This window comes from Oenanthe melanoleuca, chromosome 4, assembly GCF_029582105.1.
Source record: "Oenanthe melanoleuca isolate GR-GAL-2019-014 chromosome 4, OMel1.0, whole genome shotgun sequence".
NCBI classification, from domain to species: domain Eukaryota; kingdom Metazoa; phylum Chordata; class Aves; order Passeriformes; family Muscicapidae; genus Oenanthe; species Oenanthe melanoleuca.
In genome coordinates, this window is record NC_079337.1 from 41,088,998 (window position 1) to 41,219,415 (window position 130,418).

A 130,418-nucleotide genomic window follows, 5' to 3' on the forward strand; every position below is an offset into this window, starting at 1 on the left:
GTTGGCCAACACACTCAGGTAGCACCTTGCCTCAACATCCTCATCTCTCCTGAATCCAAAGGGCCACTGTAAGGCCACATCAATACACAGAAATTGAGATCCTGTCCAAGCACAGGAGGCCCAGAAAGATTTTCTTTCTTGCATTTGGAGCTATGCTAATCAGGAAATTTGGCACTGAGAGAGGAGTAGAAGGAATCCCACTTCACAAAACAAACTAAGTGAACACAAGGGAAAACTTCCCAACAGGAAAATCTCTGACATGCAAAGAAAAGTTTAGCAAGCAACACAGGAAGAGAGAATTTTAAAAATGCTATGTACCAATTCAAAACTGAGTGAAAATTTGTTAGTATTTTGAGAAGCATCATATGAAAAAAATCATGACACACTGTCATGTTCTCAGCATTGCAAGAGTGGTGGCACATGTGGCTTTATTGTAACTGTTTGATGCAGAATTCAAAGCCATTAATCGATAAAGGTTATTGACATTAGTGCTTCACTAAATGACTGATGCTAGAATATTTAATGAAGAATTGTTTTCAGAAGCAGACAGTCATATTCTGACATTAGCCCATATAGCCCATAACTCCTTGCTGACACAGACATAAACATGTCAAAAGTTCTGAGCTTTAAATTTTAAGACTTCCCTGCTTCTAGGGCCGTGTCTATGCAGTGATATGTAGAGATACCAGATCTAACTTCAAATGCATTTATTAGCAGACTTGACAAGACAGTGTTCAAAGTCTAAATTCTTTAGTTGATCCTAAATCTTGAGGACAAGTAGTTGCTTTCGCTTTGTTTACTCACCTCTCTGCTGGTGCCTCTGTCATTTCTGGTGACTTAGAATTGCTCTAATGGCAGTATTTACAACTGAAATCACAAATGCAACAGAAGCAAATCTTTGTACAGATATTTTTCAAGTTTGAAGTACCCTTTGTTGTCAAAACCTTCCAATTATTCAACTATAAGCTGTGTAATTTATTCTTTTGAAACTTCATATGCAGTCTAAAATAAAAAGCGCATCCTAAATGTGGCAAAGAAAGAATTTTCCCACTTTGGTAGCAATTGCATTGTTGGTGACCTTTTCACTTGCAATCATTGCACCATTGGCTACACCTCCTGGATAGAAAAAGAGATAAGTGTTTGCCTTTGCCTTATGCAGAACATTTAAAGTCAGTAAATCTGGGTATGGCACACAAACAGCTGATATCCATTATTTTTAATTTCAAAAGCACTCTTTGTTAATATCACCAGCCATTGTAGAATCATCATTGTAGCCCACATTCTTTACCATTTTTATAAGTAACAGTTGTTCCGTACAAAAGGTTAAACTTGACACTTGTAGACACCTCATTCTTAAGATGGGAAAACACACTGAAGACATTACCACCTCCTCTAATCTGCTGACATTCCTAGGCCCCTCTCCTGTACTGCCTTTCTTTTCACACTTCTCTTTCTTCAATGCAGCTTTTATAGAGAATAAAAAAGGAAGTTTTCCATACTTTGACATTAAAAAATCTCTCTTAACACCTCACACCTCTTCACTTTCCACTGCAGCTTTTTCCACTAAGCTAAATTTCAGTGGGAACTTCTTTCTTTCCTTACCAGATATGCCTGACTGCACTCCTCTCTGATGACTTAAAGAACTGTCCTTGGCTCAAATGTTACTGATTTCCCACTGCTTTGAAATAATCAGTCATCACTCCTTCCAAGGATTTCTCAGGAATATTGCATTTCTTTGATCAAATGGTCCCTCTAACCATCTTATTCTTTCTGCAACCTTTCTTTATGGCTCCTCTAATAAGACCAACTATTCTGTTCACACACAGTAACTCCCAGAGCTTTCTCTGGAATCTCACACTGTCCACATTCTAGTTTCCTGATTTTTCTTGCAGAAATCTCTAAGTCCAGCTAGCTCCTGGCTGACAAACAAGTTTGATACAAACAAACTCTGACAGACACACATTTTTGACAGGATATTTTGCATTTGTGGAACAGAAAAGCTAATCTTTTTGTTGCCAAAGACTGTTTTCAGCAGAGAAATTTCCCAACTCACGATACTCAGAGATATTCAACTGGTATGGGTTTACACACATGAAATTCTAAAGAACAGAAAACAGAGCAAAGCTTACTGCTCTTGCTGCCTCTTACATAGATACTTTGAATCTCTTAAAAATGCAAGCATATATTCTAAATGTGTCCCCCTAAAGTAGAGGACATAACACACGTAATCTAGGAAAGTATTCTGACTCAATAGCAAAAATTGGGAAGGATAGAGTCTAACTTATTCACATTTTAATTGAGCTGGCTATTCCAATCATTCAGCCTGCCAGTCTGATATCATATAGGACATTCTGCAACACCCCAGCATCCTAAGACAGAAATGTCTGCTCTCTTGCTAGTGTCAAATTTCCTGTTGCTGATCCCATCTGCTGCTTTAAGTGACGTTTCTGGCAAGCACTGTTCTAGATTAATCTCTTGTAAAACCCATCTGCCTTTTCCCAAAAGAACACCAAGCACTTCCTGCTGCCACTCAGGGGAAAACATGGTAAGAAAAATGTCTTTCCTCCTCAGGTAAATGAGTCCTAAAATGATTGAGGCTCTGTTTTCACTCTTACACACCTTAAGTTTCCATCATGTCTGGATAGATGTTAAGATACACAATACTCCCAACTCATTCATATCTCAAGGTTCATCTTTGTCTTATCGTCTACATCAGATTTATGTATTCAGGCATCTCTAGACTTAAATAAAAGGAAAGCCATCAGTGTTACCTAAGCCAACTTCACATCTATCTAATTTTGTTTCTAAGGTTCTTTTGAAGAAAGAGATCTTTCTTCAAATTTCCTAAAGGATTTCTCAATGCCAACTGATGTCAGTAATAATGAACTAGAAAATGAGCAATCAATTAACTATGTCACTACATTACTTTTATTTCTGTGAAGGGACCAGAAGATTTGTGCTAAGCAGGAAAAGAGCTACTTTCCTTTAGCTCAAGCAGAAACCAGCATTTGAAACTCTAACTGACTTTTAGAGACATCAAATGAGTCTTCATATGCAATGCCACCATCTACCTCTTCCATTACCTTTCATTCAAAATAAAACTATGTATTTATTGAAGCCTGACTAGCCTGAAAATGCACTTAATAGAGTTTGCTACAGTGCACACTGGCTTCCTGCTTTGCAGGGGACAGATAGCTATTCTCAGTTATACACATTTTATGCCTAGAAACCCAATAAAAGGATAATCCACTGAAATGTGTGTAAAATTCCAACATAAACACAGGCAGAGACAAATATCAAGCATCCTTAAAAAGCTGATGAGACTTTGTTTATATTTTTGTTACTTTTATTACATGCAAAATCCCATTGGTATCTGATTTCATACATCATTTTCAGCTATGGATATGACTCCTAAAACAGCAGCAGGAAAGGAGGCAAAGAAGATCTAATACATCTGTGCTCTTCCTTTGATCCTTGAAAAAATCAGAAGCGTTAAAAAAGAAAATTTTCACAGCTTGCTCAAATTTAAGTGTACTTAAGATGTTATATGAACAGAAAGGTTAAACTCAGCAAAAGAAAAGCAAGATTCTCTGCTTGAATCAAATGCAACAATTTTCTAAAGATTCCTAGGCTGCCATTAGAGATATTCACCACCTCTTCACAGTTTTGTATATATATCTATACTCTAAGAAATATTTTGAGGATCTCAGTGACATATACAATGATGCTTATATGAGCATATGAGAGAGAATTGGACAAGAGACATTTGAGGTGAGTCTAGACATGCAGATTGCATGCACTTAAAGTCCTAGTACATAAGAACCTTCAGTCAACTGTGTTGCTAACAATTCACTCACACCAAAGTGGTGTTGAAAAGAACTCCTCAGTTATTCAGAAGACTAAAATACTGCTGATTGCACTTATTTCCTCTGGTTTCAACAGCAAGCATAAGCTGGTGAACAAATAATTAAAATGCAAGCATCCCCTAATATGTAGGAGAAAATAGTAAGGATTTGTAAGCCCTGATGCTCCAAAAGGACTTAGAATGAGAGGTTCCTGTACTTGTATTATGTTCTTAATTGGTGCTAAGTATGATCCATAAACTACTGGGCTTCCAAAATGAATCTGAAATCTCCTAGAGAAAGCAGACTGCCTAACAACTCCTTAAAATCAACACTCTGGAGAAAAAAAAAAAAAAAAAAAAGCAGGCAAACATTGGTGCACCTCTGTCAGTAGCTACTTCTAATAGCTTTATACTTATGTATAGTCTTCATGTATATGTGTGTTTGCATATATGCAAAAGATGTCACATTCTTAATTGGTAACTGTGATTTTGTGACTGACACAAAATTCATCACTAATCTTCCTAAACATGTTGCTCTGAGATCTTACTTAAAAAGCAAGTTTTAAATACAAACACTCACTACTTTTGATACTCCTTGGCTAAATTCTATTGATGAGATTTTTAAACTCCTGTTTCTGAATTCTGTGCCCTTTGGTTAGTAGAGTTCTATGTCAGAATAACATCAGTTCTGCTTGAGTAAGGAAAGCCGAAAAGTACCAACTGTACCAAGAGAGCATGAAAAGAACCATCAATAAGCACTCAGGAGATGCCTCTTGAATCTACAGTCATCTCCACTGAATGCTCTTCATCTACTAAAAGATATTTTATTTCCCCACTTTTGATGCCACTTTCGTATTCTACAAAGGGATGAGGGAGGGTTTTTCTATGCTGAAAAATACAAGCAATTCCTGTTGTCCTGTTCAAGATAATTTCCCTATATACCCCTACAAGGTGTCTTTAAGATGAATATTTTAAAATGTATTGCAGGCTTCATAGAGGGAACATTTGATAATTGATTTCTGTTATGACCTTTACCTTCTCTTGTGATCACTCAGGAAACAAAAGATCCAAGGATGCCTCAGCCATCGGGTTGCCCTCTCTTGGAATAGTTGTTTTCATAGATATGGGTAAATGACATGAATTGGAGCATCTTTTTTTATTTTTTTATTTTCATCCCTTGCATTTGCTTTCATGAGTAAAATTGACAAGTGCCAGTTCACATATGTCCTACTTCTTGCCATGCTTTTTCTATTAGAGTATTAAATAAACATGGCTCCCAAAAGATTTTTGGGGTTTATTTGGTTTTATTTTTAAAACAAGTCTTTGCCTGTTAGAAATGATACAGGTAGAATGAAACAAGTATAAGAATGGCAGCAGCTTTACCAGAGATTAACAGATGAGGGCAAAAACTCCATTGCTATGAAGGAGCTTGTCTGAGTGGAAACTTGCTTAAAGTTTTCCTTTGTTCCCTTTCTGAGGGTTGGTACTTTCTAGTCTTGTGCATAAATTGGAATAAAAACTCTCAGCAACTTCCCTAGAAAATTCAGCCATCAAAATAATACCGGGATGTGAATAAAAAAAATCATTTATGAGCTTGACTCCAGTGCTGGGCCATAGTTATTTCACTGCAATTTACCAGATCCTGACTGTGACATGGTATGGTTTATATAAGTGGAGCAAAAGTCACTTATATAAACTTGTTCCCAGGTTTCCTCAGATTCAGCATTAATTTCCACAAGTATAGGTGAGGTGAATACTTTCAAGTGGTCCTTTTCCAGAAGATGAGGCTTAGTCAGCTACAAACAGTGCGTGACAAGTCCTGTAGAAAGACATGAACAAAAGGAGCCTGCCTACATACTCAGAAATAAGGATTTTACAAAAGCCTGTAATAGTACGGCATATTTTCAGTTACTGAACTACTCAAACTTCTACTAAATTGACTCTAGTTTGGATTCTTTAGCAAGCAACTCTGAGCTTGAAATGTATGCTAATGAAATATGTAAACGCATCATGGATGCCCCATTATTTAAAGAAGCATAAAATAAATGAATACTTGTTCTCAAAAGATAGGACCAGTGCTTTTGGGTCATCATTCATCAAGCAAATGCCCATGGGGGGGCATTTGGAATTTCATATTTGATGATACTCCTCCAGTGTTTCATTAGTTCTGTTCACTTAATTATGTCTTGTCTAAATGATCACTTAAATTTTTTATGGATCCAGATTCCCTTCAAAGAAGCCAGTCATGCAATACTAAAGATGTGGCTTTATAGCTCCTAGCAGTCATTTAAAGGAGTGGAATCCCTCTGGAACTCTATGGAGATTTCAGTGGGCACAAATGTAATGAAATATTATAAATTTTGCATTATTTTTATACAGAAAAGGTATAAAATATTCCTACTCAGGTCCTGATAGAAGATGAACCATTGAAACAAGACAATAACTTCACTTTAAAACAATTGAAATAGGCAGTATAGACTCTTCCCTGTGTCTTTATGTGGGTACCTTTTATGTCAGTGGAGAGCAACACTTACAAAATGTAACCCTCCAGCAGATAAGGCTCAAAGAAATAGGGCATTATAATCACAAAACACTTGAAATAATCACAGCATTTTCCCCCTCAGGTGAAAACAGTTGTGAAGGGTGCAAATGTTGTGTTTTACTTATGTGCTCAATCACAGAGGAAGATGTTTGCCAGTTCACAGAAGAATTTTTTTTCTCCATATATAAAAGGTTAAAAATATAAATTCAAAGGGTCCAGATGATCGAGTTAAAATTCCAATCCCACTAAATGATCATTTTAACCACTGATGTCAGCAAAAGGCTTCACATGACATTTATATAGCTCCAGCCTGACCCACCTTCCTTCATAACGCCTGCCACGGAGGTTTGCAGACAAATTCATGCATCAATACCATAATCGTTATTCAGTCAAGTACCCAAGGGGTGTGAGAGCAGAGGAAGAAAGGAAATAGATATTCAGTGAACCTCCACCGAGTATGCAATTCAGAGATGTTAATGAGCACAGCCGTGTGGAAAAGATCAGCAGACTTGCTCTGCCTCCTCCTCAGCAGTCAATGCTCTCTCTGTGGACCACAGGCTTTCCTCTTCAACCTTTGCTTCTAATGGAAGAGTTATTCTGAGCCAGTACTCTGGTGTGAAATGAGTGTTCGACTGAAAACAATGCTGGTCCTGCTGCTCTCACAGGAAACCTCCCAGCTCAACGACCTGGATAGGGAAATCACTTCAGTCTGTCATACAAATGTTTCAATCTTTACTTGCTCCAATCAAAGGTTTTTTTCCAGTGGAAAAAATCTAGTATGACAAGGCTGTCTATATAAAAGAACTCATGTGTTTCAGGGTGTAAATACAAATTTCAGCAGTGAGGATGAATAATGTGAGTATGGTGGCAACCAGTCCAACAGAAGGCTCACCCCAAAACTGGATTATCTCTGCCTCTGTTTGCTTGACAAAATTTTTAGGGAAATTCAAATGCTTCAATTTTTGCAATTCCTTACCCCTTAAAAAAATTTTGTCTCGTAATTGTGAAACAAATACTGTGTACTTTGTAGGTCTTTAATTTTCTGTAGTACTCTGGCCCTCAAGATGGACTTGAAAAGTTATTTGAATTTAATTACTTTCATAGTGAGGATGCACGTGTAAACTTATTAGCAACAATACTAGCTATACATATAATATGTAATACTAACTATAGTTAACAAATGGGACCTTTCTCTACCGACATTATGTATATCTATTTCCTAAGATCTCTATGTCCTATTCTATCAAAACATAAAGGATCTTTTGATTTTAAAAAGGAAAGAAAAAAGAAAATATGTGATTTCTGTCATTTTCAGTAAAGAATTGTGGGTGAGCTGGATAGTTTTCATATCCTACTGTGTTCTTTTTTATGCAATTTTTATGTCTCACCTGCATGTTTTTTCTGATAGAAAATTCTATGCTAGGAAGCTTTTTTCAACAGACAGAAAATTAACACTGAAAGAGTGCTCTGTTGTCTAAAATATATTGCTACTAAACCTCCATTTATATTTTTAGACTCCCCTGAAAATAACTTCCTCACTGATGAACATAAAGTATATATACCTACATGAGAGAAAAGGACAGCACACTACAGAATCACTATTTGTGAAAAACAGCTGTCTCAGTCTAGCTTGTGAAGACATCTCTGGTTGCTTGACTTTCAAAAAGTATTACAAAATCTTAGAACCAGCTTCAAAAGTACAGTGGCTGCACTGTGCAGCTTCCTGACAATTTCTGTTCTGGCTCTATTTTTACATTAAAGAAACTCCAAATCAAAAAAGTGCTGTGGTTGGGGAAAAAAATCTATCCAAACCACTGACACTTAGGTAGTTACATTTAGCAGCTTTTCAAGGCTTTGATCACCTGCCACTTGTCTGAAGGTGATACATGGTTAAACACTCCCGCCAAAAGCAGTTTCTGGGAAAAAGATATTATCACTGCAAGAGTAGCAAGAGGGATTGATCATACTGCAGTACATTGAACTGTACCTCTGAGACTTCAGATTTTCTTCCTCAATACACAGAAAACTGTAAGAACCTGTTCTGATTGTTTTTAATGACTCTTAGACAACTAAGATTTCTCTTTTTTTTAAATGTTTCCTCTGGCCAATCTTTGGGTGTGCTGTAAGAGAACTATTTTTACAAGTAAAATTATTATTACAAATAAATACTAGAGAAAACATCAGAAAAAAATCAAACCGATTACCGCAAGCACATGAATATCTACAAAGATACAGAGCTACTAAAACTTGACAGAATGTGATCACCGGACATTTTCAGAGCAACAAGGGCTCACATTAACATAGATAAAAGGGTGAAATCCTGATCCAGAGCACACTAATGTCAATGGAAAGATTGATCAAGCTCTGATTTAAAGATGAGACTGAGGACAGGTCAGCCCTCAGAGAATAGATGGAGAAAAAAATTACTGAAATGTCAGCTGAATCACAGATGGGGAGCTCACCAACTATTCTGTGGTAATCAACCCAGTGGAAAGTATTTGCTCCCTGTAGAAAAGGTAAAATAAATTCCCTGTGCTTGCTCCGATAATAAAACAATTTAGTTACATTAGCCTTGGGTGTCTAAGAAAGGCATATAGACACTTGCCAGATACAAAGGATAGGCTGCAAATTGACACCTAGTCTACCATATACTCATCTACTTAAATATACACACCCCTTCTTCTCAACTTGTTGTTTTGTCCTCACTATCACATGCAAAGGTGAGAATTCTAACAAAAAGTCAATAGCTGCCATGGGACTTAAGAAATAACCAGGTTAGCATTCACACAGTAATCATCAGAGTACTAGGGGCAAAACTGAATATTAACTGAGAGTAGCATAAGCCTTGACCCACAGGGTGGTTAGGCTGGATAAAGTCTGGCAGCAGTCTGGGGGGTAGTGCTGTCACTAAACATGGGAACCCCAAGGGCTGGGTTTATGCCCCCTCGCCTGTCAGGGGCCAGCCTGGTGGCTGTTGTGTTCTGCTGCCATAAGGAATCAGGCAGGTGGAGCCATGTGCCAACAGCAGACCCTGATGTGGGCAGTGACCAGCCACAGCCTCTTCCTTACCCAGTTTGACTCTAAATCTTGTAACTGAATTGATGCTCAATTACTGGACATGGTTTTAACATGGTGGGAGCCCCATTCATGGGAGCTCATTCACACCAGTACCATCTAAGATGGATGGATGGGCCACCTCTAACCCACAGAAGGGACATATCTGTGCATGTGTTTAATAAAGAGTCAGTTCTGATTCTCACTTGCCTTTGTACTGATATCCAAAAGTGCATTTTTCCCTCTTCCTAGGAAAGCCTAGCTGGAATACTGAGTATTCACCAGTCAGCAGGCAGTGAAGTTTGATCAACCAAGAGCTAGAGAAGAACCTCACTTTTCTCCTTATGGACAGTTTTCTATAGTGTTCTGCCACAGATTCAGAAAGGTAAAAATGGCCTCAGAATTTCCCCTAGCAGGCACCATCGATTTTGTTCAGAGGGAGGTAGAGATATGAATCACAGTGGAACTGAGTTTCAGGCTCCAGAGGCAGTTCTCACTTAATGTATGGGAACAAATCCCAACTTACTTGTGAACAAAATAACTACACTCTATATTAGGCATACTGTCCCACTTTAAATCCCTGAAAATCAAGAAGTTCCCAAATATCACTTCTGTACCAAAAATACCCAACAAGAGAGAGTTGTATTTTTTGATGATGAATCACAGCAGTGACAGAAAAAATCTGGAGTCTTGCTATTTAAACTCAAGGAAATCATGCACATCACAAAAGGAATGATAAATAGATTTTAATATTTGATTAATATGCCATCCAGCCTTGGATACTCAGCAAATTACTGTGCTCCCTCAATTTACCAAATAGCTTTCAGTGAGAGAAAAGCAAGTTCAAGTACATATTCAAAACCAACAGAGAAAAAGTGATTCCCTTTTGACTCTTGAAATGAATGTCCCTGAGGTATCACTACCAGCACTTATCAGTGTGGGGCTGAACCCAGGTCAGCAAATGTCTACTACCTTTCCTGTGCAGATGTTGGTATTCCTGAAGTTATTTCCCTGGACTATGAGATGAGAAAAGAAATAAGGAAATGGGAGCACTCTTACAGAGAACCACAGACCCTCTTGTACAATGTCAAAAGTCTCTTCATCATAGCAAATTCTCATGTCACACTTTTTTGAAGATTATATTTCAGTACTTCTGCATGTGAGCTATATAGACACGATCCCACCAAACTATTGGATTACTAAAAATCAATTTACTATGGGATTACTTAAATACCATACTATGTATCCAGTGACTAACTGCACATAGTGTGTGTGATATTCTGACTTGAGTGAGCTCAGCTCAAAAGGCACCTGCACAAAGCTTTTCAAAGCAACTGCAATAAATTTTACTGGTTGTGGGAAACCTTATAAAAATTAAATAATGTCATGCTTTATAAGCATTTCATTCAATGTGACTAAACACATGGATAGCATTGAGGATGATATTTAACTTTTTCCATGTGCAGATTTAATACCACAAGAAAATTTGAGTCCCCTATTGCTAATTTTCCACCATGTGGTAACTATTTAGTTGGTTTTTAAACGTTACTGAATTACAGAATTAAATTACAGAGCACAGCAGCCACCAGTGGGCGTTGTATGTCCCTCTGGCTTAGCACAGGGTCACATATACTGGCATTAAATCATGACAGTATTTCTACTGCAGTACTGGTTGAGTTAACACAGGAATGAACATGCTAGCTGGCAAGATCACACAGTTATGTACTTCTAAAAATAGAGCACGCCAATGTCAGATTTGATTGATGTGACTCCATCAGGTTCCTGTCACTTTTAGCACACCTGTGACAATAACACACTGTACAGATGTACATTTAATGCTGGTGGAAAGCCCTGTTAGCATACATACCTCAATTAAATCGAGTTAGACTAATTTATACAGCTGTGCAGGTCCAGATGTAAAATGAGATATGTCCATGAAAGTTGAGGCTAGAAACATTCACAACATGGAAAACATGGAAAAAGTACGGTTTTCAGCTTCCCTCACAGGTTAGTTTACAACCTTAATCACTCTTTTTGGAGAGAGAAGCACTTTAACAGACCCACTGCAAACTACCACAGGAGAAAACGAAACAGTAACCACAAACATTTCATTCTTTCACTATCAGTGACGAAGACCATTTATTTACAGCGGATGAGTGCAACAGATCTTTGTTGTCTTTCAAAGTACAACATCTTTGAAATTTAACTGAAGTTCAGAGATTTTTCTATACTTTACATGTTAATGTACATCAACACTGTGGTATCTGAGTATGTTCCTCAAAAGCAGGAAAATATCTGCCAGATCCTATTCATCTCAAAACTATGTATAAATATAAAGGATTACAAATATACTGCCTAAGCTTTATGGAGCATGAGAAATGCTCTTGAAGCATCCAAATTCCCAGTTCCTGAATTAGTTTATTTCTTTACTTACCACATCTTGAAGGTGTTTGAGACAACACTTACAGCAATACAACAGATCATAATCATAATCAATATTGATAAGAATGGAACATAGAGTCCAATTCCTAGCAATGTAGGCACAAATTCTTTTTAGAATCAATGGTAATTAATGTAGCCTTTAGCCAGGTTTAATTCTCTCCTAGTCATTGTCTCTCAATACTGAGGAGAACAAATATTTCTCTCAGTTTCTACTACCCAATATTTGTAAAGACATACATAGAAAAAAAGAGTGAGTTGTTAAGAATAACTCCCAATTATCTGCCATTGTATTCTCTATAGACGTATTACTTACCTAAGGGAGTAAAGAGAGCAAGATGTGAGTTTATACTTTGTACACTGCTGGTTCAAATTTATACCTATCAAAACCCTCTGAATTAATATCATTATTAAGAATACATCCACATCCTGCAAGTATGTGCAGGGCACAACTTGATGTGAACTCTTTACCAGTTTAAGATCACACAAGAAGAAACATGGAGAGGGAGGCAGTTTTCTGTATTTACTTACTTATTTAACTGGAGCAAAAGGGTTATTTTCTTTGCCTAGAGTAACTGTGTTTGAGTTAGGTAAGAAAAAGTTGCACAGGGGGAAGCTAGAAAAGGCAAAAAAGTATGGTGTAGTCTGCTCCTTTAAATATGACTGGAGTAGAATGGAATACTTCAGTTGGAAGGGACAATAGTCATCTGGTCTAACTGCCTGACCACCTCAGGGATGAATAGAAGTTAAAGTACATCATTAAGTGTGTTTTCAAATAATTATTAAATACCAACAGGTTTGGGGTATCAACAACCTCTCTAGGAAGCGTGGTACAGTGTCTAAGTATCCTTGGGAAAGAAATGTTTTCTAGCATACGAAGATTTTCCTTCCTAGCATATGAAGATAAAGGCAAATAATGACTGGATACCCAGTGGTTTCAGAGGGTGTTTTTACACAATTGAGAAATCTGATGGAAAAGTAGTAGATAAAATTTAACACTGGATCTACTTTCAGGTAAATGGTAATGTGATGTTGCACAAAATGAAATCCAGGAAGAACTTCTATTTCCCTGTAGTATTCCAAGTTTTCAAAGCAATTTTTACAATTGGTTTCTTAGCTGCTCCCTGACTTGTATTGTGTCCCATGCTTTGTTACTCTTCTCACCTGTTTCTCAATACTTTATGAGTGCATAAGGATTGGCAACATATGAAAAGGTGAAAAACAGAGGGCCAGCAGGATGTAGGGAAAAAAAATCAGTTATGAATTATGAGAAAGCACAGCTTTTTATTATTCACTTCCCCATTCCCAGTCTTCAGTCCGGTATTCCTGCAGCACTCAACAAATCAGTGTTCATCTTTATTTTTGCTTAATAGTCAGTTGCCATACGTGGTGAATATGCCAACAACCACACAGCTTCACAAGCTCCTCTGATCTTTAAAAGTGGCAGGGTGATGCCATGAGGAAGCACAGCAATCTGTCTTTAAACAGCAGAGTTTAGTTTTATATGTCAGGGATGCTTAAACAATTCTCTTTACTGCTTTTTCTTCCTCAGAGCTATACAAACATCCAGATTTCTCATCTATGGTACTTTAAACAAGTCCAAAGCTGTCATCTGAGAACCCTTGATGATAAGAACAATTATTCCCACAGTTATAATCTCTCCTTTTTTTCCTTTGGTAAAAGATTATTTTGGAGGGCAAAGGCTTTTATTTACTCTCCCCTCTCTGGCAAATGCCAGAGTAGGTCCTAAGACTGAAATAGAGATAGCAAAGAAAGTTCCAGATTTAGGTTAATCTTCCATCCTGTTTATTGATGTGCATGTTTATATGTACAAGATTCTTGTCATCGTACTGTAGGATAATTGTATTAATCCTATTTCCCTAGCAAGTAATTTAGGGTAGTTACCTGCAGCTTTAATATCTGCTTGCTCTCTTCCCTGACAACTGTCAGAGCAATATAAACCAGAAAGCAGTAGCTTTTGGCATTAGATCTGTACTGTAGGCAGCTTATGCAGTAGTGTCAGGAAATGATTTAAGAAGGATGTCCAGGAACTCAGCATCTAATTTCAGTCTGAGCACTCCCATATCAACACTATACCAGTTTAGATCATAAGCAGAGGCAGAGATGACAAACAGATGTTTGGTGAAAAAAATAACAGCTCAACCAGATGAAATAAAACCACAGGACCATAAGTAGCACAGTGTCACTGTGAAGCTACTGCACCATCTTTTTCCCTGGATCAGTCCAAGCTTTGTTTGACATAGCCTGCTACTCAGCATGGTTGTGTGTTTTGTCTCAGTGCTTGATGGCGAGGCTATCAAAACTCTGGCTGTCTTCACCTGCTGCATCAGCAGCATTCTTTCCTAGTTAGCCCAGCATCTGTTGTCTGCACTGTATCCAATTGCAGATACTCATGCTTCTTCTTCTTGCCATAAATAAATATTGATGCCTGCTTTTGTAATGTGCTCAGAGACAGAAAAAAGCCTTTCTCAAACAGAGGTAAGTTGGCCCCATAAGCATTTCTTTGCTGTCTTACAGTCTAATTGCAGTTGCAGTAAGACATTATGTGTTATCTTGGAGCTCAGGATCTCTAAATCCCTTGCAATCAATGAAGTCTTCAAGACACAGGAATTCGAACGGAGAATACTCCTGCCTTTTCACTTACAATGCAAATAACATTACAATATTAATTGAACCAGCAAACATTTACAGGATGCAGAAAACAGTGCTAAAATATACACAGAAAGTTGCAGGTTTAATTCCTCTGAGTTACCTGTTACAATGTCTGCATTCTAAACTGATCTCTAGGATGGGTTTTGAAATCCTTTGGTTTTCTCTAAGGCAGATGACAATGTTCTCTGACAATATTCTTTCCCCTGGGAGAAGTTACTTTGTTGTGCTTCTTTTTTCTTCTGTGGTGATGGGCACAACCAAATCTGTACTTTTGGCCTTTTAGCTTCTACATATACATATATTTAGCTTCTACATATATATATATATAACATGATATAACAAAAGAAAGATTTATTAGATAACTTTCAAAGCAATGTCTTTTAAATTTCCAAACAAAGGAAATGGTAGAATGACATAGAAACACTCAGTTCCCTTTACCTACAAGGAACTTTGAAGTTCTGGCAAAGATTGTCTTGCCTATGGCAGAAAGAGAATTCTATCAATCACCTGCAGAGGTGTAATTCTCTAGGTACTAATGAACTGCTTTTGTATTATAATACAAGTAACACGAAGATGACCTTTCCTTTTGCAAGAACTATTTTAAGTTTTCAACCAGTACAGTCAGACAAGACCTATTAGAAACCATCTTAGATATTGATTGAAAAATGAGCCTCTCTCTACAGAAGCTGTTAATAAATGCATGCTGTTTAGTCCTTTTTTCCATATTTTGTGAAATTTTGAAGCACTAGAGGCTGATGGAGTACAATAGAGAATATGGTGCCATACTGGAAATAAGAAAGTGAAAAACTTGCATTTTGAACAAGTGGCAAATGAATATCTGTGTACGTTCATTTTTGACTAGACCTGACAAGCCATGATTTAGCTGCAGAGTGATGTCTCAGTGAAAGACTACTTGCTAATTCACTGACCCATATCCTGTTCATCAGACATGATGCTTAAATGATTGTCTAAAAGAAGATTGCTAATGAGCTCCTGAGAGCTTAGCATTATTAACAAAAGAAGAGCAAGTACTGCTGCTTGTCCACACAGCAGTTGTGTAGTTGTAATATCCAATTAATATTTGGAAAATACTTTGGTCTTGGATATTTGCCTCATGCCAAAAAATAGTCAGCCAGGGAAAGTATTGTTTGGTACTGAGCACAAAGAACCATAAAGGCCAGTCTGATGCTGTCTGAATTTTTCAGGGGTTTAATAGCCAATTTAATAGTTGCTAGGTAAAATAAAGTAACATTTAAATACAACAAGATCTAAAAATATGTGGAATTGTGTATCAAAAGACTGTTAATATAAATTATACTTTCTAGGCAAATATGCATGGGGAGTTACTAACACAAGGACAGGAACATGATTCAAGGACCTTAGTGCAGGCTTAGGTGAAAGGATATTCTGAGAATTAATATGTGTTCTGAAACTGAACCCTTTTGAGCCTGGGGCAAAAGTAATGGGTTTTCTATCCTAAAACTCTCCAGAATACAGACCTTATTGAACACATAATGAAAGTACTTTACACCATGTCTCAAACAAGATTTTTTAAATGGGAATCATAAGAATGGATACTTATTCAATACTTTTTTACCCTTTCTGCTTTTGTTTCTTTTCTGCTGCACTCCTGTATGGGTATCCCACACACATTTTTCTTAATTTCTTCTTTGCAGTATTAAGAATATATGCACTTACAGGCACAGGCATATTGCTGTACTATACTCTAGAGCAGTACCTCAAGCTAAATTAGAAAATTTATCTTTTGCTTTCTGAGACATAGAATTATACAATGGATTTGGATTGGAAAGCACTTTTAAAAGTCATGTACTCCAGCCCTCCTGCACTGAGTAGGGACATCACATCTTCCAGTAGTCCAGACTGCTCAAAACCACACCCAATCTGACCTTGAATGTTTCCAAGGATGTGGCATCCACCACCACTTTGGCCAATCTATTCCATTGTTTCTCATTGTAAAAGCCTTCTTCCTTAGATCTAGTCTAATTCAACCCTTCTTCTGTTTAAAACTATAACCTTTTTTCCTACTAAAGCCCTGTTAAAAAGTTTGTCCTACCTTTCTTATAAGGCCCCTTCAAACACTGAGAGGCCGCCATTAGATCCCCCCAAAGCCTTCTCTTCTGTAGGCTGAACGAGCCCAACTCTTTCAGATTATCTTCACAGGAGAGGTGTTCCATCACTCTGATCATCTTCATGGCTTTCCTCTTAATCCAGTCCAACAGGTCCACACCCTTCCCTTGCTGAGGCCTTCACAGCTGGACTCAGTACTCCTGGTGGCATCTCACACAAGTAAAGCACACAAAGAGGGGTGGAATCCCCTCCCTCGCTCTGCTGCTCACACTGCTTTGGATGCAGCCCAGAACATTTGGCTTTCTGGGCATCCCCAAATCCCTCTCGGAAGGGCCGCTCATGATCCATTCATGCCCCAGAGTCAAGCAACAAATTACACCTAAGAGAAGACTAAAAGTGTGTAGCTGCAGACTGCTGTGAAAACTAATAAATCAGAAGCAACCACTGCTTTAGCTCAGTTTGTCAAGTACTGCTTTTTAAGTGACCTTTGAAACCCTTCAATAGGCTGAATAGCCTTTCTTTGATTGCAGGGGATGAAGTTCAATCTATTTTGCACAAAGTTTAAGTAGAGCACCTTCAATGAAGCAAAGGGAGGTGTGGAGGACTTGGGATAAAGAGAAGAATAAAGTCTTCACAGAGCTAGTTGTTATCCGACTGTGATCCATACCATTATCCTTTGTACAGGTACTGTTCATTCTCTAACTACCAAAGGATAAATTAATGTACAGACAGAGTGGCAACAATAGCTATGCAATACCTGTTCATTAACACAGCTGTAACCCAAGATCTGTGCTACACAGGTGATCACCCAGTGACAAAATAAAGTGGTCTTACACATGATTCAAGGTACAATATTAACAGTTTGTCTGTGTTCCTGCATTTACAAAATATTATGCCTTTTCTTGTTTGCTTTCAGAGACAGTCAGCTGTGGAAGCAGAGTCCAGAGCCCTCCTGTGGCCTATTGCATTGTCTATGCAGTTTCCTCAGATGGCTTAATTAGGTACCCTTGGGAGATTTAAATATCTATTAACTCAAATTGTTAATTGTTTACAAAATCCTGTTTGTGTTACTAAAACAGTTTAGACTAATTGCTACTGAATAAATGAGGTTTCATTTTCCAGGCTCTTTTATGCCTGATTCACATCAATCACATCCAAAGACAAATGGACACAGGCCCCAGTAGCAGATTTGTGACTTGGTGATCAAGTTGCAGCAGTTTATGCATTCAACTCTGAAAACTTTGTATCAATTCCTATCTGTTGGCCCAGAGCTGATTATCTAACAAAGCAAGCAAGGATTTGGCCCACTGTGTGCTCCATTTTGAAAGCACACAGCTGGGATTGCCGGCATAAGCAAATGTTGGCAGTGTTTAACTCTGACAGGAATGCTCTGTTACATATGCTATGGGACTGTCCAAATCCCTGGCAGAAAATAAAGTGCCAGTGTTTAAGTAACCAAATATTTTAAAAATCCACATTTGTTTATTTTAGATGCTCTAAGCGTACTCCCAAGGATAGCTACGGCACTAGAAGGCTGTTTTGAGAATAATCCATTTCCAAAAGAAAAAGTCTTATGAAATAAAAAGCAGCAAGAGAATTTCTCACATTTCTTGCAGCAATTAGCTGAACTGAAATTTTTTGTCTTTAAAGGAAATCGCCTTCCATCTAGAGTCCTGGGTCACCTTAACTGAAGACTGTCCCTTCCTCACTTTATCACCTTAGGTATCTTACTGGCTGTAAATCACAAACTCGGAAGAGAAGCTGCATCTACACCATGTTTGCTGTGGCTTGCTGGTCTCCGTTTTTTTGAATAGCTTGCTATCACAGTGGCTGAAATTGGTGCAGGAATGCTGAAGCCTAGCAAATACGTCTATATTTGACAAAGTGGGCTAGAACTAGATGAAAATTATTAACAAAATTATATTTATAATTTATCTTTCACATGCTCACATAAATACCTGCCCTTCTTTCTGTACCTTACAATACCCTAGAACAGAAAAAAGTTACAATTGAACCAACCATCAAAACTAAAAAAGACATAAAAATCTAAAGTAAATCATAAAATTCTGAAGCAGTATATGCTCAATTTCACTTACAATGCTTCTCAATATAACTCATTTATCATCTCATCCAAACTTTCTAACCACACAGTAAACACTTAAAGAAAGTTTTCTGTCCTTGTGCTAAAGCACTTTGTACAGTGTTGGATTTCAACTTCTAATATCAATAACCCGTAACTCATGTTTACCTAAATGCAAGTACCCAAAAGACTGACTTGGAAATGGATGGTCTATTTACTTAACTTGTGATGAGTACAAACATTCAATCTTTAAAATTGATTTATTTCTAAACACTCATTCTTCCCCATTTGATTTTCTGACAGAAGTTACCTGTAGGTTAATAGAAAGCTAAAGCTGGAGTAGTCAGCTGCAGAATACTGAGCTGCAGGAATTTTACTGTAAATACAATTTCAAAGACAAGTCTTGCACAAGCTCCCTTTTTTCCCCCCTAACATTTATTTTTCTTGTCTTGAATTGCTTTCAGCAATATTCCAACATAATGCATTTTTCTCAACTTATATTCAAGATTTAATACTCTCTGAAGAAAAAATTCACAAGGAAGGCAGATAATGCACCTTCTCCAGTCCTGGACTCCGGCTCAGGAATTATCACGTGGCAGTATGTACAGCTGTAAGGCACATATGCATCTCAAACAGAACCAAAGCACTTTTTCCCTTTGCAGGGATCCTCTGCAGTGCTACAGAAACCCTTTCTTCTCTAGAGATCTATAGTTTTAAACAGAAGATACAGCAAATTCTCTACCTTTGAAAAGGTGTTACTCAGCACTCAAAGGAGGACTGTGGTCCTCTTATATAGTCAGCAGCAAAATCAATGCATGGAATTAACTTTGAACCAGGGACTAGAAGTCTTTCAGTTTCACTGAAAATTAAAGCTCTGATTGCAATTACTCCTAAAGATGGAAATTTAGGAGAAATACCATACATGGTAACAGCTAGCAATGCTGTGCCAGTCTTAAAAAAGCTTTCTAGCTCACCTCACCTCATCTCTCTGAGCACATGGGTGGCCTACAGCTGCCTGAAGAGATCAAGGGCTGACCTGGAGTGTATGCTGACACAACCAACCTATTAAAGACTCCAGATAAAAGTACAATCCCAGGGACTGATGACAGAATTTGCTCTAATCACTTCCACCTACCTTGATAAAAGAGAAAAGGAAATACCTCTGTCTCAATCATTCAGTTTGGAGAAACTGACTTGTTGGTAAGAAAAAACCTGCAAAATAATGCTTTAAAAAATCTGTTAAAAGTCTCTTAATATATCTATGTATTTCTTCAGCATTTTTACCTGAAGGTCAGAAAGAAAAGTAATCAGTGATTTTTAGGGGGGTTTTTAATAGTTCAGGTTCACAAATCATTCTTAAAAATAAACTGTTGCCCAAACATTTTGGTTTATTCCCACAACTGAAAAAAGAGACACGTCATAACATAGGAGAGAGCTTGAAGAAATTTTGGGGGTAATCCTTCTGAGAATACCAACTACTCCCTTTAGCTGAGAATTTGTATACTTAGTACTACTGCATGAAAAGCAATTTTTAAACTAGAGTTTACTTTAAGTAGATAAGAGACCAAAGCCATGTTTCAAAGGGCTAAGACACATAAGTATGATAACTGCCTTGCCAAACAGAGCTTATCCAAACAACAGTGTGAAATCCTCACTGTTTGCCTTTATTAGATTTAAGTGCCTTCTAAAATCAACTGCCATCAAAATACATATACCAAAAGGATGAAAATGTTTAGGTTTTTTTCTTTAGTATTCAGTATGTTTGTGAAAATACATGCTACATATTGTGTTTGTGGCCATACTTGCAGTGGTCTCAGCTGTTTCCCAATCCACAAAACAAGTTACCAGGGCAGGAACTTCATTTGCAAAATAATAGCTTTCAAATTAAGAAAATTCAAGTCCTTCATCTTATTACTATTGCTTATAGTGCCACATAGTTCAAGTGCCACAAACTCTAATAGCACTAGAGAGAAAGAGAAAGAGAGAGAGAGACAGAGAGAGAGAGAGAGAGAGAATATTCCAGAGTTGAAGAGACTACAAATTGAAGGAATTTCTGAGAGTGTTACATAAAATAGGTCATCAAAACTACTCCTGCGTTTGAAAAATAATAAAATCACTTATTATTTTTTCCAGTCAAGAAATGAACTGAAACTGATTAATGCCAAAAACTCTAATAAGGACCACAGAAAGCATTTAATTTCCTTATTTTTCTAATAAATTTCAGTAGTTCAGTGTATTGCCCTTTCAACAGTTTTTTCAGGCTATTATTCCAAGTTGCTTTTGTTTTTTTGCAAATGTCAGAGGCCTGAGGAGGTGTTCAGTATTGGTTTCATATGGCAAGGGGTGTGAGGAGAAGCCAGTGCCAGCTCCAAACCCACCGCTGGACGCAGCTGAGGATATCAAGCAAGTTGGGGGCATTTGTGTGACTTACTTAAGAAAAGATAAAAAAAACATTGCACATAAGTTATGAGACAGAGAAGTGAGAAAAATAAAAAATCCCACAAACAAGGACAGTGGAGAAGGAAGGAAAGGTGCTCCAGGGCTGGCGCAGAAATTCCCCAGAAGCCTGCCCAGAAGACCACATCAAAGTAGAAATTCCCTGAAAACCATGAAAAGCACCAGAGTGAAGCAGGTAATCCCCACAGCACACGAAGGGCAACACTCGTGGGTGGATGTGCCCTGAAGAAAACTGCAGCCCATGGAACAAGCTACTGGCAGGAACTGACACCCGTGAAGGTACCAGGTTGGAGCAACCCCTTACTGAAGAACTTCAGCCTATAGGAAAGAACAGTGTGAGGAGGAAGGAGCAGCAGAAACAAACTGTGTTTGACTGACTATAACTATCCAATTCCCCATCCTCTTGAGTCTGTGGGGGTGGGAGAATGGGGTGAAGTTGAGCTTGACAAAGAAAGGGACAGGGGAAGGTGGTGTTATATTTGTATTTTTCCAAGCTAAATCTGTTTTGTCCATGATGGTAATTGGTAAGTGGTCTTTATCTCAGCCACAAGCTTTTCCTTCTTTTTTAATTCCTCCATACTGTTGAGAAGGTGGAATGCAAGAGCAGCTGGGAGGGCATCTGGAACTCTCCCAAGGTCACTTTGTCACAGGTCTTTAAGTACTTTTACAGACTCGATTTCTTTGGACACTTCACCATCATAGATCCTTCTTTTCATATTAGCAACAGAGAACAACCCCAAAAATCGCATTTACTGAATATTACTTAGACACACCATGTTATTTCCTTCACTAAATACATTCATTTGGAACATATTCAGCATTTACCTTGATTAACATAATTTTGAAAACTTTTTTTCCCATGTAGCTTTACCTATAATTATACACATGCTACACAGGGCTGCATCATTGAACATGTTTGTTGCCTTTACTGCTTACTTTGGGGAGACAAAATAGTGAACATCTGAAATTGCACGCAGATCTTTTCAGTAATTTTTGTAATTGGATGCAGGCAATCTATGGATATATAGCATTTTTCTCATGGGAATCAAAAATCTTACGTATTTTACCTGTACCAAATCCCCATTCCAAGTGTTATGACTTGGTTATAACCAAGAAACAAAATCAGAAAACCTCATCTTCCCATTGTCTATTTAAAATTTATTACACAATAAGATAAGACATTTTAAATACTAACTACTAGTGCTGGGAAAACTAAATTCTTGCTATAGCTATTTTGCTTTCTGAAGAAGTCATATGCTATAACATACTTAAAATCATACATTTAGATGTTACCAGATCAAAATAATATTGTTGATTAAACTGTGAAAATGATAGAACAAGCCTGTAATGCTCAACAGCATACTTGTCTACAGGTACTGATTTGGAAAACAAGATATTTCTCTGCCAATATTCTCATCAGAATCATATACGTGAACACAAATGGGTAGAGACTTACCCAGGGTAATTAAGTTCATTCCCTTGATATCATGGGTATACCCAGGAATGCCTTCTGAAAACTTGTCAAAATCCATCCTAAAAGAGGTGCTTCTGATTTCCACTTACATTAATTACATTTGATGTACATTTACAGACACTGCTATTTAATTTCTAAATTCTCTCCAAGGTGCTTCATCCAGCTAAACACCTATACATCTTCTAAGTTCTCATTCAAGTTCCTGAGCTCTAAAGTTGTTTAGCCTGAACAAAAGGAGGCTGAGCAGAACTTCATTTTCTCCACAACTGCTTGAAAGGAGGTTGTAACAAGGTGGATGACAGCCTCTTCTCCAAAGTATCAGGTACAAGGACAATAGAAAGCTGTGCCAGGAGGTGTTTAGATCGGATATTAGGAAAAATTTCGCCGAAAGTATTACTGAGAATTGAAATGGGCTGCCCAGGGAAGTGGTTATGTCATAATTCCCAGAGGTATTTAAAACAGATGTAGATGAGGTACTTGGGGTTTTGTAAGGAACTTGACAGAATTAGGTTTATGGTTTCTTTTGATGAGCTTAAGCTTTTCCAACCTCAATGATTCTATGATTCTACAGCTGAATGTACTACGTACTTTCTCTCTTGTAATTGATAAAATCACTATTATTGCATGATTTAATTTAAACTAAATTTACTCATGATAACATAATCCATAGTTACTTTCTCTGGCCTCTTGAAGTCCAAGAATCATTAAGGTCTGAAAGGATCTATTGAGATCCAATCCCTTGAGTCCAACCTGCATGCTCAAGAAGCATGAGTTAGAGCAGGTTGCCAGGACCACAGTGGACTCTTACTGAATGAAAACAAGTTAAAATAAAACAATCTCTTCTTGCAGTGTTATTGAGCAGCTAAATGATCCTAGAATGCAAGTAGTAATAAAAGCTAAGATGAAACTCATTAATTTTGTATTAATCATAGCTGAAAAAATTCCCAGATTCTGGAGCCTCTAGTCAAACAACTAGTGAAAAACAGTGAAAAGCATCTGTGCTACGTCTAAAAACCTATCTGTATATTTGGGGCTTTATGAAAGCACAGTCACTGCAAGTCATATCCAAACTAACTTACTCACAATTTTATCAACTTCAGAGATGAGGAGAGTGAGACACAAAAGCAGGCAAATACTCAGTCAACCTGTTAGACCTGTTGCAGTCATGGCAGTAAGCCTGCTACAGACAAACACAGCACAAAAACAATATAAATTCAATATTGTCTTGGAGAGAGCAGAACTTATCAAATGGATGACTGCTGCTCAATGTAACATCACATTTTAAGGGAAAACTGCTCTTCATATATTCCTTCAAAACACACAAACTCCATTCAGTCCTTCTTATTGTAAAGCAAGTCATACAGACAGGGTTATTTATGGCTGTCAGAGACTTGGTTTTGGTTTTTATATTAGGAGTCAGAAATTACATGAAAAACATTCTTTTTTTCATGTTGGTGTATTAGTTTTTTCAACCTTAGTAAAAACAAAGTTTTGATTTTTCTATCTGAAACAGAAGATGGCTTGTAGACTTCATCTACATGCATGTCTGTGCACAGAGATGCACACACTTTCCCTCCATGAAAACCTAGCATCACACAGAGTACAAGAGAAACTAGAAGGCAAGAAGTCTAAAACTTTCTCCTGCTGCTGCGCTGGCATTGACAGGGTTAAACTGAGTGTCCATTTGTACTGCCGGTTCAGATAAATGGGTTTCATTTTATTCTTTACTTGTACTTGATAAGGTTCTTGGATTGATTCTGGTGGCTCACAATGCCTTCCAGGCACAGGATGTTATTCATACTACTGCATCCAAAGCTTTTCACAAGACAGTGGTTTTCTCTAAGAAAGATGGGCATTACAAAACTAAAATATCAGCAAAATCAGTTTCTCAATTTTTGTAAAATGAAGAAAATTCTGTGAAATGAAATCAATTTTGTCACAGTACAATAACCATGACAACCAGAAATATCAAGAGAGCTGGAAAAAAAAGAATTCCCTCTTCTATCAGAGGTGGACAATGTTAAAGCAGTGTGGAATCCATGATTCACCTTAGCAATCCACAGCTGTAGAAGTACCTAAACTTGTTTCAAATCATAGAAGCTCCTCTTACTGAGCAGAAAAGTATTTTTAACTGAGTCAATTAGCAGCAGTAGCAACTCAGGTTCCTATAACTGAAAAGGTATGTCTCTCTCCTCATTGATCTTCATCTCAAATACAGTTAATAATAATGTCCAATGAACCCCAAAAGGATTTGCATTACTTTGCACTGGGAAATACAGTGAATGTGATTATTTCACAGAAGACTAAATTCGAGACTGTTTGCATCATTGCCTCACATCACTGACTTGCATAGTCTCAAAATACCTGTACATTTCTGTATGCCTTCCTCTCGTACTGTCTGCAGTAAGATGTGCACTAACATCTAATTACCTAACAGAAATGCCACTAACATTCCTCACTAATAATAAACTATTTGAGCAACTTGATTTTTTAATTAATTCAAAGAAGCTAAAGATTTGATTTTTTTAATTTCCCAGTCTGGTGACTGTGTTGAACCTTCAAGACTGGGCTCATCATTTGGTAGCACAAGGAAAATTTTTACTACAATAACAATATATAGTATTTTTGCTTATGATCTTATATAAAAAAGCAGTCATTAAAATAACTAATATGTTAAGTATTTTCCTACTTTTCACATGAATTTGAAGAATACTTTTACCAACATTTTGTCCCTACATTGCAGAACTAGAAAACCAGCTACATTTTTTGTACATATACTCTAGTCAAAATCTTCTAGGATGATTTAAAATTTCTCCTGACATTTTTTTGAATCTCATCCAGCTTTTTCCTCCATGTTAGGCTGCTGTAAACTGGAGCTTTGGGACTGGCTGCACATATGAACTCAAAAATTGCAATAGCAATTGCGTTGCACCACCTGTCTCACACACCCTGCCTTCCTAGGGAATCCTGCTCCATGAAAATCACCCAAACACTAACAGCAGAAGTGTTCTACACTGACAGCAGTACCTGTGAGTGGCAGCCCCTTCACCTGCTACATGGCTTACCAATTTTGTGGCTTAGGGAACAGAGCAAATTGTGTTATCTCCTCAGCTCTCCTAACTCAGCAGCCTGTACACTCACAGGATGCTAAGGAGACAGTTGTCAAAGTCAATATTCTCATCTTCCAGCCATCACTCGCAGCAACTGCTACAGGAGTGCTACAGTAATCACAGCAAGTATGACACGGATCACAAATCAGAACCTTCACAAAGAGTAGTGTTTGCTAGGACTAAACACACAGCCCACAGAGCTTGCAACCTGGTGAGTAGGAAATGCCAGAGGTGTTTTCAATTCTGCCTTTCTTCAGAAGTTGCATCCTCCCTCCCCACAAAGCACATGAAGATAACTAGACCAGATACGGATCCACATGTCTGTATCCTCTACATGTACATAGAATGGACAGTAGTAACTGGTGTTCCTCAATCAAATTGCTACTAGGTTTTACTGGCAATCTGAATAGCATTTTAAGGAAAAAAATAAAGACATGGTCAGAGCATTGTTCTCACTATGACTCAAATCCTAGAACCTGAAGGTACATATTCAAAACCAGACAGAGTAGGGTATCAAATCCTGGTCTTTGACATACTGGATGGCCATTTAAATGGTATGCTAAAAAGGTGAAGGATGTTTGAGTCAAAGGATTTATGTCCCATGTGCTAATTTAGAAATATTTAAACAAGAATCTCTTTGCCTTACTGTAGAGCAATATGTTCAGCACCATCTTCTCACATTCAAGGCCAGTTCTCTTACACCCATGAGGAATTTCACACCTGTGCTTGAGCTTTCCTTTCAAATTAGCTGCTCATCAACTCTATTACTAAACAAACATGAAGCAGCTGTAGCTCTCAGCCTACGATTAAAATTAAACCCTTCAAATCCAGCCTAGTTTACAGAACCTCTGTACAGTTGTTCTGCATTGATTAACTCCAACTGGCTCACTACTAAAACTAATCTATTAAGTCTGAAAAAAAGTTTCAAATAAAGCCTTTCACATAAATGGGGTCCAAATGATATTTCAAGTAAAACATAAAAAGATGGTGCCACTAAAATGTTTTAATAAAAATAAATAATTTATAGGTTTAAACTGCTTTTTCTTTGCCTTAGAGCAGTTAAACTGTGGATTACTTTATTGATTCAGCATTCATTGTTTTGCTTTGCACAACACTTGAAAAACAGAATAATGTCCTTATTGGTCTTCTGAGGAAGGTAATGGAAGATGATAGAACTAAAAACCAATCAGCCAACTATCAAGCTGCATGCACCACCTGTGGCGAAATACTGAGTGCTTACTAGAGGGCTGTCTTCCAACCAGGATATAGAATAGGTTTTCGATCTGAACTTCCCAGCACACATACCCCCTCTGTGCAGACAATGAAATACAGGAAAAGACAAATAGGGCTGACCCACAGGTCTGCATTATCCTGGTTAGTCATAATGGGATACATAGAATGACAAGCTGGAAAGTTACCTACACAATAGGCAAATGAGTCTTCCAAATGAAGTCTCAAAACATTTCAGAAAATAGTTCTTTGTCTTTACAACTTCTCTTTAAGAGAAAATACATCTACAGGATGCTACTAACTGAAACTCAAAAATATGAGCAATAGCAGCCCAGTTACATACTACCCTTTCCCTTGTTTCTGTTTTAGGTTGAAAGCCTTTGCCTCAAGATCCGCATCATATTTACTGACACAATTATAGGGCTGAATCCTCTCCATGTAATGTTCTAGTTAAATTATTGGTATTTCACTAGAACCTAAACATCCCCATAAACATCCCTTAGTATTCTCATGACTCTTTTCTCCAGCTGCTTACTGACTTCAGCATTTAAAGTCTGCCAGCATCTTCCCCTCAAGATGGAGCTGGCTGCTGATTCATTTTGACAGCAATTCCATCCCCACTTGTCCATCAGGCCCTCTGCTACACACAACCTCTCTAAAAATCAAAAGCTCACGATACCATTTAACTATTTTGAGATAATAGCCTGATGTATTGTATGGTCCCAGCACTAGGGATCTGTCTCTGAGTAAGATGCACACAACATAGTCTCCAGAAACTGGCACAGAGTTGAAGAAATGCCTGATTCCATTCTCTGGTTTGTAACACATTTAAAATCTGCATGAAATTAATGTTTAAATTTTTTTTAAAACATAAAAAAATAAAGATGTCTATAGCTTTATGGGAGATGGGAAGACATAGAAGGCAAAATGTTTGGGAGCTTCAGGGATGAGTGAAGGCACCATAGAGCATGCAGCCTGTGTAGAGAATCTTACTGCACTTCAGGAAGAGAATAGAAACACCAAGGATCTGCCCTTCAGACATCAGCCTACACTGCCTTTGTCATGCCAAGAACAGACCACAATCCCAGCAGTAGCCAAAACCACGTCATCAATCCAACCAGGATTATTCCCCAGCCTTTCTGTGGAGAGATGCTTTGTAAAGGCATAGGACAGCAGCATGAATCCAGATAAAATGAGTGCTCTGTCACCAATATCAAAGGAGGCATTTGAAAAAACAGCCTTCTCCAGCTGCACCTCCTTCTTCCAAGGGACTCACAGTTAATCTTTAAGAAACCCCAGCACCTCCGGGTTACTTCTACCTGAATTGCACTCCCACATTGACATGCCCCCCATGAACATATCACTGCTATCAAGGCTTAAACATAATTTACTCTCAAGTTCATCAGCTCCAGAAAAGAGCAGAATAAAGTACAAAAGCAGGTGTCAACCTGTTAGAAGTTGTAGTCACGGGAGTAAGTCTGATACAGACAAATTCAGAATTAACACAGACAGTGTAAATTCAATAGCCAGTCTTACTATATATCTACCTGTTGGGAGAGCAGAACCAATAAAATGGTTGGCTGCTGCTCAATCCAGCATCACATTTGAAGCCATAAATACTTTTTAGATGCTCTTTTAAAAATACACATCACTGACACCAAGCCGGGGGAGTTGTCACATGCCTCCATATGCAGGAGAGGAGAGGAAACAAGAGCTGTCACCTGCAAGTATTCATAGCATCCCTTATCAGCACCCACACCCTGAGAAGCAAAAGGAGAAAAAGACCTAGACCTTCAGGTGAGAAAGGTGGCATAGTTTCTAGGTAAAGCAAGGAAGGGGGTTTCACAGCAGAAGACTCTTCATTTTTATGTTTTTAGAGTTGTCACTGTCATTTGGTGGACAAAGGCTCTACCTGCATGAGTGGGTAGGGATAATCCAGGTCTTACACTGGTACAAACCCTTGTCTTTTTAATAGATGTTATGCCTTGGACTCATTTTGATTCCACAGGGTGCTTTTGTTTCTCATTGCCTTTACCATGTCAGGTCACAACGTGATCAGTGTTTATGTTTGTTGTCTTCCTGTGTGTAATCTGTCTCATGCCATAACCCAAGCATGACATAGGAATACAGTAAGTCTGACCTGATGCTGAAATATTCCAGACTGTTGCAGTAAACTGAATGAACAGTGTTTCAAACAATATTTGAAAATATTATGTGGTTGTGAATCTTGACTATTATACACTCCTACCAAGAGGGGCAGTCCTTTGCACACTCTGCCAGCCCCTGAGAAGAAGAGCTGACCTATACGTAAACATCCTCTCTCCTTTATAATGCCCCAGTACAGCAGAAGAGCATTCAAGAGTTATCAAGTGGCCTGGCTTGCAGGACTCACTCCTTGTCTCATACCATAAGACTACAAATGTTATTTTTATGCTACAAACTTGCTCTACTTTAACAATATGACCATGTTCCCTAAATTGCATACACTGGGAGGGGTGGGGAGGGGGCGGGGGAACAAACCATAGCTCTTTTCTGTTTTCACTCTAACTTCAACCAGATGCAATTGCTGTCCTCTTGCATCCTGCCCCCGGCTGAGGGGGCCTCTGTACTAGCTGGGGAGGACTGTCTGCCTTGCTCAGGATAGAGAAAACATGTCTTTCTCCCTGTCTCCAGAGGAAAATGAGGTGCAATGCTGTGTTATGCACAACCTACACCTCTAACCATACACAGATTGACTGTTACTATCACAGAGCAGTATGGTTTTTTTGGGATTTTTTGGTTTTGTTTTTTTTTTAACTAGACTACTTCAGGCTTTCCACTCAATATAGGGAAATGTCCCATTCACGGGTCTGGTAGAGCTAGACATTTTGTATCTCCTAGAAAAAGTAGTTTGGGGCACTTCAGGCAGTGATGAATCCTGTGCTAGATCTGGACATCTGCAACAACGGCAACAGCATCAATGGACATTAACAATGTTTAATTTTTCCCCTGAGCCCCAGTGAAACTAGAACTGAGACCACTTTTGATCTATCACAGGACTAACCACCTGAACAGGTCAGGGAGAATTTCATGTCTAGTGCTCTGGTCCAGTTACAGAATATCCTCACACATATCCCGAGGGAATCCACCCTCCAAACAGGCCAAAGAATAGTAAGGATATGGCTCAATACTCTGTTAAGAAGTTAATTGTATAAATTACATCCCATCTACTGCACATGCCAGAAATCTTTCCTGGATTATTCCCTATTACTCTGGGATGCGCTGAAACACCTTAGCCAGTCTCACAGATTTCACCTTTTAGGATCATATCTTGTCACAACATAGTTTCATGAAGCTGTGACAAAAAGACTATTTTTATCTTTGCCAAATTAATAAGATTTGGGATTTCCAGAAGCAGTAACCACCCCTTCAGCAAAATAAAGCTTAATTGGGAAAAAATACTTTCTGCTGCACCTGGACTACAAGAAAAGCACTGATGTACACCAACAGTATGCTGTGGGGAAAACAGCCTGAAAACAGGTGATGCATACTGAATGTTCCCTTTCCTTTTCTCTCAGGATCAGAACATGGAAAGATCAGCACTTTCAACTCCACTCACTTACCTACTGTGACAGGACAAAAGCCAACAGATGTTGCCAACACAAAGCACTCAAAAATTATTAGTCAGGCTCCAAAACTCACAATGTCTTTAGAGGCAGAATTTAAAAGAAATATAGGTGTGCTCTTCTTTTGTTCTGCCTTTCAAATTTTTAAACCTTTACAATCAGATTTTATGTCTGTTCATATTCATGGGGTCAGGCATTCTAGGTTACATTGTATTTTTTCAGTGGAAGCTAAAAATTTTACATCATTCATTCCTTCAAGTTACTGAAGCTTTAAAAGAAAAAATCAAGCAGGATTAGGATGGTGAATGCTGCCATCTCTGGCTGCAGTATTTCAAAACAGTTTCCATACTGTGTTACAGGTTAGAAACTTTATGTCAAAAAGGAGATGATGACTGTAAACCTGTTTTGTCCTGCTTGTGCTGCTTTTAGAAAGTATAAGACAAAAAGCTGGGCAAATCAGACTTACTAGATATGTGATTGGCAAAATTAAAAAAAAAAAAACAAAACAATATATTGGTGATCATCCTGATGAGGGTAAGGACTAGGAAGTTCTACATTTTCCTTTCATCTCTATCTGCCTCATTATCTAATAAATACTGTCAACATTTGGAGGTTCTCTGGATGAATAAACAAGTAGGACAGTCTGAATCAGACCATCAAAAATGAACAAGAGTTAACTGTATTTATTCCCCTTTTATATTTGGGCCAGGAGCGGGGAAAAACCCCTCAACTGTATCCACTGTAACTTAGATTTTACACACTTAGAAAGAAGTGAGTGGACAAGGATATTGAATAGCCCAAAATTCCCTCCAGAGCAAAAAGCTTTTTCTGTCTTTACCTAGACTATATCTATTCTATATGCACTGGTCTACAGGTCTCCTTTTCACCTCCAAAATTTCTAAGCCCAGACACAAGCTTTTTTAACAAGATATTAACTGCCACTGGATTAGTATAAATTTCCTTTTTCTGGAAGAGCATTTGCATTCAGGACAAATTACACAGAACCAGAAGCTATGGAGGATAAGAGAAGAAAATCACTTGTAATAGCTCTTCAAATTCAAAGGGCAATGCAAACAATCATAGCAGGTATATGCTCCAGTTCTGCTAGGAAAAAAATGCTGAAAGAAACTACATGGCAATCCTGGGGGAGAGGAAACATAATTTCCAAAGAGAAAGGGTACAGTTTTATGGCCATGAGACAGCAGCGCTGAAAATGAATGCCCTGCCAGAGGTTCATTCTTCTTTTAAGTCCTGCCAATCCATATCTTCATAGAAATTTTAAAGGACACCCATGTAGTCTCAGAGAAAACAGAGTAGGAAAAATATATAACCCAAAAGGAAGCCACTTATTATTGTGGGGTTGGTGGGGTTATCCTTCATAAGACCCTTCTGAGAAGAAATGCTGTGAAGGTGAGAACAACCTGCCCAACTAGTCACAACTACCTGTCTATTTTTTTTACTAAATCATGGATAAATAAATAATAAATAATAAAGTAAAAAAAAGAAGAAAACATTTTTTAAGCACTGCATTAAATAAATTTTAAGAGGCATTAGTTAGAAACTGTATTTAAATTAAACTTGATTACAGGCTAACAAAGAACAACTACAACAGTGCTACATACACCTGAAATAGAAAATCTTTCCCCATGGATCCCCATGTGGCTGTTGTACTGAGATACACACTCAGCTGCAAGTAACAAGGGAAATAAGGCTCACTGGAGACAAGAAGAGAGTGTATCCCAGAGAGGGAAAAGTCTGCATATGAACACATAGCACAAAGAAGGTAACTTGCCACAAGAATATTGTTGTGTTTAATTTATAGTCTGTATTTTAGTCTGTATTTTCCATACAGTATCAGTGAATAAAGGAAAGGAGTTTTCAGCTACATTTGCATCAAACATGCCAGCTATTTGTCAGGAAGTGTCAAAAATCACACGCTCAACTTACAGAATCAAATTTCCATCCCATAAAAAATGAAATTACAATACAGAGAAATAGGTTGCTTTTTTAAGCACTGGAAGTAACACAGTTTGATTTTTCACTCATTAGTGCCCTAGATTTACTAGGAGATTTTTCTCATAGACTCATTTCTGCATGAGTGATTTCTCCCAACTCTAGTAAGATGGGAATTTATATTGCAACCCTTCCCCTTGTCAGGGAAGTTACGGGTCTTTTTCCTACTTACCTAACAACAGTTTCAGAACTCACCAGATTTCAATCATTGCTGTGATTGTGCCTGTTAAAAAGGTACAAATCTGGTCAGTTTAAAAGAAGTACTGATAAAGAAAGACTAACAGACTAGCAAAAGTGTTTATATGCATATAAAAATTTTCCTTAATACATCAGGATAAAATGCAGAGCACTTAGTAGAAAAGAATAACAGAATTTGAAGAAGTACACATGCATCATTTGGGATGACAAATAGAAAACAGAAGGTCTGAGTTCAAGTAAACACCATAGAGACTTGGCATCTGCATGAAACCACTGCACATTTGTAGTTACTTTTTCATTTCTCTTTTGCATTCCCTCAGTGTCCAGCAGAAAGGAATTTTTGTGAGTGCTCACTGAAAAACTGTAGAGCAGGATCTCAGTGTCTGGAGAAGCAGATATTGAGGGTCTGGCCAGCTAGAAAAACTTCACAGAGTGGCAGCAGAGGAAAGTGAGGCAGTGATCAGGCAAAGCAGAAGCTGAGAAGTCAGAACCAACACACAGTTTCTGTATCGGGGATGCTGAGGATTGGGCTCTATCCTGCCCTGACAGGTAGGAGAAATGCCATTTTGAGAATATCTATTTACCTGTGCTAAAAATCTAATTCATTTTTTTGTTTTATATATATATATATATATATGTATTCTGATCACATTTAAAATTTGGAAGTTATAATAAAACCATTTTCAGCATGCTAAAATGCTAAGAATCAAATTAGCTTTTTTATTTACATCTGTCATGCCACTGTGGTATGCACCATCATGTCCTGGGGATGCTTCAACACTGGCACAACTGCTGCTGAACATTATGACAAAACAACACAACATTCCAGAGTATGTGTATTCCAGACTTTGTCCCACTAGGGAAAAATTAAAATATAGTTGCTATGGTTCTAACTCACATCAGATTTCACTCCTTCTGTAAATGAGTAAACAAAACTATATCGATCTTGGCTGTTACATCAGACAAGAGCTTTGATATTTCACAAGGGGCCCACACTTATAAATAAAAGAGGAAAAAAACCACATATAATCTGTCAACTTGGCTATCAAGATAGCTAGTTCAAGTTTCTCTGGTTTGGGAAGGTGTTTTAATATTTCCTAGCCTAACTAAAGATGATGGAAGAAAACTCCAAAGCACCCAAGTTTGGGACCAGGCTCTTATGACACTAGACTGTGTCCATAGATGCTCAATCTCAGCTCTTCACTTCCATCAGTCCTGAATTTCTATTACATTTTTGTAACGATCCCCTTCAAACTTGAATGATGAAAGTGCACATTTTGCAAATGACACCTCAGCCAATCTGCCCCATCTGCATGAAAGACGGCAAATGATTTCACTCTTTAGGCATTCAAAATAAAAGCACATGCGGCAAATTCCAAGCTGGCAGGAAAATCCAGTCATTAAAAAAGTGATTTGTTTTCCAAAATTGCAAACACAAAGGCTCCATTTATTTCCAATTCCATAAAGAAAACGAACTGTTATATTTTTTTAAACAACCATAGCCCAGACATATTGGAAATGTTTTAATTTCAAAAACACTAACTGGCAAATTAGAGTCTAAATAGCTTTTCTAAAGTAGTACCATTTTAGATACAGTTTTCAGATTGATTTCATCACTTTGCCCTGAAGGAAAAGGTTTTATCATCTTCTCTGTAAACTGTAATGATGCCTATTTGTTGCTGGTGTCACTAAATCTAAGAAGAAACCTAAGATACATGAATTGTAAATAAAATTATACCCAGTGACAAGAAAATATTTCGCACATTACAGGAGCCTGAAAAAATCTACATTTCTATTAAAACAAGATATTTATTGTCTCTGTCATTCTGTCTTTCCTACTTTCTCTTCATAAAACAGAAGAAGGGAAACAGAACAGCAAATTAAGAAAACAGCAAACATAATTGATATAGCCCCATCCTAAGAAAGCTTGCAACTGCTATCAACTTTACATTAAATGAGCTCCTTAATTGGTCTTACCAGGACTATTTCTAATACAAAATGTAAGCACATGCATAATTCTTTCCAGAATCATGATTATGTAAGGGTCATCTGTAACGAAAATAAAACTACCTCCTTTTTTCCCCCCAAACTGCCTAATCTGCATTTATTTTTGTGGCTATAGCAGCATCTGGTGGACAAAGAGCAAAATGCACATCTATCACATGATAAAAATAAATGCATTCTAAAATATAAATCGTTTTAATTGCTCTTGCTTTTTTTAAAATTAAAAGAAAACACAACAATAATCTAGTTTAGATAATACACCTTAGATAATTCTTAACAGCTTTAAAGTTATTATATTTCTTATAAACGCTTTTTATTCTTACCTTTTCTTCCCTCATTTGACCTCTCAGGTAAGTGCTTGTGTACTATGAAGTGCTGGTCACAGTCTATCAGTGAACATAGGCCTGCTTTGACAAAAATGCACAAAAACCCCATAAATACAAAGGTTGCACAGTTAAGCAGTCAAAAAATCAGAATCTATCATAAATAAAATTGTAAAGTTATAGTTAAGAGAACAAAACAAACTCCTGCAGGTTTTCTCTCAACAGAATCAAAGCCTAAAAAGAACTCAGATCCCCAAAATAACTACTGAAGGGCAAGTTAGCATGCTAGGGTGGCTGACACGCATTTTTTCCTGCTTCACTCATCTCCTCTATGCTTTGTTCTGACTTTGATGTAATTGCTCTCTCCTCTTTCATACTCTTTTTACTAAAATACTTGCCTTACAGGAATATCTGTTTAGAACCAGCAAAAGAAAGTGTTTAATGATAAGAGTCAAATACAGCTGTAGCTGTAAGTCTTAAAATTGCTCAATGCTGAAGTTGGCTTGAAGTGAATCCCAAAGGGTTGGAGACATATGAATACATAGGTTAAAATTACAACTTCCTCCTCTAAGTGAAAAGAGGAGACAAGAAGGAGAGGTGCAATATTGGATCTTGCTCTCACCAACAAGGAGGGCCTGCGGGGGAATGTGAAACACCAGGGCAGCTTTGGCTGCAGGGACCATCAAATACTGGATTTGGAGATCCTTCTGGCAGCCAGGAGGGTGAACACCAAGCTGGCTCCCACGGACTTCAGGCAAGAGGATTTGCATCTCTTCATGGATATGCTTGGGAGAATACCACAGGATAAAACCCCAAAGGGAAGAAAGAAAGATGATTAATAGTCAAGGATCATCTCCTCTAAGCTTAGGAGCAATGCATCCCAACAAAGAGGAAGCTGGGCAAAAATGTCAGGATGCCTGCATGGATAAGCAGCTCCTGGGCAAAATGAAACATTAAAGAGAACTCTGCAGAGGGTAGGTACTTTCCTACTTACTCCCAGGAAAGTAGCATATCCAACACACACCCACACACAAAAAGTATTCTGAATTTAAATGGGCTAGCAGCTTGATTCAGGTATTGCTTCTGATGACAAACTCAATGCCCCCAGAGCTATGAAATGGGGGACTTCCCAAAACCTCCTTGAAGTTCATTACTATTGCTTTCATTTTACACGGTAAGTGCAGCTACTCCAGCTTCACAAATAACAATACTAGGTAGTGCCATCTTAGGCACACAGAGAGAAATTCAAAGCATTTTGGTGAGAAGAGGCAGGGTTCTGGATCCAGCCAAAGGATCTGTGGAAGACACCTGCAGTCATCTACCAACTCCAGGGTCATTGACTGGGACATGTACACACCAAGCTTTTTCAACTGCTCATGCTTTTAGTGACTTTAAAAGCCTTGACATAAACCTGCATGAGACTATAATTCCTTACTTGCAGAAGATACCTCTGAGGTGCTGAAAACCCGCAAGCATAGATAGGAAATTAACTTGGAAACTAAAAAGAAGCAATGCAGTGCAGCATCTCTGTACCTGTAGATAAGATATATACAAGCAGCCTTCATAGGGATAGTATTTTTCATTTAACCAGGTAATATAATCAACAGGCAACTTTTTGGGGATGAAGTCCCCCTCTCTCATGAGTGTGAAGTATGAACAACACTTTTGAAGACTAAACACAAATTACTACTCTAATTGGGATTCTAATCACACATGTGCTAGTGAGGCTGTTCCCAAGGAAAGAGTATTGGTACCTATGTTAATATGAAGAAAAGGTTGTTACAGGCTAAGGGGGAAGTCTGAGGTAGATTTTACTTTGTGGAATATCAAGTGGCTTAACAGGATGGGAAAAAAATCGTCATATCTCGTTTCACCCCTAGCATGGTACACTTGGCTGACTTGCAAGCTGCTTTTCCCCAGTTGGTCTTCATAGGCATCCCTGGAAAGTCTTTACTCCTTCACCAGCATATTCAGGTGTCCAGCTCCCGTGTAACCCTGCCAGAGGCAAGGCCTGCTGCCCTCGGCCTTGCTGCCCTCACGTCCGAGGGCTCTGCTGGTGTCCATGACATGTGTTTACAATACACACGCACCCACGGCCTGTAGAACCTGTGGGCGCCTCATTCCTTAGCGCTCTTTGCCTGCAGTCCTGCAAAGCGCAGGCACTGCACGCAGGGAGCCAAGCCAGACTTGGAAGGGAAAGGTGCCCAGGGACAGACTGTTCAAATGTAATTTTAAACTCTTCTTGTTTTATTTTCCCGCTCAAATCCCGTATCCTTCACGTGGGACGGCTGCAGCCGCCGCTCCCCGCCCACAGCCGGGCGGAGGAAGGGCCGCGGCTTCAGGGCTTCCGCCCGGCCGGGGCGGGGCCGGCTGCGTCCGCCCGCCCTCCCGGCTCCCGACATGGCGGAGTATTCCTGCGTCAAATCCACCAAGCTGGTCCTCAAAGGCTCGAAAGAGAAGAGGTGAGGAGCGGGCTGCCCGCCGCGCCGCCCCTGCCCTGCTCTGCCCGGCGCTGCGGCAGCCGCAGGGGCCGGCAGCCGCGGCGGGGCCGGGGTAGGAGGCTGGGCAGGGATGAGGCCGGATCGGCCCTTCCCTTCCCTTCCCTCGGGCCGGGGACACCCCGGGCCCGCCGGCAGGGCAGCGGGCCGGGCTGGCAGCCGCTGTTCCCGGCCGGAGTCAGGGACCCGCTGTTCCCGGCCGGAGTCAGGGACCCGCTGTTCCCGGCCGGAGTCAGGGACCCGCTGTTCCCGGCCGGAGTCAGGGACCCGCTGTTCCCGGCCGGAGTCAGGGACCCGCTGTTCCCGGCCGGAGTCAGGGACCCGCTGTTCCCGGCCGGAGTCAGGGACCCGCTCCCGCCGTGTCAGGGACCCGCAGGGCCCGGGCGTGAGGCCATGAGGGACAAGGGCTGGGCCGGCGGCTCCTTCTCACTTCTTTGCATCTCCCTTTACAGCAAGAAAAAGCACAAGGAAAAGAAAAGGAAAAGGGAAGAGGATGCGGCAGAGCAGCTCGATATTGTTGGTGAGCGGCTTTCCAGGAGTTACGTGACAGTGTGGAAACTGTAGGGAATGTGGCAGAAGCTAAATAGGTCGTTATAGGACTTTGTAAAGCAGTGTAACCCCTATAGAGATATACAACTCTTTCTCTCAACATGTTATTTGTATCTTGGGATCTTCCTAGATTCCAAACGGAACTTGGGACACAAATGGGATGGACTCAGATATTTATAAGTAATAAAAAAAAAAACCCTGTTACTATCTTAATGAGGTAGGAAATATTTGTAAGACAGTATACAAGGAGAAAACTTTACTGTTCAAAAAATGTAAAAGTTCTAAGTTGTGCACGTGGGAAAGGCTACCTTTAACTTTTTTAGAATTCTATAGGAGTCAAATGCTCAAACCCAGATTGATTTGAACAACTGAAGTCTAAGGACTGCAACTCACATGTTTAACTGCAAGATGAAATAGTATCTCTGTTTCTCTTATGCAGGAGACTCTAATAAATGGATATAACCCCAGAACTGCAGGAGACAGATTCAGAGGAAAAAAATATTTTCCTTATGGGGTGTATCTTTGCTGCATCAGCTGAATTAATCAGCTCAGTTTGTTGACTAACACCAAGAAGGGATAAAACACAGGAACTTGTAACTAGGGATGACAGGAGGTCAAAGAGCAGGACTTCCTGAAGCAGCAGCAGGAACACCATTAAATTGGCTTTGGGCTATAAAATAATGCATAAGGATTGCAAGATAGCTATAGCAATTTTATCTTTTGAATTTAAAGTTTCAGAGAAGACACAGAAATATATTCTCTTGAGCTACTGTAATCAGAAGTTGTGATTACTCTGTTAATAAACTGTCATGGCTTTGTATTACAGGAAACTGGTGGGCTGTCAGTAATTTTGGTGAAATTACAGGAACTATAGCTATAGAAATGGATAAAGGAGCTTACATCCATGCCCTCGACAATGGCTTGTTTACACTTGGAGCACCACACAAAGGTTTGTTCCGGGAAATTTGAAAATAATAGAGTTTTAATAATGAAGTGCCTAAAAGCATAGAACTAGCATCACTTCAAGGCAGGCAGTGTTACAGCTAAAACCAGTTTACTACAAAAATGCAATCATTCTAGCAGAAGCATGCAGATGACTTAAACCTAATGACTTCTAATCAGTTTCACTCATCTAGTTTCATGCTGGCTTATGTGTGCAGTAAATTGAACTGCACTGGAGATGATTACCTGTTAAAGGCCATACCACTTGCTGGATAAAAAGCAGTATAATTTTTATTAAAACCTATAAAATGTTTATGGTGTCACTTGAAGAGTGAAATTCATTGTAGATGAGTTTTAATGTTTATTGCTGCATCCTTGTCTTAATGTACTTGTTTTGTCACCGCACAAGAGGACTGCTGATGTGTTGGGATAATTAGCTTGTCCCTTGGTTTTGAGAGCCATGACTGACATGGACTGTTCCAGATCCCTGACAGTGTGTGAGAGTGAGATCAGAGCAACAGTTGGCCATATTCTCTTGTTTTGGTTTTGAGGGACAGAGAAGCTTGTAGCTTTTAGGATACTGAATTGAGTTACCATAGCTGAACCATAATGCAATTTTTATGAAAAGTAACATTACAAGGAGATAAGGGTTTTCAAAGCCATCAGGAGAATTAAAAAACATTCTCAATTATAAATTTCTTTAAATGAGGATCATCTTTATTTTGTGTCTTGTTTTAAGCACCATAAATACGTGAGCATAAATTAGCACCTGCATTGCTTTTTTAGAAGTGAATGCTCAAAAAGGAATTGTTAACGTAATAAATACTTCGAATAGTATTTAGAAATGATCAATGATTAATTTTTTTTGTGACTGCAGTATTAATAGGCTAATATGTTTTATGTTTCTACCTCATACTTAACTAATAAAAAATTCATTCCTCAGGTGACGAAGGCCCTAGTCCTCCTGAGCAGTTTACAGCAGTAAAGTTGTCTGATACGAGGTAATTACTGTAATGTTTCAAGTTTGATACTTGTTATCTTTGGATTTTGTGAGAAGGCATTTTAATACTCTTTGAAATACATTGTCTACTACTAGAAGGATCTGTGATGTGTTGATAATGTGAATTGCATGAATTAAAAGCACTATTGTTTTCCTACATTTTCTCTTTGAGGATTGCTCTCAAGTCTGGTTATGGCAAATATCTTGGTATAAATTCAGACGGACTTGTTGTTGGACGTTCTGATGCAATAGGATCAAGAGAGCAGTGGGAACCTGTCTTCCAGGATGTAAGCTGTTTGGAATAGTTTATTTGATGTTGCTACTCTTTGACTGTATTTTGAGTTAATCTATGCAGATGGTTTTTGTCTATGAAGTAAAAGCCTTTTGCAATCTTTCATTTTGTAACTTATGATTTTCCAACTGCAATGCATTTTTTGTAATTGAAAGTATTTAAAGTACTTAATAGCTGCATTTTGGCAGCTATAAGCATCTTCAAACTGAAGGAGCCAGCAAGTCTGCTTCAAGCAAGTCAGGAAGTCTGCTGGCTAGCTGTTGAAGTATCCATACATAAAAGAATTAAACCCATTTACAGAGACTTTTGGCGTATTGTAGGGGATAAATGTTACAAATCAAAGATTATATACAGCCTTGTTATACTCACAGTGCATGGTATTGTTTCTGCAGAGGAAAATGGCATTACTCGCAGCAAACAGCCGATTTATTAGATGTAATGAAGAGGGGGACATAGAAGCCAAAAGCAAAACTGCAGGGGAAGAAGAAATGATAAAGGTAACTTATAACTTCTACAACTAACACAGGATTGTCAGGAATACTCAAACAAGCAGGTGTCTGTGTGCTACAATTTTGTGTTAATACCATCATAATTGAGCTGTCAAGTGATCTGGCCACAAGAAAGGTAAATGAGTTCCAGGGCTGCATAAATTTCAGTACTTCCTGTAGAGATAAGAAGATACTTTATCACTTAGGAGGGCAAAAGAGTATGTGATCTTCCAGGTAGTTCTAAACTGCTTGGGACAGAAGAGAGGAATTGTGACTGAATAGGGACAGAGAAGGGTCTACCAGAATGATCCAGAAGGGGAGATCTTTTAAGAGAATCTACAAAGACTATCTTTACTTTATCTGAACATGGAAAATATATGTATCTCTCCAAATAGAGATAGTGTCTTAACTACTCAGAACAATAGTATTTTTAAGTCAATCTCTGAATTATCCCTATCAAAATTAGGAACTTAATAGTGCTCCTTTGAGATGAAGGCAATTATGTCTTACCATAGTATCGAGGATTGCACTTAATGTTTCCCATATTTCAGGCACCTCTTACTTTTGCAGTTGTCTCTGGTTAACCAGTTTCAAAACTGTGATTTGAAGTCACTGTGGCTCTCATTCTGTTATGAAGCATATGTAGTAATCTTTAACCTGTAACCTACTGTTTTTAAAATACAGGTGCTTTCTATTGTGTTCTGGTTGATTTTTTCTTTCAATTATTAGATTCGTACTTGTGCTGAAAGAGAAGCTAAGAAGAAAGATGAAGTTCCACAGGAAGACAAAGGAAACGTTAAACAGTGTGAAATCAATTACGTGTACGTACTTTGGAGCTGGTAACAGGCTCAAGTACCTTTTTTTGCTTCTGATTGAGGCCCTCTTTGGTGGAAGAGCCCAACTCCCATCCAGCCTTTCACTTGCTTTTCATTAGCAGGACAAGGGAAGAAAACAGGATGAGAAAGCTCATTGGTTGAGATAAAGGAGAGATGCTGTCCCAGGGTTAACTGTGAAAAATAAGTTAAATTTTTTTTTTTTAAATGGGTGTAGATACTGAGAAACAAAAATTAAAAACACCACCTTTCCTTCTCCCATCTCCCAAGCTCAACTTTACTCCAGACTCTTCTACCCTCTCCTCCAAGCCAGATTGGCTATAGGTCAACACACAGTGGTTTCTTTCAGCCACTCCCTTCCTTTCCCACTTTTCCCCTGCTCTGCCATGGGCTTATTCAAGAGCTAGGAGGTAATATTTGTTCCAGTGCCTAAAGCATCCCCTTTCTCTACTTCTCTGTGCTTGATGTTCACACTGCCATTTTGCACTTTTAAGGTTTTTTTTTTCCTTCCTTCCAGCTTTGCTGGTGGATTTGGATGTGTCCTGTAGTGGATGTCTTGAGACCCAGCTCTGTTCAGCACAGAGCAGCCCCTAGCCTTTTCTCACAGAGAAAACCCCTGCACCTTCCCTACTGTCAGCACCTTGCAACTACATCCAGTACACTTTTGCTCCCTGACTGCTGATGCTAGTATTTGAAGAAGGGGCTCTTTAGAATTTGTAACCACTTCATGTTAGTCATACAGGGGCTCGTTGCTACTTAGACTTCCAAAAAAATAGAACCTGAATATAGTTTCCACCTACAGAAGCTTTAGTGCAACCTTAGTACTGGGATGGTTTGCTGGATTTTATTAGATTTTTATTAGAGCTCCTGCTTTAATAGGAGCTAAGATTCTTACCTGCTGTTGTGTTGGAAAACAAAAATTCTAAAAAGTTCCAGTTCTTTACTACTTTTCTTCCCCCTTACAGGAAGAAATTCCAAAGTTTTCAAGACAAAAAGCTTAAAATAAGCAAAGAAGATACAAAAGCCCTTAGAAAAGCCAGGAAAGAAGGCACTTTTCATGAAATGCTACTTGACAGGTACTTCAAAGTGCTAGAAATAATGTATTGATTAAAAAACTACTGAGAGATGGAATTACAGTAAAATCTGGAGTACAAAAGAGGGCTAGATTTCAGGGAGATAGCTTCCTGAGCATTTTTCTACTGGTGAGTGTTGTGCCTGAGTCCTGGGGATTGCCACTTTTTTTCTATCTGGATTTTCACTTCTTTGGCTGAAGTTTGCAGGTTTGAATTTACCTGTAGATTAGTTCTTTTGGAAATGTTTAACTAGGTTATTCAATTTGTTTAATATGGAGCTGTTGATGTATTAATCTTTTTAATCATGAAAATTGAGCTAATTTTTGGCATTTTTCTATATCTGTGGTACCAGAACATTTTGGAGAGGCAGAATTTGCATTTTAAAGAGAAATAGTGTTTATTAAGGAGAGTCTTCATGTTATCTAGTGATTTTTTTTTTTTTCCTCCCCTGATCTGAGACTAAGCCTTTTATGTTAGTATATAGTATAAATATTTGCATTAATTCAGTGGGTGGAATGCAGAAAACTATTTCTGATAATTGCTAGTAATGTGAGAACACTCCTGGGCTCTCACAGGTGGTCAGCTTCAGATCACACTGAATCTGAATTCCATTCCTCAGAGGAGACAAAAAGGCAATTATGATGATTTGAGGGGAAAGTCAAGGTTAGCTTTAGGCATTGTAGTTCTATCTCCTTAGGAAAACAAAACTAATTAATAAATCCAAAATGCTGTTAGGCCTTTATATATACTTTGAAGCGAAGTTTAAGAAAAATTGCTTTTAATGCATTTTTAAAACTTTGAGGCTGATAAAACACCCAGATGTAATTGTATTTGGTCTTAATCTTTTTTCATTCACTCTTCCCATACAGGAGAGCTAAAGTGAAAGCAGATAGATACTGCAAGTGACATCCCTTTTCTTCTGCAACTTTGGTCTTTTTTTCTTCTGCAGCTTTGATGGCAGCGTCAAATTGAAAAAGAGTAAAATATTTTGTAATTTTTTTTTTATTTAAGGTATTTTTTTAAGTATCTTCAGAATTGTATTAAAGTTTTCTCAAGTATTAATAACCCAGCTATAAAATCTTGTTAACTGTATCATTTGTGAATGGTTTATGTTAAGGGAATGGCTCCAACAAAAATTAAAGGTATATCAATTAACAGTGGTAAGCTATTTGCAATATAAATTAAGCCCTGGGAGACAGACTGTGCACTGATTTAGAGAGAAAGCTCCCTGGCTTTAGTTGCCTTTAGGACAAAATCTAGAAATAAATAGCTGATTGTTGGCAAATGTTCCTGGCCACAGTCAGGAATTCTTGGATAAAAATGCAGCATAGCTGTGAGGTATACTGCGGAAGAGAGGGAGGAAAAAAATTTACTAATTTTTATCCAGAGCTCCTTAGTTTGGTCTAGGACTTGGGATTAGGGCTCATTAACTAGTTGTAGGTACCATGCTATGTGTCCTTCCCCAGAAATGTAAGTGATTGATGTACACCAAACCATTGGAATATCACAGTCCTGGAAGTGTCTTGCTGCCAAAAGTCCTCTCAGAAACACTGAGAAAAAGACAGCACTGCAAGGAGCAGGCTGCAGGCCAGAGTAAGTGTTTATTGAAAGTTCATTGCAGGTGCCATTGATCCACAGTCACTGTGAATCTTAAATACATCTGAAGTGAATGCTGATGGTGGAAGTAGACTGATATTACAGCATCTGTTTTTCTTTCAAGAATACATTGTTTGAATAAAAATTTTCCTGGTAGAACCCACAAAAAACACAGATACACCTGGAAGCAGAAATATATACTCTTGTGGGGAAGGGTACTGAAAGGACTACTCAGCAGCAGAATAAAAGCCTGGGAATTACCCCTGAAAGGGAATTTTCCATTTCCTATTAGCTTAAATAGGAGAACACAGTGTGTTGCAAGTAGCTCCAAGTGATAGTAAGGGAAAAATGGAACTGAGAGGCATGTTTGTCACAGAGCAGTAAGTGAAGTAAAAAGCAATGACCGAGCAAATGAAATTAAACTGTCCCTAGCAGGAGAGGAAGTACTAGAACTGGCAAGGGACTGGCAGCCTTGCAGAGAATAAGGGTATTTTAGTAGCATTGGGGTTGCCCTGTATGCTGGAATTAATGATACACTAGAGTATTGAGAAAGTATGTTCTGAGCACAGAAATGGGAATCTGGGGAATTCACTGGAAATCTAGTCCCAAAAGAATGAAATCAAAGGTATAACAAAACAGTGAAGATCAGTGTGTGTATTTAACTATTGTTGTGAGGAGTCTTTTTGAATGTTTTCCCAGTGGAGGTACTCGTGGAGACATCTTGAAGATACTACATCCTGACAGTAGTGACAAAAGGAGCTTTAATTTAACTGAAACAGAGAAGAAAGGGGGAAGTAATTTGGGCAGTAATTAGTCTGTCTTAAAGGGGAAAGGAGCAGATCTGGAGAGTGGTAATACAGTACTGGATAGAAGAGTATGAGAGAGCAGAAGAGTGGACATAAATGCTAAAATATCAGTGAGACCAGCTGTCAGTACAGTTAGCAAGTTAACTGTACATCTTAAGAAGCATTTTCCTTCTTGGATTTTTGAAAACTGACACAACAAGCCTAGACTAAATGGAGGGCCCAAGGTGCTGGTGTGGACCCTGAAGACAAGGCAGTGTGATTGGAACACAGCAGAACAGCCATAGTCAGAGAAGGTGACTGGTGCTGAAATTCTCTTAAACTGAGATTTCTTGACCAGTGAAAGAACTAAACTGGAATCACAGAGGCCTCAAAAAAGTACACTGTGTAATGTGACAATGGCATCATTTTGTCTTCAGAGCATTTGGAAAGAGTTTTTAATTTTCCAAAGTCATTGTTTATTTTCTCCTGTCAAAAATGTACCAAAGACAGTAAAGCATCTAGACAAAGCTAATGAAGTCTCTGACAGCTGTCTGCCCCAGATACAAAAGATGAGCAAAAAGGGTTGCAGACATTAAGAAAATAACAGAACCAACTTAATCAGACTCTTTCTTACCATAGCCTATAGTATTATATTCAGGTATCTGGAAGTAAACACAGGATTCTTGTCTTGTATGTATTTTTTTTCAACTGAAAATATTTTCCAGACCCTATAGAAACTGCCTAATCTCCTGTTTTTAAAGAACACTCCCATTAAAATCTCAAGGTTTATCCTATTGCACTGTAATTTTCCTCAGTTTCTAAATCCACAGATTAGTTCTGTATCTTCTTTCACCACTGCTTAATCTTTTTCTGCCTTGGTCTCTGAAGCTCTGTGCAATTCCCAGCTTCTGCTCTGAGCTGGCTCCTTCCTACACTGTTGCCTGCCCTGCTCCCAAGGCTTTCCCACACTACAGTACATTTTTTATCCTTTCCTGTTTCTTAATTTTTGCAGCTCCATGCAGCTTTCCAATCAACCTTCTGCCAAGGACTTGCCTCTTTTTCTTGCCACCTCCACCTGGTTTTGTAAGAGAGTTAATTGCACAGGCAATTAAGTAATGATATAAAGACTGCATCACTTCTTTTCTGTGTGCCTAAAAACATGTGACATTCTTAGGAACACAGAGCACATGAGACAAGCTTAAACACAGGCATCCTGGAAGGTTTTGGTTACTTTTTCATGGTGCTTCCATCAACAGTTGCCAGCGTACACACCCACATTAATTTGCATTCATTTGCTCATACTTAGTACTGCTCATACTAAATAATGTTCATACTAAAATGACAGTCCGCCCCTAAATTTGGCTGCTGTTTTGTATTTGATGTAACAACAGCCTGGTCTAGTGGAAGGTGGCCCTGCTCTTAGCAGGGGGCTTGGAACTAGATGATCTTTAAGGTCCCTTCCAACTCAAACCATTCTCCAATTCTATGACATAGATACCATTTAAATAATGACTAGAAGGCAGGATGCTTACAGACGGATGCATTTCATGCCCTGTGTTTCTCATTAGTCTGTCTCCCCAGTTGCCTGCTTCCTGAACTCCTGAGCCACAAGATGGAGAAGAAGCCTTCCTCAATAATGCACCTGCCTGGCATCTTTCATTACCAGTGGTGCTCAAAAGTTAGGCTGGAAATAAATCTCAATAGACTGATATCTGTAGAGCAGGTACTTGTTTATTGAAGTGCTGGAGGTGAGGGGGATATCTCCACCTAACTCAGCCACCTTTGTCAAGTGCTGTGGTGTATTTGTACAGTAGATATTGCTTAGTATTGATGACTAGTGGCTGTGTCACTATAGCATCATCATATATGTGCCAGAACAAATTTACATAGTATGATCCCGTGGTTATTAGACAGTTCTTTTGCTCTGCACTTGCAGTTTGGGGGTTGTCAGGGGTCATTGATGAAGGCTTCCAAGGTCTTCTTCACAACTGAACTATTCTACTTTGACTTGGGAGCATGCACAGTTACAGTGTTCCTTGGTCTGTCTGGTCCCAACCAGACTAAATCTTTATTTAGTGGCTAATTGGCTTTACATTTGCCAATTTCTCATTAGTATTAACCTATCTCTAAAGCCATCCATCTGGTGATATTTTTCCTGGGTTTTTTTGCCTATTTGACATTAAGCAACTAATTAACCATATACTAGCCATTACATTGTATAGAAAGTTATTCATATAGGGTATAAAAAGGTTATACAGGTATAAAAAGCTATGATTCAGGTTGTACTTATATCAGGTTATATAGATCAGGTTATACTGGTATCTTATAACTCAACCTCTATAAAAACCTTGTAACTTCGACCTAAGTTATATAGGCATCACTCCACAGCCTGCCTAGAATCTCCGCAGGACACAGAGTAATTAAAAATCGCAGTACTGCCAAAGTGAAAACTGGTGCCACTGGTTCTCTGAGCGTTGCCAAAGAGAGGCGATTTTATTTCAGGCTGCTGTGCGGAAGTTGCCTTTTGCGGCAGGCGAGCGAAAACGAGCTGCTGCGCGGTACCCTGGCTGCCCGGGCGGGGCCGGGCCGGGCCGCCGCTCCCGCCCCCGGCGGGCGGGGCTCTGTCATGTGGCCGCCGCTCCGGGAAGCGCCGCTCGGAGCCGAGCCGGGCAGGACCATGGCGGGCCGGGGCCGGGCGCTGCTGGCGCTGCTCGCCCTGGCGCTGCCCGCCTGGGCGCCGGACCCGGTGAGCCTGGCGGGGACGGGGACGGGGACGGGGACGGGGAGCGCGGCCGGGAGCGGGTCGCCGCGGGGCGGGCGGGGGGATGCGGCCGGCGCCCTTCCCGGCGCGGGAGGCCGGGCGAGCTGGAGCCCACGCGTGTGGGAGCGCGGCGCTGCCCCGCGGGGCCCGAGCTCGGGCCGCGCTCCCGTGGAGGAGGGACGGGCCGTGCCACGGCCGTGTCCCACGAGTCCTTGCTCGCTGCTGCGCTCGCTTGGTGCGCGTCCCGAGTGTCAGCGCTGCCCTGCCGCACCGCAGCCGCGGATTGCAGGGGAAAGTCAGGAGTGGGTGAGCAGAACCGGGCTAAAAACGCGCACGGTTCTGAATCTGCTGAGTGTGTTCGCTGGAGCTCACCCCAGGGGAGGAACGCCGAGCAGGTGGACTTGGTGTGTCGTTTCTTGCTCTCTCGGCTCTTTGGGGTTTTTTAGCTGAATAAGTGAAACATTTAACTTTTTGTGGAATGGGAAGGTTGGGGAAGTCCTTTGAAGCAGGCTGGCCTCCATCTCCTGGGCGAGTAAACAGTTGCTTTGCTTCCTGGTGTATTCCTGAAGCAGCGAAGCATTCTTTCATCTCTTGAAGTTCCTAAATCTATTCGTCCTCTATGAAGAGGACAGGTTTTAAGTATCTCTGGATTACAAAATATTTTTTAGGAACACCTCTTTTATTCTTTAGTTTTCTCCAATTATTATTTTTTTTTTTAAGCAAGTTACATTGATATTGGGAAAATTAGTATGGGTTTTGTGAAAAGGAAGAGCTGCAGGGAATGACTGCGGAGATCTGGATGGACAGTGTTTCCTTAGTGTCTTTTCTACACAGAACTGGGCGTTTCCCTCTCCCCTCTTTTCTTCTAGTCCCACCCTACCAGCCAAGAGCAGCTTCCTAACACTAAAAGCTATCTCCAGCTTAAAACACCTCCACAATTTTAGCCAAAAGTATCCTGGAGTGTGGAGTCATAGGAGAAAGTGCCAGCTGACAACAAAGTAGTAGCATTAGAGCTTGATTTGCATTTGATTTCGATTGGTACATCTTTGCACTTGCACAATATCCACTGTGCAGGTTGCAGGCTGTGCTGCTGTGCAGCCAGCTATTAGGCTTGGATATTTTATTTTTGCTTGAGATGCAGGGATGCATCATTTGCCGAAGAATTCTTCCTAAGTGCCACTGGGTTAATCTCATTAACAAAGAACACAGAGGATAAAAACCCTGAAATACATCTCAGAGGTACAGACTGTCAGTCCCTTTAGCTTTCATTGAGGCCCCCTCAACCATACTGACCTTTGTGTCCAAACTGCAATTTAAGTTGTCCTGTCACTGTTTCTTCAGTACTGCAAGAATACTGCTAACCTCTGTGTTCAGAAAGGTGAACAGCACTGGGACTCCTGCAGCACAATAGCATTGCATTGGCATCATCCCATCAGGGAAGAGGAGCAGAGAAAATTGTGGTAGATCACAGAGTTCATAGACCAAAAGATGCTGAATGTAACAGATTGACTGAAAATACAGAATTATATTTAATAGCTCAAAGAGGTAATTTTCTATTTGTTTTTACATAAGAAGGTGAAAAATATAAAATGCATAAATATTAAGGAGGGAAAAAAATAAAGAAATAAAGTGCTGGTGTTCCTTAGACTGGACAAGCGACATTCAGTCTATTTCATATTAATGAAATCAGGCTAAGTGTCAAAGTATTTAATCAGCAGTCATTAAATCATGAATTAATTTTCTGTACTGCAGTCAATAGTAACTGTTACTTGATTTTTTTTTTTTTACAGTTCACCCAGTTCATCTCAACAGCTCACTAGTTCTTTGGTTTCTGTTCCATTTTTTTTTTTAAATACAATTAGTCAAAATATAAATCTTCTGTGCTACTTCCACTTTTTATTCCCATCTTTCCCTATACCATGTTCCACTTCTCCTCCACTGTGTTATTTTCCTGTTAGTGTTTAGATCCTGTGCTGCCACATGTCTGTTTTTTTATCATTACCTACCTCTCAGTTTGAAAGTTGGCAGTATATAAGATAACCAAGATATGCAACCTGCTGGTAACAGTAGATTTTAAAAAGCAAAACAAAGGGAGCATTTAATCACCATTCAAGAATAGCTGTATTGCTCTCAGGGGGTTCAGTGCATGTTTGGAAAGCACATTTATAGTGGTAAACTGCTGTTTGGGTCCAGCTCCCAAAAGCTTTTTCTAGGGGATGACCTCTGTCTTGTCACATTGGAAGCTGAAGATGATTCTGTCATGCTGGAGGGATGTTCCTGCTTTTCTTGTACAGAATTTATTGTTCCTCTTCCAGTGTCAAGCCTCTGCAGCAAGGAGAACCCTGCTGACCATTAGTAACTTCATAGCTGCTTATTTTACTCTGGTTATAAAAAGTGCTTGATGGTTTTTCTGCTGCTGCCAGAAAATTCTTCTTCTTCTTCTTCTTTTATTTATTTTTTTTTAAACCTTCTCAGAAAGATTTGCAGTTAATCTTTAGCTGGTTGCAGAGGATAACAATTTTTTTTGTTCCTTGTTAGAACTTTGTGTAAAAAAAACCCAAAACAACAGAACATCCCACTTCTAGTTTTCTGATTGTTTTGACATCCTTTTAAGTTGCTGCCTGTGTGCCAGGGGAAGCCACGCATGGAGCTGTTGCAGTAACTTTGTTCTCATTGGAAAGGAGACAAGGGGAGGCCTCATTGCAGTCTGCAGCTCCTCACCAGGGGAAGCACAGGGCAGGCACTGATCTCTTCTTGTTGCTGATCAGCAATAGGACCTGAGGGAATGGCCTGAAGCTGTGTCAGGGGGATTTAAATTTGGTATGAGGGAAAGGTTTTTCACCAAGGGTGGTAGGGCACTGCCTGTCAGAGATCAAGATGAATTTGTGTTCTCAGGCACAGGGTGTGACTCTTGGACTTGTCCCGTGCAGGGCCAGGAGTTGGATCTTTGTGGGTACCTTCTAACTCAGGATATTCTGTGATTCTGTGATGGGGTAGTTAACCCAAAGAAACAGTTAATAATTTCTAATTTCTTCAGATACCTCAGTCAGTTTTGAAAGTTGTACAGGTTGTTCTAGGAATTACTGGCTTCTTTACCTTGCTTTACAGATAGACAGGCTAGAAATCTAAAAATACCACGTGTAAAGAGGGAACATTTTCTCTCTTCTCTCTCCCTTTAATTGTTGCTTTCCTCACCTTTTTTGTGGCTTAGGCTGCAGAGCTCTGGGAAGACAAAAATAGCTGCAGATACAGGATTAAAATCACCGGGGAACCTGCCAGGAGTGACATAACCTTTAGCACCTTTAGCTTAAAATCCTCTGAAACCAGTTTTGTTCAGGTGCCTCTCTCTCCTCTGTGAGCGTGAGCTCTATTGACAGAGCAACTGAATTCTCATCCACTTTGGATAACTTTTTTGTTAGAAGCTCTATCTGTCAGGAAACATATTTTGATGGAGGTATTTCCTGAAGATTCAAATCTGTACATCCATTGCAGTAGGATGTATATGTAATGTCGTTTTTTCTGATGGATTTTAGCATTGCAGGATGGAAAATTGCACAAGACAGTTGCGTCAATACTATTAAGCATTTGTCTGGCTTTGCACAAAACCTCTGACTTTTGTTGCCTAATTAGTCATCTGATATCCCTCCTACCCTCCTTGTTTTGATGCTTCCTCACTGAAAATTAAATGGCCTTTTGTGTTTGACTTTTTGTTCCAGTTGTGGAAAGGCTGTAACTGCACCGCATTGAAATCTAGGAAACACAAAGTTGCTGGTCTTATGTCTTCACCTCATGTGTTGGAAAACCAAAATACATCTCATGCTTTCTCCCACCAACTGGAAACAGTAGAAAGAGATAGCATTACAGCACACAGAAATCAATCCCAATTTAGAATTGCTGTTTCCTGTTATAACAACTTAGGCCAGTGTTTAAAGTCCATGGCATTGTGTAAGACATTGTGTTTTCTGTAATAATGCATGAAAAACAGATAATGAGATTAGCCCAACATTGACATTAGTTAACTTCTTTGTCCCAGTTACATAGGTGCTGGAGATGTTGTCACAGTTATCATTGGAACCAGGATGCATTATAAGGACACTAGTAATCTAATTAATACAGCCTAATAAATATTGGAAATCAAGGGTGGGGAGGAAGGGAAGTGGTGGAAGGATCAGTCTGTATTTTGTTTGTATTCTGTCTCTTAAACAATTGTGCTTTGGGAGCTTTTCTATAGGCTCCCAGAACAGCACATGTACCTTCCCTTTTTCTTAGTGAGATATACTATAAGGAGTTTTCTGAACTTCTCACATAGTTTCAGGACCAAGTCTTGCCTGCTCTCAACTGGCTTGAGGAACAAGTGTGGGTGGCCAGTAGGCATTTGCTTGTATGTCACTGGGTAAAACAATTATAATTGGGGCATGTATATGCATATGTTTATATATTTATATGCATGCTTTATGTAATTGATAGAAAAACAACCTTGCATTCACTTTGAGCATGCCTAAAATAGTTCACAGACTTTCATTTGTAACGAGCCATGCTCCCAGGAGTGAAGGTATATTTTTAGTTGCATTCCTGAATTGCACCCCACATAATGTTTAGCATCACTTAAGCAGAATTTCTGCACACTGAATCCAAAGTTGTGCCATATAGCTCATTCCACCGAGGGTTTGCCCAAAGTTCATTATGCTTTCCCTGCCCTAGCTGCACTGTGCAGCTAAACACTAAACATAATTAGGAATGACACTATGAAAAGGGATTATGAATTGGATGAACAGAACAGGCTGGTCCATACTGAGATCTAAGGTTCCTGAACTTGTATAAAGACTATGCTTTTGAAGTGCTCTTCATTAAATCACGTGAAGTAAAAATATATACAGTTTGTATATTTGTTGTACTCTTGTGGTTGCCCAGGACTACACTAGAAAAGTTGTCTAAAGGTCTGTCAGACAGCATGGGGAAGTTGCTGCTTGTCCCTCCTCTTCTATTTTCCTCTTTTCAAGGTCCCAAGACTGAATTAACTGACTAGTTCTAAAGGTTTAATTTAAAACTAAGTCTACTAGAATAGTAGTGTTTTAACAAAAAAGCTAAATAGTAATGTTCTATTGTCTTTGCAGTATGGAGAAGAATGCAGGAGCAAGATGTACCCTCCTTCAGGACCAACGTAAGTAATCTGATTCAACTTGTCTAGCAAATTAGAGTTGTGATTTGCAAGTCTGAACATGGGATTTTTTCTTGCAACTTGCTCCTGTTGCAGGGTCTACTGCTAGTTACAGGTGGGATGCATCTATCTTGTCAGATCTGTTTTCAGAGCCTTCTTTAAATTTGATCTCTGGTATTTATCTCTCAGGTTCAAAGGGAATATACCCACATATGTCATAAATCTCGATTTACCTCCCAGCAAAAGGTGGGATGAATTGATGCGTGACAAAAAGACAGAGGTAAGAAATTCAGAACCTGCTGTGAAGCTTAGCAGATATAAAACTAGCACGTAGCCTTTTATTTTGAGAAAAGTTTTAAAAGGAAAACATGTGCTAAAAGTATCTGAAAGGGATAATATTTCCAATTGACTTTTCTAATATGATTCCAGTCCAAAATAAATGCTTGGGTAAATTTTTTTTCTGTATAACACTTAAGCTAGCAGCATCAAGTGTAGAAACACTAGTGTCTTGGATGGTGAGGTGTAAAAACCAGTGTGCCATAAACAAGTATGTGCCATTCCATTTATCAAATCTCTTTAGTCGTGGTGCAGAATGAAGAGGGAGTGACACACCAAAGAAACAGCCTTGGTAAGCTGAAGTGAAACTGAGGCAGTATCTCTTCTCTGCACCTCCCTACTTCTCTCAAAATGCTACATGAGATGATGAAATGGCAAGGGTGAAATTAAGAACTTCCTGCCCTTTTCAGGAATGCTGGTTGTAGCACTGGTTTTTACATAGAACAAATAATTTTTTTAATATCTGACTCTATTTCAAACTACTTAAAACAGCTGTTCTGAAGATGACTGAAAATTTAGTTCAGTAATTCTTAATTTCTCAAACAAGGCCAGGGCTTTTTGCTGTATCCCTTGACTTTGGCCTTTCTACTCTGAAAGCCAGACAAGTTCTACTTACCTGCTAATATTTATTTTAAAAGTCTAATTTAAGCCAGTGGGCGTTGGAAGTTTCAGGTTTCACCTTAAATTCTGAAGAATTTTATCTCTTGTGTACTTTGGAATTAGATCACATGGAGTGGAACTCTTACTTGCGACATTTACAGGTTGCAAATTGAAAGCATGTTCTTTAATAAGAAATTTATTGAGTGTTTTTGTCTTCAGTAATATCAGTTCTTAACCAAAGAGCTTGGATTAGCATTCTGAAAGATAGGAGAGTGCAGAGTACTAAAATGTGTTCAAAGGAGCAGAACACAAGGATGGCTTTCCTGTAATTTGTTGTTTCTGGTAGAAGGGCACATTGGAATTAATCAAGAAAGTTACTTGAACAAAGTTTGAAGAGTGATTCTAGTGGGGAGCTGGGAGCTTTTGTCTCACCGAGAAGTTGACATTTAGCATTTAATTTAAATATGTATTTTTCACAATAAAGTGTGTTTTTCAAAAGTCTGTCAAGGAGTCCTGTTAGTATTCTAGCAATTCTTATACTTAAGATCTTCTATTCAACAAAAGCCCTTACTCTTTTTAGCTGAAGACTGTGGTCCAGAATATTAAAGATATAGCAAACACCTTCTTCCCCAGTGGCAAAGTTGTTGACATAGTGGATAACAAAATAGTAAGTATTTTCAGCTTAATTATTTTATTACTGTATGTTCTGACTACAGAATTAGAATGCTTCCAAATGTGGCAATTAAGAACTTTCAAAATTACTAATTTACAAGTTCTTAATTCCATTTCTGGAACAGAACAAAAATGCTATTTCAAACAGTCACTCTGAAATTTTGCCTTATTGTCTGCTCTGAATGATTGAACAAAAAATACATGTCTTCCTCCTCTCATTTTTCCTAAGATCTTTTCCAGTTTGGATTAGTAACACTGGATAAATAAGCAAAAGACTAAGTTACTGTAGCAAAACACTTGACTGAAATTTTTTACCATATTCCACTTCTTTTAAACAAAAAGTAGAGTAAAATCAGATTTTGAAAACTGTAATAAAGGTCTGATCACAGGGACAGCTGTGACCAGGCCTCACCTTAAAAATTAATTTGATTCTGATTGAAGTAAGCTTTGGCATGGAACAGAGGAAAGCAGTGTAAAGTTAGAGACAGCAAAAGATCAGATCTCTACACCATCTTTAGTTACAGCATGTCCTTGTGTGCCTGAGTGGGGTGGACACAAAGGCAGCTTGTACAGGTGTGAAATGCCAATGTGTGAACGTCAGGGATGCCCAAAAACACCAACATTGAGCTCCATTGCAGCAGAGCTTTTAATTGATACTAGTCCTACTTCACTTTTCTGTCTGTTGCTGCTAAGAGAGGCTGTGCTCTTGTCCATTGCTCACGTCAGTGTTTTGATAAGTTAAGTTTTACTTGCCTTAAGTGGATACTTGTCTTCAAAGGACTCTGCAAACATCCTCAAGTTCTTCGGGTTGCAAAGAAACTAAACACTCGATAGCTGTGAGAAAAGTGGGCCTGTTGAGGAGACATTTGTTATAAGTTACAAAATACTGTTAATTTAAACATGTATCATACAAAACTTTTCCTTTCAGGCTCATCTGACTGCCACTCTTCCTTATCCTTTCAATGAAGAGCTCCAAGGGATTGCAAATTCATCTGGGATTCCTTTGGGTAACAGTTTCCAGCACTTTATTAACATAGTGGAAAGCTGAATACAGAGTCATTTCAAATTAGTGTGTTTACCAATATGCAGTTAGTTGTAGTCATCTGTGACTTTAACAAATCATTAATTAAACAGTTAAAGCAATGACTTACATCTCACACCAAACAAAAACAGTGTTTTAGAGGAGAATGGAATGAATCACATAAGCCTTTTATCCGGCTGGGACTTCTCTGTAGAGCTGTAAATTCCCACTCCTAGGTTTTGGGAAGTGGAGCAAGTCTCAGCTCCTGTGTACCAAAATGTGAGGTAATCCTTTAATCTTGTTGGTTTTGCACTCTGTTGTGTGTCTGCTGTTAGCATAGAAAGTCAAGGCTCAGTTTCCTGCTGTTCTTTCTTTCCCTTGTGGTTCTTTCCATGTCCTTCTTCCTTCCCTCTGTACCTCCTGCAAAAGAATGCCATTCCAGGTGAGGAGCAGGAACTGAGTTCTTCCAGAACTGAGGCAGAGAAGGACCACTGCATGTTTGCACTGCTTCCCTCACACAGGAGCAGTACACCTGCTGCTAGCAGCAGCTCTTATGTGGCAGTAGTGGTACATATAGCAGCTTTCTTCTTTAAAGTGAACTTTATAGCTTGTTTTGAAGTTTCCAGAGGAGGAAGTAGCAATGACTGTCAGTTCTGTGCGTGGTAAGGCAGAAGGTCAGGGAATTCTGATCCCTCTATTTGTCTTTCAGGAAGCTCTTGATTTTGCTGAACCTGTCATTTTAAAGATCAAAGGAGATTTAAATTGAAATACTTAACAGAAATATTACAGAATGCCGAACTTTGCACTATGCTTCTTTCTTTTTTTTTTCTGTTCATGTCAAGTTTCAAACTATTGAACTTTGTTTCTTTTGTTTTTTTTTTCTAGGGGAAATCGTTATTTTTAACATTTTTTATGAAATTTTTACTGTATGTACATCAATAGTGGCAGAAGACAAAACAGGTAATGCAATCCAAAACAGTGATAACAGTTTTCTTTTATGTAGAAGAGGGCCCACCTCAGTTATGCAAAAACATTAATCTTAAACTGCAGGTAATAAAAGGTCTATTAAAGAGACTGAAAGGTAATAATAATGCCTAAGGACTGATAATAAAAGATATTCCTTGACAAAGGGAATAACAGTTCATAAGTGTTTTAGGTTTTAAAAAAAGGACAAAAATACTTACTAAGATGTTTGTTGGATGTTGAGTTTTTGTATTGGTTGGTTGGGGGTTTTTTAATAGGTGGTATTTGTGTTTCTGGGGGAAATAAACACCTGCAACACACCTGAAACTTTCTCTGTTCCGTGCAGGATTTTGCCTCCAGTTTCTAGATATTGCATGTGTATGCTGGTAGAAAAAATAGACAGTCTCTTCTAAGAAAAGAGACTCATTCTCCTACTTAGTTCTCTTTGTCTGCACCTGTTCCAACTTAAGTTTCTGAGGGATTCTTAGAGGGCTTACAAACATCTCACTTTTAGAAGAAGTTCAGGGTGTTGCCATTGCATTAAGATAAGGTGGAAAGCTTAGAGGCTGAGATGGACAGCAGTTTGCAAGATTGCTTGATTTCAGTTACGGCAAAACACTTCTCTAACCAATAAAAACTCATCATTATATTGTGGCTATGAAAAGGGCAAGTAGAGAATGCTATTTTCCTTGCCCACTTTCCCAGGTATGTGCCTGGTTACTCATTTCTTGGGTTTCTAAGCTGAAATTTGTCTATTTCTTTGGAAAATTGGATTAATTATTTATTGTTGTATAGGGAAACTGTACCACGCAAGAAACTTGGATTTTGGACTCTTCCTAGGGTAAGTGCTGTTTTTTTAAATCCAAAGAAAAAGCAAGCTGAACTTGAAATAGCTACATACATTCTGTGGATGACCATAAGACAAGTAATTCTTCATTGTGTGTTGTGAAAAAATGCTGAAGTGAAAAGATCAGGATATTCTGCTGATATTATGTCAAACTGCCCCAAGTGCATCAAGAACAGTTGTGGTTTGCTACTTACTATTTTTCTCAGCTTCAGTTCAGACTGTCTCAAACCAAAGAATGGCCCATGTAGCCTGATCTCTGAGGCACAGTATATCTTGTTCTTTACATGAAAGGATGAAGCAGCAATTTTAATATATGCAGTGAAATGAGGATTAGATTAGGGCTTGGGGTTTTAGTGATTTCCTCCCCCCTCCTCCCCCCCAGTTGTTTTACTATGCTCCACTGGCACTTCCCATCATTCTTCATTTCTGTACAAACTCTTAGTTTGTTGCCCAGCACTCATTAGTTCTCCTTTCATACCCTGTGATCAGGTAGTTCAGTGTTTGCTTTTATTATCCCAGTGTATTTTGTAGTACCACTCATCCAGATGATGCTCAATGCACAATTGGAATTTAAATGCTCATCTTTATTAAAATTCTTACCTACGTATTAAAACTCCCATGTTGTCTAGTGTGACTCCACCTGTCCCTTGGTTTGGCTTGTGTTGGACTTCTCTCACTTGTCAGAAATACTGTGAAAATGCTTCCTGAAAATTAAAGAAACTCTCAAAGATACTCGCAGAATCTGGATTATTTCCAGAGAATTTAACGGTGTGCTAAGTGCTCTTTATCAGCCTTTTGCCTTTAAACTGGTCTGGCTTATTTTATGAACTAGAATTGGTACTTCCCTTCAGGTAGAGTAAATCCAGTAGGACATGGTTTCTTTTCTGCCTTTAAAAAACAAGAATTCGAGGTTTGGTGTCACAGGCAGTACCTGTGGCTCCCTTTGCCAGCAGGTGGAGAACAAAGTTATGTGTTCAAAATAAACCAGCTGTGATGGTGGTGCTGTTTAATCCTGATCAATATATATGCTTTTGATTCAAACAGAACTTAGTTCTTTTCACTGCCTGCCTGTGCCTTTAGACTTCTTGGTTGTTCCTTGCTGGTGCTGCTCAGGTAACTACAAAGCAGTGATGTTGGCTGACATGAGTAAGATCAGAGGACAGGCATCACACACATGCTGTGAAGGGAAGCTTTGAAAACTACTGAGAGAGGGAAGTTTCATATGCTGTATTGTCTCCTGCAGGTGGGATGTTAAAAATAGTTCCTGGACGTTAACTCGGGAACTGAAGCCTTTAGTGGTACTCTTGGACTTCCAGAGAAACAACAAAACAGTGTTCAAGTCCACAAATTTTGCAGGATATATAGGCATGGTGTCTGGAGTCAAACCAGTAAGTATGGGGATGGGGCCTTGTTGCTTCAGACTTTCCTTTAATATTTAAATTTTTCTGCTTTCATGCTCTGCTTTGGGATGTTCTCCAACAAATGATCTCTTAGTTGTTCTGGTGCACAGCATAGCTACTTGAAGACAGATAAAATAAAACAATGCTGCACCCTTCCTTGTGGAAGGAGATAGCCTAAATGAAATGTTTCTGTTTGGACAGTTCTTAAAAGCAGCATTAAATTTCTAATATGAACAGGAGTGAATACAAAGTGCTGAAGTACTTAGAGTACTTTCTTACTGCTAATAGCTAGTGCTGTGATCCCAGAGGTGAAACAGCACACTTGTGCTATTTAATTCTTGTCTCCAGTCCTTCTTGGAAAAGGCAGTCGTGCATTTTAAGATATTTTTTGTTTGGTTTATGTTTAATAGGCACCTAAAATCGGGTTTATATACATCTTTTAAACCAGCAGTACAGAACTATATCAGGGTGTCCAACTTACCACAACTTCTCCTTTTTCTACATGCTCTATCTTCTATTGTAGTTAGTGTTTCTTCTTGTGGAGCATTTCTGGATAAATCCCTGCATTGTATCCATTTATTTTTGTCTTCTGCTCAAATAAATTTGGAAGATTCCATTCTGAAAATGATTCAGTAGCTGAATTCAGTTTTTGTCCAAAACATTAGTTGGAGAAGACTGAGATTTGAGTTTGAATTATGTGTTCCAAGTAGCATGGACTGCAGAGTGTGCAGCTGCATGCCCATGTGAATAGCAGTAACATATCAGGGTGTGCTAGCACTGGGACTTAAAAATCTGCCTTCAAGCTAGAATAGTACTCAGAGGTCTGAGAAGAAGGTAACATACAGCAAGGAAAGGAAAACTGCTAATTCAGCAATGCAACACAGAACAAGAAGAAAAGGTTTGACTTGCTTAGCATAAAAGCATGCCTTGCTGATTGTCTGCCAGATCAAAAAACTCATTTTTATTCAAGCTGTGATATATTAGGGTCTTCTCTACATGAGCTTGATCTTGCAGTCCATTACTCAAAGGGGAAGAGTCTAACAAATGAGAAACTCAATTGACATCTAAATTGCAATGCTGCCTCTTGATTATCATGTGGTACTCATGGGCTGGCAATGGCTGATGGTTGGCTTGTTTAATGCTTTTCAGAACTTGTTCACTCTGACAATGAATGAGCGTTTCAGTCTTGATGGTGGTTATGTGGGTGAGTAATGTTCATTTCTTTCATTATTTCTCCCAAGTTTTCCAAACCATGGGCAAGCCAGTTACTTAAATAAACAGGCACACAAATGGTGAAGAGATTGCAGAATGAGTAAGATAAAACACAGCTCATTTTAAAATCAGCTGTGAAAGTTAGAATAGCATGAGTGAACTGTATGAAAACAAATTATTGTGCTATTTTGCAGGAATCTTTGAATGGTTTCTTGGTAGAAGAGATGGTATGTGGATGGGCTTTCTTACAAGAACAGTATTAGAGAATGCTACAAGGTATTCCCTCTCCCTCTAAGTATTATTTTTAATTTAATTTTAATTTAAATTAAATTAAGCTAATTTAATCTGCTTTGCATTTAACTACCATGAATACTGTAGATGTATGCTTAGTACCCTGTGATACAGAACCTCCCTAGTGACCTTAACTTTAAATAGTTCTGGTTTTACTGGTACTCTGGGGCGGGAGGTAAAGCATCACACATGATCCCTCAAATATTTTTTTCTCAGATTTCTGTTTTCCTGATGAACCTGTTGATAATCTAAATGTGTAACAGCACTGTGCATCAAAGCACATCCAGCAGGTACTGGTACATTGTAGGAAGTAACCAGAAACAAAGCTGTTATTCAATAAATTAATTCACTGGAATATGACACAGTATGTCTTCACTTTACTCATGTTTTAAGTGTAGAAAAACTGCAAAGAGCCCCTCTAAACAATCATACTTTAAATACCAAATGAGATGAGAAGCTTTGCTTAAATGTGTTCCTTTATCACGATCTTATCTCATATGTGTGTGAAATGGGAAGAAAGGCTTAACTACCCAAACTTTCCCTGGGTCTGAGAAACTTGATCTTCAGTACTTGAACCATTTATAGCATTTAATAGTCCAATATTATTTTACCCACAGTTACCAGGATGCAAAAGACAGACTGGCAAAAACAAGACTTCTGGCTCCAGCTTACTTTATTCTGGGTGGAAAAAATTCTGGAGAAGGGTGTGTGATAACTCGTTCCAGGACAGCTGCTCTGGATATCTGGGAGTGAGTATGCTTGACCTGACACCTGACTCAGTCTTCCAGAAGAGGACAGGTTCCACCAATAATTGTGTGCTCTGTTTCTTGTGACTGCTGTTGTGCAAGAACTGACTTCTTCACCATCATTGAAAAATACCAGAGCAAGCCTAAAATAATAATGCACCTGTATATAGTATATACTGTATACATGTACTTACTATATTCTTAGAGAAGCAAAACACAAACTTAGACCTCTTTTCCAGCCTTGATATCAAGAAGGGCACGTGGTACGTGTTAGAAACCAACTACGATCGCTGGAAGCCTCCACTGGTGCTGGATAATCGTAGAGGACCTGCAATGAAATGCCTGAACCAGACAACACAAGAGGTAAACATCCTCCAAATACCTCATAGCCTGCTGGTCTGAAACTCCCAAGTTGCAGTACTGACCTAACACAGCCACCATTCAGGTTATTTTCAAGCACTGCTGTAATGACACAAGTGGCTGATGATTTTGTGATAGCTTGTCTCTGCTTCTGGGTTATAAGAAGCTGATTCTTCACATGGGGGAGGTTGTGGTTTGTTTTTTTTTTTTATTGATTTGTTTGGGGGGTTTTGGGGTATTGTTTTGTTTTTTGGTTTGGGTTTTGGTGGTAGTTTTAGGGGGATTGGGTTTTTCGGGATTCTTTCTGATGTGGTTTGAGGCTTTGTTGGTTGGTTGGGCTTTCTTATCATCTAGGTGGGTTTCCTGAAAGTGTTTTCAGCAGCTGCATATGCAGGAGATGTCCAGAGATACTTTGAGAAAGACTTGTGGGGTTGTAGGGTAGTTTTACCAGTGAAATTCAAACACTCACTCTTGGGCAGCAAACACATTTAAGTGTGCTGTGCTCTACAAAGATCTGGTCTGGTCAAATTTTTGCAGTCCACATGCTTCTGATATCAAAGTGTTATGGGTATCTTGTATTCTTCAAACTGTATCTTGTTATTTAAGTGGGGTGTAAAAAAGTTAGTTCTCAGCATTTACATTTATAGGTTAATGCCCATTAATATCAGTGTATTATTTTCTTTCAGAATCTCTCCCTACCAGCAATTTATGATGTTCTCTCCACAAAGCCTGTCCTCAATAAGGTAATGTTTCTATTTTTGCAGGAAGTTTAGAGTGGGGAGCAGACCACTAACTGCTGTACATCTAAGTGGTACATTCAGGGTTTCTTAGCCAAAAACGTGAATGTAAAAACAAATTTCACATTACTTTTTAAAATCAAAATGTAATTGCTGGAATAGCTATTTTCCAAAGGCCCTACAGCTTTAAAATTCTCAGTAGCCTGAGCCCTTTCCTCATAGCTGGCCCTGGTTTAAGGCAGCAGCTGCTCTGCAGACATCTTGGGAACCCTCCTAACCAGAATTAATGTGTGATCTGTGTCTTTGTAAATTCACATAAAACAAGTTAATATACCTCAGCATTTAGGCATACTATAGGCACATTATTCTTGCAACACAAGAGGCTGTAGTCTGACCTTGAAATTTGGTGTTTAGGAAAAAAAAACCTGAAGGAAATAGTTTTTAAGAGTATTTGAATGATGAAGTTTAGTTCCTGTGTTAAGTGGAGGCAGCGTTCTTGACTGAGAATGCAGAATATTAGTACTTGCACATTGTTGACTAAAGAAGGTAAATGCTAATTTTAGTAGAACTCTTCAGCTGTATCAGAGAGAGTTTTTCCCTAATTTTTGTGATGTGGTTTCTTCTTTCTTCCTCCTCCCCCTGCCCATTAGCTGACTGTGTGCACAACGCTGATGGAGGTGTACGGTGGCCATACAGAGACTTACCTGCGGGAATGCCCAGATCCCTGTAGCCCTTGGTAGCCCTGTACCTCTCCTGTGCTGGAATTGGCGCTCCTCCACGAGAACATGCTTCTGGAAAGAGATTACTCAGTCTAACTCCTTTGTTCAGAAATCTAATGGCTCTACAGAAATGGCAAAGCACTTCTAACAATGAAGGACTCAGTCTCACAGCAGACTCTTCTTGCTTTATAACCAGCAGTTCTGCTGACAAGAAATGTATCCTCATGAGTGTCTGGTATGATTTCAGCCACTTCTGCCAAATGAGTTCAGCAGTTAGTTCTAGATCTCTTCAGTCTTGGCAGTATTCTTGGTGTGTTGGTTGGGGGTTTGTTAATTTTTGGTTTTTTGGTTTGGTTTATTTAGATTAAAATCCTTCTAAAGGACACAAAGGGTTATAATGGCACCTACCAAGCATCAGAAAGAATTGGGTATAAGAAGACCATCTGGGGCAATACAATTCTGTTATTCTTTCATAAGCACTTAAAATTAATTGCTATTGTTCTGGTATAATATGAGGATATGTCTGATATGCCCTTTTATAAAATAACCTAGCAAGTGTCATATTTAGTCACAGAAAAAAGGTCTTGGGGAAGTACCTGAAACAAGATCTGAGCCAAGAATGTCTTGCTACTGATTTATGACACTTTGGCTGAAGCTCTTTCTTGGCCTGTTAACAAATGTGGTTTTTTTAATACAGGTTTTTCTGTTGTCTCAAAAAAAAAATACTAATACAATAAAGAGAAGATACTTTCTGTGACCAAAGTACACATACTGATTTTGTATTTCAGTCTAAGACATCGTGCATGTTAGATACCACATGGCATAAACTGCTTTCATTTCCAAATAGACTGTCTGAAAAACTGATTTCTTCTGATTTTGTAAACTGGTAGTTAAAGCTGTTATCATAATAAGGTAATCAGGTTGTTTTGGGAGAATTTTGGTTGGTTGGCTTTTTTGAAAGCGGGGAAAGGATGCCAGGTCAGATTACACCATTGTCTGGAATTCACGTTAAGAAAGAAAGGTCCTCTAGAGAGTAGTAGCACCCTAATATCCTAGGATGCAGATAATGTAGGAGGCAGTAGTTTTACCTGTGCCACTGGCTGTGTTGCTGGGACTAGCTTACAGTTCCAGCTCCTGTGTTTTCTAACACACGAAGAGAAGACACTGCAGAGTGAGCTTAGGGGCTGGTATCTGTAGTGGTTCCCTTGTAATCTTTCTCACCCCCCTAGGAAGGAGGTTCATATTCCCATTGCACCAGGAATTCAAAGTTGCCAGGAGTGTAAGGGAAGTGTTTGCTTTCTCTTTGGTGTCTACAGAGACAGTATTGCATAAGGCATTCCAATTAAAACCTGCAAGTTCATGACATCTAGTCACAATGGGACTCTTGATAGCCAGGACTTGCAGAACAGTACTTACTGTAATGCAGAAGTTGAGAGCACAGTTTACTACAGCTTCCTGTTCCAAACACTGAAGGGTATTCAATTTTTTTTTTCCTCATAATTGGAAATTTAACACTAAGAAGTGTACAGAAGGGGAATCACATGATTACCCAAAATAATCTCTTCAGGGAAAAAGTGGTGGATTCCCTAACTCTGAGCATTTAAGATTCAGCTGAATAGTGTGCTGGGCCTTCTTGTCTAGATTGGGCTTTTGCCAAAAAGATTGGACCAGCTGATCCTTGAGATTCTTTTCAGCTCCATGTTTTATGGTTAAAAGATAACCTTTAATCATTCCTTGTTTCAGTAGCCAGGTTACCATTTTACTGTAAACTCAGTTTTTAGTAGAGGCTTTTCTTCCAACAGCATTGGAAAAAGTGGGGACAGCAGGAATTCTATTTACCAAATAATTTTAGCAGCTGATAAAGAAACACAGCTTCTGGTTGAAGAAAATGAAACACTGATATTCTAGGCCTTAGAACAATGCCTGTAGTAGCTCAACAAGAAGCAATTCAGGGGAGGTAACGCTGACAAATTGAGAGCAGGCAGAAATCAACATCCCACTGATTAAACAAGGGGCAGTCCAGTTATACATCTAATTTCTTTTTTAACTGAAGCATGCAAACAGAAGTGTGTTAACATGATTGTACTACCAGGGTCCATTTTTAATCTCAACTATGAATATTGAATCTTTGTAAACCAAATATAACAATACAATTTAAATTAGTGTGAAATGCAGCTCCTGGACAATTTGATTCATAAAAGACAATTAAACAAAGTTAGGTGTTGCAGTCTGGGCTGCAAAGAGCCCATCACATATTTCTGAGTGTACACCTCAACCTAGTAGGAGATGGTTCAGATTTATGTGGAATGAAGTTGTGTAACAGCCATAATCAAATTACTTTGCAATTTAAAAATCAGTTTACTTGCTTAATTAGTCTTGTCCCACTTTAGCATATGTAGAACAAGGTAGTGTAGACTATTTACAGTTATTAAGTAATGTCACTTATGTAAGACAATCCACATTTCCACGCTTGAAATTGCTTTACAATTGCAAAAGGACATCTAAATTCCATGGATGTCTGTCCAGAGCCTGAATGCCTATGCTGCTATTGACTAAAATAAACAAAGCTATTTAAAAACAAAACCCCCAACAACTGTTTTATTGTGCCTACCTTAATATACAAAAAGTGATGAATGTGATTAATTGGTTATTGATTTAACTTTCATCTGTCAAGTCCGAAAGTTTTCTCAAGCCAGGTAAAAAGTTTAATTTGCTTTTGTTACAGAAAGACATATCTCTTTTTAATGTAAATTTACTGGCTTCCCCCTGCTGCTGCTCTAGGCACAGTGATGGAAGCTAAGACCATTTCACTGAAGAAGTGTTTGCAGCTACTTGCCATGCTTGGATTTTGTTTAGCTGCCTTTTATTTTACATAGAAAGACAGAATGACAATGAGTGTGGTTTTTTGTATTAATTTGCTGCACACATAGTTGAGGTACTTCACAAATATTGAGGGGGTGGTCTGGTTACTTTTCTTAGGTTTGTTTTTTTCCCCAGGTCAAGTAACCAGCCATATATATTTTCCTCTTCAAATTTACATTAGAGATTTATGCAGCTTTCATAATTCTGTTGTGAAAAACAATCACATTTCTGGGAAAAAAAGTCAGTATGTGAGCAATAAGAAAAACATACTTACTTTTTGATTATTACTGCATAGCCTAGTTCTAGAAAAACCAGCCTCAGTCTTAGCTTCTAGCAGATTTGCTGGTTTTGTAAATAAAAAGAGTTAATCCAGTTTACTGTAAACTGGATTAAATAAGGTTACAGAAGAGACCAAACTGTTTGGGTGCTGGCATTTAAATGAAAAAAAAAAAAAAGTCAGTTTGCCAATAAAATTTTTCACCTTTATGGTTTCAAGAACCCATGCAGTGAAGCCCCATACTATTTCAGAGGAAGAAATAATCTCACCTGCCATGTTAAAAAGCAAAATTTTGGCAGTTAATGAAGACAGGAAATGGCAGAAATTGGAATCGTATCAAAATCAAGCAGTAGTTCTGGGACACACTGCAAGTGAGTTTGTTTTAGAGTCAATTACAAGTCAAGGTTTTGCTTAGAAGCAAAACTCCAGAGTAGGGCCCACAGATGTCCTGGCAATACCTGCAAGGAAAGCAGCAAGAGTAAATAAAAGATTTTCACTGGCATGAACAGGCAGGATGGAGAGTGGATGGACAAGAAGCAGGTGAGAGCTTCAGGCAGGCTCCACAAAACTAGCAATGAGACACTCCTTCCTCCCAGCACAAACAAGTGTCCTGCTTTCTCACAGCCAGCTCTTTGGGCTACAGGTGCAAGGAGAAAAAGCTTGGATTTCACTGCAGTGGCTGGTAAGCAGTTTATGGTAAGATCCTGCTTATGGCATGGATCATCAGATGAACTCTTCTGCTTTTGGAGGACAGAAGTGTTAGTGAGAAGGACACACCCAAGCTCTCTGAGCAGTAAAACCTCTCATCCCTTTGGACCAGAAGAACAAGATGAGCCAGGAGGAATGCTCAGTCAAAGAAGTGGCACAAGCCACAGTTTGCCTTGGAAAGAAAATGTATGCACTTTGTATGAGGCTGCCTTTGACAGTTAAGAGAGTCTGGGAACTGAAAATACCGGTTGGCCAAAGGCTGTCATCTATAAACAAGCGAACCATGAGCTCTGCCTACCACGTTTTCAGACCATTGTAACTTGGCAGAAGCAAAGATTCTGAAGGCCCTTTGTAACTATGTCTGCTCCCACACAGTTACTTACAGGAGAGGACAGTAATTAAAGAGGAACTAGCCTGTTTACATAGCAAGAAGCACTATACTCAGGACATTTTCTGATCTCCGGTGAATCAGCTCTGAATAACATTAATTGTTTATGGGACAATCTCAGTCTAATTTGTTTTGCAAACTTTGTTCTCCTAGCTCAAGGGTTACACATGCGCAATAACAGGTTTCCAGTGAGACTGCCTCTGTTGGAGATTCTGCATTTAAGGTTACTCCAGTCTTTGCTTAATGTTTTGTACTGTTAGTCTTGTCTTTCTTTTAAACTTGCTGAATTTTCTCCATTTGGCAGATACACAGTGTAGAAAAAAAACAAACATCACTAGGTGTTTGGACTTTATATTTCAGTGAAAATGGGTCATCTCAGTTAAAAAAAATTAAAAAATAAAAAAATAAAAAAATAAAAAAATAAAAAAAAGTGTGTGTGCAGTAAAAAAGATTAAATCACAAGCACTGAGTTGTAGCAAAGTCCTGCACTGCCATCTTGTTTTTAAAGCAGAACTTTAATTCAGGTACCTGGAGGTGTTTGGATTAGACATAGTCTTTTCTCAGGCTACACCCACCATCTGAATTGCACCAGTATTTAAACCTTTGAGTAGTTACATATAATTTGCATCAGCTTAGCTTCCAAAATGCTACATTTACATTCCTGCAAGAGGTGTACATGCACCATACTCTAAGAGATGGAAACAGTTCTATTAAGACAGCCCATATCCAGCTCCATGAACTTTCATCCCTTCTGTGTGAGCCAGGTGGAAAAAAGAAGTAAAAGTGATGGATGGGAAGGGGGGAAAAAAAAGAGTGAAAGGAGCAGGAACCTGTGTCAGGAAATGTCAGAGAAAAGAGGAAGTAAAACAGCACAAGAAGACAGACAGTAGTGGCAGGCTGTGAAGATCTAGCTGCTGCAGTATGCTCCCCTACTGACCCTTCATTTGCTGTCAGCTGAATCCCCAACCAAAATGTGCCTCCTCATCTGCAGCAACTGCTGTCACCATATATTTTCAAATTATGCTGAGAGACAGTAGATGTATACTGATTCTTTAAGAAAAGAATATTGTAATTAAAAATACATATTATCTCAAGCAACTGTTCTTCAGATTTAAAATCAAGATAAGTTGCATTTGTAGTATACTTAGGCTATAAGTAGACAGAAGCATAGAAGCCACTCATTCCCCTTTCTTTTTGAATGAGATATGGTCTCATTCCAAAATTCCCTTTAAGAGATCCCTTGTTTCACTCACTGCACTGGATGGACTGTGTTCCTGTGAAGAATGAGAACAACACAACAAAGGAGAAACCTATTCCAGTTTTCAAGGTATCTCTCTTGCAAGAGGAGGGATGCTGTTACAGACCAGACATACCTCAGTAACTACTGGGTCCACTAAACTCTCACCACCCCAGTTCTGCCAGGTGCTGCACAAGGCAGTAGGTTATGGTGTCTAGCTGCTACCGCTGTATTTTGGAAGTACTGATCACAAAGGCAATTAAGATGCAGCTATGCTGCAATCATATAAAGTATGTAAAGTGAACCCTAATTTTTTTACATCTCAGCTCAGGCTCTCAGGACTATCCAGCAGTCTTGATTTCAAACTCTGTACATCAGAGCTCCATATGTAACACAGGCACAAAATTCCCTTACTTTTCTCATTATCAGGAAGATAAACTAATGCAAAAAGTCTAAAGCTGTCAAAGAAAGTTGATTTAGTTTTATCCCAGTAAGCCTTCAAGGATCATGGAAGGGAGAGTACCATAGGGTAACTGATAAAAAATGAATCACTTCAATGCAAGGTTTGAATGGTTCACAAAATAAGCAAGGCTCAGAGCCACATGCTGCATGCTGAACATAGACACCTCCATGTCGACTAAGGCATTGACTTTGTGAAAGGGAAAAGAGGAGAGATGACTGTGTGGTTTAGAGCCCTGTGAGCACAGGGCAGCAGGTTACACACAGGTACTTACTATGATTCTGCTGTTTTCTTATTTTGTAGTGCTTGAGTTGTCTGAGCTAGACCGGTCAAGATTTTATTTTTTAAACTGAGGGCTGGTATTAATTGATGAGGAGAATGAAAGATACAGGAGATTGTGGCTTCCATGTGTCTGTGAGAGACATAAATAAAGGAACTTGACACAGCTCCCATTTACTCAAGGTGTGCACCATAACCTCCTACCATGCCATCTGCACCAGCCTCTGCTCTGCCAATGGGTCAAGCATAGTGCCTTTGCTTTCTGAAGATCATCCCTATACCTTTGCTCCCCCAAAGCAGCAGCCTGCTAATTTTCTCCTCCAACCTCTGATCAGACTCTATATTTATTTTTTCCTCCTGAGACAGCTCAGTTGATTATCTGCCTCCTTTCCGTCAAGTAGCCTGCAAGTGCAGTGCATGCCCATAGCATTCCAGATAAACATCCCAGCCACCCAAATGAGTTTGAAAGGAAGCCAAGTGACTTTGCCTATCCCCGTCTCAAGCTCCCACTTTCAATAATGTCTGTGTTACACAACATCACAACATACCAGCACAAATCCTGCTTCCCACGGCCCTTGGTGCCAGGGCTACCTGCAGTCTGAAATACCTTCTCAGACCACTCTTCCTTTTTTTTCCTTTTTCTTTGGCTTGGCTCTGAGTGTGCAGAGCTGAGTAAGCTCCTCTGTCTGCTACATGGGGGTTAGCTGTCCTTGCCAAAGGAGTTGTCAGCCACAGCATGACAGGTGACAGCCATTTCCTGTTTCTGAAAGCAGTGTTACCAGCCACACCATCCCTCTCCTTAATTTAGAAAGCTGTTTTGTTGTCATCTGGTTCTGCACTTCCATATGCAGGCTGAGGGCTGTAACAGGAATAACAGCATTGAGGTTACACGACACTTTCCCTGTTCAAACCACTGGGCAGGGAAGCCCACAGGAATTGTTAATTGTAAACATTTCCCACAGACTAAACCCAACAGGTAGCAGCAAGCAGTCTTGCTCCCCTGCATTTTCTAGTGTAACATGACAACAAAGGAGCATGTTCAAGAACCACTATATGGAATGAGGTGTATCTCTTAAATTTTACCCTGTGGACATTCTGCGTTTGCAGTTGAAGATTTATGCCAAATATACTTCTCAGCTCTGAGTTTCTGCCAAGTGGATTCTTATTAATGGGGGGAAAAAAATAAAAAAGAGCAACAGCAGAATTTTTCTCAGCATAAGGGATGAAACCAATCTCTGTTACTATAAATTAGAAGCAAGACCAGAGCTAATCTCAGGGATTTTTTTTTACAGTCACCTCTTCTTGCAGTTTCTAAAAAGCAGTCTCAAACCTCTGAAGTTTTTGAATCTAAATTCCTGCTTACAACTGTTAAAATATGAGGGTTTTTTTCCTGGTATCCACCAGTTCTCAGAGGCACTACCTTCTGTAGTGACATTACAGATGCCAGTCCCACAGTCTGTCCTATGCAGACAAACACCCACACCTTGAGTCCTCAGTGGACCCACGTGCCTGGTAAGACAGGGAGTCAGAAATCCAGCCACCAAGAGCAGAAACAAAAGCACAGTACATGCTGCAACACGTACAGGGGAGATGGTAAGTCGTGTCACTACAAAGCATTATCCTCCACTGTGCAAAAAACAAATCTGAAAGAGGCACAGATTTGAGATGAAATGTGATGATTGCAATCCTAATAGAATTAAGTGTTTTAACTCTGTACTGTACAATGTCTGGCAACCTTATTTCAACATTGTTTTTAAACAGAGATGTCTAGTCCATAAGATAGTATCTATAACTTTGTCTTTAGAAAAGTACAGCGAAAAACTTCTTTCCTTTTGAAGACATAAACCACCTAAAAGGATTAATAAGCAAAAATATGGGAACTGGTAAACATTCCAGTTTCTCCTTTAAGATATTAAAATTTCCACTTTGGCTTGGTTCTGAAAGCTTCTAAACAAATTATGTAAATTACTTATCCTAAATACTTGGTTCACAACAACAACAAAAGAAGTTAATGATGATGTTACTTTTAGTCTTCTAAAGTTATGCTAATGAAAACATTAATCAAAGATTGCAGTCCCATTTTCAGTCCTTGCCTGTTGTAGGTGGATTTCATTGAGCAATAAGATTTATAGCTTCATCATGACACAACGAATATAAGGCTGAATTCATTCAGCTGCTAATGAAATGTGATTTGGGGACTCTTGCACCAGCTGGGTGATGATTAGGGCTTATCACAGATAGGTCTAGGAAAAGGCTGGGAAATACTTAAGCTTGTTTTGCAGTTGCTTTGAGCTCTTAGGAAAGGAGCAATTTCTCTACAGCATCAGCCTGAAGTTTTTCTGCCCATACAGAAGAGGTAATGATAAGGTTTTTAACTGTTTTGCAAGTGATAGGGTTATATGAAGTCTGGCAAAATCCTATCAAATCTTTCTGGTTTAGTGCCTTTTAAATTGTGAGATGGGTACTTTGTCTTCTCACTCAGCTCAAAAAAAGAAAAAAAGTTAATTAAGCAACTGGCTTCAGAGAAACCTTGCAGAACTTGCTCTATATGATGCCTCTTGACTTGAAATCCTGCTTTTAATAGTTGCCTGCTGGCACAAGTAACTCTGTGTAGGTTTCCCACAGCAAAAAGGGGATCCTTAATGTAGTTTCTGCTTATGGGAATGGCTGCATATAAACTATAAGCAGAAGGGCCACTCAAAAATCTAAATTACTGGATATTTTTCAAAATAATTAATGCAATAATAAGGTAGCTCCTACCCTCATAAAAATAAATACTTTAAAAGCAGAGAAAGTGCAAAGTTAAACTCTGATTCTAGAATATCTTGTCCATCCATGCTGTCAGCTGGGGGAAAATCGACCTGAGTAGTAGAATACCTGTCTCCTTAACACTGTTACTCAGCTGCAGAGCAGATTCCTGTTTAAAGCCCTTCTTGCTGCACAGGGCTACATACTTCCTACTCCTTTCCTTGGTAAAGGTGGTCTCCAGCTCCTCTCAAAAAAGAACTGCTGCCTGTCAACTGAAAACTACACAATAACTTTTAAAAATAAGTAGTCTTTATGAACTGTGAGATTTGAAATTGGGTGATTAAATGGCTGAGAGGTTTTTTTTGAGTGGATTGGAGAAATAAAACATCAAATATAGCAGAGCATGGTAGAAAGAGACTCCCTCTGTTTCTATTTTAAGTAATTTTTATTATAGAATGCATCCAATTTGATTCTTTTGTAGCCTAAAGGAAGATTTCTTGAGGGGGTTGTTTTATTCATGAGTGTCTCTTATTTAGGTCAAATTCAGCCCTTTTTCTAAAAGAAAGCCATTCCTTTTCTATTGAACCAAAGGCTTACATATTTAAAATTCCTCTGCAAATGGACAGTGTGTTCTGTAGATTTGTTTCTAAAAAAAAAACCTGCTCACTTGTATTCCAGAATATGTTAATATTTAAAATATGTGTTTAGGTATGGCAGGGGGGAAGGTTAGGCTCTGCTGTATGAGTGTGGTGGGGTTTCTGTGTTTGGTTGTTAGATTTTTTTCCTTCCATGACTATTTTACACGGTTGTAATACTGTACCTGACAAGCTTTTAACATCAAAGTGCTCAGAAACACTTCAGAGTAGTGCTTGCTTTAGAGATGCAAGCACGCAGTGCCAGTCTGAGATAAGGAGCCATCCAGAGAACTGATAGGTCAGCAAACCTCCTGCTTACAGTTCAGGTCCTACTTCTTCCCTAATGATATTACCTACTTATCACACTCCCTTTGAAATAATTTCATTCTGTATTTGAGTTAGGGTAAGAAAAGAGAGTCATGAGAACTATACCTAATACAAGTCCTTTTAAGTGACATATTTGCCAAGAACTAGATGAATAAGCAGTCTTGTTCTTTTGTTTAATACTGCCACAATCCAACTGGAGGTCATATGACACTAACCCACACAGAGGGCACCCAGCCCTTTCTGAGCTGAATCCCAGACCAATGCATGTGAGTGATAACATTTCTGATACAGAATCTGGGGCTGCCCTTGGTGCTCCTCAGTAGGGCTGGGCTGGGTTACAGAATTCCATGGTGGCTGCTTTCCTTTGGGCCTGGACTGGAGGCTGCAGTGCCTCCATTCTGTGGTCTCTGCCCAGTGTGGAAGGACAAGGCTCAGTGTCCTCCAGAGTGCTTCCCTGAGGAAACTCAAAGCCATGCTACTCTTCTCTGGAACTAGCTGAGGATATTGTCTATCCTTTCCTTACTGTTAACTATAAAGCACTGCACAGAAAAAAATTCAAAATTAGGCCAGAAAGAAAAGCATAAATTAGCATATTTCTCTGTGGATTGAATTTGTTAAGCCCTTTTTTAGGATAAGGGCAAAGGAGAAGTGAAAGAATAACATAAAAATTGTAATAACAACAAAAACCCCACAATTTTTAAAAAGTGCTTGTTTGTGAAGGCTTTTGTCAAAAAGCACAGAAATGCTGCTCTTAGTCTGAGAAAGATTGTCAAGGAACAGCCTGACATTGCCAAAGCTCCACTCCTTACTGTTGTTAACTTTAACTCTCTCGGAACAGAAGCACTTAGGTTAGGAGGAGGATCTGGAGGCCATCTGGTCCCTTGCTCAAGGCAAAATAACTCTCAAAGCTAGGTCAGTCTGCTCCAGCTCTTGTCCTGTTGAAGTACAGAAATTCAACCTCTTTCCTGGGCAGCCCATTCCAGTGTTCCCTCACTTTTCCTGTGGGAAATTTGGGTCATTGTGGTGCTGTCACCTTTAGGGTTTCCAGACTCAGACCAGCAGGTTTCCATTGTCTTTGTTTTCCAGAAGTTGCACCGTGTGAAGTGCAAATTTAATTATGGTCCAAGTACTAGGCTAGTGCAAGTGGTTTTGTTTGTTTAACCAGGATTTCTGATAAAGGTTCCCTGGAAGCTCTGACAGCAATATGCAGTTACCTGGGCTGGAGCTTTGCCACCCTCTGCAGTGGGTGCCAGGGCTGGATGTAGTGTGCCATAACATGCCATCCTCTACCAGCCCAGCTCCTGAGCCAGTGGCTACACCAGCACTCTGGCTGTGCATTGCATGGCTCGCTGCAAAGCAACCTGGCTAGAGGTGGCAATATCAAATATTCTAATATTACTGTAGGATTTTAACGTCCCTCAAAGAAGGGAATTGGGATGTAGCTTTGCTGAAACATGCCTTAATTTTTTAAATTCTCATTCCTTACAAATGAGAAATGGTTAGGAAGTTGGTCAGATTAAAATTAGTTACATTCTTGTTAATGAGATTAGGAATATGGCTAGAAGTCCTACTTCTAAGAGAAGAGCACCAAGAGATAAAATGTGCTACCCCAAATACCCTGTACTGAGTGAGGGCCAGATAACTTGGAGCATCCTGTGCCCCAGCTTTGCAAAATCTTTGATCACAGCAGCCAGCAGAAATACCACAAAGCATGTGTGAACAGGTGCTCAAATGCCTGTTGTGGCTTTGCCACTAGGGCAGATACAGTTTCAACTAAGATTTCTTGTCCTGAGCTTTATTTCTGAAGGCTTTACTTTTACTTCTGCTCTTACCTAGCTGGCTGTGAATGCAGGCAGACCTAGACATGCAAGTTAAATGTGCTGTCTGCTGGGAGGATTATGAACTTTCTGTAACACGTTTTCCTAGATATCTTCTGTTGATTTTTACACAAGAGGATATTAATATTTCAAGTGTAACCATTATACTTCAAGATTAGATAATTTCTGATACCTATTAATACCTTCCCCATTCCCAATGCGGTTAAAGTGTTTTACATTCCTCTAGCCAGTGAAGACTGTTGCAGAAGTGCAGCACAACAAATGACCTGTTTTATACCTGCCTGTGATACTAAGGATTCTCTGCAGCTTACCTCCCTTGTCTTTGTCGCACAGCACTTCTCCACTGACAGTGGTTCAGCTCCTGATGGAGCAAAACGCTCCGGGCGAGGTGCCAGCAGCCTTAAAGCGCCTGGCCAAATACACAGTGCGTGGTTTCTACGGTGTGGAGTGTTCCCTGGCCCTGGACGTGCTGATCCGCTACCCCTGTGTGAAAGAGGATGACTTGTTACAGCTGCTCAAGTACGAGCGGAAGCAGCTGCGCACCGTCCTCAACACGCTCAAGGCGGACAAGCTGGTGAAGCTGCGCATGCGAGTAGAAACGGGGCCTAATGGCAAGAGCACGAGGCACAATTACTATTACATCAACTACAAGGTGCTGGTGGATGTGGTAAAATACAAACTGGATCATGTACGCCGGAAAATAGAAGCGGATGAGCGGGATTCCACCACCAGATCCTCTTTTAAATGTCCATCTTGCTCTAGCACGTACACGGACCTTGAAGTCAATCAGCTCTTTGATGCATTTACAGGTGTGTTACTTATATTCCTTATTTGCTGTTGTTGCAATAAAACCATGTTTGTTAGACTATGCTCCTTGTTTGCTAGTGAATGGGGGATGCTGGGAGGGAAAGGTAAGAAAAGCGTTGCCTCTATAGAACAGGCCAAACAAAAGGAAGATTAATCTTGAGTGTATGAGCTGAGGTTGAGAATCAGATTCCAGGCTTCAGCTTTGCTTTGAATCTGGTTGAGTAATCTTAACTCATCCAAGTCTTGTGAGTCTCACTTCCTCATATGGAAATATGAACACAGTACTGTCTTTATTCTGTTTTGAATCTCTTAGATAATCCATTTGTGGGGTCAGTCCTTCTGATGGAAGAGTTGGACAAGATGGGCAAAATCGTTTGCAGTCACCTACTGTAATAAGCATCTTGCAGTTCAGTGGTACCAGAGCACAGCTGTTCTCTCACTCCCAGGCTGGGAAGTTCAGGCTCCTCATGGCTCAACAGAACACATATACAGCAGAAGTGGTTTCAGAACTTGTGGGTTTTTCTTCTCTAAAATCAAAATAACTCTATTGAGTATTATTTCAAAATTAGTCAAAATGGCATCATAGTGCAATGTATTACTCAGAGCACAGCTACTGTGCTGACATCTGGGTCATGGGATCTGCAAAAATGCCAGAGCTAGGCAGAATAAGCTTTACATATGACTAACCTGAAATTCCAATGGTGAAATTTGTGTTCTGCCAGTTAGCAAAATCATCCCTTTCTTCCAAATTAAGGGACTCTGTCAAGTTGCTGAAATGCAAACATTGAGGCTAGTGATATATTTTCACACAATAAGCTCGAAGTTTTGTTTGTTTTACTGAAGACATAAATATCAGGTTTTAGCATATGCCTTTACTCTGACTCTGGAACAACTAAAACCACATGCTACTTATGCTTGAAAATGTCTTTTCTTACATTTAGAACTGAGAAGGTGAGACTAGAAAAGAATAAACTGATGATAGTACATGTCTATCCAGTTTAAATTTCTCTCCTGAGACATTTTTCACTTGCACAGTAAGTGTGTAATACCAGTCTGTCCCAAGTTTTCTGTAGAATTGAGTTAATGTGAACAAATGGATAAAGTGAGGATGTCTGGGTAAGTGTCCAGGCTGTGGACTGCTTAACAAGGTACTGCTGATCTTTTTGCACTCTATCAACATGAGCATTCCCACTTTGGAAAATGTTGCAGAGACTTTCCGCTGCACTTACTGCAACACTGAGGTAGAGGAAGATGGCTCAGCGTTTCCGAAGCACGACGCTCGGACCTTGCTGGCCAAGTTCAACGAGCAGATCGAGCCTATCTTTGTGCTGCTGCGGGAGATTGAAGATATCGTCCTGCCCTATGACTTGCTGGAGCCTCAGCCAACAGAAATACCAGAATTATCAGAAAGGTATGAACATCACCCTAGAACTTCTGTTCAATGCAAATCCCCCCAACAACTTTACAGTTGTAAAATCTTTGAAATACTGAACTTACAGCCTATGTATTCCATTCTGCTTTGTTCAGTACAGTACTGATTAATGAAGAAGTCTGTAATATCTAAGGTGTCCTAATATCTAAGGCGTCCTAAATTATTTCCATACCTTTTTAGTTTTTTGATAATTTTTATAAATAATTTATTTCCCAGATTACTCCTTCAGCTAATGTTCATAGTCCTTTCTATAAAAAATAATGTTTCTCTATCAAGTGTGCTTTATCAGAGATGCACTACTGAAGAGACCTTGCAAAAATCAATGGTTCAGAACTACTTGCCTCTGAGAGAGGTAAAAGGGAATGTAAATTATTAGGGCACTTGTTAAAGCTAGTCTGCTGACAAAACATGTTTTTGGGTTGGTTTGTTTGTGATTGTTGTTTTTTTTAATGGGAACTGGAAAAGGTTCTTGCCTGAATTCTACCTCTTCAAAATTCAATACCTCATTCAGCTTTGATCCAATGTTGGGCTCAAGTGTGCTGGAATCCTGCAGCCACCCTGAAAAATGGACACACAGAAGTTCCAGTTTTGGCCTTACATACACCCAAAACTTAACTATTGATGTCCAAAACTCAAAGCACGAGAAGAAAAGAAGAGAAAAAGCAACTGAAAAGCAACCTATTTGGTTGTTACAGAGCACTGTGGAAGGAGCAGCAACAGCCACCAACAATAGTGTTGGTAAGTTTAGTGAATTCACAAATTAATTCAGAAGCCTTAGTGCAGTTAAATACACTGAAAATGTACTGGGCTTGGTTTAGAAGATAAGGATTCAATTCTGTGTTAGTGGTTATCAGACCTTAGTTTCCAAAATCTAGTTTTAAGACTGATTGAGGTTATATTCCTAAAGCCAGAGGTCAGGTGGGTCCTGAAACTTCTGGCTTTAGCCATGCAGTAATTTTAGTGGTAATCTTTACAGTGGAAAGCTCTCAGAAATGTCTGTACTTTCAACAGAATTCTAGTGTGGGTGAAAAAGATTCAGAGTAGAAAAAAACATCTATGTAGTATGCCTGTGTTAACTGTGAACGACTGATCCCTCTAACACTTAGTATTGTGTACTAGGAGTAAATGCTTCTGAAGAAACTGAAGAAAATAATAAAGAAACTGTCACTGATAATGAAATCATCAAGACTCTTCTGATCCATGAAGCCAAGTCATCATCTAGCACAGACCAGGCTCCTACTATCAAAAGCAAACTCCATGGATCACATAGTGATAACAGCAAGTTTGAAGAGGGTGCCAAGCACTCCAGAGGAGAAGGAATGGAAGTAGCTGGCAGCATCTTTGAACAAGAGGAGGAACAGAAAACTCTGGGTCCTATTTTAATGGTAGCTGGCCAGCCCTGTTCATATGGCGAAGTTAGTGAAAACCCAGAGCTTGTGTCTCTCATGACAAATGAAGAGAGAGATGCTTATATAAAAGTAGGACAAGAAATATTCCAGTCTGTCTTTGAGTAACTACTACTGTAGGAATATCGAACCTTGTATAGAATGAAGGAAGGCTTCTGACTTAATGTTCTTCAAAGTTTACCACTGAAGGTTTTGTTTGAACTTGCTCTTAAGCAAGATGGTAATCCTGTAGTAGGTAACTACAGTTCAAATATTACCATTGCAGCCACAGCAAGTGTTGTAATGCTTAGACTTTGTGGATGATGTAATTAGTTTTGGAGCATGAATAATTTCAGGATACATTTGGATCTGATTAAAATAACATTTGAAAAGCAGTGATGTAATCTATAGTAAGAAATAAATTATTCCACCTTCCTCCCAGAAGTAAGTTACTTCCAGCAGTGAAAATGAGTCCAAATCCAGTATGACTTGGTTTCATTCCATACGTGCATTCCACTGGTTCATTAGGTCACTCACTGTACAACAGTAAAGAACAGGTGTCACACAGCAACCTCCTCCTAAGGGAACAGCTGTTACTAAACTGCATTAGCAACTGCATTAGATAAGCAGCAACTCTGGCCTCTTGAGTTTTCATCCTAAGAATAATTTTTCCAATTTTTTGTACTCAGGGCATTACAGAACTATCATGACTGGTAAACAGTGGACAGTAAAATGTAACATTTCATTTTGGTCCAGATCAGTAAGGGAGCAAGCAATGTCTTAAGCACAAGACTCTGCTTCTCCCATCTCACTCCCATACTCCCCTGTGTTCTTTCTTGCAAGAAACAAATTCTGCTTGAACTACATGAGTAGAAGGACTGGCATTAAGCATAAGTGAGAGTTTAATTTTAGCAGTTCCACTACTTGAGCAAGACATAATGAAAGTAGACTAGAAGGGCACAAAGCAAAACACAGGAGGTTCCCTCTGAATGTTAGGAAAGCTTCACTGTAAGGGTGACAAACACTGACAGAGGCTGCTCAGAGAGGTAGTAGTCTCCCACCAGGAAGATACTCAAAAGCCACTTTGGCAAACAGCTCTGAGTGGCCGTACGGGCACAAGATGACCTCGAGAGGTTCCCTGCTGACCATTCCATAACAAAACAATAGAGAGAAGGTTATGAGCAAAGAAATACTATTTCAATGCATTTTTGCATTGGTTGGTTTTCACAGGTAATTTTCTTTTCAGTAGCTGGTGTGGGGCTGTTTGGAATCTGTGCTGAAAGTAAGTGTTGATAACACAGAGATATTTTCGTTACTGCTGAGCAGCACTTGCACAGAGTTCAGACTTTCCTGCTCATCACAGTGAGAAGGCTGGGCCTGCAGTTAGGAGGGGACACAGCCGGGGACAGCTGCCCCACACTGACCAAAGGGCTATTCCATACCATAGGGCATCATGCTCAGCATATAGAGCTCAAAGAACTAGCAGGGGCTGGTCAGAGTAATAGCATTTGTCTTCCCAAGTCCTTGTCATGCATCATAGAGCCCTGTTTTTCTGGAGATGGCTAAACACTTGCCCTTTTGCTTTGCTTGCATGTGTAGCTTTTGCTTTACCTAATAATCTTTCTTTCAACTATGAATTACTTTGTTTTCACTCTTCCACTTCTCACTCTGATCCCACTGGTTGATGAGTGAGCAACCACCTGCTTGGTGCTCGGTTACTGGCTAGGGTTAAACCCATTATTCCAGGGCAAGAATTCAGGAATGAGGTGTGCTCAGGCTCTTTCTCGAGCTTAGAATTTAATGATTCAACATATAAACTAGCCTTATTTCAAATCTGCACATATAATCTCACTCTACTTTATAAAACATATCCTCTTTTAGGTCTGAGTGATTCTTGGGCTAAATTAGCAATTAGAACTTTGATGGTTTCCCTTTCACAGGCTTGCCTCTGTTACAATGTATTTCTTTCTTTGGTCCTCAAAATGGTAAAGTTTCTTCTGCCTACAGTAGTACCATCAGTTTATAAGCCTGCAGAGCAACTAAACTATCTTCAAACCTTTTGATAATCTACTTTCATCCTTGGACATGAAAGGCATGTGACCATAATATGCCAATTCAAAATTCATTCATAAAACCTAGAGATACTCCAAACAAACTAGAAAAAAAAAAAATCACAGAAGAATTACATTCTCATTTTATTTAAACTTCAAGCATATTTAAGCTTCACCATGACTATACTGTCTCTCACAGTATATAGCCATATTATCATACTAACCTCAAAAGCAACACAATCCTTAATTAAAGATGACCAGTGCTTTTTAACTACTTTCAGAAAAGCCTTGTGTTTAAGGCAAACAGGATCTTTATAATGCAGCAGGTTTGCTGAATAAGCTTCTTGTAGCTCAGTTTTATGATTTGGTGTCATTAGCAACTCTGACCTGAAAAATGGAACAAAATTTTCCAATCTACATTTCTGTAATTCTAATTCCACCTTTACCATGAGACTCCAGGAGGTGGCTGACTTAAACAGTTTTTTAAAAACATTAACTTTATTTGTAGTTTCCTAAATTTCATTACAAAGTCAAACACTTTAGAACAGATTCTTCAGACCCTCAACGGCAGCAATTTTAAGTGCTAGCTATGAAAAGATACTAACATTTTCAGACAGGTTTAATCCTTTGAACATCAAAAGGATTCAGCAAAAGCAGAAAAATACAGCTGGTTTCTGCAGTTAACTATAAACCTGGGGTATTCAACTTCACCTCAGATAAATGTGATGATAGAAAGGAATTTCACAGGCCATGAACAGTAACTTTCTTGTAACAGACAAGCTATACTCTAGGCTATAAAGACAACATGTAGGTATATACTGTGTCTATACCTTGTATTTTGAGATGATGCAAGAAACTTGGAGAATTTCTTGTCCCAAGAAAATTAGCAGTATTTCTTGTAAGAGAAGAGTAAACAAGCATACCAACAAGGCAATTAACTTCCGGCAACAAACTCAGCATATCCAGTTTGTAAGCCAAAGAAAATTTTTCAAAAGAGAAAATTTACGGACAAGTCCAAACTTTATTTAAAACTACCATTTTGAACAATTTTAAAATTACCAAACAAGTCACAATAAAAAATAAAAAATTAAGACAGAAAAAGAACACTGCAGCAAAACTGAATAGAAGTGGATTCAGTTCCAGCTGTTTAAACTGCCACAGGCAGAAGATCACATACCTATCCTAAGAGGCAGTGTGTTAAAAATTTTACATTTTTATACACTTCCAGAATTCTGGGAAATTAGTGCTGATCTTCCATATGCATTTGTATATGTAGAGTTTATAAATGCAGACATCTTCGTGTTATTCTTATGCATTTTGAGCTCCAAAACTTTCTGTAAAATAAGAATAAAATCATTGTCTAACACCTACAAGGCATCAAACAGCTCATGACCACATTTCACCACACGGTATACTTCATATGGAAAATAATTTCTTTCTCCCTGAGGAGATGTTTTACTATTCTGAAAAGTCTCTTGAATGTTACTATCAGAAAAGCACTAAGCAGTCTGTCAGGAAATTATACTGAGTGCTATTAAATCAGATAACAGCAATTATAATTTACAATATTATTAAACCCAAGCTTGTGTAACAAGAAACAAAAACACTGCTTTGGATAAGTTTCAAAACCATTATGTTGTGACATGCACTTTAAATATGTTGATTTTTATGACTTTATCAGCCACGGAATCTAAAAAAGTATATAGAAGGGAGATGGACAGCAAGATAAAATCCCTTCATATCAACACAACATTTTCAAATGCATGATAATAAAACCCAGTATTTTTAAAGCACCACAATAACTGCTTATTTCAATCAGCAACATTTAAATTCTAGCATTCCAGAGTGTTTTCCCAATATGCAGAATATAGAAAATAATTACCAGGTTCCTTCAATGTTTGGCTATCTCCTGCTAATTCTTGATCTTGAGCTCCACCACCACCCAGTAATTCATCAGACAAGCTCTTGGTTTGGGCCTCTGTTTCCATTTTCTTCATTAAATCTGCCTTTGTAACAGAAAAAGCAAATCTCAAAATTTTGGATAATTCTTCCTAATGGTAACATAGACATTTAAGGGTATGCACTTCTGAACAATTCCACAAATAAGAGCAAAATACCTCTGAATACACAGCAAGTTTGAGGGGCAAGTCTTCAACTTTTACAAAGTCATCTTCATCAGATTTTTGACTTACATTTCCAGAACCAGGTTCCTGTTAATAAAAATTGTGGTTATTTAAGAAGTGCTATTTTGTGTTCTTTTCACTCCAAAAGTATTAAAGTACATTTAAAAACCCAATGCACATATCAAATCTTCAGACGGAAACAAAAAACCTCCCCGAATTTGCAGATGGAAAAAAAGACTGGAAACCAGAAATAACACTGAAATAGAAAAAGCTTATAATTTCTCTTGGATGCATCTTAACTGAAATATACACACATATTCGTTCACTAGCACAGGTGATTCTGTATCAGGGCTGCCAGCCATGGAGCTTTCAGAACTTGCACCAGATTTGTTTTCTGCACACGTGGTCTCCTGTGTTTGAGTTTCATTCACTGCTAAAGATGAGCTTGATCCTTCTGTTTTCACAGTGGCTGTTATAAAGGATTCTGGGGTATTGACTGTTAAAGCTGGTGTATTCTCCACAACACTGAGGTAATGAGGCACAACTGCAGCCACATCTTGTTCACCTAAAACCACAGAATTACATTTTAACTAGGCAGAGGTAGTAAAATATTCTGAACATATAAAAATGCCAGATTATTATTGTTATTTTTATTATTATTATTACTATTATCATTTTTTTTAAAAATTATGATCCACAGCTACAAATGAGCAATGAAAGTGAATTATAGTCTCTTAGACCAATACAAAGCTGACTGAAGTAAAACATCAGTTATTTGTACCCTTACACATTTAAGTACAAGCAATTTATCCCATGAGAGTATGTGATTTGATTTCTGACTCAAAAAAGTTTAAAAAAACAAAACCACAAAAAAAATCTTCCAGAACTAAGTAACCTACTATAAAATATTCATTCTAGGTATGAGGAGATATAATGCAGAACAGTTAATTCCTTAATATTTTGCTACTCTAATAGTGATTTTTAGCCTACCAAAAAAGGCCAAGAACAAAGCTAGTGTTTGAAACAGAAAAACACAGGGAAGGTGGTAGTAACAATAGTTACACTAGAAATAACATTCATACAACCCAGTAATGCTCCCTTCTTTTGATGGAAAACAATTTCTTCACTCTTAATCAGTTACATTACTCACAGAAAAAAAAATAAACTATTTTCAATCTAGTAAAACGGTTATTTTACTAGTAGCAGAAAAAACAAGTACAAGACAAATCTAAACATCAAAACACTGTAACACACATTAATCTTGATGCAGTTGTGTGCCAAGAGCTGCAACAATCAGCTAAAATTCTTGCTCACATCAAGCATCAAAACCACATCTGCCTCAGTAAGATTATTCCATGTTTCCTCTTTAGAAGGCTTATTGTGTCAATATCAACACAGGTACATCCAGGCAACTGATACAGTTCTCTGAAAAAACCAATCCAGTAAATTTGATCATCTCACTCTTAATTACAGAGACACTGTCCAAGACAAGTCTCACAATATGGAAATTCATATGGAAGTGTTAGTCTCTCAGATACTGAATACAGGGCTTACCTTTAACATTAAGAGATTCTTGTTCTGATGACAAAATCTCACTGCTTTTTGCCTTACTCAGCTCTTGGTTTGAAGCCTATTGGGGAAGGTAAAAATGATAACAAAAATTTTACTTATCAGCTTCATAGTTTATTGGCTAATTTACTTACTGGAAAAGAAACTGCTCACTTTCTCTGTGAATTTGTCTTTTCAGTAGTTTGAAATAAAGACAGCAAGTTCCTATTTGCCAGCTAGTCAGCAACAGTTTATAAAATCATTAACGCTGTTAAGCATGTTTTACCTGAACATTTTCTTTTCACTGAAGTAGTTCCCAGGTAAACTCTTCAGTTGCACTTAAAAGATTTACTGTTTTAGCCTTTAAAGTAAAATGTTCCAGTTACATCCTTGCCTAATGTTAATACCTGCTGAGCAAACCCAAGTTTCAACAGATTGTCAATCTTATTTAATATATAAAGAACTAACAATTCTCTAAAAGCAGGTCACACACTTAAACCTTTTTAAGAAAACTAACAGTGAAATGACATTCATACCCAATAACATTTTACCATTGTTCCAGAAATAATTATCACAAAAGGGAGGAAAGACAAACAAAAGACATGCTAGAATACAAGAGTATTCTAGTTCTAATTGGAATTACTCCCAATTAGAACTCGATCTAAGCAGACACAGAGAAAGAACTACTTAAAGGTTTAAAATTACACTTTTTTGAAAGCTTAACTTCTCACTTGCAGCTTAACATTTTTTCCTCTCTCATAGCAGATTAGTTTTGTCTCTGTCCATCCATCCACTTTGGCATCAACTGTAACAAACTTAGGTGAGGAATGCTACATTTTGCATGTAGCAGCTACTGGTATCATACAATTTCTTGTATTATTCTTTTACTTTCAGCAGTATAAAAACAGTGCAACAAGAAAAAATGAGGTACCTGTAAGTATGTACTAAAAAGCTATGCACTGGCACAGGTTTGTTCTGCTTTTAAAATTTTGACAGTACCTGTTCATTTTCAGTTGTTTCACTGCTGGCTTGTAGTGATGTTTGAACATCAACAGGTCCTTCCTCAAATTCTATTTCTTCATCTTCATTCTCATCTTCTCCACTTCCATAGTTAGTCAGAGCTTGGGTTTCTGCCTTTGATAAACCTAAAGGCAAATCAATGTAGAACCACCTTTGAATTGCCAAATCCTGCTGGGGAATTTAATGCAATGACACCCCTTACTTCAAAACATTCTTTAAGATTCAGTAACAACTTAACTTTCAAAGATCTGTATGTTTCACAGCAGCTATATTATGAACAAACACCTCTGTATTGGTGTGAAATGTCAAAGTTATTAAACAAGCTGGTGCAAAGAATGTAAATGGTAAAGGAATCCAAGCTAGAACTAGTTGGTGTAAGACAAAAAAAAGGACATAAACAAATAAATACATGCAAGCTTTACTTTAAAGTAAAACCATATTTTAAAAAGCCACATTATTTAAATGAAAAACTGCATAAAATTTGCAGAGCTTTCACATAATTCAGGTTAAGGCTGAGAAACTTGGAATTAAGCTGATTGTGAAAAAATGAGCTCCTCTAATTGGAATATTTAACCCTTGACTTAACACTAGGAAATACAGTACTGCAAAACTTTCACTGACAAAGGACTGACTAAAAAATCTGCGAGAGAAGGTGTCACACAGCACTACTACATGCAAATCTTGTTGTAAAATTAGCTGGTCAAAACTACAGTGAAAGCACTGAATAATGAACTACATAAAAGTGTCTTACTTATTGCCACTGGACCTCTTTCACTTTCTTCATCTTCCTCTTGATCAGATGCATCAGATCTAATACTTTCTGGCACTCTGTTACCATCACACACTTCTGAGTCCGGTACTTGTTTAGCAGTTTCAGTCTCATCCTTGTCCTAAGAAAACATGGAATACTGTGCAATTTCATGTTTATCTGAAGACTACACTAAGGTTTCTACATAAAGGAGTTGTCTCTCAAAAGTTAAAAAGTATCTACTGAAAATAAGTTTAAGTAGTCCTTATGGCCTTGAAATGAATACAACAGAACAGTACTCCTAAAACAGAACATCAGAACTTCTTGTAAGAGATCATGGCACTGTTCAGACACAGCTTTCAAGGACCTAATAACTACTGAGTATGTCATTATCTGAAAAGGTTGACATTGATCAGCATGCTAGGTTAAAAAAATTCTTTAAATTAGATCTGTCATTATCAAGAAACTGGACACACCTGCATTATTACCTTCCAGCAACTTCCCTGCTCCTCCTAAATGAGGAGTAAAAATATTCCTAAGTGCAGCTTCTCATCTCATCTCCTCAGCAGTCTCCCTGCTGAATAATTTGTTAAATATGTTGAATGAGAAAATTCTGCTGTTCCTATATGAACCTCAAGAAAAGCCCCAGTTTGGCTCCAAATCTTGAAAGGACTCTTCTACAGTAAAGCAACTCTAAGAAGTGATGTACAACTTCCTACTTTTTCTTCCAAAGAAGTGTGATGGAAGTTCTAAGCCCTAGAAGAAAGCACTGACTCCACTCCCACACATGCCTACCTATATCCATTTACGAAAGCAATCAACTTTCTGCTTGGCATATACACCTTGGCTGGAGAAAGCTGAACATTACAGCAGACCATTTAAAATTTCATACACAACACATTTCCCCAATGATATCAAAAGAAACTTGAATGGTTTTCAAAAGAAACTTGAAGAGAAAAAGGAAAAATTCTGAGCACTAACATTTCATACTCAGAGGACAGGGAGGCCTGGACTCTGAGACCTCAAATACCACAGGTACCAATTCAGAACACCTACCTTCTCCCAGAGATGGAAAGTAAATTAACTTATTTCATACCATTAAAATAGAAAATGTTTACTTTGTTACTTCGCTAAGATAAATCACTGAAAATAACAGAAAGGAGATTAATAAATTTCTACGACTGGAAAATGGACTGCTTACAGATACTTGATTCCTTTGACAGACAACAGTTAGACTAAGTGATCTACAAACTTATCTGAGGAATAAAGACATTTGAAAGGCATACACATACTTTGTCCTCATCGACATCTTCAACAGAAGAACAAACATCCACCTGGAGACCTTTTTTTACCTAGAAGAAACACAAACTGTCTTCAAATCTGAACTGAAATAATTTGGAGATAGTGAATCAAACTATAGCTCATGAAAGCCAGGTTGAAATACTGATCTTACTAAGAATTGCTATCTTAAAACAGCAGGAAGCCACAGGGACTTTTGTACACACAGATGTCTTCAAAATTTCAGAGGTGCAAAGCATTAAAAAAAAAAAAAAAAATCTGTGCTAACCCTTCTAATTTCAACAAATACATTTTTATTGGGCTAATTCTACAGTCTGTGGTTGAATCGTATCTAGCATATTGAATTAGATACATCATGGCAGGGGGGTTGAAACTAGATGATCTTTAAGGTCCTTTCCAACTCAAACCACTTCATGATTCTAACTCTGATCAAGACAAACAGTGGTATTTTCAGCAGTTACTTAACTGGGCTCAAGACAGCCAGAAAATTGAGCAAGATCAAGTATGTCTGCATCAGGATTCTAGAGCTGAGGGCTGTGAGAAGACCATACAGAGATAATTGTGCAGGTCTATAAAGTAACCAGGACCTACCCCTTCTGGCTCATCTCTGGCTTTGTTGAACCTGAACCTCTGCCACAGCAATGAGGCAAACATTGACCTTAACCCTAGTTCTTTCTTTCAGGAGAGAAGAAATGCTGAATCTAAGCTGGCTCCATGTTTTTTCATAGCAGGTATAAATCAACTCTTTACGTAAAAGGCACATTGGGCAACTTCAGATAAAACAGGAAGTCATGTCTAAATCTTTCTGGATTCAGTGTTCCTCTGGCCTCTTTACAAGGCACTCCACAGTCTCCCTCATACCAGTCATGCTAGTGATATATCTAAATTGACAATCTTGAAATATAGCTGGTGGTACACCTAAAAATACTTGTAGGACATTTTGTATATAACAGGTTCAAAAAAATCTTCTGCTGGCATTTAAAAATTAATTTAGGGTTTGCTTTGGTATTTGTGTTTCTAGAAGAAAGCTGAAAGGACACTGAAATCATAAAGACATGAACATAATCTGGTTTATCGTTTGTTTTGTAAACAGATCATATAACTTTTAAAAAGGCAGCTATGCTCCCAATAAAAGCAATACTAAAATTAATAATGTAAATGGTGTGAAACTTAGCCAAAGCTTGTTTTTTAGAGTAAGAATATATCCTACAGTCGCACATATTTCTGAAGACTTTATATGTATTTTATACACCAAGTCCAGAAACTGATCCTTTCTGCATCAGCAAACCAACAAACCAACTACATGACAACTTCAGAGGAATTACTCCAGTTTGTTAAAGATGATGCCTAACTAAGATACTGAAAGGAAACCAACAGGCAAACCTAAAGAGATAATGAACTGGGACCTCCAATATGTCTAAATACTTAGCTGGTTGTAGTGGGGCCATGTAAAAACAATACACTGGGATAGAGTTAAACTTTTTCACAGTAGATAGTATGAGGCTGTGTTTTCAATTTGTGCTGAACACAGGGTTAATTGCACAGGGATGTTTTTCATTACCACCAAACAGCATTCCACAGAGTCAAGACTTTCTCTGCTCCCCACCCCACTGGAAAAGCAAGAGGTCAGAGCCCACATCTAAGAGGATGCAGCCAGGGAAGATGATCCTCATTAACCCGAGGGATGTTCCACATCACATGGCATCATGCTCAGCATATAAAGCTGGGCAAAGAGTGAGGAAGGGAGGGAGATCCAAAGTGATGGTGCTTGACTTCCCAAGTCACCATTACATGTGATGAAGCCCTGCTCTCCTAGAGGCGGCTGGACACCTGCCAGCCTATGGGAAGTGGTGAATGAATTCCTTGTTGTGCTCTGCTTGAATGTGAAGCTTTTGCTTTACGAATTCAAGTGTCTTTACCTCAACCCATGATCTTCCTCCATTTTACCCTTCTGATTGTCTCCACATCCCAGAGAGGGAACTGAGTCGTTATGAGAGGCTCAGCTGCCTGCTGGGGTAAAACTACTCAATGGCCCCAGGTGTTAAAACTATTTCAACACTTGCTTATTCTTTCCTGTGTTCACATATAACCATTAGAAATTTCTTCTGAATTATGAACAAAGTCTATACAATTAGGTATCTGTAACAGGACTTGCCCTTACTGAAGAAAATCAGTTCACACTCCTACACAAGTAATACTGTGATTACACAGCAACTGGTAAAATACATAAATAAACATATATAAGGTATAAAATAAGGTAATCAAATTAGTTTAGAAAATGTACATATTTAGCAATCTCAAAAAAGCTACATTTTTCAAAAATAAAACAAACCTCTTTAGCAAAAGACTGCATTCCTTCAGCAGTTTCTGTTTTTCGTTTACATCTCTGCTTTACAGAAATACTGTTGTTGTCCAAGTCTTGCATGAGTTTAAAAAAGGCTAATTCATTGAATAACACTTCAGAGATCTCCACAAGAAGATCCTCCCCACAATCTTTTAATTTTCTACCAGCAAATTTTGCCAGTGAATCCTGTGAAGAGAAATAATTCTTCAGTTTCTGAAACAGGCTTTCAAGCTTTAAAGACTAAGTATTTTTCATATTTCTAATAACTCAGAATTAGTTATGTATGTATTAGCTCATATTTAAAAAAAAGTTTAGCATCTTAAACAGATTTTACACGGAATCTCTAGTAACGTAACACAGAACTTAATAAGCTCATGATTTAAGCTCCATGCTTGTAGAAAATAAAAAGCAGAATGAAAAAGTGTAGACTACACATTTTTAGGAATTTACACAAGACGTCCATGAAAAGCATCACCAGAGCTCTGCTTGAAGACAGCTACAGGCCAGAGATACACCTCTCACTACCTGCTGTGATAGAAAAGATGTTCTGTGTGCACTAAATCATTATTTTAGGAATAAAGGTAATACCTCATCACCGTATCAAAGCTGAAGGAGAACAGCAGCTATGTATTCAAGGTGTAGAACACAACTGCAGAGAAGCTGGGTTATCTATTATCAGCCAACTTGAGCATTGCAAACCAGCACTGAAAAACTACTAACCTGAAGTATACTGCCAAGCTGCTTATGGAAGAACTTCACAAATTCTTTACTTTCATCATTTTGTTGTGTAAGAGTCAAGACCATACGTCTTACTGATGTCAGTAATTGAGAAGAGCATACTTCATCCATGTGTTCCTACACAAGTATCACAGAATGAACTTTGTTACCACTTCAAAAGAAAAGCTAGCCATCAACCCAAATACAGAAATAATTTATAAAAAAACACCTGTCTACTGAAGGAACAGCACACCACAAAAAACGTCCTAACCAGTCTCACAAACACCATACTTTATGAATGACTGATTGGTCATAATACACAAAGATTTATCTCAGTTTTCCTGTACATGAGTATTTGGCATCTTAAAATGTCTGGCCAAAATAAGAAGCTTCATATATTGTGGCTGTGCACACAAGTGTATTAAAGTCTATCTTAAGATATCTACTGTTACATGCAGCCTTAAAAATGCAGATAAAAAACAAGTCTACAGGTACTCTGATTCTAGCATGTGAACAATATACAGTTTTTAAACTTGGCATCAACAAAATACCTTATTAGACAAACCTAAGTTTATACACTCTGCATACTATAAAAGGGAACAGGGATAGACCTTAAGCATCTTACAACTCAATCTTCTCTGCTCTCCAACCTTGCAAAGGAGGAACTGTGATTACTTCTCTCTCTTTAAAGAACATTTCTTCTCTGTAAGAATTAAAAAGCTCTCTACAACTCTGAAGATATTTATAAACAGGAAAAAATAATGCTAAAAATCAACTACTCAGAGGTATTCTTAAAAAATATCCTATTACTGTTTAATTAGTGATCTCATTTCTGTCTGCTAAAAGGCACCAAACATTTCAGAAGAACATTTTCAAACATACCTATATTTAATTTTGTCAGCTCCAAACAACGTCTATTCTTTTTGACGTCAAGTCCACCAGCCCTATGAAACCTAGAAACCTCACCATTTATTTCTCCTATTTAAAACTACACAGAATCTTTCTGTGGGAACATCTAATTCTTACTTCATCTTCAGCAACAGTCTGCAACTGAACACATATTTATTGGCAGCTGTTTCTAAGAGGCAAGTTTTAGATTTTAAACAATGTTCCTCTCTGCAATTATACGAGTGCTTTTCTTATTATTCTAATTCACACGGCATTATAAAGACCCCTTACCTTCAGAAAAGGAATGACCTCTTTCATAATTGCTTTAATCTGCCGGTCAAGCTGCTGAGTATCTATACGAGGACATGGAACTTCAGAAACATCACCTGACTGTGGAAGAGACTGACATTCACCAGTACCTGGACCTCATTTTAATTAAAGAAAAAGAAAAAAAAAAAAAAGCTTAACATTTAATACATTCAACATTGCTATTAAAGAAATAACACGTTCAAAAACTCATTTTCTATTTAAAAAAAAAACTTATTTCCTTAAGTATGTAAATATCCTTTGCTAAGTTTTCAATATAAATAAAGAGGAAAGCAATTTAGCTTGATAGTTACTATAGTTATTTTCTAATACTAAGCAAAATATATGTATATGTGCCTACCTTCTAATTTAGCAGTAGAAGCACCCTGAAAATTACTACAGCAGCCCTCAGAGCCAAGCGTACTTTCAGCTTCAACTTTCATACGCTCATATTCCCTCATCCAAGACAAAGCTTTATCTAAGTGAATCACTGTGTTGCCTATATTTAGAATAAAAACACTTTTTAATCTAAATAAAAAGTTTTCCATTGATAGACAATAAACGATAAAAATTACTTTAAGGCCTCAAGTTTTGAAATCTACTTATAACTAGTTATAATATTTTATTACACACTTTGATAAATTTAGTGTTTCACCAATTAGCTAATTTAACTATGTTTTGTCTCACAAAACATGTGATTACACACTAAAAATCAAGTAACAGTGTACTAAAGTACAGACAATTGCAGACATTTAGGGAGAGAGGGAGTAACACTTAAAACACTAAGTCACAGGATTCTCACCAAGGTCATCAGTGGCAAAGGGCTCAAAATTTGAAGAAGTAGACATAGTACTCCCATTGTCTGCATCAGGTTGTTCACAATCTTGACATGCTTCTGTAACATTCTTGCCAAAAGTTTCCTAAAAAATTCCAGACAATTGAATACAAAGAAGGAACACACCATACTCTCACAGATGTGTGAACAAGCCCGCAATTCTTTTCAGTGACTTGTTGTGGCATCAGCATTTGTCAGCAGACTGCTTGACTGGAGAACAACCCTACCTCCAGGATATAAATCCATTAGGTGAATCTACCACATTTGCTTCAAATACTTCAAGTACTAAACATGTAAAAAACTGTACAGAGGTGTAAGTGATTTCTTAAATACGAAAAAGTAAATATTTTTGGAGAACTGTGTGATCAGTACTTGCCCTGACCCTACTCAGAAGAGGATTTTGGCTCTTTCTGAATGTATCAGTTTCCGATTTACACCCGTCTCCATGTTTCATTCATCCCTGACACATCACTCATTTAGTGTACTGAGAATCCTACCATGTTTTATGACTTTTGCACTGATTCTTTTGCTACTAGTTCTTAAGAAAAGTCTGTGTAAGTCCATATTAATTTTGAAATTCAGTTCCTAGTATATTTCAATAGACAAGCATACATGTGTGCAAACCAAAATACAGGAAAAACTGCCAGTAACTTCTGAATTTAAAAACTTACATCATCTGTAGAAGCAAGGCTTTCACTAGGAGTGAGTTCAGAATTTGATGCCACCCATGTTGCAGAATTAAGTGATTTTGCACACTTTCCTTTTTCATTTTTCTCAGCTAAATGTCTGGTCACTATATCCTGAAAGAGATAACCTATGCTATAAAAAAAAAAAATCTAAGGTCTGCTTGATTCCCATACAAAATCAAAAATTGTGTGCATACCTGTAAAGCATATAGGGCCCTTTGCCTCAGATAATCTGTATTTAGCAGCTGAAGCTCATGGAAAAGTTCAATAAGAAAGTGGGGACGAGATTCATTTTGAGAAATAAGAGTTGCCACTTCAGAATAAATTGTGTCTCGCAAAGCTTCAAACATAGAAAGATCACTACCAGTTTCTGTAGAAAAAAATAAAGGAACTTGTCAAGTCTTTGACAGGCATCTATTTAACAGACAACTGCCTATCAGGTATGCAAGTTACAGGTATATAAATTATGTCTTAATCATTGCAGATTCCCTAATACAGCTGCTTTCATAAAGCTTACTAATTTCCTGAAGGGCAAACATCCTTAAATTGTACCTTATGAAATCTTTATTATATGAAATACAACATAGAGCAATCATAAAAATTATTTTCTTTGCACTTCTGAACAATACTGATAGAAAGTACTCTTTATAAAAAAACATATTGCACACATCATAATGAAGCTTTCAGAATAGGTATTAAACACTGAAAATGGAGTTTTAAGACATTTCAAGAAAGAGAGCCAAAGGTCTCAAGTTTATAGAATACAAGCAGTCCACACTTCTGCAACACAAGCAGCATTAAGAAAGCTGTAGACTGAAAGCCACTCTTTCCCAACATAAATGCTACATTCTTATACATGTCTAGTATCACTCCCAAGTTCACAAAAACCTCCTACCTTTAAACCCTATTACATATGTTTGAGAAGACAATGTATTCCCTAATAAATCTCCCATTTATTTGGAAATTAAAGATTATCCTTGCATCACAACAATCAAATTATTTGGACAGTGCTGAATGGAAACATAGTTAAATTTGGAAAACTCAGTTTAACAGATGTTTAATTATTAGTATTCAAGTTAATGAAGTTATTAGGAATATAGCAAACATTACCATGCAATTTGATTATCTGCAAATAGTTTACCAATTTTTTAAGCACAGGTAAGCTTTTTCAACATTTGAAAAGTTACCACAAATTGCTTCCCTCCCCAATTACTAATATGTAATAGCTTTTACATATACTAAAAATGCCTACTGAAATTAGTTTTTTCACGTAATATCTACCACCATATTTTTTATTTGTAATTGTTAGTAATCAAGAATGTGGCAATCATGTTCTCTACAACTGTAATTCAAAGCAGTTTGTAACACTGCATTTTTTGCAAGGCTACTTCTCTTGTCTTGGTTATAGAGAAGGTGCTGCAATAGCACTAATCTTGAACATCTGCTAAACAGTGAGTTATAGGACCAAAGGTAAGAGAAGAAAAAAAAAAAGTAATAGGATATTGTTGAAGCTAAGCAGTGAATGCATTACCTGGCGCTTCAATGCATGCATTTCTGTTAGACTGCTGCAGAATTCTCCTAGCATGCGCTGTAGGAAAGTGGGGATAGACAGTGATAAACACAAAAATGTGCACCAGAAATAAAGACAGGGTTCTTTACAAAACAGCAGGAGGAAGACTGCTCAGTTATCCAAACCACATCAGAGCTGCTTATTGTGAGAATGAGAACTTGACCAGTGAAGTTTATTATGTACATCAATAAACAGCTCCTAGTGTGGACACAGCTACACTGGCAAAGCTTTATATTGTGCTACAATGACTAAAATTTCCGCATCTCTCAAACAAAACAGAAATACTGGCAGAACCAAAAAAGGCACAGGAGAGGTTTTATGATCTAGTTACAAGAAAAGCAGTGCAGATGGCAAAAATGTAAGGGTTTATGTGATAAGATTGAATTTGAATGATATTTGATGGAGCTCATTTAAGCACAAATAGGAAGAAGACATGTATGCAGTACAGGATGTAGTTTAAACACTAAGCAAAGTTTCATCAGTTTTGCAGTTACTTTCCATAAAATCATCAACAAATGGGTGAGATTGGCTATATTATTGCTTGCTGTACTGTAACAGGTATCTAAATTACTTTAATCAAGTACTTAATATACAGAAAACACCCAAAACCAATTAGTATCCAGCTTTTTACACACTTACATTTACAGGATAATTAGAAATTAAAATGCAAAATCTACATACTAAATATACAGTCCTGTCTTCCTGTCAAAATGCACTGTATTTAAGTATTGCACTAGCAACGAAGGCCCCTTACTCACAGCAGCTGGTAAAATAACTAGACATTTAGAAAAGAGTACCTGAAGACATTTCTGTAGATCTACTGTATTTAATTATTTTTTCCAATTGCTCCTGATTCCTTTTGCTGAACACCTTTGCATGAACTACGTCATCAGAGTGTCTGCTTTTATTGTTCTTGCAGGGTTCACACACACTCGAAGCACTTGCACTTTCATAACCTAATGGGAGGAAATGAAAAGGAATAAACAACTTACAAAATGTTTTTATTACTTTAAAAAAATTGCTCAAGGGCATTCTTAAAGATGCAAAATACTAATGATGTTTTCTAGACTAAAACCCTCCTCTGTACACTGAAGCCATTCAGTAGTACTAAATCCTCAGCAACCCCAATAGTACCACTATACTAACTAGTACCGTCCTTCTTTTCTCAGAATTCTATTGAAGCATATTTTTCAGCAAAAATATGTTTGAACATGATGCCAATGAAGACGATTTTACTTGTTACTTCAAATCTGCATGCATTTGCATCCATGATCCTTTTAAATCATGGTATTTCAACTGATTATTTATTTTCTATTTACTGAAATCCTAAAAAACCTCATGCAGTTGTAGTATGTAAAATGAATAACTTATTTTCATTATTAAAGGGACCATTTATGGAGAGCAAATTCTCTGGAATATAATGATTATAATCCAAGCCAAGTTCGCCACAGTAAATGTAAAGTACTGTATTGTAAATGCCAAGTAATCCAAGATTACTTTACAACCTACCAGTATTTTTAGTTCTGCCTTTCAGCTGAGAAGAACTCTTCCTCTTATTCTTTGATCTGGGCGTTTTATCTTTTGATGCCAGGCTTGCTTGCGCTGATGCTTTTCTAGATCTAAATGTCTTTGTCACAGTAGTTGGGTCTATTGGATCAGGCATGCTACTGAAACTCTCCAAAGACTCTTCATCCAACTCTTTTCTCCTGTTTGTGTCACATTGATTTTTACGACCAGAAGCAACGTTCTGTACTGAAACTGCAAAACCTGCATTTAGCTGAGACTGATCATCTTTTTTCATTTCTTGGCTATCATCAAGCCAAGTTGATCTGTTTTCCATTTCCTCTTCAGGTTGTCTATGATTCCTTCTGTCAGGAAAAAAAGACCCACAGACCTATCTCAATATACCATAACCTGATCTCTCAGATAGAAACATCATGTGTTACCAGGCAAAAGTTTATTGTAATACAAATTATCTGCCCTTGTTACTTAGACAACAAATGAATATTGAAAAATAATTCAAGAGAACCCTTCCAAATGAAAAGCTGAACTTCCCATCTATCTCTGGCTTCAATATGAATATATTTAAGCAGTTACTGCTGTGCTCAAATAGTACCATAGGTCAAAATATTTCTTAAAGCAACATTCAGTACAATCTACAGTAGCACAAAAAAAATAAGTATTCACTAAAATTATATCCTCTAGCTATTCACACAACTCAGTTTCAAAACACTCCCACAAAAACAAAATCTTCCTCCACTTACAGAAAGTGTTACAAAACTACTTAAGATTGGATTTGATTTTAAAATGTTAATTAAATGATACATTAATTTATATACAGAAAAGCAGAACACTACTGAAAAAAATAGAAGAAATTAAACTAGAATTTACAAAAGTAAAGCTCATATTGTAATTCTATGACAATAAATTCCCTTAGTGAAGGATGAATTCCCACAAGCCCCAGAAAAGGGAGGAGAAATTATTAAAGGAAAGCTGCACTTTGACATTAAATACCTTTGTTTTTCTGCTCCATTAGGGGAACTGCTTTCAAAGGGTTTGGGGAATGCCATATACTCAGTTTTCCCAGAAGTATTATGATCTAGAGGATGTTGTTGCTCCTGTTGCTCACTGCTGCGTGGTGAAACATTATGTGCAAAATCCCCAAAACCAGATGGGAACACTGGATTATAGTTAATACCTACTAAGTAAACAAGAGGGTCAGAAGGTCCTACCTCATTTATTTGTGTAGTAAAATTCAAATTTGATACATACTGTATGGCAGCATGAAATTATGAAGCAAAAGTACAGTGGGGAAGTAAGCAAGAACTGTTCTCATCCTGAAAGTACTGCAAGTAATCAGAATTTATCTTTAGGGCAAGTTTTGAACACTACTAGATACTACAATTCCATCAGTGGAGAGGAAGGTTCTTCAAGAAATTCCAATAAAGAGCTCCTATAAAAATAACATTTCCAAAAAAAGGCAGACTTCTGTCTGCCTGAAGACTTTATCAATACTTCAATCACCATCAAATTGGCAAAAAAATTCCAATGGTTCAAGTACTTATAGAATCAAAGAAGTCATAGATTCATACTACTTAAATTTTGACATCAGAAAGTGATGGAAGTGGCAAATTGAATGTAACCATTCTTCTGGACAGGTTCCATGTAATTTTGAAAATGTTTTCAAACAGAGAACAATTTGCAATTTGAATGTTCTAATCTAGACCTATGCCTATTTCCTGGTTTCCTAAAAGACTGAAATATATTAAGACAGTTTTGTTTACTTTGAATTATACAGTAAAATACCAACACTCTTTTCCTCTAAGTTCAACAGCAAAAGCAGATTAGAGAAAGAGATTAGGAATACTGTATCCAAGTCAGCAGTTACTGTATAACTCTGATGGGAACAAAAATTGGTTAGCATGCTCGATTTACAGGCATTTATAACAAATAGGAGTGTTTGAAGTTCCAAGAAAAACAAAAATAATTACAAAGTGCCACATTCCAATTACATGGTTCACTTAGAACACGATTTCAACTATGAAATGATTGCTGAAGGTATGTAAAAGCTTCAAACACTACTTTTCATATGTTGGATGAAGAACATTTGAAACCTTACATGAAGTGAGAATTTTCAAGTACAACTACATACTGAGAGAGCCTTGCTCTTCATATTGAAGTAAAAATATACAATTATTCAGCAATAAATAGTAAACTTCTGCTTAAGACCATTTCAATATAAAGGAAAAGTGACAGAGTTTACTTAAGTTCACATTACAATTTCAATTAAATGAGAAAATGCCAATTTTTGAAATTCATGTTACTTCTTACACCTACAGCAATACTCACCTGGAGAAAAGGAAGAAAAATTAGTAAATCCTGGAACACTAAAGAGGTTCACAGGTTGTGGAGAGAAGTTGAATGGACAGAAAACAGGAGATGGAGGTGGTGGTGCACTACTGCCTCTCTCCTTTCGTGATGGTTTCTCTTGACACTGTTGTTCTTGCTGCTGCATAAGATCACTTAACATTTGTTTCAGCCTTGAAAATAAGAAAAAATAACAACTTGGGGAAAAAAATATTATGGGAAAACTGTAAATTTATACTCAAGTAATTTGAGCTTCATATTGTTTCATGTACACCAAGAAGGGGACTATTTAACTAATGAAAAAACCCTTGAGACAAAAATTACTTATTTAATCCTGAGTTGGTTTAAAATCAACTGCTCTGTACTAGTGGTCATGTATACATAGGTTAAATATCCTTGCCAGAACAACAAAAAAAAATTGACTAGCTACTAAAGAAATAAGCAAGCTGAAAACTTCAATAGAAACAAATATACAAAGTATTTACAGAACTGAGGTTAAAATTAATTTTAAGAATTGTGTAAGAGGACAGCACTTATATATCACTTGACAAATACAAAACAGAGATGAAGAGCTTCAACTTTCATGTAATGAATTAAAATTACTATTACGTCTTTTTTCAAAAAATACTGTTGTTCAGAAGGCAAATGTAGTACATCCAAATGGAATATAAAAAGCTAAATTCTAACTCAAAACACTAAAAAAGGACAAAAAGCTTATTTGCTGTATATCACCATTAGAATCCAGAATCTTGTCAGGTTGGTCTACTGAAGACTACAGACACAAAAGCATATCAAAAAAATAACTATTGCAATAGATTTTTGCCAACTTTTGGTTCTCTTCAATGAAGATTACTAGAAAAGTACTTTTAAACATGTTAAAGAGGTGGGGGGGGGAGGAGGGGGGTGGGAAAGACAGCCAGAAATGCTGCATATAATATCAAAAGCTTGTAATCAACTCAGAAATTCAAGAGTCTCATATTTTACCATTATCTGTAATCTTTTATTCACATAACCATGCTCCTGTTACTGAAGCATTTCAAATTCCATAGTTAAGCACTAATACAAACCTTTGGACATTATTCTGCTGCCAAGTCAGTTGAGTGTAACACTGGTTTAATTGATGCATAATAAGATGTATTTGCGAAGATGCAACATTATTTGACATCATACCATAGGGGCCTGTAAGCAAAGTCTGCAGAAGGCAAGTGAGGGTCTGTGGAAAGAAAATATGTAACAGTAACCAAATTACAAAAACCAGAAGCCATTGCTAGAAAGAGTTAGAGAATAAAAGGCAAGTAAGAACAACAAAACTAGCATTATTTGTATCTACCTGCTGATCCTGCATCAAAGTTTGACAAATGCTGACACTAAATTCATGCTGTCTCTTTAACTGATTGATCTGCTCTTGCCATCGTTCCTTTTCTTCCACATAGGAAAGCTCAGACATCCACCGAAAATTTTCCTGACGCCGCATACTTATGTTTTGTTGTTGTCTGGCCTTAGACACTGGGCGATAATTTCCATCTGCTGAAAGAGGACGGCAATTTCTCCACCTGGGTTGGGAAAATGTGAAGAATGAGGACAAAAATCAGACAATTCAAATATCTAGTGATACTTCCATTATTCAAATTATGTTTAAGTTGCACATCAAAAACTCACATGGCACAGGCCAGCTAATCACACGTGCCATTTTGTCAATCCAACATTGTCCTAAACAAACGGAAAATAGGAGCCTCCCACTAGACTATGACTGTCATAAAAGAAGGGCTAAGGATGTGCATAGGTCTTGTTTCTACTATTTTCCATTACTGCTCTATAACATGTACTTGATGAAAATAGAAGCCACCAACATAATACACTGACAGGTCTAGCTGCTGATTAGCCCACTGTCTACTAAACTTATTTTGGTATCCAAAACAGAAGGAATAACTGCATATATATGAAGAAAGTCAATCAGGTAAACAAGAGTTAAAATTATTCACAATAATTAAGAACAGAAGCCAGTAATTTAGAAGGAAAAATTTCAGAGTTAGTTTAATTCTCTGAACTACCATTTTTTAAGAGACTGATGTATATCACAGCAAAAATTTCATACAGATTGGTTATCTTTTAAGCTGATTAAAAATAAATGGGAACACCAGGAACCACTGCCACACAACTGGAAAGCTCAATGGCAGACTTTTAGTAAGACTGAAAACAAAAGAAATCACCAAATCAGTTATATGCATTGCAGCTACAAAGACTCAGAACAAGAAACTGTCACTACACACAGCTCCTTAAAAAGAACAAGTTTTCTTTTGCGGTGAGGATGCCTTGTAGTTAATGCAAAGCTTCTTCCACCCTCTTCCAAATACACCCAGACAAGCATTAGATCAACAAATAACGCTACTAACCTATCTTTGTTTCCTTTAACAAAATAGGCATTTTCTGGTATGTTGTTATTGGGATAAACAGAGAAACTGTCATTCAAACTTGATGCATCTTCTTCCTCTTCTTCTGCCTGACCAACTCCATCAGAGAGATAACCGTCTTCATCTCCATTTTCTTCCTCTAGGGCACACTGGGTAGAACCTCCCCAGGTAGCCATTGTCCTAGTGAACATTGCAGGGTCAGGGAGAAAAGAGGTGTTTGGAAAAAGAGTATTTTTTTTTTTTTCGAGTTCATGATGAATTATTAAAACAATCTATTGATAACTGCAAGTCTATCTGCAATTAATCAAGCTGCACCAAAAAGAGTTAAACTGTTCTGAACAATAGCCAGCAGCGTGCCCACATGGCTAAGAAGGCCAATAGTGACCTTGCCTATATCAGGAACAGTGTGGCCAGCAAGACCAGGGGAGTGATTCTTCCCCTGTACTTGCCACAGGGGAGGCCCTCCTTGAGTGCTGTGTCCAGTTCTGGGCCCCTCAGTTTAGGAAGGATGTTGAGATGCTGGGAGCATATCCAGAGAAGAGCAACAAGGCTGGTAAGGGGTCTGGAACATAACTCCTATGAGGAATGGCTGAGGGAGCTGGGGCTGTTTAGCCTGGAGGAGTTTTAGGGGAGACCATACTGGTCTCTACAACTGCCTGAAGGGAGGGTGTAGCCAGGTGGGCATCAGCCTTGTCTCCCAGGCAACCGGTGACTGGGCATGAGGACAGTCTTAACCCGAGTCAGGGGAGGTTCAGGCTGGACATTAGGAAGAAGTTCTTCACAGAGTGACTGGGCATTGGAACGGGCTTCTCAGGGAGGTGGTAGTCACCATCCCTGCAGGCATTTAAGAAAAGACTGGATGTGGCACTCAGTGCCATGGTCTTGATGGCAAGGTGGTGTCAGGTCATAGGTTGCAATCTATCTTCAAAGTATTTTCCAACCCAGTAGATTCTGTGATTCTCACTAATGCAAACTTGCATTCTGCTTCTAATACCGGGACAGATAAAAAAAATTAATGGCTGCTTTGGAAATGCATTACTTTACTATGCTATAAAATGGGTAAAGATTAAAAAAAAAATTACTCTGATCATTTGGCATTTTCCATGCATTTTCTTCTTTTAGGTGATTCATTCCCTCATTGGCAGAACATGAGAGATTAAATATGCTGGGAAAACTCATAAAACTGGCAAGCTGCTAAATAACAGTGATGTTACAAGTCAAGAAATTAATTTCCTGCTCTGTTAAATCATCACCTTCAGTGCTCAGACGAACACAGAAAACTTCCCCCAACACTGACATCCCAATAAACAACAGAAGCACCCATTGCTTAATACAGAATAATTTGTGCTCTTACTTTTCAGTCCTGCTCTGCTGTGGAGTACACCGAGCTTCTGACCCTTCACTTCTAACAGATGCAGCAACAGTAGATATTGTTTCTGCAAGCTCTCTCCTTCTCTGATCTTCAGCCATTAAAGCTTCAAGTTGCTTTCTTCTCTGTCGCAATTCTTCTCTTAAAATCTCATGTCTTCTCATTTCAGACCATAACTGCTTGTAGTAAAATGGAAGAATTAGAATATAATGCTAGCATAATTTCAAGAAAGAATAAGTAATATCAAGATCATTACTAAAGATAATTTCAGGGGAAAAGGTGAGGAAAGACACAAAGATAAATCAGGTTTGAACAAATACTTTCATCGTTTTGTCCAAGGATGATCTGCTTACAGTATACATTATCAAATGTTCGTGGTAAAAATTCAAAATTAATTCAACTTTCACATTAATATTTAGTAACAAGTGCTATACTTGGGGAAAATGTCTTGCCAGTACAAGTCAGAATTTCCTTCTTTCCAGACATGAAATAAAAAAGTTATATATGCTTTGTTAAAACAGCTACTACTCCACTTACCAAGCCAGCTACTTAAAATGTGTCCAAGCAACCTGAAACTTCCCCTTTCCAAACCCTTTTTAAGTTACTGTATATCAAGTATGAAATACCTCATTGCCTACTGGTACAGATTCACCACACTCAAATAAAGGCTTGCCAGCTGTGTTACGCTCATTCATGGCTGGAGTAGATGTTACTTGTGAAGTCTGTCTATTTGCTGGGCAGTTACCAAGGTCAGCTGACAACTGAAAGAGAAAGCAAAGTGGCAAAATAGAACATAATACCTTTCTAAAATTTACCTCCAGTTAAAATCCAACACAGTTAAGGCTTTATGAGGCTAGAAAGTCAGTATCCTGGGAAAAGGATTTTTGAATCAAGGCTAAATGTTAATTTCAAAGCTTACCTAGGAATCCACAAAATTTATGTATTATTACATAATGTTCTAGATGTACTGTGTTGATAATTTACTGCTCACTTCACAGAAAGAAGTTAAACATCAAAGACCATGAAAAACACTAAAGCCCTGTAGAAACAAAGTGCTGCTGATGCTTACAAGACACAGCAGTGTTCTAAAATACCAGCAAATGACTACTAAGAGAATTAAAGCAGCAGTGACTAACCAGTATGGACAGACAATTTTCAGGCTAAAAATAAGACAGAAGGTTCTGTATCTTTGAAGACTCTATCAAGGCTTTTTAAGACAAACTACAGTGAAATTAAGATACACCAACCACTGAACAAGAACCATTGAAAAATGAATGACATAAGCAGAACTCTAGGTTTGGAAGTCCACCTGCTTACAGTATACAAATATTACCGATTTTAAGTTTATTCCAATTTTCAGGAAAAAAAGGTGAGCAAGATATTTTAGGCACCTTTGCTCAACATCCTAAGACAGCAAAGAAATACATTCTACCTACTTGAAGATCAGGACAAGCTTTTTGTAACACTTGAATTTTTTCCTGGATTTCAATCAGTTTTCTCCTTTCTTCTTGTAACTGCTTAAGCTCCCGTTGCTGCTGCTGAAGTTTAGCTTCATAGAACTTCTCTCTGTGTAAATAAGTTATCCACATGTTACTTGGCAAGAAGTTGCCTAAAGCATAGCTCTACCATTCTCTGACAAAGGCTCACCTTGCTTTTTCATTTAGTCGCACATCTTTTTTTAACTTGTTGGAACTTGCTCGGACATTATTTGGTTGTTGCTTTGTCTCTTCCATCCCGCCCAACAACTCACCAATATTAGACGCATTTGCAATTGTTCCTTGAGGTTCTGGATCATCATCCTAAAAGGATGTCAGAAAGGCAATCAGACTATTTTCATGTTGATTAAGAAAATGTAACAAACCAATTTTGTCAAGTTTGTCTAGTTTGACTTTTTCCAAACTCATCACCCTGAATAGCTTTATCTTTAGTACAAACCAAGAACTGAGAAGTCATTCTTACCATGGCATCATGACTTTATTAAATAAACTGAGTTAATGAGAGAATTCAAAGTTATTTAGCTCAACCTCAACTACTAAAACTTCCACTACATGCAAATAATTTGTCTCATTCTGGAAGCATAAACCACTTGCCTGTGATTCAGCAGACAGAAACATACAAGTATATGAAGAAACAACAGGCGGGTGGGAGGCGGAACAGGAGACTGATGTGAACAAGACTGCTTATTTACTGCAATCAGTGAAGTTCAATATTATTATTAACAACTTATTAATAACAAAACTACTCCTGAAAACTAAATCTAAAATATCTGAGGAAGTCCTAAAGGTTCTCTATTCTACTTTTATTTTCTTCATAATTTCTGTATTTTCGTTTCTCAAATTGAAAAAAAAAAATACAAAAGCTGCAGCCACTGCTGCCTTTGTTTTCCAATGCGATCATTCTTCCTAAAGCCTCTGAACAGGAGAGACCACAGGTGACCAAGAATGACACACACTTACTAGCTCACACACCTACTGCATCTTTGCTGAATACATACACATAACAAGCCTTGGAAATATGATAATGGAAGATATGCAATTAATTAGGTTATTTATTAAGGAAGCTGCTAAATCATCTCTAATTCCAGTTTATACTACTGCACAGTTAGCATCTCTACACTGATCATAAAAAACAACACTGATCTATACGCTGAGAAATTTCTGATGGAGTATTATCTTGAAATAACAATATTGTGTTTATATGGTTGCTATTGTAAAACATAGGTTCCAAATGAGCATGATTTTAAAGTTCTCACATAAAGCCTTTTCATTTCTGATACACCTATGTGTATTCAGTGTGCAGACATTACATTAGATGGTGCTCAAATGTGAGTACTCTGACAGGACATTCGATACATGACATTGTGCTGCTAGCATCGCTAAATTAGCATGAGATATTCTAAATGAAAAACACTTCAAACTTATAACTGGCCCTCAAAACTCTTGAAATAAATTAAACCACTGCCCCCAAACCAAAATACTGCAAGTCAAACACTGCAACGTCCAAAGATTTTAATGAAAAATTTTCAATGATTGAACAACGTAAAACTTAGGGTTTAAAAAGCTAAACGTGTTGAATGTTCACTATAATCTTAAAAATGTCTAATATTTTTAAAAATAATGTGATCCACTTCTTGGTTTGTATTTTGTAATCCAGTTCTAAGGTTCAATATTAAGACGACTGTTCTCTTAGGCTAGCATCCTCCAAGAAAATCCCTGAATTGAACTTCAGAAGTAGCACCCTCGAATTCAGAAAAATCAAACAGGATCTCTTTTTCCCTAGCCTAAAAATAAGCACTTTAAATGTTGCATTAAGAAAGTTTTCCATCTCAGAAGTTCCACATTACATGAAATAATGAATGCCAGATTTTTGTGCACGTTTTTAACATACCTGCACCATAGCAGCAAGGTTTTGTAACTGTCTAAGCTTCTGTTTTGCAGCTATAAGCCTATTGATCTTCTGCTCAAACTCGGCATCTCCAGCAACATCACCCAGGCTGCTTCTGTGACTAGATACAGAATCTTCACTAACTTGATCTTCTTCCACTTCATCATCATCACCTTGGGGGAGATCGAGGTGTTTGTCATTCTCCCTATTATGACAGTCTGGAAATAGGGAGAGGAAACAAAACAATACCAAAGATACATTACTGAACTTCCACTGTAATTACTGGACATTAGAAAAATATTAGCTTAATGATCAGGCTCTTAAATATTCTGCTCATCAAACAAGGATCTGCCAAAGTCTGTGCAGCTATCAAGAGTTATTTGCACTAAGAAGTAAAATTATTGGAAGATTTTAAACATACCTAAAGCAGAAGAAATTTTTAGAGTCCTTATATTAGCAGCAGATCGGTTGTTAATTTCACAGTCTGTATTAAGATGTCTTCCATCTCTATTATTAGTTCCACACTGTACATTTGAGTTGCTATTTATTTCACTCCAACTACTGATTCCTTGAGGGTTCCTAGGGTAAAATAAATTACTCATGGTAACTTTTTAAAACTGGTATGAATTTTACTTTAGCCTTTTTCTACCTAGCTTTTTTAGGAATGGGTGTTCTGACCCCCTCCCCTTAAAAAACAAAACCCCAAACAAACTCTAACCCCATATAAAATCAGTCCAGATATTGGGTGTTTTTCCATATTCATCTCTCTAATAGAATACTTTACAAAAAAAAAAAACAAACCAAAAAAACAATCAAAGCAGTTTTAAATTATCCCCTGCTACATCTGCAATAATACATTAGGCCTTACAGGTATATGTCTACATTAAAAAAGCTATATATGATTCACAGCTAAGTGACTGCTCATTTTTACCAAGTGAAGATCCTCAAAGGACACAGGTGCCAGACTATAGCTGTAAATCCCTCTGTAAACCAAAGAGTTCTTTTACTCCAATTCTCTAGTCTAAGAGTGTAATCTAGTGAAATTCCATACACAGAATTCAGTATTTAAACCCAAAGGAATTACAGATTTTTGAAGTCTTATAGTGATTTTCTAAATGTTTATGCTAATCTAAATAAATAAGCCACCAAGAATTAGATAATTATTAAACATCTGTGTAATAGTTCCCTCAAATAAAAAAAAAAAAACAATTGTTAATGTAATAGGCATATCAAATAATGTACTGCAGGTTTCTTGAAGCAACAACTCAGCTACAAAGACTTTGGATAACAAAAAATACAACAACCTAATATTTGTAGCAGGCTGTGGATCCTCATGTTCAGAATCACTTTCTGATTCTTCTGTTTCTTCCTCCTCCTTAGTGTTTTCATTCACAGCATCTGTCATCATATCAGATGTCTGCTCATAATAGTGAACTAACTCACGTAACTCATTCAGCCTCTTACGAACCTCATTTAGCTTCCTGAGGAGGAAAACAAAGAGTATATAATCTGTTTTGCCATATTAAGCCAATCTATGTAGACTTAAAAAGACAATATACACTTTAAAGTTCTTAGAGTTTACTGCCAGTTTCCAAGCTATAAGAACTTTCCACTTCAATCTCTGAATTCAGTTCACTGCATTAGATTGGTTACTAAGTAGACTGTAATATTAAATTAGGTAGATCAAAAAATGGCAATAGTTACTTAACACAAAACTTATTAAAAAAAGTAATACTCCAAATTACTGAAACAAATGGTGGAAAAAAAATTAAAGAACTTTTACTGAAGTTTTTCTGTTGGATTTAGATTCTCATCCTCTTCACTCTCATTTTGAGAAACCAGGGAATCAGGAGGATAGGGAGCAGATGCCAGACTATTTGATTCACCATTGACAACAGTTACTATGCCTACAGGACCAGAAGCAGCTGAAGTTGTACTTCTTTGATCAACACTCCTTTGAGGAGAACCTGAAGCAGGAAAAACTACAGAAAAGAAATACAGCTTATGTGAATAATTCGTAATAAGGTATCGGCTTATATGAATTATATTAAAATAACAACAGAAAATATTACCAATAGACAAAACTGCAGTTAATAACCTCTTTCCTTAGCAAAACAAAAACTTTTTTCTTATGTTTTGTTGCATGCAATGTCAATAGGCAATGAGTAATAAGGTAGCTTTTGTGAACAAGACTTCTATTATTCCCTTTTAGCATTATCAAATGTCAGTAGTAGGGGCTTTCATGCTGTGAATCTGCCCATTGAGTTTTTTTAAGGGTTTACTTAAGGCTGCATTGCTTTTTAATAAAAATTTAACATTTTAGAATTTTGACTAAAAGAAAAATCCTAGCAAATTTTTCACCTCTGCTAAGCCCTTTTGTCTATTAGCTGTAAAACAAACTGCATGTTTGCTTCTTCCAGCTATGTGAAATCATATCCAAATATATTGATATTATATGCATTAAATACATGCAGAAAAATTGGGGTATAATAACGTAACTATTAATTCAGCATGTCCTTCTCCAAGTGCATGCTTCAAGGCCTCATTTCTCAATGCTAACTAGAATATGCAGTGATCACTCCTCAGAAGCTTCCAGCTACAGGACAAACTGCACCAGTACAAATGCACTGCTAGAAACAGAGAGCAAGAGCAGCAAGTGCATGGGTCTGCATCAATAAAGAGAGCACAAAGCCATTAAAATAAAGGGCCAAAGCTCTAGGACAGTTAGACATGTAAGGCCCTCTAGTATGGCCTGTGATTGAAGTCCCTGCCACAAGTGCCCCTGAAAGCCTTTTGACAGAGAGGGAGCAAAAATACATTGCCAAAAAGCTACTAACACATGGAAGTGCCAAGTACACAAATGCAGATGTACTGTGATAAAACACACAAAGCTCAAGTTCATATGGCACTTGATTTCACAAGCCAGATGTGTCACAGACAAGCTTTGAAGAAAAATCCCACCACATCCTCCCATTAGTCAACTTCAACGTTATAAACCAAAGTGCTAACAGACACTCATCATCATTACTCAAAGAGTTCTTAAGATAGCAACTTCTACAGCATTAATAAAATTTTACATTAATATTGCCCCAGCACAGCTTTTATCACCGCATTTCACTGAACAACTGCAATCCAAAAGACAATGTTACAAACATGCACATTTAAAACATAGTATTCATGACAAAAATACAATTCTGCCTATACTGACTTACAGGAAGAGTTATTTAGATGCTGGTCACGAAGTGTATGAAGCTCTCCTAATAGTTTGTCCATTTTTTGCTTTTTACCCTGCAATATTCGCATCTTGTTAAAAAGCTGTGCCTTCTCATCTGACTGGTGTTCAGACATTGAAGAGTTTCTGCTTTGTGAAATCTCTCTGGTAAGTGAAAGGCTTTCTGCTTGTCTTCTGTTGTCGGGCACAGACTGGGTTTAAAAAGAATAATTCCATTTTAATCAGAGTACTACAAAAAAAGGTAAATAAACTGTAAGAAACAAAAAGCTTTCTTATGGGCCTTCTATACAGAACACCAGTATCAACACCAAATCAAAGAATATTATAAAGGGAAATATACTGAAAACACTCTAATGACATCCCAATTTTATACTGAGTGAATAATTAAATTGCAATAAAGAAACTACTTCTCTAGACTTTCATGGTAACCCATGAGACACAAAGCAAAGATCAATCAGCTAATAACCCTTAAGAATTTTCAAGTTTGCAGAGTTTTCAGTTTTGAGGGTACTCTGACAACTCCACTAGCAGGTACACACAGATGAGCAAGACAAACATTGAACTGCCTTGTCAAACAGAATAAAAACTGATAATGGCAAAATCTATACAGTACAATCTCAGGACTGACCTGAGAATCATGAAGTTGGTTGTGAAAGCGTTGAATTAAGTCATTCAATTCTTCATTCAGTTCTGATGTAAGACTTACTCCTGAAACACTACCTGTAGTTTCTGTAACAACTGGGCATATGAAAAAAGGGGAAAATATAAGTATTTTTCCACAGCGATGAAATAAAGGCTAATTAAATAAAAATGTGTGGTTTAACAACAACATCAATATACTGACCCTCTAAAAACAGCATGTATTTCTAATTCTGTGTCCTTTCCCCCAGCTTTACTCTTGAAAGTTGACTTCTGCAACTAACAAGACAACTCAGAGGTGCTTTGTAAAGGACCAAAGGACTTTAGGTTTGTTCTGTGTTTTGCTAAAAAGGTCAGAGCAAAATGAAAGCAACTCACTTGTCTAAGGCTGATAGAAAATTATTAGAAATAAAACTGCAATTATTTAATATAGCTAAACTAACAACAGTGCAGGTAATTTCACTTTCTCAAAATAATAAATTAACATGACACCAAGCTTTCATATTGGTATAAGTTGCAACATTTACATCTGCAAATGGAGTCTTGGAGGTTTGCTCTTTAAGAAGCTTTATGAGAGAAATAAATTTAAAAGGAAGCTTTCTTCACCAGCCTCAAAGTTCATATTCAAATAGTATTAAATATGCAAATAGCAGTTGAAATACCCAAGTAATTCTTCCTATTTCCGTCCAAATACAAACCAACAGTTCACAAAAAAAATCAAGTACAAATATTCTTTATTTTCCCCAGAGATTATGAGTTCATTACACACATAGTAAAGTTTCACTGTTTTCAAATTTTGAAAACATTCATCTTGCCCTAAGTTGAATCTGAATCTTAACATTGCGTAGACCAATTCTTATGAGAAAAACCCACACTTTTAGGATTCTTACAGGTAAACTGCAGTAATCAGCTCTGGGCTTTCAAATGACACATTTTATAATGTTACATTGTCAACTCTTCAGAAAGAGAAGCTCTGCAGTAAAAAAAGCCTTTTTAATGTATATTTCACAATTCCAACTTTAATCAATTCAGTCAGCATGCTAACATGATATAAGCTGAGACACCATCATTCCACATACCAGAATCATCCAGGACAGCAATGGCTTGCTCTGCCTTATGCTGCAGAGCAAGAAGAGCTGCCTGTCTTCCTTGAAGAGCTTTTAATTGCTCCTGCTGTTGTAGCATCCTTTTCAATAAATCATGCTGTTTCTTCAAGTTCTCCAACTCCTCTTTAGCTTCATGCTGAGGATCTCTGGCCTGCAAGAGATGGAGCAACATCTCCGTAACTACACCATTTATCAGTCAAAAATTAGTAAAAGAAGGGTCAAAGCAAGCACAACTTGTATATAAATGAACAGCTTGATTAATGGAAAAAAGTAAAATTGAAACAGCTTCACTTTTCTGATAGTCCTTTATTTAAATGCAATAGGAACAAGCCTGTACCACCAAGATGTGTTTATAACTCTTGAGGGTTTAAGTTTTCTTTACAAAGCCAGTCAGCTGCCCTAATATGACCCAAAGAGTAACCCAAGCCTTCCTATGTCTTTTAAATCATAACAGAGGGTATTAACCTTCAAGACTGCTAAAGGTAAGCAAGATAAGGCATTATATCATGTAAAATCTCAATTGATTTACTGGCCTAAAATCTCTAAAATTTTCAGCAGAATGTTTTAGGCAGATTCAGGCAGTAACTTTTTTCTAACCTTTAATGAAATTAATGAAAGCATATTAAGCAGTTAAAATATATTAAAACTCAGTTATTTTCCTCATCCTATGCTAATTAGGAGCTGAAGTTTTGCATCAAAACTTTTACCCAAGTATTTTAATGAAACATCCACAGTTAAGATCCTGATCCTATCTGAAGTTGCATTATTGCACTTGGTAGGTGAAATCATGAAAAATACCATGAAAAAAGCATTTACAAAGAACACTACTAAATTGAAAGCATAATCTTCTATCCACATAGTATTAAATTTCTGAAGTAGAAAATTCAGTACAAATACTCTGCATCAAATGTCAAACAGAAGCAGGCATCTTATTAACTTGTTCTAGGTACTAAGGAATGCTCAACTTTACAGCAGTGAAAGCTGGAAACATCCAGAATTCTAAACTCTTCGAAGTGTCACTAGAAGCTGCACTGCACCTCACACTGATGATTGCTGTTAAACTCTCACCTTTCATATAAACAGCAGAGTAGAGTCAAAATAGATCACACAATGAAATTAGCACAGGAACAAACAAGTGGAAGAAAGGGAACAAGGGTATGTGTCTCAGTCTCACTCACCCATTTATCTAAAGTACCAGATTTGCCTGAGTTCATGAAAATCACGTTAACAAATTTTTCAAGCTTAGTTCTACATTTATACTAGTAAGCTTGACAAAACATTTCAGTGTTTTATTTTAGGGAAATAATTATTTAATTTAAGACTTTAAAAAAATTAAATCACAGGAAGAACAATGATATATAAAAGCTCACAATGGGTAAAAATAGATGTTTTATACACTGCACCTCTTGAAAGTCTTCCCCCTTCCAAGCAAATATTTACATCAACAGCTAAACAAAACCATTTGTGGAACAAGTTAAAACTACTAAATTTTAATTCATTTTGATATTTGCTATTAGTTTAAATCTGCATTGGCATATTAGTGTAACCATGACAAGTGCCTGAAAGTCACATTTATAATATGTTTTCCCAAGAAGTCAACAACAAAACTTAGAAGGATGATCTACATGAAACACCTGCTGTACAGAGTTACATCAATGCTAACTGTCAATGCTAACAATTCAGAAGAAAAAGTAGTGAAACATTTCTATTCAAAGAAAAAATATTCCAGGCAAAGAAGATTCATTCATGAAAAGACAGCTGGATACAGACGAGCAATACAGTGGAAGCATTCACTGCAAGTAACAAGTACATTTGAAGCAATTAACAAGGGAGATGGGGGGAGAGGGAAGACTAGCCTGTATAAACCCTACTTGAGGCTAAAGTAACTTTTGAAGTGTACCTTTGGAAGCAATCCACGATCCTGGCTATTAATCAGACAATGCCAGATTTCCCTGTCATTCAGAGCAGCTCTCTCACTTTTTCCTTTAGAGCTTGGTGTAACATCAATGTCTGTAACCTGCTCTCGTGAAGCTGAATTCCCTAGTTTGTCCTCAATGCGGGGCCGACCACTCAAACTAAAAGATATCTCCTATATTGAATAGTTTAGTATGTTAGATTTTGTAAATGCACTCCAACTTAGCATGCATTTTTAACAAACCTATCCACTTTATCTTGTCATATAATGAAAAATAATATCTAATAACATCTACTAAAGAGTGAAGACATTTTTAGTAATTCTTACAATTTGCATAACAATAAAGCTCCATATAGCAATCAACATTATACAACCAGAAGTATGCACTCTGCATGTAAAATATTCAAGCTGCATGTAAAGAGAGCTTGGATGCAAAATTAAGAGCCAAACAAAAAACTGAACTACAAATTTTGCAAATATTAAGACAAATGCAAGTTCACGTGGATACTTCTTTAAAAACACACCTGTCTTTTTCTGAATTTTTCAAATTTAATTTCTTTTAAGTTAAAAGGGCATCTTCCATTTATTTCTTTACAGGGATAGAAAGTGTTCTTATAAAGCTAAAAATAATTACAAAAGCTTCTTAATGTTTTAACTGTTTTATTTCCAAGCAGGTAAATTCTCTTTATCTACAGGACATTCATTGTGCTAACTGGCCAGAAAGAGTACTTTCTCTCTGGTACTTTACCTCAGTGTAATAGAATGCATGACACAAAACTTAAGTTATTAAAATGCTATTGTATCTACTACAAGATATGTTTACCATGTTAAAAAAAAAGTTTTTATAAACAGAAAGGAAGATTGGATTGTTTGTCTCAGCAAAAAATTCAGATTACATTTTCTAAAGAGAAGCCCATCTTTCCAAGAAATGAGAAAAATTTCTGTGTTAGGTCAATACTTCTACTGTATCACTAGAAATATGCTTGGACAACAGCCCACTAATGACACATTTCTAACCCTCCCGTCACCCAACACCCAAGTTTTCCCCACTAACAGAAACAAACTTAGAGATGAAAAACTGTATAGAAAGGCATTTCTTCCTAATCAGGTCAGTGAATTCTCTACCAAAGTATACATTTAATTTTTTATTGTATTTGAATAAAGAATAAAGATTTAAAAGATTCTTCAGATTCTTGTGACAGAATCATTACTTTTTTCCTCATATTAAAAAAAATAAATCCACACATGCATGGACACCTGCTGAATGGAGTGCTTGGGGATTTACTATTTTTCAATTGAAATGCAGATTATGACACTAATAAGACCCATGAAAAAATAAAATAAAGCCCTAACTTCTACCTTAATTACTAGAAGGCAGCTTACCGTGGTATCTGAAGCCTCAGACTGCACATCAATGTTTAGCGATGTGCTCTCACCTACAGAACCAGATCCCACAGCTGAATCTATAGTCCGAACATCATCCTCCTCATTTTCTCTAGCCTGAAATATTTCATTGGCACAAATCAAAAGCTATATAAGGGGGCAGTAAAAAATGAATTATGGAAGGTACTACATATCAAAATCAACACCCTCAGTAGCACCATCAAAACATAAATGGTCAACTCCTAAAAAAACTTACAGTGCAGAAACAAACATATCATTTCTCAAACTTACAAGCATCTTTTGCAAAAATTTCAGATAGGATTTCTCCTGCTCTTTTAGGTCATCTATAAGGTGTGATAAACGCTCAACATTGGCCGATCTTTCATTTTTCTCTACAAGATCATCCCGCATGGAGCTGGCCTTAGCAATATAGTCGCGAATCTGAACTAGTCTGCTCACAATCTGCAAAGACACTGAAGTTACTGAATGCATTCAGCTACAACTGCAACGTATTCAATGCACAAGATACAGTGATAGCAACAGCAAAGGAGTAATGAACGGGGGGCATGTTAGTACTTTCACTCCTATGAGCACTCTTCCACAAGTGGTTAAAAGTCAACAGCCTTTGTAAGGATAGATATATGCATGCGGGCAGTTGCAAGGCTGAAACACAGGGCTTCTGGTCAACATACGCTAAAACACAACTGAGCTCATCAACACAGGAAAAAATCAACTGTGACAGCACTTTCTGCAACCATATAAAAGGGAACCAACTTCTAAAATGAAAATTATTATTACTTATGTTACCAACAAGCAGATTTCTAAAGAACAGTGATTAAGTTTGGTTTCACATTTTCTTCAAGTTTCAGAAGAGTAATAAGTAAAATATTTCCAATAAAGATTTATACTGTGAAGAAATTTAGAAAGCAGCATTGAAGGTTAAGCGTCAATACTTTGTAGACTTTATAGGCTGTGTAAATACCTGGCTACTATCCATCGCTTGTTCTCCCACTGCATCTTCTTGAGCAGACACTTGACAATTTTGCAAGAAATCTTTGCTTAGAGCAGCTCCAAACAACTCTTTACATTGTGCTGATACCCCACTTTCCTTCTTTTGGGAACCTGAGGCAGGATCTTTGCTTTTGTTAGTGTTAATCTGCAGTGACAGGAAGTTGAATGGTTTTTTGTTTTCATTAAGTTGACGTTTGTTATTAGCAGCCGTTGCCCGGCCTTGAGAATCACTTCCAATGCTTCTCTATATATAAACAAAAGAAAGAACAATTGCTTTATTTTTCATCCAATATGCTCTCGACAGTTCTTCGTTTCCCTGCTTGTATTACTACCTCTACAGTATTATTACACTGATTTTAAAGTTACCTAATCAGTCACTAACTGGCCAAAAGCTAGTTGAACACAGTGCCAATGATCTTTTGCCATTAAGTTTTCAGAAAACAAATCCATCCTCTCAGAACAAAGAGAAGCAAAACCATTCTGAAGTTTCTCAGAATTTAGTTCCTCATTTTTGCTGTGACCTCAACCTTTACTGTACCAAAAGGCATTCTACTTCTCCAGGTACATTTCAGAAAATAACAATAATAAAAAAGCAACATATTCCTGTGCAGAATATAATACCTCAGAACTTCAGCTTCTCTTTAAAACCTTGTCAATAGCAACATGTTGCCCTAACATATACTTGAGGAGGAAGTTATGCCCAGCCTTTAAACTGTTAAATCAACACAATCACACTGGAAAGAATCTTCATAACCAAAGAAGTTAGCAACAACCTTTGGTAAAGATGAACTAGCCTCTGGTCTAAAATTGTTTACACAAATTAATGCCTTGCTCCAAAAAAAAATAATGCTTCATACTTTTCCTTAATTTTGGATAAGGGAAGGATGAATGCACTGTATTTCCAAAAAAGTAGTTATGGCTCAAGAATTTGTGCCATAAAAATCCCTAGTCTATTGAGGAGCACTTTTTAATGATACTCCTCTGCTTAAGAGACAAGGGTAACAATGTTCAGGATCACAAACAGGCAGTTCAAGAACAGACTTTCAAATTAAGATAATAGCTTTTTTCAAGCAGAGTACAAGTACGATGAGTAAGAAATACTGCTCCAAGGACACAGGAATTTGTTAATGGCTGAAAGAAAGCGAAGACAGCTAGCACATAAACAGAGGAAAGCCATGGTCCTGAATTTTCTCTTATTTTCTGAAGTTCAAAACCAGAATCTTGATTTGGTTGTCATGGTGTCTAAAAGGTTTTTTACCTCGATCACTTGTAAAAAGATTCTTTACTCATCTGTCTTTATTAAGAGATATCTGAATACATTTTGGAGTCACATTTCTAGTGAGAGCTAGTATTCACACAAACCTGATCCAGATCACTGAAGTTTATTCTTTGTTTAAGCCTTTCTAGTTCAGCCTGCTCTGGAACAGACATCTGAGTCATGTATCGAGCATGAGGAAAGCTATGAGAGGTTCTGGTCTTTCGTCGTTCCATTCCAGGTGAAGATTCTGGAGATATGTCATTAGTAAGTCTTGTTTCACCTTCACCACTAAGCTTTTTCTTGTTTTTTTCTGAAGATCTGTTTGCTTTCTTTTGTTGACCTCCCCAGTCCTTAAGGGGAAAGAGAGAGAACAAAAAATCGTATTTGTTATCCACACAGACAAAAAGCAAATGTTTGCATTCTGTCAGAGAGTTTACTTCCATTTTGGAAGTACAAATAGCAAGCCACATTGAAAAAAAAAAAAAGTTTTCTAGAGCTAATGTCACTTTACAAAATAAAATTTTCTCAACTGCATAATTAAAAATAGCTTGTCAGGAAATTTTAAATCTATTTTAAATCCTAAATCATTAAATTCATTTCAAATGAAGCTCCAGTTCTATTTTTCTTCTTTACTGGGGACTCTTTCAGGAGTTCAGAACTTTTAAAATTATAGCTTTTACTTTCATGTCACCTACAATGCTTCTGTGTCTAGCTACTTTATTTAGCCAAAACGTTTGCCATAAATACCTCTACAGACCTCTGTAGAGGTCTCTGAATTATACCCATTGCTTGCTTACATCTACCTCAGGTTTTCCAGGTAAAGCTGTACTGGATGCAAAGCCCTGCATGACAAGGCTTAGGGGTTTGCATTGTTACCTGCCACTAACAGAATTTAGCTGGTAATTCTAATGTACAGCATTATATGGCAACAAAAAGAAAAGAATTATTTTACCGTGTTGTTCAGCCGGTCGTCAAGGCTCTCATTGCTCCAGCTGGGCAAGTCCTGATCATTCATGTGTTCTTCAAAGGGGCCACCTCCTGTTGCCATGACAAGCGATCAATAAAAGCAATCTATAAGAAGGAGTTGAAAGAAATGTGCTGTATTAAAATCAGTTTGCATAGAAAATTTTAAAGATTCATGATCTAAGAAGATAACTACATATTCATAAGATGCAAACACAAAGCTGTTTAGGAAAGTAAACTCCCCATTTACTAACCTGTGTTACTAGAAATGTAACAATGAGAAGAACACAGAAACTGGCATCAAAAAATAAAGAAATAGTAGTTGTGGGTTTGGGGCTTTTTAACCTCTGATCTCGAAAGAAAGTTGCTGGGTGTTTTGGGTTTTTTTTTTTTGTTTTTTTTTTTTTTTTTTTTTTTTTTTTTTTTTTTTGTTTGTTTGTTTGTTTTTGTTTCTGTTTTGTTTTGGTTTTGGTTTTTTTGAGAGTTTCAGTTGTCCTTACTTTAAAACAAACTATACAGTTCTCAGAAAGCCTGCTTTGTAATTTGTAAAGCCTACACTTTCAGGCCCAGGGTGATGCCTGTTTGATACAAGTGACTTTGGACACACAGTATGTCAAACGTTCACATTCATTTTAATACTGAGATGCTGACAACAGAGTACTGAAAAACACACTTGAAAAAACACAAGGAAAACAGACATCAGTAAAAGGATTTTTGCTTTCATTACCACACATTAAGCTATTTAAGCAGTGAATGACCTGCCACTCACATTACAGTTTCTACCAAAACCGAACAAAATAATGTGGGTTTCATAGAGCTTTGCTGCCCTCCATCAGTGCCACTCTGTGCAACATAAATTTCACTTCTTGTTTTGACATTAGAAATAAAAAAAATTGTTAAAGTTAAAAGACCAGAAAAAGTATTCCTTTATGAGAGCAAAATTAGATTAGCCTGTTTCAAAAGGTGAAGAATACATAACTATATTTGCTAAGTGCTGCTGGCACAATTCCACTGCAGAAAGCTACAAACTTTACCTATGAAGAACTGTAGCAGATGCAGAAGAAAAACAGTCTTGCAGAGATTTACTTTTTCCAGCTCATTTCCACTGCTATGTTAGGACATATTTCTAAACTTAACTGAAAAAATGAAAGTATAGAAGTTGATAGGAACCACTTTCTCAACATATATATAATAAGTTTCTTGGGTTCTCTTTAATATCAGTTCCAGAAAAGAAAACAGATTAATCTTGAACTAAGTTTAAAAGCTGTCCTAGGACACTTATCTTGCTTAGGTATAGGATTCAATCAAAATCACACAGTACAGCCCCCTCAGTAGGCATGCTTGCACAAAGCAGTGTTCCCATGCAAACACAGCCTATAACTAACTCATAAAGGAATGAGATCTAGCAGGCATGCTCCTTACACCACAACCACATCTCCACTCGGCAGTGTGCCAGCCCAGGTCACGGTCACACAGTTAGGACTCATTCCATTTCTGCACCTCACAACCATGATCATAACACATGCACAACAGATCTAAGCACCTGCTACTTTGGGAACTTTGCCCTACTGTCCCTCACAAGAACTCATACTCCCTTCTTCATCCCAACAGAAGTGCCCACTAGGCCATGCAATCAGAGGGTACCACCTATGAACTAGATGGCCAGCAAATAATACCGGAACTAAAAAAAAAACCAACCTAGACGCATTTAGAACTGGATAAACTTCCTAATGTGCCTAACCTTAACATGTTCCTTCTGTGCAACATTCAGGTAATCTGTCTGATTCAGCTAGAAAATTAGAACACAAGGTCCTTTTACATTTTATTTTCGTGTAGAAACACAAGCATCCTATAAAAAGTTCACAGGGAAGCTCATGCTAAATGCATAGTTATCAGTTTTAAAAGAGCCATGATTTTAAAGAACCTTCTTCAGTTGCAGACGAACTGTACAGCTTTGTAGATGTGCAAGACCCACCATTTCCACAGACACTGTATCCTGACCTGTCACTGAGCATAATGAGGAAGATTAGAGGCCATCTGGGTTTACAGTCCAATTCTGTAAGCTGTTTCCTCATCATCATGTTATATAATTCTACTAAAACCATACCAAAAGTAGTTTTTGCCTACCATCCACTGTAAAAAGAAGTGGCAGTATTCATATTTACATAATACAAGTAACTACTCAACATTTATTTCTTTTAAAACTTTCACAAAACCTGTTCTCAACTATCTTTGCTGCAGGAGAGTCTCATTACCTCTGAAGTAAATTCACTGTCCCAGATGGAATATTCTGAATAAGAGGACTCTCAACCAACATGCCCTGAAAAATATGGCTCAAAAATATCTTCATCATTTCCAGCAAGCAGATTTTCAAATATTCTAACACAACTGTGCCCTTTCCAAAAGTTTCTAAACATTCCTATTATAGACTCTGATACCTTCAAATGAACTATAATCAAGCAAGTTTAAGATCAGAAAGCTCTGATGGCATCTTACCTCTTTAACTCAGCTGAAAAACTTCACAAAGAGATTCAGTTAGGTTTTTTCTTCTTTCACATGAAGCTGTGCTTTTCACCTCCACATACACATTTCATCAATATGCATTTTTTTGTTCTCATTTTACCAGATATTTCTACAAAAAATCCTCCTCTAAAAAACTTTACTATCTTCCCATTATCTGTCTATCTACCTGTCTATCTATCTACAGCAACCCATTGCCTAATTCAGGTTCCTGCAAGTTACAGGATTTCAATAAAAGCTTTTGAGCATGTGCCTAGGCCTTACAACATTTACCAGGGATTTCAGAGAAAAAGACTTTCAGGTATACTTTCTACAGAAGTAAGAACTTCAGATAACATGTAGGATTATAGGAGGAACATGTAAGATTAAAGTCAAAACATATTCTGCACATGCAACAGCAATAAGTAGATTGCACAGAAGAAACACTACTTAACATGCAAGCAAAACAAAGGTATGTACTTCAAAAGGCTTTTTTTTCTACAGTAAAGATGCTCTAGACAATTTTTTCCTACAGCACTTGCATGAATGCAAGAGCTCTCTAGAGCACCTAATACTCAAAGGGAAAACTTTCGACAATTAAAAAAATTAAACGGAAAACAGGAAGTTGCAAAAAGCCATCATACTACCACAAAGGCTGAAAATTGGGCCAAACTTTTCTTCTTAAGTTTAGCTTTGTAAGACGTGCGCTCCTCACTGGGCATTAACTCCTTAGAAGCAAGCCGTACAGTATCATCACACAGGAGCAGTCAACAGAGCAAACCGCGCCCCACCGGCAGCGCTCACACGAGCCGCACACACACACCCTGGCTAGGAGCGCTGTGCCCGGCACTTCCAGCGTCCAGCGCCGGGGCCTTCCCGGCGCCCGCAGCTCTGCCGTCCCGACCTGCTCCAATCCCACGGCGGGCGCCGAGCCCAGGCCCGGCGGGTCCCGTCACCGCCAACGGGCCCGGCGGAGCGAGCGATGACCCCGCGGCTCTGCCTGAGGCGGGCGAGGCGCTCCCGGCCCGGGGGCGGCGGGCGGAGATCCCGCTCCTTCCCGGCGCCAAACCCCGGGCGCCGCGGGGTGCGTGGGTAGGCGGGCCCTGCTCAAGGCGCCTCCACTGCCGCGAACGCGGCGGCGTCTCCTTGGAGAGCGGATAACGCGCCCTGCGCTGAGCGAGGGGCGCGGCCCGCACCGCCCGCTGCCACTGCACGGTTTCCCCGCCGCCCCGCACCTGCCTCCGAGCCCGCCGCCCCCAGCGCGGCCCCACCGCACCAGGGAAAGAGACGGGGAAGGGCAGCGCGCCGCGTGAGGGGCAGGGGAAGGCGGCTCACCCCGCGCCGGTGGAGGAGGAGCCAGGCGGGTGACCTCTCGCAGGCGGCGGCGGGGCTGCCCGGACGAACGTTTCGCCTTCGGGCAACGGAGGAGCGGCGCGGCCTCGCTTCGCCCGACGCGGCGGGACAGGGCTATAGGCGAGGCGCTCACGGCGCTCCTGCCTCAGCCACTGCCGCCATCTTGGCCGCCACTCTGCCGGGGGCGCGGGGGCGGTCCCTAGCGGAGGGATACAGACACAGACAGACAGACAGACACTCACTGTTACCTGGTAACCTCCGCCTGCCCAGGCCCTTCCGCACTGCGCGCGCCCCGCCCGACCCGGACCGCGGGGTGCCCGAGGATCCCCGCGCAACCGCCGGGCGCTCGGGAGAAGAGCGGTGGGCGAAGAAACTCCAACTCCCAGCGTGCATTGTGCGGAGCGCAGCGCCCCGCGGGCTGGCAGCGGTGCATCCTGGGAGTGGTAGTTTTCCACTCAGGGCACGGCCCCCGCCCCATGACGGGACTGGGGAGCATGCACCGCTGTTGTGCGGCCAGAGGGGAATCGCCGAGCGTGATTTTCTTACAAAATGAAATACGAAAACGGCTATGAGCTCTGTAAATGCTTTTGCCTGATTGGAAGACGGGGTAAAGTCACGTCGAAACTCTAAGCGTGGACAAGGGTCAGCTCTTGCCCTCGTTTGGAGCAATATCGACTGCTCTGTTCCTGTCAGCCTTCGGCGTGTTCTACTCCTCGATTTGTGGCATGGAGTTTACCCATCTAGGTTCTTTATACTTTCTGTTGGGGAAAAAAATATAAATAAATAAATAGAGGGTTTAACATTTAAAAAACAATGGTTGTGTAAAAGCCTGTGTGCTGTGCTCGGTATTCAACCGAAGTTGTTAGAATCATAGAGTATGCTGAGTGGAAGAGACCCTTAAAGATCCAGCTCTGGTCCTGCACAGGACGCCCCAAAAGTCACACTATGGACCTGAGAGCGTTGTCCAAACGCTTCTTGAGTTCCGTCAGACTTGGTGCTGTGACCACATCCCTGGTTGTGGCTGGGAATGTGGCACATTCCAACCACTCTCTGGTTATAAACTTTTCCTAGTGCCCAGCCTAAACCTCCCCTGACACAGCTCCAGGCCGTTCCCTCGGGCCCTGTCACTGTCACACAGAGAAGAGATCAGTGCCTGCCCCTCCTCGTCGCCTCATGAGGAGGCTGTTAGTCCTTCAGGGGACTGGACTTGGATAACACGCTCAGGATTTCTATTTCATTTTAACTGGTATCATTTGGGGAGGATGGTCCCTTGTCCAAATGGAAAAGCCAGCATTTTCAGCATTTCCACTACATCGAGTTTCTGAAGCAAAAGCATTTGGCATCCACAAAGGCCTCATAACTGATCCTGCTAGAGAAACATTCTACCACATGGAAATGTAGTTAGTCCCCATCTCTTTCATATTAGGGCTTATACCAATGTATTTAAGTAAAAAAGAAAAAAAAAAGGATACATTAATCCTTTTCAATGACCCAGTAATCTATCTGTAATCTAGTAAAGTAACTAAATAATTGGAAAAGCATCAAAATAGAGATGTTTCACTGTAAGTAATTTAGTTATGTCCAGCACATTCCCCCATATCAAAGAGATAGTTCTGGACAATACTGAGTGAGTGAAAGAGGTGGATGTGGGACTGCCTATTAGAGCAGAATCTCTCTCCCATTTCTACCACAAGCTACTTGATGGTACAGCCACAAATGAAATAATTTTGAAAACAATCTACAGCAGTTTGATGGAAGCTCTTTGTGTGATGAATATATATTATCTATCTCTATTGCACTTATGCAGCTAATACTCTGATTCCTACTTGATATTAGGAGGATGGAGGATTTTTCTCTTCTTGTTTTCTTATTTTCTGCCCCTATTTTGGAATTGGCTGCAAACATGTTTGTGTGGTTTTTGTCTGTTTGTTTATTTTGGAGAGGGCTCCTCATAGTCCTTTTTCATTTAGGATGGAGAATTCAAAAAGATACAGCAGGCATGAAGGAATTGTGGATTGCACTGCAAGAAGCATTATTTCCAGTAGGTGGTTCTCCACTACTGTTGTAAAATAACATCTCCAAATCCAAACAGGATTTGGGAATGATTATGAGGCAAAACTCATATGGCTTAAAGAATGTCTTATTAATTAAATAAAATAAATATTTGGGGGGAAGTCCTATATCAATGAGCCTCTAAACAGACAACAACTAACCCCCCCTACCATGATCTCTGTTGTAAGCACTTCCCCCAGCAGACATGGTGATGAGCACATCCTCACAGAAACTGAATGGATTATCTTTGAGATAGCCCAATTAAATTAGGATTGAAGGCCATGTCAAAGACATAATTGTGTTTTCCTTACACAACTGATGGCTGTACCTTGTTAATTTTACTTTATCATTCCAAAGTTAAAGAAAGCAAACAAAATACAGGCATGTAAGGACTGGAGACAAAACTAAGTGAAAGATTAATGTTTTACTGAGACAGAGGAGATGTGAGAAGCTTCTGGGGAGAGAGATTTTGAAACAAATATAGTAATTAATTGAGCATTTGGTTCAAGCAGTAGTTGTCCATTTTTTATTTCCTGATTTTGTGACAAAGAGGTTTTTGCTGCAAAATTTAAACTGGCCAAAAATTATCAGTCTACCATAATATGGTTGCACACTACCAAGTGGCAGCCAAGCTACTATATTAAAGGTATTTTTCTTTCTTTGCATAACTTTAGATTGGAAAGATCTTTTAAGGTATTAACAAAGAGTTTCAAGTTGATTTATATAGGAAGATGAAGTGTCCACTTATCCCTATGAGGTCTGATAACAAGTTAGGCAGGTGTTTGGCGGGAGGAACAGGCATTTAAGATCACAAAGCCAAGCTTTAGGCTGGTCAAGATTCACCAATTTAATACTAGTGATGAAACTAGCGCAAAAAGGAAACTATTTTTGATGACCCACTCAAGCAAAACAGTCATCAGAAACAAAAAAGGAAAGAGGAATAATTGAAGATTGATATTAGCTAACTTGGCCAGATCCCAGGAAAAATCTCAGATGAAGAGATTGTAAACCTTTGTAAATCCTTTCCACTTCCTTAAGGGTGCAGAAAGTAATCCTCTTGGTACTGCTATTATCTTACCAATCTGTAACATTTGCTGCTATATGCACTCCAGCTATTACATTATAGTAAAATATTAGTGACTGGAGTCAGACCAAGTGATAAAGTGATGGATGGACCCACAAGACATAATCAGTTTTGTTTTATTAAACAGATTTATTTCACACAACCAGAACACATCGAGATCACCAATGCTGCCCTGCCTAGAAGCCCTAAGACCACATTTTTCTAATTGTCGTCTTTGAAGTCAGACTCCCTTAAAACCTATTTTGAAAACTATTTTAAAAGAGGTCTATATTAGCACAATTATTTAATTATTTCACTCTTTAGAAATTAAATAAAATTTCATGAGCAACATAGAAATATGGGGTATAATCTGGACGTTCTGCTATGTTTTTTCATTCAACATTATATAACAAAATACTTCAGTTTTTCTGAAATGACAGATTGGACTTAACCAGGTGTATCTGCAGATTCTTGAGAAAAGTGAGTAGGAAGAACCTTTAATCCACAATATCTTGGATCAGAAATTATCAGAGCCAAGAATTCTCATTTGCAAATTAACATTGGAAGAGGAAAAGGTCGTAGATTCTTCCTATTTTTTTTATTTTGCTTTGTAGCTGGCAATCTGCAATGTATCTGATATCAGTCACTCCTGTGTATTCATATCTAAGTGCTTTCTCTACGCTGTGTGGCTTCAGTTATGTTGAAGACTTATCAGCATTAAAATAGTTACCATATAAATGCTACAGTGAATTCTTCAAAGCCACCTAATATTTTTTTCATATGTGTTTATATTTTTTTAAAAGGGAAGAAATCTGCTGAATTGTGGGTCATTTTACAGCCACTAAGCAGTTTGCTACTGAACATCCAGTCCACAAAAAGAAAAAAGATCCAAATAATTATGTGGCCTTTTGTTCATAATCAATTATGCTGACTTCTGATTTAAAAAGTTTTATAAGGAGTTCCACTGTAGTTACACAGAGTTGATTAATTGTATGATGTTCTTCATTTTATTGTCTGGCAATAATGCTTTTGAAATAGATACTTGCTCTTGTGATACCAGTTTTGCAGGTAGAAAAAGAAGAAGTAGAAAAAGAAGAAACCAAGTAACCAAGTATGATGGCCTTGCATGTCCAATGACTATATACATACATACATACATACATATATATGTGTACATATAAATATATATCCAAAGACTTAAATTAGAGTATTTTTGAAAGGTTTTTAATAACTTTTTAATCTAAATCTTTCTGTCACATTTCTAATTAAATTTCTTTCCTGGTTCCTTTTTGTTTTTTTTTCTGTTGGTAGAGAGGTTCCAGTTATACTGTGATTAGGACTGGTACAGATGGACAACAGCACTAAATTTATCAATACCAGGGAAAAGGGATTAGTTGGTGCACCTTTCCAAAGACATTTCATACTTTTCAAAAGGTAGAATATAGAAGAAGGATGTCTTTGAAGAGGGCAAAAGGAAAACTGAGGCCAACAGGAAGCTTCCTGTGTAAAGAAGGCAGGAGAAGTCAGGATATGTAAGCTGTTCTTCTAAATAAGGCAGAAGATTATGGACCATGTTCTTTTCTTGGCACTCACACTAAGATCTTGAGCAGGTCACTTTGCCAGATACATTTCCTCACAATGTAGTTTAATTCATATTTGTTTTTATTTTGAGGTTGATGAATAGAAGATGAACACCACCAATGGAACTGACTGTGATTTTTTTTTATAGTTACTATGGGCCTTCTCTGAGTCCACTGTTTTTCCATATTCTGCAAAGATGTGTACAGACTAGAGGTTTGTTAGGTCTTCAACTCTGTGACATGTTCCACCTATGCTAGTTACGCTTTTTGCTAGTGCCTAATGAAAAAGATGGGAGGAGCTGCTTTTCTATATTTTTGATAAGAATTGGGGATTTTTTCCTATATTTGGTGTGTGTATAAATATGTTGAATTTACTAGTCTTATTATCCATGATAATGTTATGTTGTTGATTTCTCTATTATATATCTGAAATGACAGATTATGAAATTACTAAATTGTGCACCTATTTCTTAGAACACTGTACAAAAATGAGGTAAATTATTTAAAACTGGGTTTTATTTTTGTATATTTTATCCATACATCAGAAAACAAGGTTCTTTCATTCTGTTTCTTCAGAACAGTAAGAATTTGTTTTCTGCTTATCTCTTGGTCTTGTTAGGGAATGACATTTATTGATGTAACATTTCAAATTGATCCTGTGATTATGTAACTTTTAGAGATCACATGCTTTAGAGAACACATACACAGGTTGCAGTAATAGGCTCTGGTCACTACATGCAATATGTTTGGTGAATATATAAATATGGCAAAATCTTCAGAAATTTATAAATGAATTGTTGTATTTTTGGTGCAACTTATTTCTACCACTGCTTTCGTTAGGATTGTGACAAGCATTTTGAAGACAGCATGCTAAAAAAATGAAGAAATTTAAACAATTTTGAAGCCTCTTATTTTAAAAGTAAGCAAAGTAGTGGCTTGTAGTACTCTGACTCATCTGACATTGTAAAAGTAAAATATTACTAATAATCAATACAATGAAATGTGGATAATTTTTTTAAAGCAGTCCAAACTGTTGATTAAATACAGTGTAGCTTTTTATCATTTTATTGTCTTGTACATGTGGATCATCTCTTATGTAAATATAGTTGAAGTGAACTGTTGAACAATCTGAAATAACTCCACTTAAGCAGATAGAGTTGTACTCACTTTCATCAGTAGCCTAATGTTGGAAGGCATTAATCATCCATCAGCTATGCAAACCTCCACAGCATTATGTGTGAGAATCTTGTACATAATGCTTTTATTTGTAGAATACACTTAAAGAAGAAAGATATAATAGCATCTGGTAAATGGACACATCATAAATTATGATAACTACTTAACTGGATTTCCTTGCAAAAACAGCATGTAGTTCTTAATTCAATCTATAAAAAATATACACTTTGAAAAGAAGGCTACCTTTAAAAACACTATCATGCAGAGTTTTTTAGTCATAAAGTTGAATATGGCTTCTCTTTTTATTTCAGCTTTGTTCTGTTTTGGAAACAAAATATTAGCATGGGAGTACCCACATCATTGCTATTTCTTGTAAAAAAACCTCCAAAGTTAAGTTTACTCAGGCACCTCTGGTTTTCATAGAGCTGGTCAGGATGGGTTTTGGGATTTTTTGTTTGTGTACTTACTTTTGCCCATCAGTAAAAAAAGCCTAGCATCTAAGTTATGAAACTATTCCATTTCAAAGTATTTTCAGTTTATTATTGTAACAATTTAGCATATGTGAAAGACCATTTCGTTATACAGTGTTGGATACACATTTGCAAATATATAACCTCAGCCAATCTTAGAATGAAATGCATTACATGTTCTCTATTTTGTCCTTAGCAATACACAAATGAAAACAATGTAGAAAAGTGCATAAACAAATGAATTTATAAAAGATAAAATAAAAGTACATTTTGACAAATGCAGTTACCATGTTGTGGTTGTACAATCTTTGATCCTTCCATACTTCTACCATGACAAGCTGAAGGTGATTTAAAACCTTAAACACATAATCTATAAAGGTATACTTTTTCTCATTCTTAACACTGTGTAACAACTCAGAAGGGAAGAATTTGTAGTTCTTTATATTATTAAAGATTATTGTATGCTTGCAACTTCTTTTGAGTGTGAATGATGAGGAGTCATATTATGAATACATTATCTTGCATTTGCTGATTTTACAATCATGGAAACATAAAATGATTTTCCATGGAAGGGACCTAAAAGATCATATAGTTCCAACCTCTCTGCCATAGACAGGGACACGTTCCACCAGACCAGATTGCTCAAAGCCACATCCAACCTGGTCTTGAACTCTTCTGGGGTTGAGGCATCCATGGGTTTCTGGGCAGCCTGTTGCAGTGTCTGACCACCCTCACAGTAAAGAATTTCTTTCTAATATCTAATCTAAACCTGTTCTTTATTCAACTTAAAGCCAGTGCCCCTTGTCCTGTTAGGACATGCCCTTGAGAAAAGTTTCTCTCCAACTTTCTTGTAAGCTCCCTTTAAGGTACTGGAAGGCTGCAGTTAAATCCCCCTGGATCCTCCTTTTCTCCAGGCTGAATGATCACACCTCTCTTGTCCCGTCTTTGCAAGAGAGGTGCTTCAGCCCTCTGTCCATCTTCACTTCTCTGCAAACTCTTCAAAGAATACCAAATCTAAATAACTGTGTGAACATCCAGTATTTACTGGCCACATTAAGGTCTCTGACATTGTAGAGCCTCAGATCTCCCTTGGTGAATTTCTTGAAAGAGATGAAGATTCTTTTACGAACCCTGAGTCAGATGTGTGCCAGAAAATATCAGCAAGATATTCTTCAAGAGGTCAAAACAACAGAAACTTTACTGTCAAACAAACTTCAGAAAATCAGGGAACTTTGGCAAAAAGTTGGAAACAACATTCGACCAACATAAAGCATTTCACAAAGCTATAACTTAGCAAACTCAGCCCAATCAACCAAATTCCAACCCACCTGATTTTAAGTTACTCAAACTTTGAGAAGAGGGAATTAGAGGAAGAAGAAAGGAAAAGGGAGAAGAGATACAAATATAGCTACTACTCCTGGTTCCAGCAGTGTTTCAGCTGATCAAGACCCAAGGGAGGTAGGGTCAAGAAAATCTATGTGCCTTGTGCTCTGGCTTAGGTACATTTTGGCTTTCCTGGGCCCTTCCCCAGGTGGGACTTCTGGTCTGGTAGCCACTCAAGAGTTGGCTTAGGGGCTCCAGAGGTAGGTGTGGAGCATGGCCCCTGGTGTGCTAGGGTTTGGCAACCCCTGTGGGGGCTGGGATAGAGGCCCCAAGGATGGGGTATGTGAAGCAGAGAGTTGCCTTGCCAGGACAAGACTTTGTCTGCCCCTTTCCCCACACAGGAGCCTGAAATTTTTTGAGCCAGCCATCTCCTCCAGTCTCTAATATTTGCCAGTTTTCAGTATGGAATGTATTCAACATGTCTAGAAGGGACATTTCTCTTTTTCTTTTGTGCTAATATGATGTCCATTTGTATATTCTTTGAAAATCTTGTATTTAGTATGTTTATTTTTCCAAAACCATTCTAATGATGGGCAGCATATAGATTTCTAGAATAACACAAATCTCTGACTTGACACTGTATATAATTCTTGTTTAACTGAACTGAACTGTGTTTTAGCCATCTAGTCTTTGTTTAAAGCCCTCAAGTGATGGAAAATCTACTTACAACCCTCAATAACTTTTTAAATTTTATTTTTTTAATTTGATTTATTTATTGTTAAAAAATCCGACTCTAAAATGCCATGCCTTTTTCCACTCTTTAAATTGAGAGCCCACCCACTGAGTAACTGTTGGTTAGGAGTCACACTATGAACAGGTTTGTTCCTCCTTGTAACAGTCATTAGTCATAGTAAGTTTCTCAGTAAAAATTATTTGCTGAATGATTTTGAATTTTGGAATGATTCTTATTGTAGGTTCCTAAGGACTAATTTACTGTAATGAACAGAGATTTGAAATTCAGAATATGAATTTAATTAGTGGATGTGATGTAATGTAATGAGTAAAGAGAAGTACTGCCAGGTAACCAGGTTCCAAATAATGCACCAGAAATTATTCTGAGGGAGTTTGCAATAAGTATTAGTCTTTAATAGTAGGTACATGAAGGGCAATACAAAACCCTGAGATTAGCTCAGTTGGTCTGAGTGTGGGTGCTAATAATGCCATCGTTGCAGGTTTGATCCCTGTGTGGGCCATTCACTTAAGAGACAGACTTGATGATCCTTGTGTGTCCCTTCCAACTTAGAACAGTCTGTGATTCTGAAAAAGGACTGAGAGAGACCACTTACAAGGGCATGTAGTGACTGGACAAGGGAGAAGGACTTTAAACTGAGAGAGAGTAGGTTTAGATTAGATATTAAAATAAATTCTATGCTGTGAGGATAGCAGGACAGAGAAATTTAAGATGCCCCATCCCTGGGAGTACTTGAGGCCAGGCTGGATTAGGCTTTGAGCAGCCTGATCTAGTGGAGGGTGTCTCTGGCCGCAGAAGTGGGTTTGGAACTAGGTAACCTTTAAGCTCCTTTCCAAACCAGGGCATTATCTGATTCTGTATTTATATTGTGGAATGTAAATCTCATTTTATGGCTATTGTTCAGTATTTCCTTAAGACTTCTTTTCTTCCAGCACATTCCTTTAAGCATATTCATTTATTGAACTCTTTGAGAAGAGCCAGAATAGAAGAAGGGCAAACACTCAAAACATATTGTATTTTAAAACATTCTTTGATATATTCATCTGGCTCTAAAAGGCTTGCATAGAAAATGTTTTTGTCCA

General features: G+C 38.1%; 4 protein-coding genes across 18 annotated transcripts; 3 read left to right on the top strand and 1 right to left on the bottom strand.

Annotated features, from left to right (window-relative positions):
• The first annotated feature begins 37,427 nt into the window (after positions 1 to 37,427).
• FRG1 (FSHD region gene 1) lies at positions 37,428 to 45,722 on the top strand. The gene is made up of 9 exons (XM_056489418.1): positions 37,428 to 37,596; positions 38,085 to 38,152; positions 39,008 to 39,130; positions 40,067 to 40,124; positions 40,296 to 40,410; positions 40,808 to 40,912; positions 41,633 to 41,724; positions 42,702 to 42,812; positions 43,679 to 45,722. The coding sequence occupies exons 1-9, from the start codon at positions 37,535 to 37,537 to the stop codon at positions 43,713 to 43,715; spliced, it is 771 nt and encodes a 256-aa protein (XP_056345393.1). The 5' UTR covers positions 37,428 to 37,534; the 3' UTR covers positions 43,716 to 45,722.
• A 2,064-nt stretch (positions 45,723 to 47,786) lies between these two features.
• ASAH1 (N-acylsphingosine amidohydrolase 1) lies at positions 47,787 to 63,775 on the top strand. The gene is made up of 14 exons (XM_056489443.1): positions 47,787 to 47,936; positions 53,066 to 53,112; positions 53,299 to 53,389; positions 54,626 to 54,712; positions 55,646 to 55,724; positions 56,624 to 56,698; positions 57,497 to 57,542; positions 58,792 to 58,936; positions 60,098 to 60,152; positions 60,355 to 60,436; positions 61,069 to 61,200; positions 61,437 to 61,560; positions 62,244 to 62,300; positions 62,945 to 63,775. Exons 1-14 carry the CDS (start codon positions 47,817 to 47,819, stop codon positions 63,032 to 63,034), a joined length of 1,230 nt encoding a protein of 409 aa, XP_056345418.1. The 5' UTR covers positions 47,787 to 47,816; the 3' UTR covers positions 63,035 to 63,775.
• A 1,157-nt stretch (positions 63,776 to 64,932) lies between these two features.
• On the top strand, positions 64,933 to 78,525 carry LOC130252851 (general transcription factor IIE subunit 1-like). Its single transcript, XM_056490852.1, has 5 exons — positions 64,933 to 64,970; positions 75,106 to 75,581; positions 76,789 to 76,990; positions 77,523 to 77,749; positions 78,131 to 78,525. Exons 1-5 carry the CDS (start codon positions 64,933 to 64,935, stop codon positions 78,523 to 78,525), a joined length of 1,338 nt encoding a protein of 445 aa, XP_056346827.1.
• Positions 78,526 to 80,598: 2,073 nt separating this feature from the next.
• On the bottom strand, positions 80,599 to 121,693 carry PCM1 (pericentriolar material 1). Of its 15 annotated transcripts, XM_056489419.1 has the most exons (41): positions 120,904 to 121,144; positions 117,059 to 117,177; positions 116,211 to 116,456; positions 114,820 to 115,092; positions 114,129 to 114,299; positions 113,838 to 113,954; positions 112,440 to 112,628; positions 110,513 to 110,690; positions 109,423 to 109,532; positions 108,775 to 108,985; positions 107,346 to 107,544; positions 106,867 to 107,043; positions 105,984 to 106,141; positions 105,566 to 105,780; positions 103,826 to 103,977; positions 103,615 to 103,744; positions 102,805 to 102,939; positions 102,164 to 102,357; positions 100,792 to 100,989; positions 99,729 to 99,951; positions 99,466 to 99,611; positions 98,381 to 98,571; positions 97,046 to 97,229; positions 96,041 to 96,399; positions 95,329 to 95,487; positions 94,493 to 94,549; positions 93,159 to 93,331; positions 92,947 to 93,075; positions 92,243 to 92,360; positions 91,802 to 91,939; positions 91,426 to 91,559; positions 90,250 to 90,384; positions 89,518 to 89,715; positions 87,179 to 87,238; positions 85,890 to 86,028; positions 85,118 to 85,263; positions 84,125 to 84,200; positions 82,885 to 83,135; positions 82,565 to 82,657; positions 82,330 to 82,453; positions 80,599 to 81,781 (listed from the first exon to the last, which is right to left on the bottom strand). In XM_056489419.1, the coding sequence occupies exons 2-41, from the start codon at positions 117,152 to 117,154 to the stop codon at positions 81,756 to 81,758; spliced, it is 6,408 nt and encodes a 2,135-aa protein (XP_056345394.1). In that variant the 5' UTR covers positions 117,155 to 117,177; positions 120,904 to 121,144; the 3' UTR covers positions 80,599 to 81,755. The 15 variants fall into 15 exon arrangements, with proteins under 15 accessions (XP_056345394.1, XP_056345395.1, XP_056345405.1 ...); XM_056489420.1 differs by lacking the exon at positions 113,838 to 113,954 and having other exon boundaries at positions 97,046 to 97,232; XM_056489430.1 differs by lacking the exon at positions 112,440 to 112,628 and having other exon boundaries at positions 80,600 to 81,781; positions 96,041 to 96,396; positions 102,164 to 102,354.
• Positions 121,694 to 130,418: the final 8,725 nt, after the last annotated feature.

What these genes read in the sequence shown, in the direction of transcription:
- FRG1 (XM_056489418.1), top strand. Translation starts at nt 37,535, where the DNA reads ATGGCGGAGTATTCCTGCGTCAAATCCACCAAGCTGGTCCTCAAAGGC. An exon ending in AGAGCAGCTCGATATTGTTG is followed by an intron (nt 38,153 to 39,007) that starts GTGAGCGGCTTT and finishes TTTGTATTACAG; the next exon opens with GAAACTGGTGGGCTGTCAGT. An exon ending in ACTTGGAGCACCACACAAAG is followed by an intron (nt 39,131 to 40,066) that starts GTTTGTTCCGGG and finishes TTCATTCCTCAG; the next exon opens with GTGACGAAGGCCCTAGTCCT.
- ASAH1 (XM_056489443.1), top strand. Translation starts at nt 47,817, where the DNA reads ATGTGGCCGCCGCTCCGGGAAGCGCCGCTCGGAGCCGAGCCGGGCAGG. An exon ending in TCTTGATGGTGGTTATGTGG is followed by an intron (nt 60,153 to 60,354) that starts GTGAGTAATGTT and finishes GCTATTTTGCAG; the next exon opens with GAATCTTTGAATGGTTTCTT. An exon ending in CAAAGCCTGTCCTCAATAAG is followed by an intron (nt 62,301 to 62,944) that starts GTAATGTTTCTA and finishes CCTGCCCATTAG; the next exon opens with CTGACTGTGTGCACAACGCT.
- LOC130252851 (XM_056490852.1), top strand. Translation starts at nt 64,933, where the DNA reads ATGCCTGTAGTAGCTCAACAAGAAGCAATTCAGGGGAG. An exon ending in CAAGAAGCAATTCAGGGGAG is followed by an intron (nt 64,971 to 75,105) that starts GTAACGCTGACA and finishes TTTGTCGCACAG; the next exon opens with CACTTCTCCACTGACAGTGG. An exon ending in GCTCTTTGATGCATTTACAG is followed by an intron (nt 75,582 to 76,788) that starts GTGTGTTACTTA and finishes AAAATGTTGCAG; the next exon opens with AGACTTTCCGCTGCACTTAC.
- PCM1 (XM_056489419.1), bottom strand. Translation starts at nt 117,154, where the DNA reads ATGGCAACAGGAGGTGGCCCCTTTGAAGAACACATGAATGATCAGGAC. An exon ending in CTGAGGCTTCAGATACCACG is followed by an intron (nt 112,629 to 113,837) that starts GTAAGCTGCCTT and finishes TATTCAATATAG; the next exon opens with GAGATATCTTTTAGTTTGAG. An exon ending in CTGTGCTAGTGAACGAATAT is followed by an intron (nt 82,658 to 82,884) that starts GTGTGTATATTT and finishes TTTTATTAACAG; the next exon opens with GAACCTGGTTCTGGAAATGT.